This window comes from Osmerus mordax, chromosome 5, assembly GCF_038355195.1.
Source record: "Osmerus mordax isolate fOsmMor3 chromosome 5, fOsmMor3.pri, whole genome shotgun sequence".
NCBI lineage: Eukaryota > Metazoa > Chordata > Actinopteri > Osmeriformes > Osmeridae > Osmerus > Osmerus mordax.
Window position 1 is genome coordinate 17,270,408 of NC_090054.1, and position 107,715 is coordinate 17,378,122.

At 48.3% G+C, this 107,715-nt stretch overlaps 5 protein-coding genes across 5 annotated transcripts; 2 read left to right on the forward strand and 3 right to left on the reverse strand.

Annotated features, from left to right (window-relative positions):
- Positions 1-2,214: 2,214 nt before the first annotated feature.
- Positions 2,215-3,000, reverse strand: olig3 (oligodendrocyte transcription factor 3). The gene has a single exon (XM_067236936.1). The coding sequence runs from the start codon at positions 2,974-2,976 to the stop codon at positions 2,215-2,217; it is 762 nt and encodes a 253-aa protein (XP_067093037.1). The 5' UTR covers positions 2,977-3,000.
- A 12,860-nt stretch (positions 3,001-15,860) lies between these two features.
- On the forward strand, positions 15,861-25,692 carry tnfaip3 (tumor necrosis factor, alpha-induced protein 3). The gene is made up of 9 exons (XM_067236803.1): positions 15,861-16,044; positions 17,167-17,507; positions 20,136-20,326; positions 20,415-20,556; positions 21,178-21,348; positions 21,461-21,641; positions 21,818-22,767; positions 23,028-23,233; positions 23,370-25,692. The coding sequence occupies exons 2-9, from the start codon at positions 17,201-17,203 to the stop codon at positions 23,682-23,684; spliced, it is 2,463 nt and encodes an 820-aa protein (XP_067092904.1). The 5' UTR covers positions 15,861-16,044; positions 17,167-17,200; the 3' UTR covers positions 23,685-25,692.
- A 3,793-nt stretch (positions 25,693-29,485) lies between these two features.
- On the reverse strand, positions 29,486-35,309 carry perp (p53 apoptosis effector related to pmp22). Its single transcript, XM_067236842.1, has 4 exons — positions 34,981-35,309; positions 32,503-32,643; positions 30,841-31,222; positions 29,486-30,718 (listed from the first exon to the last, which is right to left on the reverse strand). The coding sequence occupies exons 1-3, from the start codon at positions 35,183-35,185 to the stop codon at positions 31,011-31,013; spliced, it is 558 nt and encodes a 185-aa protein (XP_067092943.1). The 5' UTR covers positions 35,186-35,309; the 3' UTR covers positions 29,486-30,718; positions 30,841-31,010.
- Positions 35,310-36,116: 807 nt separating this feature from the next.
- sdccag8 (SHH signaling and ciliogenesis regulator sdccag8) lies at positions 36,117-65,313 on the forward strand. The gene is made up of 18 exons (XM_067235774.1): positions 36,117-36,226; positions 36,427-36,576; positions 36,751-36,830; positions 37,181-37,294; positions 37,491-37,616; positions 37,710-37,805; positions 37,979-38,043; positions 38,204-38,401; positions 38,522-38,660; positions 38,751-38,903; positions 39,009-39,143; positions 39,564-39,680; positions 40,044-40,186; positions 51,808-51,935; positions 54,603-54,711; positions 56,164-56,295; positions 64,841-64,967; positions 65,063-65,313. Exons 1-18 carry the CDS (start codon positions 36,166-36,168, stop codon positions 65,081-65,083), a joined length of 2,094 nt encoding a protein of 697 aa, XP_067091875.1. The 5' UTR covers positions 36,117-36,165; the 3' UTR covers positions 65,084-65,313.
- Positions 65,314-70,347: 5,034 nt separating this feature from the next.
- Positions 70,348-105,606, reverse strand: akt3a (v-akt murine thymoma viral oncogene homolog 3a). The gene is made up of 13 exons (XM_067235775.1): positions 105,561-105,606; positions 84,229-84,354; positions 81,627-81,738; positions 79,524-79,677; positions 79,086-79,217; positions 78,697-78,762; positions 77,998-78,066; positions 76,329-76,451; positions 75,648-75,776; positions 71,462-71,676; positions 71,267-71,354; positions 70,961-71,063; positions 70,348-70,580 (listed from the first exon to the last, which is right to left on the reverse strand). The coding sequence occupies exons 1-13, from the start codon at positions 105,604-105,606 to the stop codon at positions 70,495-70,497; spliced, it is 1,449 nt and encodes a 482-aa protein (XP_067091876.1). The 3' UTR covers positions 70,348-70,494.
- Positions 105,607-107,715: the final 2,109 nt, after the last annotated feature.

Genomic DNA, 107,715 nt, shown 5'->3' on the forward strand with positions numbered 1-107,715 from the left:
CAGAAAACCTCATTATCAGCATTAAGAAATAGTTCTCGCCCATCGCTTTGAAAATGGTCCATAGAATAATGTATTTTAAGTACTTACTCTAACTCATGACTATTAACTAACTACTGCAAGCCTCCCTTGACACTGCATCTTGTCTGTCAACGGTTAAAAGCCTCGGCTTGATAGGACATTGCAAACCCCCTGTTTAAAACCCATCTGGCACGGATAGTCTTTCCGTAACTGTTTGTATCCTAAAGACAAAGAGTGAAATGAACTCCCTCTTTCACTCTCTCCAACCTGCATCAGTTACTACGAGGAAAAACTTGAGTTTCCCAACGAGAAAGTTACAAAAGGCTTTTTAATCCACTAGCTCATTTACATGCTGGAAGAATGAGGACTGAATGCATAATCTTCAGCATTTTAGGGTTCTCTAATCCCAACGCTCTCTCTGATGTCCTTCTTCCCCTAGTCCCCCGTGAACAATTAACTTGTAATCTCCACAAACATACATTCTGTTGCAGCCTATCTGATGTGCAATGAGCCAGGGAGACGGCCCGGAGGACTTACATCCCAAACCGCTCGCTAGTCCCCTGGGGTGGATCTTTACGTTGTACAATGAGCAGCATAACGGAACCTGTCCAATCATTAGATCAACACATACTATACATATTTTTAGCTTGCTACATTATTATTTAAATGTTATTGATGTGGTCAAGAAAAAAATCACATGAAGACTAAAGCAGTAGGCTATGTTATAAAATATTTTTAAAAATCTACATAATTTCGTCATGATAAAGTAACGTCTACATTCTCTTCAGTTTGTATTTGTCTATGCGTTCAGAAAATTAAACCCAACCCAATAGTCAAGAAATTCTGCTGCGACAATTTAGGAGGGTACTGACTTCGTGTAGACTGACATACTAAATAAATATGCCAAATGAACCTCATTGAATTAATTTCGTTTCGGTAATATATTCTTGTTGTGTTGTTTCTTATTGGATTTATATGTCCTGCTGATTTCAAGCAGGGTGATGCTCTCAAAAGGTATTTTGTTTTTCAAAATTAAGTAGGCAACAATACATTTCGAATTAATTAGGAAGAAAATTGTGTATAATAAACGGTGGTGTTTTTCATTTTTTAAATGAGGACGTAAATAAAGTTCTTCCTCAGGTTGTAGTTTGTGTGTGCAAAAGGATGTAGGTTGTAAAAGGATATAACCAATCAAAATAAAATGTATAATGAGAAAACGCTCAAAATAAAATTATTTTATGTAATGTCAAAATAAGTTATTAGGCTATATGTAAAAATCTGTTTTTCCGTGTCCCATGCATCAGGAATTATGTGGAGTGCCTTGGTCAAGTCACTGTGTCTATCTGTAGGCCTTATTGTTTCCAAGCATAAATCAATTCAAATGGAGACTGTCTACCCAATAGTATACATCACTCCCACTTGCTAATGTTTTTGTATATAAATGCAGAAACCTGAAATCAAAAAATCAACATTACAGTCGCCATGAACAGACAGCCACAATATGGGTCATTTGAATCCGTTTTATTGAAATTTCTTCCAGGGACACTGGGCAATAATAAATATTTTGTTTGGCTAATCATCGAGAATGTACAAAAATAAAGACACGGGGTCTCTGGGCATAACAAACTCTTTCCAGCAAAACAATCATGCTTTGTAGTTGTTAGCACCGCAGAAGCCATGCGTAAAAGAGATCAAAATACTAATGGACACATGTATAACAACACAATCATATTTTAAGTCAAGTCAAAAGTCATATCATTTCACACTTTTTGAACTAAATAATCATACACTTTTTTTCATACACTGTAGAATGCAATTTCACCATCCTTGTTACAAGGCACAAAGGGCATTCTTCATTTTCACAAATGATGCCTGATAGAACAAACTAATCAAATCAAATGTCCATGCAGTGTTCCATTCAGTCCCGCTGTCACGTGTGCTGCGGGCTTCACGCTACGATAGAGTTTGTGCTCACAGTTGTGTTTTTGTTTACATTGTTTAAGGCGTCTATGCTGACACAAAACAAATAGAAAAACTTTTGCCTATCGGGATCCTTGTTACAAGGAGGAACTTTTAGGTTGTATACGCAAAACAAGACAAACAATGAATGCATGCATGCATGGAGGCAATATCCTCTTGTCCTTGGTATTCACAATTTACAAATTGTCATTTTTCTCTTTTTCTCTGCATCTGATGTCATTTCATCATGTCTTTGTTTTCGCTCGTTAGTCTTGTCAGACCTGTAGAGGTGATAGGGATATGCGGTGGAGGGGGCATCTGGCAGATGGTGCACGGACACGGTAACCCTGCCCAGTGCTGGAACCCACTTCCGAGTTGTAGCGGGTGCGGGGGAGCACTCTTAATCAGCGAATGAGGGGCGCGAATAGAGGTAAGTCCAGGTAAGGCCGTGGACAGCGTTGAGGGTGAAGACGAGGAGAGCGCGTTACCGAGGAGAGGGTGCACCTGATGCGCTGGGTTACCGGAGTGACCACTGGAGTGTGTGACCGTCCCGCAGTGGAACGCTGAGTGGTGTCCTCCGTATATCTCACCGACCAGCCGCTTCATCTCGTCAAGGGAGCTGTTCAGCATCAGGATATAGTTTCTGGCCAGCAAGAGAGTGGCGATCTTGGACAGTTTTCTCACTGACGGGCCGTGTGCATAAGGCATGACCTCCCGGAGTCCGTCCATGGCCAGATTCAAGTCATGCATCCTCTTGCGTTCGCGCCCGTTAATTTTGAGACGTAACTGCTGGACCTCTTGCTCAGTGACCTGTTTCTTGAGTTTGTACTTGCTGCCGCCAGGTGACTTATCCCCGGCCAGGGAAAGGTGCTCGCTCGTCATCCTCTGGAGCAGTTCGTTTTGTGCAGAGGACATGGAGCTGAGGCGTCCGTGGTCTCGAAGGAACATCTCATCCATGTCAGGCGATGAAGCTCTGCTCGAGCTGGAGTCAGAATTCATTTTATTGGTTCGGTTCGGGAGGAGGTCGCTTCCTTCGCAAACACAAGATCACCTGATTTTGTCGTTAGAATCCCGTCCCCCCTTTTTAAGAAGGATGTGTATCTAAGTCGACGCAGTGGGCTTGTGGTCCTCCGCGTGTTGCGATGTATTGATGTGTGATCTCGTGTGAGCACCTCTATGTCTGTTGTGAGGTAAAAGGGAGCTGTGGGTTTTATAGAGCTGCCTGAGAGAGGGGAAACAAAAGCTGTCCTATTCATAATGGTCTAGTTAGGATGACGTCCCCATCATAGGGCGGTGGGCTTTGACTGTCCCATTGACCACAGGAGCATCGATTCACTCTCATTGTCATGCCACCATAGGGCACCTCTCCTACCCGGGACTCTGAAACCAAGACAACTTGAAAACGCTCTTCTCCATGGCTCCGTAGAAATATAAACGGGTTAGTTTGATATCGTCGTTTGATCGAATCAACTTGTAATGCATGTCTTATTACTTACATTGAATATAAGGAATTCTTTATTAAAGGAAACTGAAAGTAAAACTATTTACGTATTATGTAAATGCTAGAGGTGCCAGCTATGGCGCAATTTACTTAAAATAAATGCATATTATTTTTCCTTATGTTCATAATTGAATTGTTGAAATATATCATAAACTGCAATAACCTTTTTTCTTATAAAGTGACTATACTATGTTAATTCTTATTTCGAACCATTTTCACATTAAAACGATATGTTATTATGCACAAACATATTTGCAGATCATTTTAAGATTGTTGCCTTTCAGTGAAATCTTATTGTGGTTTTCGAACAATATTTTAATATTCATATTTTCGACCAAAGTTAGAAAAGCCGCTTATGATTGGCTATCTATGGTAAAAGAGTTAAGAAAAGTGCAAGCAAAAAAAATCCTAAATGTTTGCTTCCATTGAAACATAATAAACGTTTAAACTACTACCTAAGCTATTCAGTTCACTATGATTAACCACCATTTGCATACAATTCTGTAGTTTCTAAAGTAAAACTTTGCAACAATAACCCAACATTAAGTGACGTTTCTGTATGGTCTATATCTGTCGCAACACAGTGCAATATTCATATATTAATATTGATAATGTCCAAAGACCTACAAGCTAGTAAGGTACACATGATGAAAATATACACATACATAGCTAACAGATGCGTTTGCATCCAAAATAATTTACAACAATATATCTCCAATTCAAAAAGCTGTCAGATTAATGTGACTTTGACCTTTTTGGTGACCCTACCCTGGGCTTCATTTTGATCCATGAGTCCATTATTGGCACGGTTAAGTTTAGTGCTATTTAGAAGGCCTTTAAAAGTACCTATCAGTGGTAAACTGACAACAAGCAGCAATTTGGCATGCAGCCTATGCAGAAATATCACACTTTCAGGTGGAAATAATCCTTTCCTTCATTTAATAATGTCCACAACAAGTGTTGCCTGCGAAACCGTTTACATGAATCCAATGAAACTGAGACAAGTACTTTTATAACAGAATAACAATCACATAAATGCAGAATAGACCTAAAAACTAACATAATTATGGCGATTATGATAATCATAATTATTATGAGCACTGGCAATATAATAATAAAAACAACATAAAAAATAATAATAATATCAACATTAATAAAAAACAATAACATAACAGCTATCATTTTAACAATAATGATAATTATATTAATAAAAATAAAAAAATCAATAAATATTACAATTTACATTTCTATTATTTTATTTGGTGTTATCATTCTTCATTCAACAGTTATCATTACCATTGTTATCAACATTGATACCATGACTCAACTAGCAATCATGCTATACAGGAACGGTTAAGTCCTCTGCAGTTAGTCAATTAGACAATCCTAATGAAAGTTTATAATATATCAAAATAACAGATTTAGATCCTTTTCATTTAATACCCAATTGAAATGTCGACAGAGAAAATACTTGATGATCAAGCAAAAACAAGATAGTGTGACTAAATCAATAAACTGCATAAGTGCAATGCCTTGCTAAGGTATGAAACATTTAAAATAACAAAAGGGGTTTGTGTTGTAAATATTTAGACTATTCCTATATTCTGAAGAATGTTCTCCAGTCTTTTGATGGGGAAAAGAATAATATAATACACAGACGAGGTAATTGGAGAGCCACAAGCCTTTACTATCCTGTAGCTCAGGCCACAATAAACTCCATCTCATATTCTTCTTGGTGTTCCACTGCAATAAAATACCCCCAAAAAACATTGAAAATGTGTATTCACAACTGTCATTGTTGGAGCAGAAAAGGGTCCATCCTTATAAAGGTGCTACCAATGCAAAGAAAAGCGCTCCACTTCTTTGCTCTCTCTTGGTGGCATTTGAAAGTGTAAAGCTTTGAATACCAATTGCTTGAACTGGACATATGTGAATCCCTTTTAATCCTACTAATCCTGTCCCCAAGTGTTTCTTTGTGTGTGGGGCAACCACATAGATCTAAGTGAAAGTGTTCCTAATCCAACCAATGTGGAGAAATGTGTGAATGCGAAAGTAGGGTAGGGGAGAAGGACCAGCAGTGTATGTGTGTGTGTGTGCGCGTGTCTTTGTGTGTGCCATATATGTATGTATATATTTATATGTGTGTGTGTCTGTTTCACTATGTGTGTGGTAGGGGTCACTTACTCCCTACTGCTAGAGGGAATGGAAGGCCAACCAGCAGGAAGAGACTGAGGCCTCTCTTGTTTTACGTTCCTCCATATTTTCCTACCTCTTTTCTCTCCCCCTCCACTTGCTTCATCCCCATTCCTCTACTCACCTTCTCTTACCCATCTCTTTCTCCCCAACACTTCCAAACCTACCACTCTCCCACCCCTTCACCTCAATCCTCCTCCTCCCCTCTATCCCTCCTCTGGACTGGGCCCAGGCTGTGCGCCACCTCCCCAGCACCAGGACATTGGCCTAAATGAAGGATTTCATTCACCCCAACTCAGCAGTACAGTCCCAGCAGGTAGCCTCTAATGTGGTCCTTTCATTTCTTAAGCCCTCAGCTTGTTTATTATTCCTCCCTCCCACTCTATCTGTCTATCTCTCTCTTAGTCTCTATTTTTCTCTCCGTATTCCCTCTATCCCCCAGATTCTCTTTTCCTTAAAGACCTGATTTTTTTCACACCCCTCTGTTGACTGGGAAACACACACCATCACAACACACAGCTTTTGGGAAATTCTGCTTGTATACTTTATATGTCTATATATATATATATATATATATATATATACACACACACATATAGATACACACACAGTTCACATATACACACATATATACATAGAACATGAGAGAAGGTTTTGTATATTTTTAAACCCTGACACCTAGTTTGAAGCTCTACAACCTGCTTCCAACCATAACAGCATGCTTCTAACACTTATAGCCTAACTCTTGGTCTGCACTGGTTCGGCTAACACTAAATCCATAGAATGATCCAAGAAACAATATCATCAACCATACAGAATGCATGTCCCATCCTTTCTCTGGCACTCATGATCAACCATTTCATGAAGCCTCAAAGTCCCTTCTTAGAACAGAGAGTAGGAATGATGGACAGAGACAAAGATATACTGTAGACAGAGCAAGATCATATAAATAAAGTTGTGCATTTATTTGTTCCGGAGGCTCAGATTAGTGTTTGGGTTGAAGTCTGATCCAGTGTCAAGGTCAGAGGTGGACACTAGGTCTCAGAGGCTCTCTACAGGCACCTGACCTTGGGACAACTCTATGTAAGTATCTCTGGAGTGCACTTGAAGATGCTTGAATCTTTAGCCAACCAGGTTAAATGGGTAATGGGCAAAAAGCATTCAATCTAGCTGAATGTTCAGTCAGTTTTTTTCTCTTCTGTTTACTGTTTACATAATCTGAAGATAAATAGTTGAGATATGCTTTCCTTAAATCTTTGAAATAAGTTATGGATGATTTTTTATTTTATTTTACAGCCTATACTTGGGGTTATCAATACCACTTTGTGTGTCTTCTTTCTGCATTCTGTTATGTGACTAGTAAACAACTCTTTAAAATTAGAAAATATCTAATTACCACTGTGATCAAACGATAAAAGCTCGCTAATTACACAGCTCACAACCAGCTTCAGCATGAATATGGAGGTACTAATTATTATTTGGAGGGTTGTTTTGTTCTAAGAAGACATTCATGTTAATTAGGCAAAACAAGAGAAATTAACATTTCAGGGCTAAAATTACACCTTCATGTTCTCGGCTAACTCATGAAGTTCAGAGATGAATTCTGTCTTTCTTAAGCTTTTTGAGGCAGCGGATGTCTCTGAAAGAGCAACTGCAAACCCCTGCCCATTAGCGTCGTTTAAAGAAACAGTTAATCTCAAGAAAGCCCATCTACAAACACAATGTTGAATATACTGTAATAACATTTGGTACACTTTGAAAACTGATGAGTCACTCAATAAGCTTGGATGTATACCTTTGAAATTTCATAGTTTCACTACACTGTCCTGAAGAGGACCATTTCTCTAAGCCTGTAACTCATTGATATCTCAGGGTTGTCGTTTCTAAGAAGGGATTAAGACCAGAAAATATCACAGTCTAAGTTTCATACTACTTTTAATTCCTGTCTCAGTACAATTGAGTCAGTATGTTATTTTCTCAAACATCCATCTGGCTAACAAACCCTGCTTCAGCCTTAACATCGGGGTTAGCGTTAGCATTGTTCTAACTCTGGAAGAGAGCAGTTGTCATACTCCTGCCAGAAGAGCTAGCTGTCTCACTCGTCTAGCATGTCTTAAAGGCTGAGACTCTATAGCTGTAGCTGAAACAGCTCCTCAACGCCTTCTTTTAACTGGCCCTTTCACTGGGGACAATTGTCTGTCTCCCATGGGCTCTTTTCAGGCTCAGTTCCAGCCTGGCAGTCTCTATTCTGCTTTTTTATGTCACTTTGTGTCTGGTTCGCCCCCTCCTAATGGGTGCACATGACCAGAAAATGAAGGCTTGCATGGGGGCTCCCCAAGAAGAGAACTAGGGAGGGCAGATTAATATGTACGCTGGGCTGATAAGCTGGACAGAGGAGGGGAGTATTGTGTTGGAGTGGAGTTACATGTAGGGAGAATAGGAACGGGCCCTGCTCTGACCACCAGCAAGGCCGCTGGAAGGCCTAGCTTCTATTGTCTGGGTCAATCTCAGTGAGGTTGTTTCATTAATTACACATTAGCCCTATCGGCAAGGTGGGAGGTAAGAGGCTGAAAACCCCTGTGTGTGTGTGTGTGTGTATGTGTGTGTGTGTGTGTGTTTATGTGTGTGTGTTTATGTGTGACTGATGTGAAAACAGACTGAAGACAGAAGCCTTGATCCAGTGGAAGAGCCATGTTGAACCTAAATGACCTTGCAGTCTGAGATCTTCAGTAAAAGATGTTTGGAGATGTGGGAAGAGAAGGAGGGAATGAGCAAGGGGAGGGGGGGGGGGGGGAAGGGGGGAGGGGGGAGGGAGGAGGGAGGGAGGAGGGGGGGAGGGAGGGGGGAGGGGGGGGGGAGGGGAAGTCTCTTCCCACCCACCCACCCCGAGCACCCTTCTTCACCTTCTCTTCTTATAAACATGAACTCTCCTGTTTTTTGGAAAACAGATTTGATTGGCTTGGAATTGGAATTGACTTCTTATGTTGAGATATGGATGTTGTCACAGTGGCGGGAGGGATGTTAAAAAGAGCATGTGACCTCTGCTTCCATCTGTCAATCACCATTATTATGTCGGCAGACACATGACTATTAAACAAGATAATGTAGTCATTAGAACTAATGAACCTTTACATACACCTCTTTTTCTTTTATTCAAATGCTCTCTCTCTCTCTCTCTCTCTCTCTCTCTCTCTCTCTCTCTCTCTCTCTCTCTCTCTCTCTCTCTCTCTCTCTCTCTCTCTCTCTCTCTCTCTCTCTCGCTCTCTCTCTCTCTGTCTCTCTCTCTCTGTCACTCTTGCTCTGTCTGTCTCTCTCTCTCTCTCTCGCTCTCTCTCTCTCTCACTCTCTCTCTCTCTCTCTCTCTCTCTCTCTCTCTCTCTCTCTCTCTCTCTCTCTCTCTCTCTCTCTCTCTCAGGCAGTCCCTAGGGAGCCCAGCCCATTAACCCTCTCTTGTCCTGGGTCGTTACCCCTACACTCCCTGGTACAGCCTGGGGGCCGACTCACACTCTTACTTCTCCAATTACTAAAACATTACGTAAGTCTGATGCGATGCAGCCAACTAGCAAAAAAAAAAAAAAAAACCCTGGAAGATAGAACTGGAACTCCAGGAGGAACTCCTGGAAGAATGAAAAGTTGGATGTGATAGGGGGGTGTTCTGAGGGGTGGAAGGTTAGAACAGACACCGACCGAAACACACGTCACACAACTACACTCCTCAGACTATAAATGTACAGTTTAAACAAACCTACACCAACACAGAACTATTCTGACACAGTAACTAAATATTTTTTCTCTTTGCCTTGCAAACAAATGGATTCTTGGCTTGTCATCTATGTTTTTATTATCTCCTGTCCAGGCCTCTGAGTTATCTGCCATGGCCGGTATGGCCATCTTGGCAGGTGTAAAGAGTGTAAATACACTTCTGGATAATCCAACTCCCTCTCAGATGGTGCACATGAAGACAAGTACATCAATAAGAAGCACGCAAGCTGAGCTGCACACTGAACACAAACACATACACACACTCAAACACACACACAGGCACACACTAACGCACACACACAAATCCATTCATGGCGCTGTCTGTTTGAAACCAGGCCCATAAATGAATAACTAATAGGGCTGTGATAGAAGCTGCAGCTACTTGGGCTATTAGTCTGATCATTTGTCGCCGTTTCTTGTCAAAGCTAAACCGTTCTTTCTGTGTGGGGAGGATTTTTCAAAGAAATGAATCATTTGCATATTTAAATGATCCCTCTGAGAGAAGAGAGGAATTAAAGTGTGTGAGTGTGTGTTTGTCTGTGTGTGTATGTGTGTGTGTATGTGCATGCGTGTGTGTGCGTGGGGAAAGCGGAAGATGGGGGCAAATACAAACAGGAGGGAAGGCAATTGACAAAACTTTTTTAAACACAACTGGACCCTTGGGAGAGGGACTATCAATGGGGACTATCAACACCAAGTTGTGCTTTGGACGGCTATCTATGGGGAACAGAATGTGCAGGTATAGACTGTGCATGAGCCATGGGCTAGTTGGGGAGTCAGGGACAGGAACACAACTGTGTCTGATGAGGCCCCTGTGCGCTATGAGCACAACTATGCGCATAACTGTGTTATTTCAGCACATCAGCTAACTAAGGGTGTTGCCTATGCTGGTTGAGGGACTAACTGTCCCTACAGGGTCATTAGCTTTGGAACAAAGGCAGAGGAGAGCAACACTGCAGCAGGACTCTCATGGTAGAGGATGCTCTGTTGATCGTGTGCACCAGGCTCCAACCTGCATCCTATTACTCAGTCCCACATCATTAACGATCTGAATGTAAATACTTCACAAGCACACACCTCCACGTGTGGCTGGTCAAATGAAGGAGTGATGTGTTTTATGTTATACCAGCGCATTTGGTTTGAATGGGTTTGAGGGACTTCTAAGAGATAGGCTACACTTCTTATGTTGTTTGTAATGAATTTGTGTCATAGATAATTGGCAGTGTAGGCCTGCCAATTGAGTTTCATGGTGTTGTGTGTCTGTGCGTGCTCTCCTGTCTGCTCCTGTGTGTGTGTCTAACAGTGTCAGTGATAAAAAGGAACAACACACCCCACATTTTTCAAGTTTGTTTGACGTATTTAAAATGCTAATAACCACTTTATTATGTGCTATATCAAATGCAAATGTTTTGTTTTACTGCAGCGAATTTAGGCCGACGATAGCATTTGCATATCTTATGTCTGTTTCCTTACCATGCTGTGGAGCAATGAAGCCAGCCAGTGGCACAATAAATAACATTAACAGGAGCATTAGATAAACAAGCTCCAATGATGTGCCCATTAGGACCTGCCGTGGTATTGCCCATCTAAACGAAGGTGTTTGCCACCCGCAACATATGGTCCACAAATTCCCTCAAATCAACTCAGCCCTAACCATTTTCCGGAGGTGTCTTAAGAAGCAGACGGATAAAAAAACAAAACATCACGATAACGGCTTCTTTACGACGTTGAAGGAATGCTGCTAAATCTACACTCTAATAACTGCTGGCTGTTCGTCTTGGTGTGTGGTAAAGAGAGATTGGAGTTGAGTTAATACTGTCTGTTTAATGATGGACTCGACAGGAACTTTTCTGTAAAATTCAAATTCATCAGTGGAGTACTGAGTTTAAATGGTTGTGATTTTGTTCAATGGATTATATTTCAAACCTTCTCAAGCTATATAAGAGAGGTGATGCAAAAGGTCAATGCTAGTGAGCTCTTGTTTATTTTCTAATCGATTGGATGATGTGACAGGTGTTAACTGACTGTTATTTACCTGTGGCAAATATGATGCATTGTTAAGTAGACATTTATGTAGGCTGCAGTAAGTACATTCATACTTGACTGATGTAATCCAAACATCTTGTGTGACACTATGGGCATCCCCAGCAAATAGATCATGAAGTCCTAAGCCCTTCCTGTAGTATAGACCTCTGAGGATAACACAGCAGTACAACTACGAGCCTGTTCATTGAACTTCAGTGGTGCACGTCTTCAGAACTAACAGGTTGTAATGCCCTCCATAGCCATGAAAATGCAGAGTGATCTGCAACATGGAGGTGGTGACCTGAGGGCAGCCCGGTTGAATCCAGCCAAGGATTTTACATTTTTACATTTACATTTAGTCATTTAGCAGACGCTCTTATCCAGAGCGACTTTAATCCCTCAGAAGGTAGGATCAGACCACGCAAGCAAGTAAAACCAGGCTGAACCTTCACCAGGCGCCTCCAACAACTTCCTCTAACAGATGGATGGCCTGACGTCTCTCAGGACAGGCCTGTGTGGGCCACCCCGGGTTGCCAGGGGAGAGGGGGCTACCAGTGTGGAGGGGGAGGAGGGGAAGGAGGGGGCCAGAGGCATATGTCCACAGCCCTGTCCCCTGCCGACTGCCTGTCTCCATGTTGGGCTCCCATCCCTAAAAAGTCTGCCTAACACACACACTCACACACGGTTGGCAACGCCTGGCAGATTGCAGCAGAACACCCCCCTCCTCTCTTTCCATCTGCACCTTAAGACCCTCATGGCCCGACAATGAGGTGACCATGTCAGTGCCTGCTCAGAAACAGAGGGGCGGGCGGTGAGGGAGGGAGGGACACATTAACAAGCTATAATCTCAACTGCCTTATCCATAATGCATTGTCTGGGCCAATTTACATGGTGCTGGACCCTTTGGGAAAAGAACAACATCCATCACATTAGTTTATTAGCTTTCTCCCCATCTCCCTCTCTTTTCTTTTTTTTGGGCTTGTTTTGTCATGGTTGTTGTACAGAGCTTTGGCTAGCTCCATAAAAAAGTTTGCGCAGTTCCATGGCATGGCTGTGTGTAGCTTATAGCATGGTAGAGACACCCCGAGGCGGAAGCCAGTTACAGAGAGAGGTGGATGGGTCGAAGAAGGAACAAGTTAGGGTTTGATCTTTAAACATAGTTGTTTCATACAAGTAAATGTTTAGGCCTTACTTAGGATATCGTATTTGGACATTCATTCTTATTGTTTAACCAGTCAACACATTAACATCCTAATCATCAATGACATTTCACTATTTTTACATTTGACAAGTGAATCAGTGTTGATAAAAAATTAGGCCTTTACATTGTGGGCCTAATTTATGGCAAAGGAATAATTATAAATATCTATCACAACTGCAAACATTTAAGATTTTTTTTAATGTTCAGTCCGATGTTCCAGCAAAAATAAAAGAAAACATTATGATTTAAGAAACTGAATTTGATAAAATATTTTTTTTTCAACTATCAGATACACTTACAGGCTTCCCTTAGTAAAAAACACTTCAGATGATTTTTTAAAAATAAAACACAAATTCAACAATGTAAACATATTGTTTTATTAAAACACAATTTAATATAAATATAATGTTACTTCAATAAATGTATATCATGTTTGTTGAAATTCAGATTATTATTATTCAGATTTGTTTACTAAATGCGGCAATTAATAGACTACAGCACATTTGTTTCCTATTTAGCTCAACGTAGAGACACCCCCAGATACCTCTCCTTTCAAACTAAGACTACTAGACTCCAAGCCGCCTGCGATCCATCAGTCTCATCTTACACTCCCAGAATGGAGTCTGAATCAGAGGATAATAATTGCAATCATATATGTGGAAGTTTAACATTCACGCCATACTGTACCATTAGTTTCACAAATAAGTAATAATTTGTTAATGACAACATTATGTTGAGCCAGTTTAGGGGCAATTAAAGTGAGTGATATTTACATATGCCTAATGAATCACCGTGCGTGGCAGCTTGAGAGAAGCTAATGAATATTCATCCAGGCATTCTCAGCCGCCGCCGCAGTTTATAAACTGAATTATGGTTGATTTGCCCTTTTAAAAAATGAACATGGGCGCATCTCCCACAAGGAGGGAGCGAACAATAAACGCTGATTATAAAAATGTTTTAGTGGTAAACTGCTGGTGAGGAGATCATGGGGCTAGTGTTTATAGACTTCCACCGCCTTCATAAAAAGCGCGCCTCTGCTCACCTTCTATTGGGCTGAGGTGTCGACAGGCCTGCGGTGCACCAGTGATTGACCTGTAATTATCGTGCGTGCGGTTGATTCCGACCCCTCAGGTGCGGGTTCAACGGGCAATCAGTAGCCCATATTCCAGATACATGTTATATCATGCAAATACCAGCTAGCCAGCAGGTGTTACAAGAATAATATTGATAACATTTGTGGCCAACCGCTAGATTGTAAAAAAAAAGGCACAATATGTTTCCCTTTCCTTAGATTTGTCAATATGTGCAGCATGCATGCTTACAGCTTCAGTTTATGATGGTCCAAACGCGAAACGTTCTATTTTTGTTGTAGGCCCTTTCAAAAATGCATTCAATCGGTTTTATGCATAAGTCTAGGCTATATAAACTCAACTATGAATCACACATACACATAGGCCTAACCATATATACTTTTATGTGGCCCAGTAGAGTGCTAAAGTTTCCCATTAAAATATGCAGCCATATACTTTTTGAACATGGCACAGTCCGGCTTAGACAGCTTGCAGCCTTCTGTAGTGCTTCTGCAATGGGAATGGAGCTCAGGTCACTCATCTGGGTGAAATATATTGACCACCCACTGCTACTTTATTGGCACTACATCAATCAATATACAACTTGTTTGATAAATCTGATGATTTATCAGTGAAACTTGTAAGTGCAGGTGGTAACTTTTTGACAATTAGGTTTACATTGATGCCGACCACGGAAAACTATTTTGAATGAAAATACAATAGGCCTACTACTTCAAGTTGTGCTAACAACTAGGCCTTGGTAAATATCGGTACATCATTTGTATAGGCCTATTCCACTTTCAATGAGTAGGGCCTATTCAAACCCTTGCTAAACATGTTGCCTCTCACTCTATAGGCCTATAACGTTGAGTGGAAGGAACGGTATAATCTTTTGTCTACCCTAAAGTGTAGCACGTCTGCCATCTTGTGGTTAATGCGATGCACTGCAACTAGCAAAAATATGTTTTATCCACCCAATAATTACACCATCTTCAACTATAAAAACGGATATTGAATATCGTATTCACAAATGTCATGGCAATCAATAATCTAAGTTAACAGATAAGTCACATAGGCCTACTTATTTTCTTCCTATGTAGGCTAATAGTAATTTATAACAGACTATTGAAACTTTAGTGTAGCCTACCCATGTTATGTTGCATGGTAGAGAAAACTACAGTTAAGTCCGGAAGAGGGCACTGCTGCAAAGAAAATCACAGGCATGGAGAAATCTGTTTTGTACAACAGCAAACATGCTAGAGCAGCCCATCGATTGTCGCGGAAAGTCGCGTCTTTATTTTGGGCGGTGTAAAAATAAATGGGTAGTTCTTGTGATCTATTTTGAAACAATATTATTTACAATATACTTATTTATATTATTATTATTTTAGGCTGCCACTGCCACCATACAAATGTTTGAATATTTAGGTTAAATGAAGAGAACTGGGAAGACGAACATCAGCATCGCCACCCCAACCCCCCGAAACAGAGAAAGTGACACAGGTTTTTGTCATCCACTTAACTATTCACAGACGTGTGACATGTGTTCTGGGAGCAACTAGCTTTTTCTGGCTAATGGCTTTTGAAGTTGTTCTGCTTTCCCTTCCCTTATTTAGGAGTGACTGATACTGAACGTTCGGTCCAATAACCTGTTGTAACCTATAATTTGGTGACGTTATGTCTGAGAACAACCTGTTCGCTGATTCAAGGCCCCATTTCTCGCTTCTGTAATCCTATTCGTGTACCTTTATTCACCTTCCCTTGAATTGCTATTCCTTTCCTTCCCTTTCCCTTTCCTTTCCCTGATTTCCCCCCTCTTGATTCCTGAGTCATGGCTAGGTCAGGCAATGACTACCCTCGTTCCAATGATTATTCTAGGCAGTCTGAGTCTCATGAGGAATATGCATGCAATGACGCTACTATTTTTTTTCTCTGTAAGTCTCGTCCTTTGTGCACAGTAGGAGGGACAATGCTTTTTCAGTGCGCAATTCGTCACTAACCCGTAGAACGTAACGTCGCTCCGTACAGACGGACGCCCCTACTGGCAAAAAGCCATAACTGCACCTATCAATGAGAGATCGGTGGAAAGTCCCAGCCTGGAAATCCCCTCAACCATCCCCGGGCTTTCCGTTCCGTTCTTTACAATTGCTTCGGAGGATCTATAGGGTGCTTTGACAGAGTGTACATCGAACACACCGAAATAGATCTGGTTGAGAAGACTGAATGGCGCCGTGGACAGCTGTGGTTGGGCAGACTGAAGTGGCAGAAGACCCTGAGCATCCTTAGGGCTTTGTTGGTACCGACATATTGCACAGGTAACACTCACGGCTTTGCTATCTTTTTCTTGTAACGTAGTATTTAGTATTCACCATTTTGGAGATATTTCTTAATTTAGCACGATGCCTATGCGTATATTGTTTCTGAGGGACATGGTGATAGCTTTGCGAACGACAGTAGGCGCCATAGCTTTTGACAGCCATTGCTCAAGCAATTAAAAGGCTTTTAACCAGTCAAATGAATAATTCATGTATCGTTGTACCTTTGCTTGTGGATTGCACGAGCCGCAGTGTTACATTGTCTCAGAGGTTGCTGCTTGAGGAATTACGTAACCTAAACGTCAGCAAAGTCTGACTGTTATTGTGTTTGTGTGGCACCCGCAGAGCGCACCATTGTGCCACTGTCTGCCCAAAGTCTGCCCCTGTAGGAATAGAGGCTGCTGCTACAATATTAACAGAGTACTTGTCAATCAAGGTTTCCGTGAACACACTTTAGTTTAAGGCCAAATTCTGGAAATGTCCTTCCTTGGTAACAAAAGAGTAGTAGCTTAACTGTTGTCTGTGCACAGTGTCTGGAACTAGTCCGGTAGGACAGCATAGCACTGGTCCAGGTGTCAGACAGGCCAAATGAGACTACTCACAGACTCGTGAAGTCTGGCGAGAGAAAGTTAAAACTAAAAGTCGCCATTATTATCACTTCTGAAAGCAGTTCCTGTTTTTGTAGCTTGTAAATCTCACAGCTCTCTTATTTTATGCAAGTTTCCAGGGTTATTGAAGGTTGATTTATAATTCATGGCATATACATCATTACATTTGAGACCGATATCACAGTCATTGTTTTTCATCACTGCTGTGTTGGTGTGTGCGTGAGGTAGCTTACTGGTCTCTCCCAGTCTTATGTCCTATAGCCTGACTGTCCTTAAGGTCTGTCTCTGTTGGGAAGTTATTAGCAATTTCTACAAGGCATAACATGGCTCACTCCAACTGGGCCTCTACAGGCTGTTGGGATATTTCTCTTCTGAAAGTTTGAAAATAACAAATGACTCAAAATAGTCACAATGATCTGTGCCCTTCTAGGAACAATGTGACTCCTCCTGGGTTGGAACCAGGTTTCATGTGTAGTGAGTGTATCCAAGAGTTCTCCATTTTTCCTCTCCTCAGTTCAGCGTTGGTGCTAGTCCGCGTGGCCAGCACCATGTCCCAAGGACAGAACTTCCTGCCCAAGTTCCTGTTTGTCAGCAACTTGCTGAAGGCGGTGAAGATCCGTGAGCGCGTGCCCAACGATGTGGTGAAGCCGGCCGCCAGCGGTGGGCTCATGCACCACTTGCGTGGCATGCACCGCTACACCCTGGAGATGATCGGCATGAGCCAGTTCCCCCAGGCCTTCCGAGAGGTGGTGCAGGCCGCCATCTTGGATAGAGCCATGCAGACTTCCCTGGAGCAGGAGAAGAAGCTGAACTGGTGCCGCGAGGTCAAGAAGATGGTGCCCCTCAGAACCAATGGTAAATAACCCTCCCATTACACTCCTATTTTCCAAGCACAGGGATGGCTGTTGTGTCATACATATACTAGAGGTCAGTGATGGCTAAGGTGAAGGTACGGCAGGATTACAGAGGGTTACAGTTTGGGGTTTAAGGTTTGTGATGGTAGCAGCACCCAAGGCGTACCACTCGGATGCTCATTGTCAAGGTTTCTCTTGTTTGTGGAGGAATTCTAATGTGTGAGAACTAGATGAGTCAAGGTACTTTAAAATATACTGTCAGAAATTACCCATGCACACATTTACAGTAAGTGAGACTCATGTCGTCCTTCCACTTTCAGAAGTGCGACATTCTTTGACTGCTGATGGTTTTACTGCTGTCTACCTACCATGACGTCAGAACAACAGCCCCAAATAGTAGGAAGGGATGTTTGAAAGTATACAGCAACAAGATTGTTGACGCCAGATATTTGAGCCTGTCTGGGAAATTCACAGTCACATTTTCTTTCAGGCTTCAGATGAACTTGTTCCATTTCGATGGGATAATACAGCTTCCTGTATGTGGACTGTGAATCACAGGCCTCTGTCTTTTGTAGATTGTGAAAGCATGTGTTCCAGTAACTCAGTCAAGCGACGAGGTATTTTGGGGGTTTCTGATAAGTGGTATATTGAGAAAGACCCCTAACATTCACATGTCTCTGTTCTGACCCTGCTCTTGTTCTATGATGACTGGAGTAATTCCCTGTGCAGGTGTACCTAAGGCACAGCGGGGGCTATAAGTGTATAAGTGTGTGTCAGGGCGTAGGGATATGACGTGTCTTAAGAAGTATGTGTGGAGCGGTAATAATGTGTCATGGGCAAAATGTGGAGCTTTTCATGACCCAGAAATCACTTTGAGCTGGAGTGTTCAATGCTGAGTCACACAAGCACACAACATCAGGTGACCAGAGGACAGGGACAAGGACAGGAGGAAGAGTCAGACAGACAAGCAGGTAGGCGGGCGGGTAGGCGGGCCGACAGGCAGGTGGTCAGGCATGCAGGCTGACACAGATGAGGGCAGAAGAAGAAGACAGAAAGCCATAGATGCTGGACAGACTCTTAGACATTACGCACGCTTCAATCCCCCTCATTCATGGACAAAGTATTTCCTCAGAGTGTCTAATGCAATTCCGGTCTTTTTCCTAATGGATGGGATTGTTTACTATGTTTACGGGTATTTCCCAGATTGTGTGCATGTGTGTCATGTGTTCTTGTGGGTGGGAACAGGATGCGTTTTCAACAGCTAGTTCTTCAGATTTCTGGAATGAACTAGTTCCCCAGGGCTTGATGAGAGCTTGGTTAACTGGTGGCCATCACTGATAGATGTGGCTTCTTGATTGACTAATGCACAGACATCCGCGTGGATCATAAAACAGTTTAAAGAACGTTTGAAGCCGTGTCAATGGAGGAGGGGGTTTTGCACATAGAGTATCTGGGTATTTTCTCTCAGAAGAGAACATTTGTACAGAATGATGCAACCTCTGGGTGGAACATGAAGGTGACCTGAGACCAGAGTGTGAGACCAGCGGAAGCTTGTTTTTGGCTTCATTGGAACCATGTTTGTTCATGCAGAAACCTAAGTCTGTCTTACATTCAGTTCTCTCAAGCTGCTGAGAAGCTAATGTTAAATCTGACAGAACTTGCTGAGCAGACAATCAAAAACAGAATGCGTAGACAGTGCTTAAAGGTAGTGTTATTTAATTATAGCCATATGTTCCTACACTTTACTTTGGACTTCAGATCTTACTAAGGAGTTGAGATGATTCAGTGCAGTGCAGATTGTGTGACGTTGTAGTGGTTGCTATGGATTCCAGTTGTCACGTAAGGCTCAGGTGTACAGAGGCGCAGAAATAAAGAAAACAACAGAAACAGAAAGAGGAAGGCCAAGGGTGTCATGTGTCACATTTGAATAACTTCCTTCTTTCACTGGACAACCAGTGTATGTACATTTGACATGGCAACACACGTGACCCAGCCTTGAAGTAAGATGCCAGTGGTTGGCTGGGACGACTGTCAGCGCGGAGCACTCCACACAGTCCAAGCTCTTCCCCTTTGGAAAGTCCAGAGTTGGTAGGATCAGAGGGGATGAGTGGAATGGACGCTCACAGCATTGACACACAAACACACACACACTCAAATTACTTATCAGCTCAACTGAGGGAAATTCCTCTGCTAAGTGTAGCAGTAAGAAGGGTTTTTCAAACCAACCACACACACACAGACATGCAAGCATATTCACTTTTCTCATGTTTCACAATGACAGAAAGACCCAGCCCTGTAATGAGAGATACATTTAAATTCTTGCGTTTTGTGGTCAAGACAGTTTAAGAGTGGTGTAAGAGCAACGTAGTTAACTTATGTAAGTTAATAAATACCCTAGAAGGCAGTATGTGTGCACACAGCTTCCAGAAGTGAATGAACTGTACAGGTCGACGTTTACTGTACTTGTTAAAGACAGAGAGGTGAAAGAGTCCAGCACACTAACGAGGACTCCGATAGAAACAGCGCTACTAAACGTTTCTCAGGCCTGTCTCACGTTTCCTCTATGAGAGACGAATGGTCCGCTAGGCGACGCTAACTCCCCTCTCTCCGTGCCACGGTGTGTGTGTAGGGGATGGGAACTGCCTGCTCCACGCAGCGTCCCAGTACATGCTGGGGGTGCAGGACACAGACCTGGTCCTGAGGAAGGCTCTCCACGGGGTTCTGAAGGAGACCGACACGGGGAGCTTCAGGGCTCGCTTCCAGACCGAGCTGCTCCAGTCGCAGGAGTTCACCCAGACAGGCCTGCGCTACACCACCACGGTGAGGAGCTCGCACGCACGCAGACACAGGGGCTGGTACAGGCCGTATCCGTGTCGTTAATGTTAATGCTGTCATTCTGACGGGGCAGAACTGGGAGGAGGAGTGGGAGAAGATAGTCAAGATGGCGTCTCCCGTGTCCAGCAGCAACGGGCTGCAGTTTGACTCCCTGGAGGACATCCACATCTTCATCCTCTCCAACATCCTCCGCAGACCCATCATCGTCATAGCAGGTGGGTGGGGCTGCTGGGTCAGGGGTCAGGGGACTTGAGCCTCGCTGTTGTACATGATAGAGATGCATAGACATGGCAGAAAGTACCAAGTATTAGCAGGCACATCATATACAAGAAACTCACGTCTGGTACGAGCAAAACATATGCTAGTAAATGGAACATTTATTGGGGAATGGTAAAGTCAGTAGTCCTTTGTACCTAGAATATAAAGTAGGAATTACCAAGCCCCACCAGACAGCATTTTACAACGGGTAGTTTACACATTGTAATTGCCAGAAAAAAACCATTGTTACTATATAATTAAAGGAATAACCAGAAAAATACCCAACATCTCCACATGACAGCCCGGTAACTACCAGGTAAATACCAGTGGAATCAATCTGGGAACATAAACTGTTATTAAATGAGAGAGGGAATTCCCTTCCCCTGTCCTTTGTTGCAAACGAATTGGCTAGTGAACTCTGGGAGGTGAGGAGAGAAGATCAGAAAAGCGCATTAGGTCGGGATTCAAACCCATGCGGCACCATAACCTGGCATCGAGGCAGGAATGTGAACCATCCAAAGAGGACCACACAGCTGTTGTCTAGCTTTGTCCCCTTCCTGATGCCTGTTCCCCTACAGACCAGGTGCTGCGCAGCATGAAGTCAGGCTCCTCCTTCTCGCCGCTGAACGTGGGCGGGGTCTACCTGCCGCTGCAGTGGCCTCCGGGGGAGTGTTACAAGTATCCCATAGTCCTCGGCTACGACTCACAGCACTTTGCCCCTCTCATCACCATCAAAGACAGTGGACCAGGTGGGGAGCAGGTCACTCGTCACTGCTAGTCAGAGATACTAGTCACTATTTATACTAGTTACTGACTAGTTACTGACACTTAACTAACTATGTGTGTGTGTGTGTGTGACAGAGATCCGAGCGGTGCCCCTGATCAACCCGGGCCGGGGGGGTTTCGAGGAGCTGAAGGTCCACTTCCTGACGGAGAAAGAGCAGCAGCAGAAGGGCCGCCTGCTGCAGGAGTACCTGGTCCTGCTGGACATCCCCGTCATCGGCCTGGGCTACGACACCACGCGCATCATCAACGCCGCCCGGTGAGGACGCGCGGGGGTAGGAGGCGGGGTGGGGGGGGGGGGAGGAGATGCGTGGAGAACCCTCTGTCTCATAACGATGACACCAAAACCACTCCATGGCTTCTGTTATTGTTGAGTGTAGTTGTTGTGTGTAGAGCTGTGGTACTGACCAGGCGTCTGTCCCCCTGTGTGTTCAGGCTGGATGAGGGGAACCTTCCGGAGGACATGAACCTGATGGAGGACTACCTGCAGCTGGTCAACCACGAGTACAAGCGCTGGCAGGAGGACAAGGAGCAGGTGTGGGCGGCTCAGTCCCAGAGACCCCCCCCCTTCTCCGTCTCCCAGCTCTCCCTCATCGAGATCCGCTGCGCCACGCCGCGATGCACCTTCTACGTCTCCGTGGACACGCAGCCCCACTGTCACGAGTGCTTCGAGAAGCGGCAGGCCAACGGGCACACGGAGGCGGCGCCCACCAAGGGAGTTGGCCAAGGGGGGGTGGAGGTGGAGGCCCGAGGGGGCCGGACCAGCCCACCGGGCAGAGCGGTCCTGTCCAGCCCCCGCTCGGCCCCGCCCACGGCGCCCAGCCTCAGCCTGTACAGCGAGACGCACGCCATGAAGTGCAAGACGCCCGGCTGCCTGTTCACCCTCAGCGTGGAGCACGACGGCCTCTGCGAGCGCTGCTTCAACGCCCGGCAGAACGCCCCTCCCCCAGCCGCCAACGCCACCCCGCCCGCCGCTCCCCCCGGGGCTCCCCAGGGCCTCCCGCTCCCCGCCCACCCCGGCTGGCCTCAGTGGGGGGGGCGGGAAGCGGAGGCGGAGAGGTGCAGCATGTGTCGCCAGGAGGTCTTCAGGGTGTTTAATGGGCTCTGCACCCCCTGCATGCAGAGGACTGCCACAGAAAGGGGGGAGCCCCAGCATATCACCCCCAGGACTGAGGCCTTGTCGTCGGGCTGGAGCCAGCCCCGGGACTCTGAGAGGTCGGCCACCTCTGTGCTGAACCCCAGCCTGGCCCCCGGCCACGGGCACACGTCAGCCTGGCAGACGCCACTGGCACGACCCTGTAAGAGGTCGGGTTGCCAGTTCTTTGGGACGCCAGAGAAGCTGGGCTTTTGTACCATCTGCTATGTGGACTACCAGACCAACCATCGTAAGTTAGACCCAGCCTACCGTTAGTATCGCAGCACCTTCATTTAAGAGTTCTCCAATATTCTGGTTTGTAGCGTGTGACGAGGTGTAGTGTGGTTGTATCGTTTGGATCCATGTGGTTAGGGTTAGTCTGAGGCAGAGTGAAAACTGGGAGCTATTTGAGCCTGTGTGAAGTTGATTCTCTCTGACAAGTCTCTCTCTCTCTCTTCTCTCTTCCCCCCCCCCTCTCTCCCCCCCCCCCTCTCTCTCTACACCGTGCAGAGTTAGCCCTACCCCCAGCGCCCACACAGAGCCGCCACGCTTCGGAGGCCGGGTTTCAGAACGCCACGCGGTGTCGCGGCCCTGGCTGCGGGTCACTGGGCAAGGCCATGCTGGAGGGCTACTGCAACAAGTGCTACGTGAAGGAACAGAGCGCCCGGCTCAACCAGGCCGCCATCCGCACCCCGCACTCCCCCCCTCTGGTCATGGTGAGTCCATCCTGACCTCATCTGACATCCTGTTGACCCCCCATCTCTGCTCCTCTACCCCCCACCACCCCGACCCATCTTCCTGGTATAGCTGCTGACGTAGTGTTATATGCTGTCCTTCCCCCCCCTCCTCTAGCGAGCTGCCAAGCCCAAACAGTCCCAGACGCAGACCCAGACTCAGACCCAGACTCAGACCCAGACGCAGACCCAGACGGAAACCCAGACCCAGACGCAGTGCAGGCGGAGCGGCTGCAGCAACGAGTCCCCGGGCTGCACGGACCTATGTCCGGAGTGCCACACACGGGGCCAGAGGGAGAACCGCAGGGCCCAGGCCCCCAAGGAGAAGTCCAAGCAGAGGTGCCGCACCCAGGGCTGCGACCACTACGCCAACCAGGAGAAGCAGGGCTACTGCAACGAATGTGACCACTTCAAACAGATCTATCGTGGCTGAAGCCAGGGACTGTACCCGACCTAGTTGTGCCATCCTGTGCCCACCATGCCAGTCAATGCACCACTGTTACAAGGACCCCCTCCCCATGTCAACTGTCTTAGGAGGGTGGGGGAGGGGCGACAGATTACCTCTTAGTGCAGTTCTATAATCTTACATGTATAGGAGGGGGAACTTGTGGGACTACTGACTAGCTAACTCATGCCTACATTATGTATCTACCTAAGGACATGGTCTATCACATTTGGACAAAATGATTGTATGTAAAACCACGAGCATGAGATATGCGTTGCTTTAGAATCTGGCCAAGGAATACCATTTGTCTGTGTGTCTGTCTGTGAAGCAACTACTACTGTAGTTTGTAGAGTTCCAGCGGAAGTTGGACTTGACCTCTTCTGAGCAGTGCCTAGTCGGGCCAAACCAACAGTGCACTAGCATAACAGGGAAGGAGGCTGGTTACCGTAGAAACCTGGTTACTGCATAAATGTGACACGTAAACAGGTTTAGAGTGGGACAGCCAGTCGTCAGTCCCACTGTAAACTGCTGATGTACAGTGTGTGTGTGTGTGTGTGTGTGTGTGTGCGAGCGAGCGAGAGAGAGAGCTGCAGACACTGGACAGGCAGGACCCTGACAGTATGGTGCTACCTGTACAGAAATACAACACTCTTAATAACACAGAGCCTGTGTGTGTGTGTGTGTGCGTGCGTGCTTATGCATGCACATGTGTGTCACATTTTAGTCTGGATAATACAGTAAATCTAGATGGCAGTAATACTCCACCTTCTCCATGGCACGGTACAGAGATGTTGCCTTAGTGGTTGTGTGACACTGTTTTCTGTTGACCACTTTTATACTCTGGACTGCAGAATCCCAGTCACTGCTAGCCCTGACAGAGTAGAGCAAAAGGTTCGAGTCTGGTCTCAACCTGTCCTCTGCGGAACTCCAACTGTTGTTGACAAGGCCAGTTATTGACTGAGTTCAGTTAATGAACAGATAAGAGGAGGAGGAGGGAGAGGAGGAGGAGTAGGGGATTGCCAACAAAGAAGGGAGTGTGTCAGAAGGGAAAGAGAAAATAACACGAGGTGAATTCCCCACCGCTGTTCTCCAACCTCTCACCTCGCCCCTGTAGCAGTGCAAACACCACGCCCCTGTAAGGAGAAAGAAAGAGAGAGACAGGCAGGGAGGGGGAGGGGACAGATGCAAACAGGTGGAAAACATGCCTTTGGAAGGTAGGAGCCACTGTTCTCCTTCATCTCTTTGCACGGCCACAGTAGTCTGGGTCCCTTGACAGGAAGTATTACTTGTCAGGCCCTCTGTGTCCACGCCTAGTCTGTAGCCCTGCAGTGATGTGCGCCTGTATTCGGTCGGATAGTCATGACCCCTCCGGTTGGCCTGTTCTCCTCTGAGGTGTGCTCACACGATGCCTCGGCCCTAGACTCCCGCAGTCTGAGATCTCCTGACAGATCTGGGCTTTCTACAACTGACGTTTCTTCTTTTTCCTCATTCCTGCCAAACAAACTTGACGTGCCATCATCTACCCGGCGTTGCTGCTCTGCCCTGCTGAGGACAGCCTGCCTGTTAGATACCTGCTTAGCTGGCGTCTGTTGACGAGAAGACGTTTTGTGACAGCCTAGCTCTAGATAGAGAGATGTGCTTAAATCAGAGTAGAAACACATAAGGGCAATTAGCAGTCAGCTTGCCAAGGGTTCTTGAAGGTTTCTGGGTCTGAACTGGATTCATAGCATCACAGACTTGTTGCACAACACTTTATAAGCTGCTCTGGAATCTGGCTCGGTACTTTGATATGCGTAAGGACATTCCAATGGTAGACATTGCCAAGCAAAGCTGTAACAAAAATGCAAAGGTGTGAGGTCAGTTTTGTGTAACCTTTCAATAATAGGGTATTGTACGACAAGCCTTGATTTGTTTGTTAAGTATTTATTCATATCAAATATATGTATTGTGTGATTATTTATATGTTGTCCTGAAATGAATTATTTTTATTAAGAAATCTGAAACACTGACTTTTCATTTTGTGTGTGTGTGTGTGCATGTGCTTGCATTGTTCAAAGCAGTACTCATTGTTTTGCCAATTTGTTCTACATCTTACGGTATCACTTACATGATTATTACAACACGCCTCCACCCTCCACAACAGATGTTTCCCAATGAGTGATCTTGTCAGCAGTTTGTGGAGGCATAAAGAGGGGACAAATAATGAATCATTCTGATCTAGAGTTTGTAATCATGCACTGCATCATTCTCAACCCCCCCCCCCCCCCCACACACACACATTTTCCCCTTCTCTGTCTGACCCTCCCACTGCTCTGCCTCCCCGGCACACAGACTCGCTCATCCTCATGCTCTGCTGTTTGATATTTTCTCAGGTAGTTTCAGTCCCTGCTCTTTCTAACAAAGTAATTCTGAAAGTGAACCCAGAGCCCACAACCTCTCATACCCATGCCCATCTGACAGACAGTGCCTGGAAAGCAGGTAACACACTCCCCATTCCCTTGATGTTGAGTCACAGCAGAGAGGAAAGTGTTCATCAGGGATCCTCAGATGCAGGGGGAGGGGGTATTTGATCAGAGATTGGGGGTATTTGTAGACATTTAAAGAATGTGTGGGAGGGAGTATGCGTTTATGGCCACAATGTTAACTTACAGCTACCAAAAGATAAGCAGGGGCGTTACTTAAATGTAGTATTGCATGCAGTATTTGTGTCGTCTGTGTTTTAACACTCACTTTTATTTTGACACATTGGCCTAGTTTGAAAGCCTTAGGTGCCTGGAGTAAGATAGCTCAGCTGGTTGACAACCGTGTCTTCTTGAAACAGGAAGTCTGTCTTCATTTTCCTATCCAGCAGGAAGTGGGTTCCTCACCTTTTAAAGCCACCCTGACACTGCCGTGACAACTGGAAACAAACACACCAGTAACCTAGTTGACAAACATTGCTTAGTTACTATCAGATAAACGTAAATAAACTACTTCACTGGCCTGATTGTAAACATGGAAACACAGATAGGACACACAGCACACCCTATTGTTTACAGGTGGATAACCACAAATTTGACTAGCCCGATACTTTTTTTTTTTTTATGTACCATGAGCTCAGAAACAGCATGGGAGTCGGCAGTTATGTGTCTGTTGGCAGACATGTCGAGAACCCAGTTTCACTCCGCATTCACAACACTGTCAAAAGCTGCACATCCATGGCCACCCTTTTTCTAAAAACTGATGATAGAAAATATGTTTGAAAATATACTCTATAAGTGCAGTGCCTTGCACTGCCGCCTTGCAGCAAGTTCCTGGGTTCAATCCCATCTGGGGGAGTGTCGGTTCTAAGATGGGCTACCACCCGGGCCTTTTCTGCGTGGAGTTTGCATGTTCAGCCCATGCTCAAGTGGGTTCCCTCTGCAAAAAGAACCCCAATAAAATATGCATAACCGATTGCTTTCCTGCCCTTCTGAGTACCACTGATGTCGCTGCATCTGCTCCTGGTTGCTCTGGGAGGAAGGCACTACAGAATGGGAATGACTGCAGTGACACATTTCTCCAGTGGAGTAATGTGTCCAAAGCTCCCTGCATGCGTGTGTGCCCAAACTGTGAGATTAATGAAGGATTGTTCTTTTAAAGTACTAATTTTGTGTGGTTTTATTTTATTTTTGAGGAATTTTCTGTGTTTACATTATCTGTATTTTAATGTCTGCTGATCACAAAATTATTTGGGGTTTCCGAGACAGAGTGATATCTGTCTCCTGGGGACAGGTGTTTTGTCAATATTTTTAGAAAGGGTAACCCTAACTGGAAAACTCCCTTGATGTTCTTTATTGTGAAGTTCCACTGTGTCGTTTTTATGATTAAGGTAGAGCTGACAGATGTTCAACAATGACCTGACGCAATTGGACCTCAAACCCTCATGGAATCCATAGTTGTAAGTTACCCAGTGTTGCAGATTTGAATCTGGTGATGTTATTTAGTCCTTTCTGCAAAGAAAATACTGCCATCTAGTGAATGTATTCAATAACATAAAAATTACTCCAAATAGCACAGTTACTTTAATAACTTTTACTCTTTTTATATTTAGATATCTACAATATTGAGTTACATACAAGAAGTCTATGTGCATTCATGTAATTTACTCCCGATTTAGCCGTCACTTAATCCCAGGCCCAGGTTGGTCAGGGCCCAGGTTGGTCAGGGCCCAGGTTGGTCAGGGCCCAAGTGCAGACACAGAGACGTTAGAGAGAGTCGGATGTGGTAACTCAGGTTTACTTGCCAAACATACATCACAAGAAAAATGATAATCCAAAATCAAAACAAGGAACTGACAAAAAGGTATGAACAAACTGAGACAAGGACAATGACTATACAGGTAAATCCAGAGTCAAAATTGTATCTTAAAAAGGCTTGGTAACACACTCAAAACAATCTGGCAAAGAGTGACCAGACTTATATAGGTGAGTGATTGGCATTCGGCCCTGATGGTCCCAGGACCCCAATTTTCCACCCCGACAACTTCCATCTCCTTATGAACACGGGGAATTAAATTATAGATTAATCAAAATGGTATTGTTTGACGTTGATAGTGCTCCCTGGTGGCTGTTTGAAGGTACTATTGTATCAAAGTGAGGCTTTGTTTGAGTAGTCTGTGCATGCTTCCAATCACCCTTTCTATCTTATTATCATTCATATGCATTCTATGGAAGAACTCCTACTCAGTTTGTTCTGTGGTTGTTAAAAACATTGTTAAAACATGACCTGTTCAGCTTTGACAACCACCTTGGGTAAATCAAACAAATAAAAAATAGAAACATCCTTTCCATGGGATGGGGGACTAAAGGAAGTATGGTTTATTTAATCTGGATGTAATGCTCCTTCTCTCCTGTCGAGAGGATAGGTGTGCTAGGACTAGATGTCATTATGTTTCTGCACTCTCTGTTCCCTGCCCCTCCACACACACACACACACACACACACTTATCCTCCCTAGTTCCAGCCTTTTCTGTGTTGTCAGGGCATGCATTTTCTGGGTGTGGTTCTCAGATTGTGAGTGTGTGTTGGGGTGGGGTGGCAATCTTGTCTGACTCATCCTGTCTGCTTGTCCCAGCTACACAAATACTTTGGAAACAGTGATAAACATAGTTGACACCCTAAATCAGCCATACTATGTTTTTCTTCATAATTTCTATGTCATACTTCGAAATACCCTGTTAATGGTTTCTGGTTATGAAATATGTACAAAACATACACCCATTATCCTGTTAGTATAGAGTCTAAAACACTTTGTTTGGGCTCTATTCTAAGATTCTCCAGTTCCCTTGTTTACATTTTAGTCATTTAGCAGACACTTTTATCCAGAGCGACTTACAGTAAGTACAGGGACATTCCCCCTGAAGCAAGTAGGGTGAGGTGCCTTGCCCAAGGACACAAAGTTATTTGACACGAACTGGCAACCTTCTGATTAATAGCCCGATTCCCTAACCGCTCAGCCATCTAACTCCCCTGTTTGTGAGAAGCCTTTACAGATCTTTTAGCCAAGAGTTCAGAGACGTTTGACTGAAGACATCATAGCCTAGATTGTTCACAAATTCCCATCCTGGGTTTGAGGGAGAGATTAAGAGCTCAGGATTAGATGCAGATTAGATTGCTGACTTGTCAAAACTAGTCCAGCGTGCTATAGCATTAGTTCATTTGGCAGTATAAGCTAGTAGAGTTTAGACGTTTACATTGAGTTAACAGCTTATGGGTGTCTATATTCCCCTTTACTTTGCAATTTCACTCCAATAGCATTCAGTTCAAACATTATTTAGTTTTTAAAGAAACTCTTTATTGCTTAAAAATACACACAGGTGAAAACTGCCTATGAGACCAAAGGAAATAACAGGTGATCATCGCCAGTCATTGAATATTGAATGACCTGCAAATTGACATGTCTAGTAAAGCATTCAGTACATTAACAACAAGTTTTTATCAAGAAATTAAGGCACGGGTCTTTTATACATTCTGCCATCGTACAGCACAGCGCCCAGCCAGCCGTCAGAAGTCTGACAGAGAGAGAGCAGCAAGCCAACAGTGCTACTGAACACCATGAGGCTCTCGTCTGCTTCCCTAACACTGACTTCCTTACAGCACTCATTTAGTCTGGCTCCACTACTGACAGCCAACATCCAATATACTTTTAGCAAAAAATAACCCTTTTTACAGATTCATAGAATTATTATTTTCATCATATTGTTGTCTAGTGTCAGCTATCGACAGTTTTGAAGCCAGACTAATTTTAAGCACATGGAATCGACTTTTCAATTTGATTCTATTAGTGTATTATCATTTGTGTTCATAAAATATAAAACGTATACAATGCAGCACATACCCACAGTCTTACCCATTATCATGAAAGAAAAACATATTTAGTAAAGATCAAAACAAAACACAAATGTACAAAATGGCCAAAACAAAACTGAAATAAATTCTAAATCTATTTTCCACTTCATTTTCATTATCTTTCCTTGCAATACATACAGTCAGGCTCTAACCATCCTCTTATTTACCTATGGCCCTCTCTCCTCAGAACTGACATTTCTTAATACTAACCAAGCAATAATCTGCAGAATTTAAGATGCTTCAGGATAAGAGTGAATAAATCTTTTCAACAAGCACAAATAGAATGTAGAAGTAGAGAGGTGTCCACAACATTGTAACTTATCTTACAAACTGTGACCAAGTGGTTTAGCTGGCTGGAACACTTGGGGACTGTAACTGGAGCACAAATGAAGGCTAATCTAGAACTAGGACCCTCTGGGGGAAATGAGTTGACATAATTTCTTTAAGCTAACCTGTATTTGAGAAAACCATCGTTATTACAAATGTCTCAGACATTACAGGGTGACTACCTAGTTGTTAAGTGCACTTAGGTGATTTTTGCGATGACATCTGGAGACAGATCCGTTTGAGACAATCCCCTCCCATGGTGTCACTGTTTGAATGTGACTTTGAAACTGTCGGATCAATGTGTGGGAGGGGGTAGGGGGACATCCACTTAGGAGACGATAACAGCAAAGTCAAACGATGCCTCTGAAGTGTCCTTTACCATCCTACACTACCATCACCCATTTTAGAGAAGAAATACAACACTGACTCCACACTAGCACCCAGGGGACAGGGAGGACACTGCTGGGGAGAAGGGGTGTGGTTAGGGGCAGAGCAAGGGGTATATTAGGGGCAGAGGAATGGGCAGGGTGGGGGAGGAAAATGTGGAAGGTGAGTAGGTAGAGGAAGGGAGAGGATTATGGGTACAGGAAGCAGCATGGTTTGGGGCCGGGTGGCTTCTTTATGCAGAGGAGTAGATGTACTTGGTCTTGGCCATGCCTGTGAGCTCGTCCTCATAGCGTGGCAGGCAGCAGAAGAGAATGCCACAACCGATGGTCAGGATGGTGGCGCCCCACGCAAAGCCGTAGGCCCAGGTAAAGACATAGTGACCTTCGAAGATCAGGTCGTTGAACTTGACTGGATAGATGATGAGGGCGATGATCTGTACAACCACTGTGGGAGAGGAGAGGAAAACCATCAGAGACACACACAGAGTCACCGTATTCCTCTCTCTTACTATATATAGCTATAATTGATAACTAACGCTGTAAAATCTCTTTTGTGTACAGAGGGTTTAGAAGATAGCTGGTGAGAGTCTGATTAAGAGCAGCTGGTGGGAGAATTTGACACAGTAGTGTGAGAGACTGACAACTCTATCAGGGTTGTGTGGAAAATACCTTCACGTAGTGGTACTGTGGCTCTGCTAGGCCAAACCGAGGGCTTGACTGACATTGGTTTACTATTAAAAGATCGACTGATCGTCATATTCTAATTTTTTCAGGGAGAGAACCAATTTCTAGCCTAGACAGTGACACTTACGATCTACAGAGTCAACACAGACTCCAGGAAGAGAACATTTCAACTGTGTGACAGACAGGCAGACTCAACTATGACACACATCTACTTATGACTGAACATGAAGACATCCACACTCCTACACACACACTCATCGTTTCTGTTGAACTCCTGAGTGCATTGTTTATCTCCCTCTTCCCTGAGGGCCAGCAGGACTGAGTTAAACAAGCAGAGTTGAGTTCATCTGAAAGCTGGGCCCAGGTTTCAGGGGCGTGGTCTCTGAGGGGAGAGACCTGGCTCAGTCATGTGGGAGTGTCCCTTTAGGATCTGACAATAAGAGTGATGACTCTGTGTTCACACATTCTCCAAGTTCCCACGGCAACGCCATACCACAGCCCTGCCCTAAGTGTCCTTGCAGAAAGACTGATGCTATTTCTTATCTGGGAAGATTCAAACCTCCCACATCTTACCTCATCTTCTCACAGTTCTCTCTGCCTTTGATAGCTCCAAGTCCTTTACATTTACATTTAGTCAACGCTCTTATCCAGAGCGACTTACAGTAAGTACAGGGACATTCCCCCCGAGGCAAGTAGGGTGAAGTGCCTTGCCCAAGGACACGTCATTTTGCACGGCCGGGAATCGAACTGGCAACCTTCAGATTACTAGTCCGCTTCCCTAACCACGCAGCCAACTGACTCCCTTTGTATGCTGCCTCTCTCTACAGAACACTTTCACCTTTTCCTTAACCACTTATTTCCTTTGCTCTGTCTCCCCTATGGTAGCTGAAACACAAACTAAGGCTTGGTGACTTTCTGGCTAGAGAGTAGTGGTTGTTCTCCTGTGAAATCCACTGACGATGTGGAGAGTAGATACGTCTGGAAAAGAAAAGAAAAAACATTTTCCCACTAATTCTGCATATTAAGATTGCTTTGTCTTACCAACAATGAAGAGTAAGATTCCGATGATAGGCAGGAGGCTGATGTTGAGGGTGCAGCAGAGGGCGATGCAGGAGATGATGAAGGCTATGATGAGGATGATGAGCCCAATGATCATCAGAGCAGCCACAGCCTGGGCCCATGCTGGAAACAAACATCACAACACTCTGGTTAAGCCCCTTCTCAAGAACAACTGATGGCCCAATCATAAGACTTCAGTGATAGGCTGATGCCGGGGCCCAATCATAAGACTTCAGTGATAGGCTGATGCCGGGGCCCAATCATAAGACTTCAGTGATTTCAGGGCCTCTGCATGCAGAGTGCATGGTGTCGTGTTCAGCAGTGGACCCCTAGAACGTAGACCGCATTATCTGGATGCAGGATGGACGTTTTGAAATTTTTCTTTTTATTATCATTTATATTTGCCTCACTATGAACGCTTACTTCTGCCGTAGTAATTTCCGTGACAGAGGGAGGATGAGACGGCAGTGGCAGGACTCAGAGTTGACAAAGGGGGTGCCCTGGTGGCTCATTAGGTGAGAGCGTGTACAACTACGGCTATGCCTTAATGCAGGGGCCCGTGTTTGATCCCACACCCTGCCATTTCCTGCACGTCTTCCCATCTCTCTCCCTGTTTTCCTTTCTCTGTCTCCAACTGTCTCTATGAATAAAGCCGCAAAAATACGTAATTGGGTAAAGTAGTGGTTTGGTAGGGTGTGTGTTCATGCCTGTGCATGGTGGTTTGTAGCCAGCTAGCTTTCTCACATGCTCATAGTCTAGGTAATCTTTTTCTCAAGTCACACCTTCAATGATTCACTCCGTCTACACCTCTGACAGGGTTGAATTGCAGGCTTAGCCCACACCTCAGCCTGTGGCCATGCAGCTCTGGCTGTTTTCAACACCGCTAGGCTCTGTTGAATAAGCCAGTTTAAATTATGATTGCAATACTCCTTACCATAATTTTAGCATTGTATGATTTGCCCGTGAACATATAGAAGTTCAAAGTGATTCCCTTGACAGACAGATGAGGAGTGAACCTCTTCAGGGTTAGGGTTAGTTATGTTAATTAGTTATGTTTATGTTATTTAGAAACAGAATACATACAAGACTCTCTCTCTGATAAAACTCATAAAAGAGCTGCTAATCTGTTCTGAAAAACACCCCACACTTCAGTACCCACTATTTGTCACCCATCCCTCACCTAAGAAGATTATAGGGTGTCACCACTGTTTCTAGTGACAGTGTCTCTGTGTACAGTTTACATCCTCTTCCCTACTTCAACCCCACCAGGGTGTGGCTTTAGGGTTGGGCCATCAACCCTCCGAAGCAGAGGAGTCACAAAGGAAAACTTTGATCTCATCATTATTGCATCACTGTCTTAACTAGCAGAGCTACGCCCCCGTGGAGCAACCAGAGATACTTCAGAAACCACATATTATCTACATGTAATAACACCATTCATTATATTAGTATTAGATAGATTCAGTAGTCTTTGTGTCTGTGTGCGTGACAGACTTACAGTTAGAGTGTCTGCTTTTCTCATGGGTATAGGCCCACGATCATAATAATAATCGTATAATATGTGGAGGCAACTAACTTGGTGACTGAACAGTAATGTGTGTGTCCTTCTCCTTCTGATAACAACAACAATGTGGCCCTTGTGATGCACCACTGAAACATCTCAACAACACAGGTGAGGGGAACTAGGCTACCACTGGTGTGTGGACAACGGGATTTCTATTTCAGGTGAAATGTTACACTGAAGGACAAGGACGAATGAACCCAATCCCCCTTCCCATATCTTTTTTTCCCCTCTCTTTCTCCCTCTCTCTGTCTAAGCTGGTCAGCAAGTGGACCTCCTCGGTTGGAAACAGACACTCATTAACTCTAAAAATAGCCCTGAGAAAATGACTGTGTAAGCCATCTTGTTATGGACCCTTCATTCAGCTGGTTCACTTCAGTTTTTAAAAACAATGAAGTTAACTACTTAACTATAGGATATAAAATATAAACTATAGAAAGGTTTGTGTGAATCTGTATTTACATCTTTTTAGTTGTACAAGTTGTAAATGATTGTCGTAGTCATTCAGCTCCCCATAGTATAATAATGTCTGAGTAGCAGTGCAGAGAAGAGAATAGTGCAAATTTCAGTTCAAAGTTCATCCCAGCTGTCGACAGCAATGGGTTCCCTTCCCCCATACTACAGCCAAACAGGGACTACGTTGTAAATGTTTCCTTTCTCACACAAGACAAAACTATCTGTATGATTGGTCTTCTTTCAACGCGTACAGTTGAATTATTATGATAGACATACGTGTGCATGTCTGGACGGGCTATGAGGTGCGTTCAGACCTGTTGGTCAACTAGGATCCCTGCCTGCCAGTGCCATCGCTATTATTTTCCCTTATTTGACACGATTCCCATTTGTGGTGATAAAGAATGGGTTTGAATAAAGATCTTTCGGTTTGTTGATATACTTACGATATTCCATAAGAGTCTTGCATTCCCATAGGTCATTCCTTCCTTGACAATGGCTCCACATATTGGCATAGTGGGACTTCGCACCCTCGTCCTCGACCCATCCAGAGGAAGCAGCGATTGCAATAATGTCAAAAATGATTGCGAAAAGCAATAGAATAGGCAAGATCCACCTGCATCTTGGATACGCTATTCCACAACGAAACATGATCGCGATCAGAACAGACAGCCACACAGTGCGAAACTGAAGCTCGAACTTGCAGTTTGGAGTTTTGAGCGCAGTAGGCTACACCTATTTTACGAATAGGAATGAAGGGCCCCACCCGAGTCTGCGACTGTATTCGTTGTCACAGTAAACAGAAAACCTGTTCACAAACCTGTAGGGCTGGGCATGTCTGGCTGGCCTTGGCCCAATGCCGGGGGCCGATGGGTAGCCCAGCCCAATGACTGTTTCAAATTACAGTAACTCCTTCAGTGCCACTTGAGACTAAAGACGTTTTACTTTTTTGTCATTTTAGTTCTGGTTGATCTTTAATAGAGAATGAAGTATAGGCCTATGTATACACATTCCAAGGCTTATTATGTAGGCTATTACATAATATCTATTTTATAATATAATATTATTATGATGTAGGCTTACTGTAGCTACAACTAGCCTATAGCTTAATTATTAGACAAACAGTACTTGTTTTCTTTCAACTTAATTAATATGATGGCTCTAGATCAGGAAATCCATTGGTATAGTTCAGTGATCTAATTAGATAGACGCTTGCAATGGGTTATAATCTATAATTATTTCAAGACAGACGTTCTATTTCTTATGCAGCTTGCTACCAGGATATTATTGGTCGTCTTTAATGGATAGTTAACTGTAGACTAAGCTTTTATGCGAAGGCTTTGTTAAATTGATACTATTTTCCATTGGGAGGATATTTTTGTGACAAACCCCGATGATTGGTTTGTGGCACGTTTGTTGTCCGTGCATTTGAGATAGAACTACAAATCCCAGCTACCGATAGTTTACGGAAGTGTGTGGACAAGCTGTGGTGGTTCATTCAACGGTTGACTCAAACAAACCTCAGTTATGCTAGGTAGATTTGTGCACGCCAACCGTGACAACATAAATATAGTTTGCTTATGAACAATCGTTTGCTAGTTGATTCATTAAGTTAATTTATCATTCCCGAAATGAAACCATTGGATTCTGATGAGGATGAAGAGTTGGGGGCTTATCAGAAGAAACTTAGAGGTAACTAGTGGCTACTTCTGTCTCTATCAAGCTAGCTACAGAACTGCTATGCCCGGTTGGTTAGTGCAAGCAAGTGCTAAATTAGGAATACATTTCTGTTCACATAATGACCTGATTGTTTACTTAGTTCGTAACGAAATGTCAGTAGTGCTACAAGTATTTAAAGTCATGGGCACCAACGTTTGAATTCTGTGTTTCAGAGCGGGCAAACCGCAGCATCCAGCAGCTCAGAGGTGTCCTGGCGGTGCGGAGTTCGGATGGAGAGCTTGTGGAGGGAAGGGGTAGCCACTCTCCTGGCAGCCCGGGCGGGGAGGAATCATCCTGGACCCAGCGTCAGCAGAGTGAAGCTGGTAGGTAACAACAAAGACTCTGGGAGGTGACAAGCAGGAACCTTCTATTGAGTCCCATATATCTGAATGCTCTTGGCTCTAGGCTACTCAAGAAGAGTTATTAATGTTGATATAGATGATCTGTTGATCCCACTCTATGGTATACATGCTAAAATTAGAATATTTGTCTTTCAGTCAATCAGCTGAGGTCTCTCCTGCAGAAGCAACAACGAGCATCATCCCCTCTCACTCCCTCCAAGACAAGATCTTCCAAGGTACTGAGACTCTAGTCTCTCTAGGCTATGCAGATACTATCCAGGAAGTTCAGTATACTCTTTATTAATTTAAGTTACGGATGAAAAACAATGCTTTACAGAATGTGAGCAGTTTTGCGATTTTACAAACCGGTAGAATGACCATTCACAGAGGTTGAGTGGTGTACAGGGTTTGTTTTTGCAAAACACAATTTAGTTTATTTGGTTACCTCGAATAATTGGCAGTATACTTGACTACCATAACAGGCATTACTAGCAGTCCTACTACTATGAACATAATCAGTAATAGATCTCCACCCCAGTGATTCTGATGGAACCTGTCTCTGAGTCTTTGTGTGTTGTCCAATAAGGGACTTCAAGATGAAGCAGCTTCCAGCCTACCTAGCGTCCAGGACCTCGTCCCAATTATCCACAACCAATCAGAATACATCCAGCACCTGGAGGCAGAGGTCAAGTTCTGCAAGGTTAGTCCTGATTGGCTGCTCCTAGCAACACCTGTTAATAAAGGAGCACATGAATGTATTGATGGTTTACACAATAAACAATGAATGAAAAACAAGCAATGAAGACATACCAATTCGCCATGAAATATTCAAATGAAATGCAGAACCTGCAGCTGTGTTTTTTGGTGTGAGTGAACCATCTCTGCTTCACCTATAGGAGGAGCTGGTAAGCATGAAGCAGAGGATCAGGGTGGTGGTGGTGGAAAACGAGAAACTTCAGGGAGAACTCAAGTCCAAGATGGTGGAGGAGACCCTGAAAGACTACACTCTCCTCAATGCAACGGTACAGTATACTGCTGTCTCAGAAGCAAGCTCTGTCAGTAGCAAGTCATCCTTCCAGTAAAGAGGCTGATAAGATCCTGTCCACCCCCCTCAGGTGACTGAACCTCCCCCCCCAGCCCCCCTCAGACCGGGAGCCCCCAGCATTCACAGCCCTGGGCGTTCTGAAGACCACCACTGGAGGAGAGAGCTGGTACTGATGACATCTGCTGCTGCTTTCCCTGAGCCTCTCCACCTCATGTGTCACCTCAAGCTTCTTGTCAGTCTTGTGATCTGTAGCACCTCTCAGCCGTTTGGGGTAGCTGTTGAGCTGGTGTGGGCGTGCCCGTCCATTAAGCTGTCTCATGTGCAGTGTGTGTGTTGCAGGAGCAGCTGAAGGTGCTGTATCAAGCCCAGACAGACACTCTGGAAGCCCAGGTCACATCTCTGAGGTAAGCTTCGTCTGCGCAGCTCTGTTGCCACGGAGACGCGACACAAAGCTGATCTCAAGAACTGGTTGTGCTCAGGTGTCTCAAATCTTTGACTTTGTCTCTCTGCATGTCTACCTGCCTGTCTGACTGCCTAGTCTGTCTGTATGCCCTGACCCACCAGGAAGGAGCTGGCCAGCTGTCAGAAGGAGTGTGAAGAGGTCAAAGGTCGCCTAAGGCATAAAGAGGCCATGGCCGCAGCGGCGTCACGCGGTGCCCAGCCCACCGTGGGCGGCCTGTGTCTCAAGTGTGCCCAGCACGAGGCTGTGCTCGCAGAGACCCACTCCAACATGCACGTCCAGGCCATAGACAGGCTCACCAAGTACACATTTCTCTTCACACAGATACATTTGAATGAAAGACTTATGTTATGTATACTTAACATAATATTTGACAGACCCCTGTGCGTGTGTGTGTGTGTGTGTGCGCTCTGACCTGCCAGAGAGAGGGATGAGCTCATGGCGGTGCTGTGCTCTGTGAGGGTCAGCCAGAGCGAGGCCCAGCAGAGAGAGTGGTCAGCCTACCAGCAGGTCAAACAGGCCGTCGAGATGGCGGAGGAGGCAAACCTGGAGAAGACTAGGGTGACTCTCACTACACTCATACAAATACAGCTCTTAGTAACGGAGTGTGGAGCATCAATTGACTGTGTGTGTGTGTGTGTGTGTGTGTAGGCAGCTGTGCAGTGTGAGCAGTTGGCCAGGGAGCTGTCGAGGCAGAGGGAGAGGCTGGAGAAGGAGTTGGCCGGCCAGCAGCAGAAGCTCTCAGAGGCCAGAGAGGAGGCTCGGAGCGAAGCCCGCAAGGAGAAGGACGAGCTGGCCCAGACGGTAAGCAGCTGGAGCCCCTGACTACCCTAACCCTGCCGCACTTTCAAAAGCCAGACATTCTGTCCATCCCCAAACGTCTTGTGTGTGGCGTTGTCTGTCCTGCAGGTGGCGGGTCTTTCCCAGCGTGTCGCAGAACTGCAGGGTCAGCTGGACAAGGAGGGCAGAGAGGGGGCCTCGCTTACCGCTCAGCTGGACGAGGCTCTACGTAAACTCACCGCTCAGGAGCAGGACAGCAGCAAGGTGTGTGTACCCTCAGCACACGCGTATGTGTGCTTGGACTAGTAGCAGGACGCAACGTGCTACTTCACCCCTTCACCCTTATTCACCCTTTTGTACTGTAACTGTTCCATGGCTGCAGTAATCCCATGTAACCACTGGGTGGCACCAACGCCTTGTCAATGGCTGTGTTTTGTTTTGTGTGGCGTGTATTTTACTCAGAACTGACCCGATAATCTATTTTTGCTTATATTTACTATATTTAAATAATCTATAATCACATATTCTCATCGAGACAGTGATACATTTATCAAAATACATAAATCTTCTGAAAAGTCTGGAATTTGGAGTGGCCTTAATTTGCCTGAGTGCAGACTTGAAAGTCATGGTTGTACTCCAGCCCTATATGTCATGTGTGTGTGTGACCTCCCACTCCTTCCTCAGGTGTGCGGGGAGCTGAGGTACCAGCTGAGTCAGGCCCAGCTGAGGAGAGAGGAGGCGGAGAGAGGGCTCAGAGAGACCTCCTCCAAGACCTCCAGACAGGTGGAGCTGTCTGGACAGGTGAGAACGTCCACAGCAGCAGGAGACAGGGTGAACACCAGGGAACCACACTGGGAGACGGGACAGACAGCACAACATGTCTTTCGATGCAGCACAGAACACTTTCTGACATGCTGTTCTGTGGTAGACGGTTACTTGTTACTGCTGGACTCCTATTGCTGAACAGCTCATTTGTAACTACAATTACAATTCATCATTTGTAGCAATAATTACCTCAAGATTCATTTAGACGCAACACATATATTCTCTAATGTTAGTAGCATCAAAATTATTTCAATCCGACTGGGCCGTAACAGAGAAGACACAAGATGTAGCGTTGTATAAGCCTCTCCCTCCCTCCTTCCTCCTCTCTCGGCGGGACAGGAAGTAGAACGCCTGGGTCAGGAGCTGATTGGCTGCCGGCAGCGATTGGAGGCAGTCCAGAGGGAAGCTAGCCAATCCCAGGCCGAGGTTCTGAGCCTGATGGAGCAGCTGGGACAGGCCCGCCACCAACTGCACCTCACCAGGTAACAGCTAATCCTATTAGACATGCCACAGCAGCGCCCGCACCCCACCCTCCCAGCCCCGCCCCCTCCGCTGTGCCCACCAGTGCCCGTGCCAGCCCCACTGCCCAGCACCAAACCCGGTGCCCAGCCCTGGACCAACTGGACCTCACCAGGTACCACTAATCCTGTTACACATGCCAGAGCACTACCCACAGCCCCTCCCCGCCACATGCCCAGGCCCGTTCCGCTCTGCCACACCGAATTCGGCGACCCTCCGGCCCCCTCTGGCCAGCACGCCCAGCCCAGCCTTGCCCAGCACCCATAATCCTATTAGACATGCCACAGCACCACCTTTCTCCCCGTGCCCAGCGCCCTGCCACTCTACCCCGTCCACTGTCGCCCCCTCCCTGCGAGTGCCAGCCTCTAGGCCGCCGCCCAGCTCACCCTCTGTAGGTTCCCCCCCTAATCCTCCCCCCTGCTCAGCCGTGCCAGGGCGGAGGCCCCCAGGACCCTCAGCCCCAGCCTCAGCCCCGCACATTCTGGTGTGTAGACAGAATGTCAGCTCTGTTCACAAAGGACAGGACGGTGCCTCGGCCTTTCTGTCGCCATTTTCCTCTCCCGTCCTCTCACCTCAGCTGGGCTCTCGTCTCCCTTGCCCTCTCCTCTTCTTTCTTTTCTTGTCTTCCCCTTCCCTCCCAACTTCTCCCCTCTCCTCCCCCCCTCTTCTCTCCCCCTCTCACCCCCCCCCTCTTCTCCCCCCCTCTCATCTCCTCCCCTCTTCTCTCCTCCCCTCTCATCTCCCCCTCTTCTCTTCTCTCCTCCCCTCTCCTTTACAGCGGCAGATTGGTCCTGCTGGCTCCTGCCTGTGCCTTGTGCCCTGTACTTCTCATGGCCGGCAGTACTGGCACCCGTCACCTCCCTCTCTCTCCCCCCCCCCCCCTCCCCATGTCACCCCTCCACCCCCATCTCACCCTTCTCTCACCTCTCTGTCCCACCTCCCCCACCTCCCCTGTCCGCTGGTGTGCCTCTGCCAGCCGCTCTGGGCAGTGTCTCGGCTCCCGCCCCCGGCCGAGGTGTCAGAGACAGGCACAGATGTGCCCTGGTGCCACGCGGAGCAGTCGAAGCAGCGGGCAGGCTGGCAGGCTGGCAGGCTGGCACAGTTGCAGGGCTACTGCTGATCTCCCCCCTCCCTCCTCTCCCCTCTCCCCCTGCTGTATGCTGCTGCTTCTGCTCTGATCTGTGTTTAACTGAGTTAGAGTGTAATCTGGACAGCTGTGGAGAAGGACATGCTAACACCAGCGCTACATGCTGCTGGGCTGATAGGTGGCTAGCGGGCTTGAGGCTAGGCTAGCCGTAACACCCGCCTGGCAGTCGTTACGCTAAGCTACTTAAGGTGCACTTAATTTAGTCATGGTAGGGAGACGCATAGCTCCTGACTTTGTGAACACTCCACACCTCGAGCATTTGAAATCATTTAAAAGTACACGTGTTTGTGTGCTGGCTCTCTGTCTGAGGGGCTGACCAGTGTGGGCCTTGGCAGAGCGGCCGTTTGTGTGTGCGTGTGAAAATGTGTGTGTAGCGTTTAATGTGTTTAACACTCAGGCAGGTTGGAGGGCCAGCTATGGAGTACAGATGCAGCTGACATCTGGTCGTGGCTGAAATCTTCCTTCAGGCCAAGCTGAAGGACACACACACACAGACCCACACGCACACACACACACTGCACGCCCGTTGTCGTGCTTGAAGCCGAACTAACATCCTCTATGTGATATAGAGCGTGTTTCAGTCCAGACTGCAGCCCCCCTCGGGAAGCTTCAGTCAGAGACACGTTCTCCAGCGCCCCCGCTGTTCACTCCGGGCGTTGCGGGGTCTTTGTAGCGGCGTGGCCCGTGTGTGCCTCTTCCAGGGTGAGAGAGAGAGAGGGAGAGAGAGAGAGAGAGAGAGAGGGCTGAGAGGCACACAGCCGTGTGAGCCGGCTTCTGATGACCAGCTTTGATTCGGGTCCTTTCTACCGGGTTCATCTCGCAGCACCGCGGATCACAGCAGCCCCGCTTCAGATGCCCTCCGAGGGACATGAAGCACTCGGTGCCTTTCGTTTGATATTTAGGAACCTCTCCCCCAAATCACACACACACACACACAGAAAGACACACATACAAAGAAACCAACACACTCACAGACACACACACACAAACACACACATGACGTGCCCCCAGGCCCCATGGCGGCTGGTGCAGAGCAGGGCCCCCCGTCCTGGCACTCCAGGATTGGATCATCAGCCAGCTGTGCGGCGGGCAGACCAGGATCTGGCCTAATCCTCGCCACTCTGTTCTCCTTCCTCCCGACGCCGCTCAGCCCGGGCTTTAGACCGTTTGTTTGTTTGTTTGTTTGTTGTTTGTTTGCTCCTGTCTTTTGTCCCCCCCCCCTCCCCCCCGTTCTGCTCGGGGGAGCCCGCAGGACGCCACCAAAACACGCTGGAAAACCACGCGGCAGAACTTTTCTCAGCGTCGCGCCAGATCCGCCTGACCTGCGACGAGCAGCGGGCGGGCGGATCTGACCGCATGTGTGCGCGCGTGCGGTTTGGACGGCACCCCGTCTACGCTGGCTCCGACTCTCTGCTCGGTTCATCCTCATCAAATCGAGCATCCATTTTAATGCCGGTGGCCTGGGAAGGAGGGGAGGGGGGGAGAGATGGGGGGGGGGGGGGGGGGTGTTGGCCGTGAGTCTGGATGGGGGGGGCACTGGCAGGGCAGGCCTGGGTCAGGAGCATGAGCATCAAACTCCACAGTATTCATGATGTCACTGAGCTAACCCCTACAGCCCTCTGTCTGCTTGTCTGTCTCTGCGTGCCTGCCTGTTTGTGTTTCATTCTCCCAGCCTCTTCCTCTGTCTCTCTCTCTGTCTGTCTGACTCAGTCTGTGAGCAGGTACACAGGCTAATTTGAACTTCCCGTTTATTTCTTGAACATTGCCAATCTCTATGGCCTGTCCTAGTCCTGTCCTAGTGTCCAGTCCTAGTGTCCAGTCCTAGTGTCCAGTCCTAGTGTCCAGTCCTAGTGTCCTGTCCTAGTGTCCTGTCCTAGTGTCCAGTCCTAGTGTCCAGTCCTAGTGTCCTAGTCCAGTCCTAGTGTCCTGTCCTAGTGTCCAGTCCTAGTGTCCAGTCCTAGTGTCCTAGTCCAGTCCTAGTGTCCTGTCCTAGTGTCCAGTCCTAGTGTCCAGTCCTAGTGTCCAGTCCTAGTGTCCTAGTCCAGTCCTAGTGTCCTGTCCTAGTGTCCAGTCCTAGTGTCCAGTCCTAGTGTCCAGTCCTAGTGTCCTAGTCCAGTCCTAGTGTCCTGTCCTAGTGTCCAGTCCTAGTGTCCAGTCCTAGTGTCCAGTCCTAGTGTCCAGTCCTAGTGTCCAGTCCTAGTGTCCTAGTGTCTTGTCCTAGTGTCTTGTCCTAGTGTCCAGTCCTAGTGTCCAGTCCTAGTGTCCTGTCCTAGTGTCCTGTCCTAGTCCAGTCCTAGTCCAGTCCTAGTGTCCTGTCCTAGTGTCCTGTCCTAGTGTCCTGTCCTAGTCCAGTCCTAGTGTCCAGTCCTAGTGTCCAGTCCTAGTGTCCTGTCCTAGTGTCCTGTCCTAGTCCAGTCCTAGTGTCCTGTCCTAGTGTCCTGTCCTAGTGTCCTGTCCTAGTGTCCTGTCCTAGTCCAGTCCTAGTCCAGTCCTAGTCCAGTCCTAGTGTCCTGTCCTAGTGTCCTGTCCTAGTGCAGTCATAGTGTCCTGTCCTGACAGATTATCCTCTGTTTTAGTTCTGTTAGCAGAGGAAGCCAGCTGAGCATAGGAAACAGTCTGTCTAAAGTTGCTTTTCCACCACATAGTATCAACTCGCCTCTACTTGCTCTTCCTCGAGCAGGTTTGTATCCATGGCTGCAGATCATACCCCCTAAATGTTGCTGGTCGTCATAGCGACTCCGCATGGAACTGCCTTGACGTTGTCAAGTGCGACACATACCACTCTCTCTCTGGATCCTTTTGTCGACAACCAGGAGGACGGAGGTGTTGCCAAAAAATACACCCAAAATGGCCGCATACTGTACCAGGTACCAGCATACTGTACCTACGGTACCAGGTTTGCCCGATGTAAAACCAGTAAAGGTGAGTCGGGTGGAGCCAGTACCACACAGTGGAAAAGCACCAAGACTCAGTTCACCTTCCTGCAACCTTCCCCACCCAGACAAACACAGAGACAGAGTCAGGCCAGACCTACCACTGTGCCCCGGACACCAAGTTACACATCTAGCCTCCAAATCCCATTAAATATGACACGCTCCTCTGCTCTGCCTTCAGCTTCTCTCACGCTCTCTTTTTCATTCTCTCTCTCTCCCTCCCTGGCAGTGTGCATTGTGGGGAACAGGCCCTAAGAGGGAGGGAGAGAAAGAGGGATGGAGGGAGTCTGAGAGAGGAAGAGAGAGCAAACTAGTGAGCAGATGCAGCTTCTCGCCAGAGGGAGAGAGAAATCTGTGCGCAACAAAACTGCTGCACTCCGAGTCAGTGGGAGGTGGTTGTCCAATCAGAGTGGAGATAAAAGGCTGCTGCCACGCGGGCCGCTCCTGTCAGGGTGGCAGTAATGAACTGTAGGTCTCTGCCAGCCCTTCAACACGCTCACACACACGCATACACACACACACACGCGTGCATACACTCACACACACACAGTTCTCAGTTTCTCTGTCTTTCTCACACACAAACACACACACACACCCCTGTGCCAGCCTGCTGAACCTGTCCTGCATCATAGACAGATACTCCGTAGAGCAGACATAACCTGTCAAGCACTGTATTTATTTTCTTCAACCTCTTTACCAAAACCGAACGTTGCCCCTTTCCGGTGTGCCAAGCCCAATTCAAACACGGTCCTAGTAGCTACGATGCCCGATCTAGAAGCCCTAGCTCTATACGGGCGCAGGCATCGCCCTGCCAGGTAGGTAGGAGGGAGGGCAGGAGGGGGGGGGGGGGGGAGAGGGGGGCGGGCACGGGGAGCTGGGCGGCAGCCATGTTGCTGGGTAGCAGATGGCGTCAGGGCTGGCAGGGGAGGGGCTGCTTAGTAGAACTAATCAGACAGTTACGGATAGGGCAGCTGGGAGGGCCGCGGGCCAGCCGTGGGGGGGTGGGGGGGGGGGGGGGGGTGGGGGGGGCGGAGTGTCTTGATGTTGACAGTGGTGTGCCCATTGGCCCGGGAGGAGACCTTGCCGTGTTCTTCTCGCCTCCCTGTCAGAGTGCCCTCTCCCTGCCACCGAGTGCGTGCCTGTGCCCAGCCTCGGACACAGGCACACGCACACACACACTTCCGTGGCAAAGGCAGGCCTCTAATATTAACCTGCTCCTCAGTGTTTCATGTCTCACCCTGTCTCAACACTCACTCCCTCTTTCTATCTGTATCTCTGTCTGTCATTGTCTCTCTCTGTCTTTGTGTTTCTCCGTCCTTCTATTTTCCTCCGCACCTGAGATGGAAACTCAAGAAAGACCTCCTGTGTGTCCTCTTGCTCTGATGGTACACACTGGAAGTCCGTGGACAACTAGAAACTCCTCTAGACATCCGGTCTTCTCTGCAGCGCTCCCCCTTTCCCCCATTCTCCTCACCCCTTCTTCCACCCCTCCATCCTCTCATCTTGCTGGGTGGGACAGGAGGGAGTGCTGAGAGACCTGAGGCTAACTGGAGACAAATCTGTCGGGTGCAACTGTTCTCACTTGGGCCAACTCTGCCCTGGGAGGGTGCCCTACTTACTGCTTCTGGAACACGCCTCACCATCCCTCCTTCTCACCATCCCTCCTTCACTCCCTCCCTCCTTCCTTTCCTCCATCCTCCCTCCTGTCCTGTGCTGGAATCATGCGTGCGGTTTTGAGGGAAAGCAAAAGAGAAAGCAAACCTCCATTTTGTGGTTTTAGTGATACCACGATTGACCTTAGGGAAGTCGTGGAATGTGTGTGTGAAGAGAGCGAGAGAAGGGCTATCTCTGACTCTGTGGCTTCCTCTGCCCCCCACACCTCCTGCTGTTTGAGTGGCAGCTTTACTGGGGTTCTCAACATTGGTCCTCTCTCACTTGGGCTGCCTCTCTCGTTTCTCTCTCTTTCTTATCTCTCTCTCTGTCTCTGTCTCTGACTTCTCCTCAGCCCTAGCTAGCCTGCCCGGCCAGGCCCTCCTGTGCCAGCCATGCCCTGGTACTGCAGGGGCAGTAGTGCCACTCAGAGCATATTACTTCAGTGTTATTACTGTCACACCAGGGGGGGAGAGGAAAGGAGGAAGGAGGTGATAGGAGAGAAGGAAAGGAGTGGGGGGAGAAAAACTATGAGAGGAGAGGAGAAGAGGGTATAGGTGAGAGGAGAGGTGGGAGTAGAGAAGAGAGGAGAGTAGGTAAGAGGAGATAAGAGGAGAGGGTGGGCAGACAGACGCAACCCCTCCTCTCCCCCTCCTCTCCTCCAGCTCTGGTTGTGTTTAAAGACCCTCTTTGTTTCCCTCCGCTGTGGCCCCAGCTTCAGTGGAGAGTGTGTGATGGCTGCCCAGTGGCATCCAGGTTGTGTTTAATGTGACAGAGTTGAGCGTAGTTGTGGTTGGCAGAGAGCTGGGGCGGGCCAGGGGGTTGGTCCCTGTGTGAGAGCACATGAGAAGGGAGGGAGGGAGGGAGGGCGTCGAGGAAGGGCGTGGAGGGAAGGCGGGGTTGCACAGGTTGTACTCTGGCAAAAAAAACAACTCCTAGTTGACTTGTGTGTGCGTGTGTGTGTGTGTGACTGTTACATGACCAGGACGTGTGAACTCCAGTTCAGGTGGTGACACAGGCTGGCTCACCGTGGGAGTCAACCCTGTTTACTCCTTTTCTCTTTCTTTCCATTTCTCTCTATTTCTCTCTGTTCTCGCTCTGTTCCCGTCATGCAATATTCCCTTTCTTTCAATCTCTTTTCTCAATGTATTTGCTACTGTTATCATTGTTGTTTTGTTTTTGCAATATTGTTGCTGCTTTTTCTCTTCTACAATCTGTCTTTTTCCTTCTCTCTCACCCCTATACTTCATTTATTTTTCACGATTTCTCCTCTTAACTTTCATCTTTCCTCTCCTGCTTCACCTATGCTCACACTCTAGAATTATAATAGTTTACTCTGTAAATCTATTTTTTGTGGTTATCAATAATTCTGTACAAAATAATTATAAATGTCAGGTTAATACTTTCTGAATGATTTGATTAAATAGTGAACATAACATAAGTGTAGCATAAGTGTTATTCATTTGTAGTATCATATATAACATTTTACAAAGAACTGAACATATGTATTATATAATTTATACTCTAGTTAAACTGCAATTCTCAGGTGTTTAGGAAGTTATGTTCTCATTAATTTTGCTTTCCTCTTAAGCATTCTCTAAATAACATCATATATATGGCAGAGGGATGAATACAGTATGCATTACTCACTATTTATGTAAATGACAGACATCACTGGGGAAAGATTTGTGTACATTGTAGGTCAATATTGAAGCATCCATATATTTGTGCAAAGGCACAGATGTCGATACATTCATGGAGCATCTTCTCATCTAGAAGAAGATTTCCATCTGTGTTGATTAAGCAATGAACTACCCACATTAGTTTGTAAAAGTTAGAGTAGGAAGTTAGCGTCTGTATTCTCCGCTGAAGAATGTGCACTCTTAACCTGCGGGAAGTGTGCCGTGTGCGTGCGCGTGTGTGCACATACAAGTAAAAGTGCGCATTGGTTACAAAAGGAAAATGCTCTTCTTCTCTTTTTTTTCCGTGTGTAAATTGATGCTGATTCTCCCCGTCAGTGCGGCTGACCTTGAGGGGTGCTAGTGCTCCTTGAAGAAGAAAGCAGAAGCCCGCTGTAAACAAAGTTCACTTCTGACAGATGGATTGAATGACAGAGAGGTTGCGGGCGCCAGAACGGGCCTGGCAGCGCGGCCCGCGTTCAGCGGCCGCCAACAGGAGAGGAGGTGTGAACAGGTGCGGGGCTGCTGAAGGAAGAGCCACCAGATGGAGGAAGCCACAGCCAGTTTAGTTAAAGGAAAAAGGGTGGGAGGAGAGGGGGGGGGGGGGGAGGGGAGGCAGGGATGGGGGAGGGAAGAGGAGGAGGGAGGAGGGGGGGGCGCTCAGGGGGAGAGGGAAAGAAAACTGATGGGGGAAAAAAAGCATTGGGAGTGAAGACGAGAGCCCTCAGGATGGATGGAGGGATGGATATTGTAGACGGAGAGCGAGTGCTCTTAGCCAGGCGAAAGAGGGCTGCTTTTGATTCGTCTATTTCCGAGAGAGTGGAGGAGGTGTTTTGGGTGGAAAGCGGGGTGCAATTGACACACATCATCCAGTAGCTGTGGGTGTGTTTGACACTTCTGTACCCACGCATTGTTGTTAACCAGTACTTTGCTGCACAGTAGTTCTTCCATTGTTGATTTTAGTTTTAGCATTACTGTTTTAATAAAATGAATATGAATTGCATTTATAAAGGCATGAATGAGATGAAAGCTTAAGCACAGATGGAAATATGGCACATTTTTATGGCTTGATCCGGTGTGACGAGACTACTTTTGTTCGAGTATGTCGAATAGAATATTTTTCAAAAAAGGTTAGCAGACATGTGATATACAGTAAATCCCAGTGTTGAGATTACGCAGTTCTTGTTCAGTAGATAAGTTTGTAAAGTCAAATCCTGCCACTTTCAACTACATGCATCTGTAATGTTTGTTTTCAAAGCACATCCTAACACCTCTTATCATTCAAAACTGTTTTGACAGTAACTTTGTATCAGTTTATTTACTCTTAAATATATTAGTAACTTCCCCCAGAATGAATGGTTTTGATCAAAGCTTGCCCTTCCTCTCTCTCTTTCTCCCTCCCTCCCTCCCTCCCTCCCTCCCTCCCTCCCTCCCTCCCTCCCTCCCTCCCTCCCTCCCTCCCTCCCTCCCTCCCTCCCTCCCTCCCTCCCTCCCTCCCTCCCTCCCTCTCCCTCTCTCTGTCTCTGTCTCTCTCTCTCTCTCACCCTCACCCTCACCCTCACCCTCAGTAGCAGCTAAGGCTGTTAGCTCAGGCACTCCAGAGCAGAGCGTCTGACTCCTATCCACGCTGGTTGTTAGGAAGCATAGCATTTGGTCGTTCCTGGCGCTGGATCATGGAGCACCGCGGGGTGCAGCTATGGCTGCGCTCTGCTGGGCCCTGGCAGGCCAAATCAAATGGACAACAGCTTGACTAGTGCCCACTTAGGCAGGCATGAGCCCTTACTCACCACTCCAGCATCCAGCCCAGACGCCCAGCCTCCATATACAACCCAGTGGCTACCGTACCTAGCCACTACAACCCCTGTGACCTCCCTACTCTTGATAACTACTCAAGTCCCAGTAATCAAGCTATCGAGCCACAAATAAGTAACAAGCTAGGATACCCGGCTAGTACAATACCCAGGCTATCGACTCCAAACTGAGCAATTCAACTACCCCACCTACCTACCTACCCTAACAACAGTACCTAGCTCTCAACCTAGATGCCCCCACATCAGTAATTAGCTATCCTAACTAGTTACCCTAATAACAGTCATCAGTGTCCCCACCCCTGGATATACCCAGTCAACTCCATCATCTACTGCATGATCTTCCCCTGCTCCAGCTCCTGCCCTCCAGCCTGGCTCTGGGACTGGCTGCCCAGTTCACCGCCTCAACTCTGCCCCTTACTGGCGGGTCACAAGGGCTCTGGCCGCTAACCTGCTGTACCACATCACAGCCTCTCTCAATAAATGTGAGATAGCAAAGATACATTCCTGTTAAGACGATAGATCTCGCCTTACCTGGGCCAGAGCCTTAAGATTGAGGTTTTAATGTGCGGTCTGGACTCTATACTGACTGTGTGTGTTAGACAAGACCTCCATCTGTACGTTCCACAGGCTTTCTTATTCAGTTTGCTACCCTTTGTATTCTCCTCTGTTTTAAGTTTCACATTCCATAATTATTGAAATGACAGAATTTGTTATCATCAATCCAGGGCTAAATGTGCTTTGTATTCTGCTCTCAGTACGTGCTATGAAGGCTATTATCCCATCTCTGATGTGATAAATAGGCGGCTTATGACTCAGATAACAATGAAAGTATATTTGATCTATATTATCCACGTGAGTACTGGCTTATCAACCGCTAATCTGTACTTACTTCTCATAAGGAGCTAATCAACAACTTTGTGCTTTCACTCTTTTCTTGTCTTCCACACACACACACACACACTATCTGACCACAGCTCCCCTCGTCCTTCTGTTCCGAACTCCAACTTTCTCCCCCCCCCCCTTTCTCCTCCTCCTCTTCCTCCTCCAACCAAACTCTCTACCCTAGCTCTCCTAGTCATCCTCCTGTGTTCTGGAACTTTCTGGCCGGCTGTCTCATGCTAATTGGTGGTTAAACATGGTGGGTGTGAGGCTGGGCCCCCCTGGAAGCCGACAGGACCAAATGGCTGGCAGTGCCCGCCTGGCGCCCCCCCGTGGGGCGCTGGTGTGGATGGTGTTTTAGGCCGCTGTTCAAACCCAGCAGGGGTGCATCGTTCTCTCCTGGTGTCCCAAGCACACTCAGCACCCGGCATTCACACACACGCACACACACACATATTCAATCGCACACAGACTCAGTCACACACACACACTCACACAGAGGAACAGACACATAGACGCAAACGCAGGGACACACACACAGGCACACAGCGTTCACACTCCAGACGACAGCAGGAGCACAGACGCGGTCACTTTGGAGACTCAGTCCAAACCCTGCAGGGGAGAAAAGTTTACAGTACTCTCTCTCTCTCCCTCTCTCTTCATTAACGCCTTTGGACTTTTGGAAGATTAGACTATTTCTTTTCTTTGTGTTTTTTTTTTTTTTTGAGAGGAGCGATGTTGTTTTCTGGTGGACTCGAGTCTGCCAGATTGTGTAGGGTTGGACTTGGATCTGCCAGATTCATCCTGTTTGCCATAGATTATTATGTGTAGAAATGTATAGAAGCCGAACCCTAACATTATAGGAAGAACCAAACCTTTCACATTCCTCCAACCAGGCATAAACATGAAAGCAGCATCCGATTATTAGGTATCCATATTGTCCTTTTTCCCCCCTAAATTGATACATATAAAATAATGATCATCACAATGAAAAGGAAATTCTGTGCAAATTAAAACGGATGTTCTTGCTGACCCCACCAGTTTATACGCACAGATAGTAGCACACATCTCTGCCCTGCGTGTGAAGCGTTCCTTTAACAGGAGCCTCTGCGCTGACCCACAGTGTGGGGGTTGTGCCGGGCGAACTGCAGTGGCTCGGCACGGCTCTAGTCCGGCGTGTGTTGTTGTGTTGTGGACAGCTGCAGCAAGACTCAGGGGCTCCCTGTCTGGGGCTTGACACTTTTACCCTTCAGCAACCTCCTGAGAGGGAACTCACTGTGTACTTCTGTCTCTCTCTCTCTCTCCCTCTTTTTTTTTCTTTCTCTCTTTTTTTCTATTGCTTTTTTGTTGTTGTTGTCTCTGCTTCTTCGTCCTTTTGTCTCTAATTCGTTCTCTCTCTCTCCTTGCCCCCTCTCTCTCTCTCTCTCTCTCTCTCTCTCTCTCTCTCTCTCTCTCTGTCTGTCTGTCCGGCCCTCTCTCGCCCAGGCAGGAGAGGGAGGTGTGGGAGCGTTGCCGTGGTGAGGACATGGCGGCCGTGACCCTCTCAGCACAGCGGCGAGAGCAGGAGCTCACACTCCGGCTGCAGCAAACAGAGGCGCAGCACGAGCGCTACGGTGGGTGTCCAGCGGCTAGCCACCGCCGCCTGCCAACAACACCTTCCTCTCACCCCTTTCCTCCCTCCCTCACCTTCTCAACCTCCCTCCCCCCCCCCCCCCTTCTACTCTATCAGCGGCCCCCTTCACCCCCCCCCCCCCCCCCCCCCACCTCAGGGCAGCGCCAAACCCAGCTCGAACCCGCTCCAAGGCGGACAGCGCCGGCGCTAGCCACACCTGTAACCTTTGGCTGTGCGCGGGGGAGCAGCTGTGGAGCAGCGGAGGCCGGCCGCAGCGTATTAGTTAGCGTTTAAGGAGGGCGGGGAGGGGAGAGGCGGAGGGAGGAGCGGGCCCCGCTGTCTGTTGATTTGGGAGTGCTGCTCCCACATCTGTCGGACCATCTGGATCTCCCGCTTTATTTACCTGTGTTTCTGAGAGGCTTGGAGGCCCGCTGCCTGCCAGAACAAAGGAGCAGGAGGAAACAAAGGGAGGCTTTTTTTCTGGCACGGCTCGGCTCTCCGGCACACATGTTGTCTAAAGAGAGGCGGCATCAGAGACACAGCAGGAAACTCCCCGGGCCGGTGGAATCAGTCCTTTAATACCAAACCCCACTTCCTCCTCTCTGCAGCTAATTAGCCTCCACACACACACGCACCCCTCTCTTCTCTCACCCCCCCCCCCCCCCCCCCGGCCTCAATCATCACTCTCTAAACTGTTTGGTTTTTGGTCAACGTTGGACGAATCGCCTCTAGATGATAGATTTCTCCCTCTCTTTCTCTCTCTCCCTCTTTCTCTCTGTCACTCTGTGTCTTTATCTCTCGCTCTTACTGTCTCTCTCACTTTGTCCTCTGTTTGTTTCCGGTGCCAGTTTTTGTTGGTCTTTATATACCATGTTTCTGTCCTACACATGCCCAGATGCTTTCAAAGCATGGTTGTTAATTAGCATTCTTTGGGCAACGTTTCCTGCAGAGACAAAACTTTATATTTTTTGGTGTGTGTACTGACGCTTTGTGCGTGTGTGTGCACATGCTGTCTTGTGCGTGTGTGCATGCCGTTTGTGTGCGTGTGCATGTTGTTTCACTTCACAGTAGGTCCAAAAGAAGATTGTCACACTACCTCCCCAATATGTGTCTCTATATGTTTGTAGGGGTGCCATGTCCTGTGTGTGTCTTTGCAGGCCCCCACTGTAAAAAACGAAGAGCCTTTGTAGAATAGCCGCTCTTTATCTGTCTTCAGGCAGACTCTTGCCACCATACTGTACGCCCACTACCTCGGCCTGCTCCTCCAGACCTGAGCCCCCGTATGGTCACGCTCTGCAGGGCTCCTCTGAAGGCGTGTACAGATCCACTCTCTACTGTATGAATGTGTGACCGGCTCAGAACTGTTTCTATTGCAATTTATTTTTCTCATATTATGGGTTCACTCGATTTGTCCCCCTGCAATGAATAATAGATGAGTCCAATGAGTAAGGGATAATGTACAGTGATGCGATCATTATTTGAAAATAAACCTGACTCGATGTGAAGGGTAATTTGAGTAATTGGATCTCGGTCACAATCTGTACACTGCTCACTGTACAGTATCCTGTTTATTACATGGCTCCTTTCTGAAAAAAGCAATAATTTCACACGAAATTCTGATTAGAAAATATTTTTGTGAAATGATTTTATTGCTTCTGCTAATACAATAGTCTGTTATCGTCAATAGCAACGGTCTGTTCTTCATAGCAGCGATCTGCTTGTCATAAGTAACAGATGTCGAATTCTGTTATTAGAATCAGAAATAAGTATTCAACAAAGCTGTGGAATTATGCACTTGAATTACTTTTTACACTTGTCCATGTTATTTGATTTGATTTTTTTATATTTACTCTAGCCTAATGCTACTGCAAAGTTTACTTTTAAAAATAAAATAATATTAATAGTACTTAATAGTGCTTTTGTTTTGAGAAGATCTTGGCTAGCTTAGCTAATTCTTTGCAGCAAAAAAGCCCACCCCCTGATGGTGTAGCAGAGACAACTAATCAAAGGTGCCGTAGCGCAGAACAATGGCTCTGGGTTTGATGTTTGGACCCTTTCTTGGTAAATGCTAGTATTGTGCTAGTAAAGTTGTCATCTTTGTAAGAAAAAGTATATTCAGTGAATGTGCAATGGCAGATTTCTTATTTCCTTCTGGTCCCGCACTTGTCCTTGGACCATGCTGGACATGTTTGTTCCTGTCGATGTGCTTCCTCCTTATCACTTTTTCAAAGACAAACAGTCCTTCATTGACTGTACTGTAACAGAATGGTGGAGCAGGTGGATTGTTCTCCAATCCAAACTTTGAGCATTGTGCTTTTTAAATAGACATATGTTTTGTGAAGAGAGCGTGCACAGTTTCAAAGCCTGATCAAAGCCCAACGTTGGAGTGTTCTGAGAGGACGGGTCGATATCGTTTGAGTGTGCAGGAACAAGGGTGAAAACCTGGCAAATACAAACGCTTTCAAACAATGCACAGCTATCTTCAATGCTTGATGAATGCCTACAAAGCTAGATCCACAGCACAAAGAAACATATGTAACCTTCTGTTTGGTTTTTCTTACTTCTCTCCATGATTCATTCTCAGCATGGGTGTTGGGTGTGGGATGAGCGTCTGACATACTCACCAAGCTGGTCATTGACTTCTCTCCCTTCCCATAATCCCTTACAGCGGCGGAGCTCGACAGTCTGCTGAGCTCCCAGAACGCCTTAATTGGGAAGCTAAAGGAGGAGTGTTGCATTCTGGGAGCCAGGCTGGAGGAACTGACTGAAACTAGCAGGTAAGGCTGGGCCAGGTGAGGCTGGGGCAAACAAGAGCAGGTGAGGCCAGGAGTACGTAAAGTCAGAGCAGAAGAGGCCAAGGGAGGTGAGGCCCAGGGGAGTTTTTTTTCCTGACCTGCAGGCAAGGAGGAGAGGAGAGAAGAATAATCCATGTCTACTCTGGCCATCTGCTAGCACTCTGCATGACCAGTGATGTTGTAGTCATGGCCTGGGCTGGCACTGGCTGGAGGCCGCTGGGACGCGCCAATCTGCTCGGGCCGTTTCCCTGTTTGTGGTCATGCATGTTCCACGTGTGTGACACCTCAGGCCTTTGGTCAACTGTTGGAGCTGTGGAACACATTAGTCACATGACAGAGCCCAATCTGGCACTGCCAGACCGCCCCAACTTCAGCAGCGCAGCGTAGATACAACAGGATCAAACACACACAAGCACTGATCTTTCGCAAATACTCACAGGCACGCACGTGCACTCACAGGCCTTTCTACACACAATACACCACAGTAAAGACACACACACACTTCTCAGCCCTTACATCTGCTGTGTGTGTGTGTGTGTGTGTGTGTGTGTGTGTGTGTGTGTGTGTGTGTGTGTGTATGTGTGTGTGTGTGTGTGTGTGTGTGTGTGTGTGTGTGTGTGTGTGTGTGTGTGTGTGTGTGTGTGTGTGTGTGTGTGTGTGTGTGTGTGTGTGTGTGTGTGTGTGTGTGTGTGTAGTGTTTCACCACGGTGTGGTTTGTAGTGTGTCTGCAGGCCGTTGTTGCTCCTGGAGCACCATGTTCAATGTAGCGTCTAAAGCCCTGCCGTCCGTCAGCCTAGCTGGGCCAGACAGACCCACACTCTGGCCTTCCCTACACCAGAGCCAGGCTAATGCTAGCTAGCCCAGACAGACCCACACACTGGCCTTCCCTACACCACAGCCAGGCTAATGCTAGCTAGCCCAGACAGACCCACACACTGGCCTTCCCTACACCACAGCCAGGCTAATGCTAGCTAGCCCAGACAGACCCACACTCTGGCCTTCCCTACACCACAGCCAGGCTAATGCTAGCTAGCCCAGACAGACCCACACTCTGGCCTTCCCTACACCACAGCCAGGCTAATGCTAGCTAGCCCAGACAGACCCACACTCTGGCCATTGCCCTCAACTATACTCCATTCTTTCTTACAGCTGTATGCACACACGCACAAACACACACACAGGGTGATCCCTCATCTCCAGGCCTACACACACACACACACGCACACACACACACACACACACAAACTCACACACACTTTCCAATCCTGTCATGTTCATGTCCTGTCCATTCCTAGATTGGTTACTGCCCAGCTCTATATATTTCTTCACATATTTCTTCAAAGTAAAATAGTATGAAAATTACACGTAGTCTTATTGTTATACGGTGCGTAGGTTATGCTGGTTAACGTGGTATTAATGTTCCTTGCATGCTAGTGGCGAGGTGGAGCAGATGGCCCTGGAGAAGCAGCATCTAGAGGAGATGCTGGAGAAGCTGAGGGCTCGCTCTGCTGACATGGAGGAGCAGTGTGTCCAGCATGGCAGGATGCACCAGCGCATGAAGAACAGGTACTCACACACACACACATCTTCACAATCACACACACACAAATACATACATCTTCACAATCACACCCATACACCCATACACACACACACACACAAACACCCAAACACACACGCACACACACACTAATAAGTCATTGTTTGTTGTGGCAGTATACGCAGTAAACATCACTAGTTGCACCAGTTAAAACCAATTGTACTGTACAATGCATTTATGTTTCAGTTTGTGTGTGTATGCATGTGCCAGTTTGCATGTGAATGTCAAAGTCTACATCCTTGTGTGTGTGTGTGTCCGTTTGTAAGTGTGTGTGTGTGTGTGTCTGTTTGCAGATGCGTATGTGTCAGTCTGTGCATGCGTGTGTGTCAGTTTGTACATACAGTCAGGTCCATAAATATTTGGACATTGACACAATTTTCATCATTTTGGCTCTGTATACCACCACAATGGATTTGAAATGAAACAATCAAGATGTGCTTTAAGTGCAGACTTTCAGCTTTAATTTCAGGGTATTTACATCGAAATCAGGTGAACAGTGTAGGAATTACAACACATTTGATATGTGCCCCCCCCCCCCTTTTTAAGGGACCAAAAGTAATTGGACAATTGGCTGCTCAGCTGTTCCATGGCCAGGTGTATGTTATTCCCTCATAAAGGGAGTTTGTTATTTCATTGACAAGGAGCAGATAAAAGGTCTAGAGTTCATTTCAAGTATGTATCTTAAGTATCTTAAAAAGAAAGAACGCACTGGTGAGCTCAGCAACACCAAAAGACCCGGAAGACCACGGAAAACAACTGTGGTGGATGACAGAAGAATTCTTTCCCTGGTGAAGAAAAACCCCTTCACAACAGTTGGCCAGATCAAGAACACTCTCCAGGAGGTAGGCGTATTTGTGTCAAAGTCAACAATTAAGAGAAGACTTCACTAGAGTAAATACAGAGGGTTCACCACAAGATGTAAACCATTGGTGAGTCTCAAAAACAGGAAGACCAGATTACAGTTTGCCAAAAAACATCTAAAAGAGCCTGTACAGTTCTGGAACAACATCCTATGGAAAGCTGAAAGTCTGCACTTAAAGCACATCTTGATTGTTTCATTTCAAATCCATTGTGGTGGTATACAGAGCCAAAATGATGAAAATTGTGTCAATGTCCAAATATTTATGGACCTGACTGTGTGTCAGCTTGTACATGCGTGTGTGTCAGTCTGTGCGTGCATGTGTGTGTCAGCTTGTACATGTGTGTGTGTTAGTTTGTTCACGTGTGTGTCAGTTTGCGGGGGCCTGTTCTCTGGTGAATCATGCGGCCCAGAGTGCAGAGCGGCACGGCGCCTGGCAGCCGGCCTGCCGCTCCACGTGGGCGAGGCTGTGCGGGCGCACAGAGGCTGTCTTAGCTCTGCAACACACACACACACATACACACACACACTGTCCGCTGCTCCAACTTTAGGACCACATATGGTTAACACCAACTAACTTGCAGATAAAAGCAAGGAGTTGCACTGAAAATGGCAACGAAATGAGAGAGAGATTGTTTACTTTTACCAATTCCATCGTTTAAAAAAAAAATCAAATCCTCAAAATTCTGATCAGTATTTCATTGAAAGAATATCATTGTTTATTAACATCCTTTCATTAAACTGTCAGATGATGTTCAGCCATTCAACATCTCCGTTCTCCGAATGATTTCTTATTACATTTCCTAAAAGTACAACTTAAGATTTCTTCCACTCACAGAAACACCATCTTCTCCCAAATGTAGAAGTTTATTTGATTCTCCAGTCCACTCGTCACAGGATGTTTTATTCTCCAGTGTTATCTGCCCTTTGTGAGTGAGTGTGTTTGGGTCTATACATATTGTTGTGTGTGTGTGTGACGTGTGCACCGAGGGCACCTCGCCTTGGCACTGGAGGGTTAAGGTGTACGTGTTGACAAGCTGGTGCACACAGGTTCGCCCAACACGCCAAGATCACGCCAATACTCAGAGCTCGCCCCACTCAGATATTCTCGATCGGGGCACAATCTGTGCTGCGAAGAATCTCAACAGCGTGCCACGTACAAAACATTTGGAAAATCAGCTTGATTTATTTTTACATTAGGAGCAGAATGCCAAGCTACACAGGGGTTTTAGCACACAATGTTTTGCTGCTCGGCTTTCTAATTTATTTATTTATCTCAGTATGTATTTCTGGGTTTTTTGCCCAGAGATTAGTGAGGCAATTCAGAATGAAAGGCTGGCGTGAATTAAAACGAACATTAAATAGATCCTAGATGTGTAGGATTTACATTTTGTATAATTATTTTGTGAAAACAATATTATTCCACATAGAACAATGTTAGAAGTAATACATTTATTTATTTTTTGCTCAGGGAATATGGTTGTTTTTAGTACAAATCCGTATTTTATATGTCGGTATTAGAGTTTATCATTTGTATTTCTGTCATATATATGCATTGAAATGGGCGAAGGTTGTTTGTGCTCCATTATTGCTGAAGATGAAATGACAGTTCCAAGGTAGCGCTGACATTCACGCTTGCGTACAATGAGAGGGCATGCTCATTTGTGCATGCCATTAGTTTAAGAAATGACAATAGAAATACTATAAATGAAGTATGTATTATGTACTTCATGGGAACTACTTTAATTTACATATTTAAACCTAAGTAACCTGTTTTTAATTTGTATGTACTATTACTGTACGAAAGAAAAAAATTGCATTATCTTATTTGTAGATTTTGATTACATCAAAACAAAATATACTGTATGGTAATTATTTCTCGAACAGGGTTATGTCCTGACAGAGGATGATCCTGTAGAGAGGTTGTGTTGGATGACTGGGGTCAGGACCTGGCCAAACCGCCCCCTTCGTTTGGTCTTCTTCCTCAGTGTGAGAGAGGAAGGAGAAAGAAGAAGATATTCTTGTAATGCAGCACAGTCTTGGTGGGGTAGTCTACTGTCAGGTACAGTTGAACTTCTCTTAATCCCTGAAAGGTTTCCGAGAGTGATCTGTAATGTCTGGATGACAGGCACATCCTGAGAGTTGTTAGTGTATCTGGACAGAGCAGGTCAGTGGTTTCGACTGTGCTGGACTTGGTTCTGCCCTCATCGCTTCACTTGTTGGTTCAGCCTCCGAACTTCTTCCTCCACTGCGCCTCGCTGTGTGAACACACACACACACAAATCCATAAAACACTATCACCCCCGCAGCTGCCAGCATGCTGCTGCACCAATTATCACTAACACACACACAGCCACACACACACACACCTTCACACACATTTGCATACACATACAAATACGCTCCCTCGGCTCTCAGACGCGCATGCACACACACAGTCACTGTGTGTGTCACTGTGGCGTCTTGCTTGGCGGCCCTTTAAGGAGAGGCGGTAATGTATACGCAGATGTGCTGCAAAATCTACAGGCTTCTGTGGGCCATATGGCCCCATAAAGAAAGATGGTGTGCGCGTCTGGAGGAGAGGAGCGAGGGATGGAGGGACATGTGTGTGAGGAGAGCAGGCAGTTGTTGGAGCTGTGTGGAGGAGAAGGGCTCCAGGAGATTGGCTAATGGAACAAATGGTCGCGGCAGGCTGGGAACAGGCTTGCTGTTGCCGGGGGGAGACGTCGGCCCTCGGGCCGAGGCTGCTTCATCTGGTTCCCTGCCACACACGCATACGCACGCACACACACACACACTCCCCTCCCACGACACACACTGAGCTGCCATCCCCCAGAAGCAAGAAGACTCTCCTCAAACTTTTCATTTGCAAATGAAGTTGGCAGAGGCCAGGATATGTAGGAGTGTGTGTGTGTATGAGGTATGTGTGTGTGTGTCTCTGTCTTTGTGCATGGGATCATATGGTTGGGTAGCAGAAGTGGTAAAGGATGAGGGGATTATTACCATACTTTGATTGCTTGATATCCATACTGTGGTGGCCTGTGTTGGAGCGCAGACTGAGAGGGTGACAGTCTGTAAGTTGTGCAATATCAAAACAGATCGTTTTACATTCATGTGAAATTGTAAAGTTTCAAAATTTGTATTCAGATTCTGTTCTCTGATTGACAGATTTGTTTCCTGTCGTAACGAAAGCCCTCTCTCTCCTGAGGTCGGTACCTTCTCTTGTGGATTGCCTCTCTTCCACTGGCCTCTGGGTGGTGCTACAGAGTCACACTTTCTCTCTCCGTCACCCTCCCTCTGTCTCTCTCTCCTCCACCCAGCTGGCCTTTGTTGCCGGGGGCCACGGCAGGGCGGCTTGCTGAAAGAGCATTGTCAAACGGTGGCTTTACAGCTCTGACGCTGGGACACATACGAAAGCGCACACACACACACATACAGTTTTACAGCCCAGGCGCAAGGTTGTACCCAGGGGCGTGCAAGCTGGAGCGTTGCTGAGCGGAACATCAGATCAACAGCCATAAACTCCTAACACAGCACCACCATTCTCTCATCACACACACACACACACTCTCACCCACTCAGATGAACCATTAGGACTTTGATGTAGGCTTGGTTGATTTTCAATGAGTTTGAAGTTAAGTTCATTGCTGTTGTAATAGCCTACTCCTCCTAAAACTAGTACCGCCCATACCTGAACTCTAGGGTAGGTCTAGACTTTAGAGAGTACTATGGGATAGGTCTATAGGGTAGGTCTATAGGCGGTCTATGGGATAGGCCTAGAGGACTATGGGATAGTTCACCCAGATCTGATCCTGGCCTCCTGGGTGCTGTGTTAACAAGTCCATTCCCTCGCTCCCCGCTCAGATGAAATGAGGACATGAGGATAAAACATGAATGAGACCACGAGCAACAACAGGCCTCTCTGTTCCTAACAGGTTGGGGGGGGGGGGAGTGTTCATGCCCGCTAGGCAGATCCCACAGAACCAACACACACACACATCAGTTCAGTGCCGTTCTAGATATGAACTGGGGTACGGGCTTGTATGGGTGTGTGTGTGTGTGGAGCAGCTGCAGGCTGCCCCTGGCGGTATTGTTTTAACCAGGCTAGCCAAGGCAGTCTGCCTGCATTCTTCACTCCCCCCTCGTCCCCCCCCAGGCCAGACCCCCCTCTCCCTGCCTCTGATACCCAGGCTCCCGGCTGGGCTGTTTGAGGTGGCCGAGATTTGGGGTTGATATGAATGTTGCATAACTGCAGAATCTGTTATGCAGTGGGAGCGATTGAGAAAAATAAGAGAGATTTCGAGATCGACATAGGTGAGGGTGATGTACTGTAAATGACCTGCGCGGATCCTGAGTACTTTACGTTGTGTGTACTGTGTGCGTGCGTGTTTCCAGAGCAACATCCAGCGTGATTAGCCACAACATTAACAGTGTGGCCCCCAGGGGATGGTGGGTAGTGTAGTGCCAGTTGTATTTGGAGGCTAGAACTACAGTGCAAGGTAAAGCCTGCCAGCCTAATGGCAGTCACACATACACACACATGCCCCTGGGATGCACCAAAGACTTGGGCCTCCTCTCCCCTGTGGGGGCTGTGCGTTGTCTGCAGGTTCCCCTGTCACGCTCAGACAGAATATGGGGTTCCCTCCTCCTGGAACATGGCTGTAGGACATACACACACACACACACACACACACTTAACTGTACAAAGCTGACAACAGTCTCTGGTGGATCTCTTGTAAACAAGCATACACATAAACACACACACTGCACAAACAAAGTATACCCTGGTCACCTGTGAATTCAACCGTGGTGCCAGGATAGTGTTTGTGCATGCGAGCGAGTGAGTGATTGTGTGTGTAGGTGGTAAATGAGGTTTCTGTCTGAAAGCAGAGGTCAGCTTCATGTGACCAATTCTGTGAGGCTGTCCAGCAGAAAGGTGTGTTCAAGACTCATTCAGAGAGGAACGTTGAGATGGGGTGTAACATGCTGCTTGTATTCCACACTGAGGCTGTGTGGCTCTCTGGATCAGGCCCAGCCTGGAACACAGCATGGCCATTGGGACTTCTTGGACACTGTGTGGTTTAAGAAGAGGGATGAGCACACATCCACACAAATAACATGGGAGACCAAGAAAACGATATGTAGCTGCTACCTTTTGATGAAGTGCGTGTGTGTGTCGTTGTCTTGGTCTTTCTCCCAGTTTGCCATTGGATCCAGCAGATGGTGTCCTTTCACCAGGTCAGCGGGACGTCTAAGACTCGGCTCGCCAACCTTCCGCCCCTCCTCACTGCCCCCCTAACCTCCCATGTCACATCCTTACTCCCCCCCCTTACTCCCCACCTCACATATTCAATCTCCCCCAACCTCCCACCTCATCTCATAACTCCCCACCTCACATCCTTACTCCCTCCTAACCAACCCCCTCCTCCTTAACCCCTCCTTAACTCCTCCCTCCCCTCTAATTCCTCACCTCAGCCATCTCAGCAGTGGGCACCAGCCAGACAGCCAGCTAGCCTGGCTGGCATGTGGAAAGGGGGGCAGAGCCTTAATGCTAAGCTAATGCTAAGCTGTTTTAAAAAGCTAATGAAGTTGTGTGCCAGTGGATACAGGGGCATTATTGGATTGGCTTGGTGAATGGCTGGGTGGAAAAACTCATGTGGAGGCCCTCTCAGGAGCTACACTCACCCCTCCTGCCCCTGTTACCCTCCCAAACCTCACCCCCGACCTCACCCTTGAATTTTCTGTTTGAGCTTCAACCTCTCCAGAACCGTGAACCTTCTTTCCTACCTACCTTTCTGTCTCCCTCCCTCCCTACCTTACCCCACCCTCAGCCTGGTCCTCCAGCCTTACCTTTGCTCCAGCCTCACCCCAGAAAGTGAAGTCAGAGCCAAAGGAAGATGAGGCTCAGAGAAGTTGTGTACCAGATTAAGATGCAGACAGACTGCATCAGTGTTGTGTGTCTCTCGCTGGGACTAGGGCTCAGGGGTCGGGGCTGGGACTAGGGGTCAGGGGCTGGGACTAGGGGTCGGGGCTGGGACTAGGGGTCAGGGGCTGGGACTAGGGGTCAGGGGCTGGGACTAGGGGTCAGGGGTTGGGGCTGGGACTAGGGGTCGGGGCTGGGACTAGGGGTCAGGGGTCGGGGCTGGGGCTACTATAGGACCGGGGTTTGGGACTCGGGCAAGGCTGGGAGCAGGAACTGTGATTGGGGCTGAGTTCCAAGCTTGTCCGAGGACATGACACTGTGATAGAGCTGGAGTTTGGCTGTACAGTTCTGTGCTGAAATCGGTGGTGTTGACTACCAGTCTTGACTGAGTGGCTTGACTGATACGTCACTGCTGACTAACTGGCTTGTCTGACTGGACTGGCTGCTCTGCACTGGGCCTCGCCAGCCAAACACGACGGTGGGATTCGTGACCAAACAAATAGACAGGACAGCCTCAGTGATTGTTGCACAGAGAGGAGGAGGAGGAGGAGGGGGAGGGGGAGGAGGAAGGGGAGCCGGTTTAACATGAACACTTGTCGTTTCTTGTTACTATGTAAGGCTCTAAAATAATCATACGTCCTCAGAAACAGAGAACTTTTGCTTCCCGTCGCTCCTCTCTGCGTGTGCATGTGGTATGACGGTTGCGTGTCACCATCACCCTCAGCGGGGCAGTGTGCGCTGGGTGGTTGACGTGGCAACGTCCTGCTGTGTGGGGGGGCGGCATGTCTGTGGTGGTGGTGGGGGGGTGGGGGGGGTGGGGGCTCTGACGCATAATGCTGCCCAGCCCTGTTAGCTTGGTGCCAGGCTGTGGAGGCTGCAGCTCCGGCCTCCAGCACAGCAGGCCCGATGCTGGGACAAGCTGGCCAGCCCCCGCCTGCTCCAGCTCTCACGGGGGGGAAGGGGGGGGGGGGGGGGGGGGGGGGGGGCTTTCAGGGGGAGGGGGGGGGGGCTTACCCCTGCACAGACGGCAGTGCCACTGCCAGCAGGGCAGGGGCATCTGTCTCCCCCTTCAGCAACAGCTAGAGGCCACCCCCCCCCCCCCCCCCCCCACTCTCCTCTCCTTCCATCTCCTCCTCCCTTAGTGAAGTGATGGATCTAGGACATCGAGAGACGGAACTTCTTAAGCAGACAGAAGGACAGTTTCTCTCTGCATGTCGAGTGAGACGGTCAGCAAACACACAAGCGAGCAGCCTGGATTCCGGGCTCCAGACTAAACTACACTCTCATCAGGGCTCCAGTGTGTGGATCTGCGTGCGGCTGGATGCGTATGCTAATGTAGTGCATTCCTGGCCTGTGAGTTAGCTTTGTTTTACTTGAGGAGGGGAGGAGGAGATATTTGAATGGGCTGGTGGGAACAACTATGACCCCCCCAATGCCCCTCACCCCCCTCCTAACCCCAGGATGAAAGGCCTCATTGTCACTGGGCTGCAGCAGGGAGAGACATGGTGGCTCAGAGCCTGGGAGAACTCATTATTGGAGCAGTAATGAGGATGTTCCCATCAACCCATAGTTTTATATTGTCAACAGCAGTTGTATTATATATCCTTGTGTGTGTGTGTGTGTGTGTGTGTGTGTGTGTGTGTGTGTGTGTGTGTGCGTGTGCGTGTGCGTGTGCGTGTGCGTGTGCGTGTGCGTGTGCGCGTGCGTGTGCGTGCGTGCGTGCGTGTAGGCTCCAGCAGTTAGACCAGCACTGCCAGTCCAGTGCCCAGCAGGTGTTGGAGTTGCTGGCCAGACAGAACCAGCTTACACAAGAACGCCACGTCCTCACTGAGGAGATGCAGAACCTACGCATACAGGTAGAGATGTGTTTGTGCCTGTGCAATAAAGAGCAAGAGAGAGTCGTTTGGCAATGTGTTTGTTTTTACCTTTTGTAAATGTTCTCTTTTTTCAGTTACCTAGTGCTAATAGCTGATGCCTGGCAACATAAGGCCCCATCATCCAGACATCCCCCTCTGCAACACTTGTCAAACTCTATGTATTTGTCATGAATTATGGAGTAGTGTTTGTAATTGTGTTATTTAGAAAACATTTGTATTTTCTCTGTATTAGCCGAAAGTGGATGTGCTTTTTTATGAGAATCTAATTGGAAAAAGGTGATTCTTAACTAGGAATTTCACTTTGAATAAATGTTTCTAAAACTGGGATCATAGTAATGCAATTAATACACATATACATGCATACACCCATGTATGCATACTGTATGTATATAAACAAATAATATATAAATACATCAGAGATGGGAAGTAACGAAGTACAAAATACAAATTTACGAAAATGTACTTCTCAGTAACAAAGTACTTAAGTACACTTGTCTGGTATCAGTACTTTTCTTCACAAAAACAATTCGGACACATTTTTACTTTCAGAATATTTCTACTTCTGACATTTTCAAACCAGGCTCGATACCTTAGTTTTAATCTGTATTTGGTGGCATGATCAATACATGGCTCTGGATCAATATTATTTCTTGTCATTGTGCACCTTTTTTTATTTCCTTGCTATCACGCTGCACATAGCGCAACTGCGCACAACGTTTGCTAGTCTACGAAGCTAGATAGTCTACGAAGCTACCATGGAGCAAGGCAGAAGGCAACAAGACGTTGTGGATCAGGCTGAGGGAGTTAGCAATGTCGACATGACAGAGAATATAAACATTCCTGATCACCCATGGCCATATGAGGGAGATGTTAGAAATTGTTGATGTCAAAAAAGAATTCTGGCGAATGCGCTGCGTGTCTATATATAGTGTATTTTTGTATTAATGTATTAATATGATGTAAGGTCCAGTTAAGTGTGACACTAAAACAGGTAGTAGTAATGGTTACTTTTACTTAAGTATATATGTCAGAGCCCATACTTCTTTACTTAAACTTGAGTGAAAAAGTGTACTCAGCACTTCAACTTTTAAACATAAGTATCTGTACTTTTACTTGAGTGAAGAATGTGTGTACTTTTGACATCTCTGAAATACATACAGTAAATACACACACAAACATAAGGACCACACAGACTGTTAGCAGATTGACATAGTGCTTTATTTAAGCCATCTGTACGAAGTAAAATAATGTGCATCCTATCATTTACCTTTACGTGTAAAAATACTAAGGATGTACAGTGTACAAAAACAGATTTTTGCCGGGGGAACCTTGTTCGCATCTCCGATATGACAGTTTAGTCTCTGTACTCATCAGGTCTAGTCTTTCCACCCTGACCCCTGACCCCACACAATGGACCTGAACATGAACCTTGCGATTGACTGACTCACTGAGAGCTAGCGAGGTCTCACACTCTAAAGCTACATGGACATGAAATTAATTTACAAGTTATAGTCGTTTTTTTGCTTATTTTGTTTTTTTACAGATTTGTCTCTTGTTTTTAAATAAATACTTTACATTTCATGCTCTTTCATAATACACTACCAGGAGCAAGATAACAAGAGAATCTGTTGTAGACAATACAAACAGTAGCAGCAAAGTGTGTCTGTTCAGGTGTAAAATATCACCCTGCAGTTAGTAAGGACTGAACAATGACATCCATCAGAGTCAAGGATATCATTCAGCCCCTCCCTCTCCAATCAGAGTTCACTTCAGCTTACTTCCTCTAACCTTTAACCTTGGAGGAAGTAGCTGCTGACCAGAGAAGGAGTCCTGGGAAGGCTTAAGGCCCACAGACCCGGATCTCCATTTGGGCTAATACAGGCCACCTGTTGCTAGGTGGTTCTTCTGGTCTGGATGGTCCACACAGCGGTTCCCCCACTCTGCAGACACAGGACATCTTTACAGACCCACAGTAGGTAGATGAAGATGTGTCTCCACCTCTCCATCACTTTTCTTATTAGCATGTATTCTTTTTATGTCCAAGCATAGGGCAATGTTTCTATGGATTATATAAAAACAGTAGTGAATATGAAAGTGCTGCCATAGGCGCAAAGCTCAAATGTTTTAGTTTCAATTGTTTTTTTTTATATGTTATTTTTTGTTGTTGCTATGGATTCTAAAGAGTATGATGGTTTTGGACCTCCAATGTCATGTTATTGAGGACCTCTACATGCACCCCCCACCTCCCTTTCTCACACGTGTCTCAGGACACAGATCAATAAGAGCTGCACAGCACCCACCACCCAAGCCTGCAATTCTTCAAAACTAAACTGCAGATAATCCGTATAACCTTTAGACCAAAAACAATACTAAATAAATTCAACCACATTCAATTAAATACAATTTCATAAATAAAAACAAAAATAAATAAATAAAAGTTAATAATCAATTAAGAGAAAGAAAAAAAACATCAATGAATACAAACATTTGTTTCAAATAAATCACCTTAGAGCCAAACATCTAGATGTTGCTTTCCCTGGTGGCTACACCGATCTCTCACACAGAAATAGACGTGATTAAGACTGTGTAGGAAGACATGAGATCAAACACTGGACCAAACTGAGCACCTACACACAACTCAGTACAAAGATATTATGAACCACAGGACCATCCTGGGTGAAAATACCTTCATATTCTTTCAATGTGCTGGATTTACTGAGAATAATCTGCAGAGGGTCCCACCTGACCATAAAGCTACATCCTTGTGATTTTGAGAACAAAACAGTGCTGCAGTGTGCCTCAAATCAAACAAACCTACACCCTGCTCTAACAACTAAACATGAAAACCTTACAACCCAACCTGCTGTGAACCATCGTCTCAAACCTCTCTCATGCCTGCTATAAAACTCCATAACATTTTTATAAAGTATATTTATAGTACATAGTATTTTCTATCCCAAGATAGACATCCTTTATTATGAGTGTCTTTAATACCATCTCTCCTGTTCTCACCACCCTATTGAGCCTTCTTGTCACTGGTCCACAATCAAACCGTTTACAAACACTCAAACAAAAGATCACTTATAGCCAGTATGTTTAGACTGTAATGTGGGAATGTGTGCTGCTGTGTTAACCAAACTAGCCCTAGACACACCGTCAGCTTTGGTCTATCTGTGGTTCATACCGTTACATTCACGTGTCTACCAAATTCTTCTGTTCTTTAACCACTCTATCCATCTTCCTCTCCTTCCCCCTCCATTCATCTCTAATCCATCCCTTTCCAAATTGTTCCATCTGTTTCAAATCCACCCCCCCCCCCATATCTCCTGAACTACTTCCTCTTTCCTCCACTCTTTTCATACATCACTCCTACTCAACTAATCACTTTCCTGTCTGTATAGATGCCTCTAAACTGGGTTTGGTTTCTAGTATAATGCAGTTAAACAGCAGTGTATCGCCACCATTCTCTAAACAGTAAAGATTGAAAGAGCCGATAGAGGAAATGCTATTGAGACGTCAGCTCCAGAGAGCACCCCAGGTGAGCTCCAGAGAGCACCCCAGGTGAGCTCCAGAGAGCACCCCAGGTGAGCTCCAGAGAGCACCCCAGGTGAGCTCCAGAGAGCACCCCAGGTGAGCTCCAGAGAGCACCCCAGGTGAGCTCCAGAGAGCACCTCAGGTGAGCTCCAGAGAGCACCCCAGGTGAGCTCCAGAGAGCACCCCAGGTGAGCTCCAGAGAGCACCCCAGGTCGGCTCCAGAGAGCACCCCAGGTGAGCTCCAGAGAGCACCCCAGGTGAGCTCCAGAGAGCACCCCAGGTGAGCTCCAGAGAGCACCCCAGGTGAGCTCCAGAGAGCTCCCCAGGTGAGCTCCAGAGAGCACCCCAGGTCGGCTCCAGAGAGCACCCCAGGTCGGCGTGAGGAGAGAAAACGTGTCTCGTAAAAACATGAACCCTAGCTTGGTTCGCTAACAGAAAAACAACAAAACTACACTGTCTTCTTTCCATCCCATTTTGGTCAGAGAACAAAGAAACAAAGTATTAAAATGAGAGCAAAAACTAACTGTGGTCATGTGATCATCTACATTCGTCAGCCATTTTAGAGGTGCCTTTTTCATCCAGAAAACTGGACAATACAACAATTACAATATAATATGATGTTATAGAAACCAAAAAAATCACTAACAAATAAATAACAGAATATGAAGAAGCCAGAACTGTCTTACAAATGAACCACTGTCCTCTGATCAGCCTTCTCACGGTCTATAGACATCAGTCCTGTGTGTGTCAAGTTATTTATCTTTCTCCTCGAGGTACTAGGCCCCCTTTCCCTTGTGGAACATCACTCTGGTTGTTACACTATGTTGACCCCCTTGTCCCCAACCTCTCTGCCCTCAAACCCCAGAAGCTACTCTGTCTCCAGGTCCTATACTGGCAGTAGACAGCCACCATCTTGCTGTTCGCCATAAGATCGACGACTAACATTGAGCTTTACAGATAGCAGAGTGGTATGATGTTTGCTTGTGATGACGTGTGTCTGGATTGTAGGGACTGAAGCATCTGCAGAGTGGACTGCACTGGGGAACATTCTGAGCCGTAGGGACCATTGTACATGGGAGTTTATACTCGTCCTCTCTCACCACAGTTTGAACTGCATCTTGGTTGGCGTTCTGTAGTTTCCTAAATGCCACAGTTCAGATTCACAGGAGGCTTACAGCCAACAGTGCTGCAGTGCCTTCGGGCCCTTTCAAATCCTACACACACACACGTTTACACAGTAAAACTGAGTATTGGCAGAGCGCAATCCCAAAGTGTTTAAAACAAACGATTCTGATGGCTGGTTTCACAGGAAAAAATTAAATCACAGCTTTGTCAACAAACAAGACGTAAGACTAAATTTAAAAAAAAGTAATGACAGTTTGTCTGACACAGGAGTCCAGAGTCCTAGGTTTTGAGCGTTGGTCGAGTATTGAGCCCTGTTTGAGTAGTACTGGCTGCTATACACTCTGCAAAGCACAGCAAGTAGTACCTTTAACTGAGAGAGAGAGAGAGAGAGAGAGAGAGAGAGAGAGAGAGAGAGAGATAGAGAGATAGAGTAAGAGAGAGAGAGACTGCTGTCTGTTTGTTGTTGGTGATGGTGTGTGTGGTCCTGAGAGAACTAAAACTGGCAGTTTAGATTCCTGTACCTCCTCAAACTATATTTCTCCTAGATGAGCGACACGGATGATGGTTTGTATGTACGTTCCATGGAGAATGACAGGGCTCTGAGAGCACCTGGACAAGCCACAGAAAAGCCGAACACCGGACACCTTCTGCTTGAAGTAGCCAAATCGTGCTCTTCCTTCTCTGTTCATACACACACACACACAGGACTGCCAGTGACACGGCTCTGCCAGTCTGGTTTTTGGAATGATGGATCTCAGACAGACAGAGGAGAAGAGGAAGAGGCCAGGCTGAGTCGACTGGTCTCGTCGTCAAGTGAAGACCTCAAGGGGTGGTGATGTCACTCTGCTCATTCCCGACCACTGGCCGAGTAGGAGAACTGTGGGAAATGAGGTCTTCTCTCGTTGTCCATGCATTCCATCCCGTCCTCGTCAACTAGGAAGTACACGGGACAGGAAGTTGAAACTCATATTTGACACCACACTGTTGGCGTTGAACACTTCGACCGACTAAGACCCAACATTCAAATATCTTTGCCATTACCACATACAGTTTTTGCATTCTAGCCAGATTTAACAGCTGGCTTAGCCCTGCGATACCGTCAGGTTTTATACGAGAAGTTTCCAATCACCAATCAGGAAAGAAAAAAACTCTGAAATGATGTTCCCTAGGTGATGTTTACCAGCATGTTTCACACCTGAGTGGAGTGCCAAACAACAACCTCTCACCCCTATCCCTCCATCCTCCCCCTCTCTCACTCTCCCACATACACACACACCTTCACGGAACAACATAAGACGAGTACCGAAACTCACATTTCTCAGGGGGAGTTATTGTAATCGTCTGTGCCGTGAACTCCTCGTCGAAGTACCTGGTGTCAGTCTCTGAAGACACCTGAGGTTTGAAGGGAGGTAGCAGCTGGGGGGGAGAAAAGCACCTGGGTCACACAAGCTTCACCCCCCTCCTCCCCCCCCCTTGAGACTTCCTGGGAGATATGAGGTCACACCTCCCACAATGCTCTGTCTCCACCTGTGTCTGTGTGTAAGAATTTCACCTTGTGAATTAGAGGGGTGTGGGGTGTGTGTTTGTGAGTGTGAAGGTGTCGAGATGAGAACCTGTACCTTTTTATCATAAACATCCTGCCAGTCAATCCCAGTGAAAAAACTGTGTCTCATAATCTCTTTAGCGTCATCTGGACCTCCTCCAAGCCTACAAAACAAAGTGCAAAATAATAAAATATAATTACTGTACATAAAATAATCCTCTGAATATAGTTGTATTTTATAAGCCCACCAGACACAAATACACACACATACCGCTTGTTGGGGTCCTTGATGAGCAGGCCAGACAGCAGGGACTTTGCGTCGGAGGACAGGGTGCGGGGGAACTTGATATCCTCCATGAGGATCAGCTCGAACAGCTTCTCATGGTCCTGGTTGTAGAAGGGCAGCCGGCCACACATCATCTCGTACATGACCACGCCCAGACCCCACCAGTCCACCGCGCGCCCATAGTCGTTGTCTTCCAGCACCTGAAGACAAGACACGCAGGCAGAGAGACAGAGAGACAGACAGAGAATGAGTCATACGGAAAGGTATTTAAAAAAAACGGACTGGCAGACATCTAGTATATCCAGTCAGACTGTTGTTCAGTGAGAAAGGACAGGCGTTCCAGCCAAGGTCAGGGAGTGGACAGACAGACTGCAGAGCTGTGCAGGAGGAGAGCTAAACTGCTGTAGAGAAGCCAGTAGCCAAATGCCCCTGCCAAAGACACGCTGCACATCAGTACAGAATCCTGCACAGCCAAGTGTTTAACATACTAATTACTCCAACACAGGGAGGCAGAGAGAGAAACAGAGATGGAGAGAGAAAGGGAAAGGAGGGAAATGGAAAGCGAGAGGGAAAGAGAGAGTTAAGTCAGTCCAAGGGTGATCTGACTGCTCCTAGCTCCATGTCCAGCTGGTTAACCATTAACAACACAAAGCCTGTGAACACACACATATGCACACACAAACACCAAATACCCTATTACCCACAGTTGCAGGGAGAACAAAATCATGCAGTGGCATGCTTTCAGAGGGTCTGGTGTGGGTATCACTCTTTCCCCTGGTACAGATGCCCCTTGTGGTCCCTGCCAGCCTTTCCTGGCAACAGGAACTCTACCTGGCAAGGCTGGACAGGAAACTCGCTTTTGACTGCTGCTGCGAGCCTCAGCATGGTGCAGTGCCACCCGGGTCAGGGGCACCGCTACCTGAGAGGTGGGTACCTGGCTGGCAGAGGGGCTGGGTACCAGGAGTCATGCCTGGATCAAAGCCCTGTATCTGGGACAGGCCGTCACCGCTCTGCCTGACAAGCTCGGCCCGCTCTCTGTCATCCTCTCTCTCTGTCTCTCGCCCCTTTTACGTCTTTGGCCTGCTTTTCAATCCTGCCTTCTCCCTCCATCCTTTCGTCGAGAGTTGTTTGCCATGTTCTATATTCGCTTCTTTCCCCCTCCCTCTTTCTCTCGGGCGTGCTGCCTCTCACCTTGGAGAGGAGTGCGGGAGGGAGGGAGGCAGGGAGGGAGGGGGGGAAGGAGGGAGGCAGGGAGGGAGGGAGGGAGGGAAGGAGGGAGGCGGAGGGATGGAGAACGGGAGCCATTATCCCAGGTTAAGGTAGGGTCTGATTAATATGTCTCTCTAATGACACGCAGCATTGGAGAGAGTCCAGAGTAGCATATGCTGCACAACTAGCTAATCATCACACACACATCCACACACGCACTCTTAACTATCGGGCAGAAAAGTAAGGTCCTCTTTGTCATATTCATTTAACATTCATCAATTTCTCTACTTTATTCTCTCTTTCTCAGATCTATATATCTCTCTCAGTATGTCTAACTTGAGCTTTACTGAACTTGGGCAACAGTCAGTCAACACAGCAAAGCACAGTGGCTTTGTAACTAAGGAGGATAAGCCCAGAGAATCAGTGATTTATCAGCCTAACTCAGATAGTTAACAGAAAAGCTGGCGGTCCTCGTGTGGAGCTGTGCTTATCAAGATGGCGGACCAGCATGGCGAAGCTGCTCCCCAACATCTCCTGACTGGCTGGAGCTCACTGCTGCAGGGAGAACACTGGCTCAGCCAGGACACACACACACACACACACAGCAGATGGAATATTTATCCTCCTCATCAAATTCAGAAAGTTAGACGGAACACAACTCCATGTTTAATGTCGTTTCATCACCTGCAGCATGACAAGGGGAAGAGGAGTGATGTAATGTTCAACTCCACACACACGTGCGCACACACACACAGGTTCAGTGCCGGAATGATTTCCAGTCTAGGCCACGGGCCTCTGTGTGTGTGTATGTTTAGATGTATGCACGGACAGTATGTGAGCATATTTGTGTGTGTGTGTGTGAGCCACTTGTATGTCTGTTTACATGAGTATGTGTTCCTGTATTTGTGTGTGTACGCGTGTGTGTTTGCGTATGCTCAGGGAGGGGCTGCGAGGAGTTTGTCCCGGGACTAGCGGTAGCAGCTCGGGAGCACGCGGGGAGGCGATTAATCCACACAGAGCCAGTTGGGGCGGCCCCTGTTCCAGAGCCCCGGGCAGGCAGGGGATGGAAGGAGGGATGGAGGGAGGGAGGGAGGGAGGCAGGCCTGGGGGAGGAGGCCCGGGCCCCGTTCGGACAGCCATGTGGCGGGGCTGCTGCTCCCTGGGCGGGGGCCCTTGGCAGGCCTGGCTGGACTGGGACGGCCAGAGGGAGTGTGTGGCTCCACCAGGCCAGATACCCAGCGGGGCCCAGGGAACACACACACACACAGGCATACACACGTACAGACACACACTAGCATATGGATACAGGCAGTCTCACAGAGGCATGCCCACAAATGTAAATATAGTTTTGTGCACACAAACACACAAATTACACCGAACAACTGCTTCAGTAACTGTTTCGGAGTTGTTGATAAAAGTTGTACATCTTCACACTATCGGGGCCATTTGATGAGGATGATGTTATCATTTCAATCCTATAAAAATGTGATGCACTGTATTTGTGTGAGTTGAGTGATCAAATATCAAAAGATTGATACTTTGCTCTCAATATAAATATTAGCAGAGCTTGTGGACTGAAACACAAACTGACTAAGAGAATCTATAACCCCACCATCTCAATTCTCATTAGCCCCTTTTCAATGGAGGCAAAAGAACAGATTTCACATACTAACAAATACAAAAGCCCTCCAAATCTCACTTCGATAACCCTACAGAATTGGAATATTTTCCAGCTCTTCTCATCTTCTCTCTCTCTTTTTTTAATCCCTGCTACTTTGCATCTCTGGCTCTTGGCGCCGAGTGTGTTGTGTTATTTTTACACCAGCACGCAGGAAAGAGAGCGAGAGGGGGAGAGAGAGGGAGGGAGCGAAGGAGAGCGCACGGAGCAGTGTAGGATTCCAGGTTTCCCGACCACCTCTCTTCAACCTCCCCATCTGCCACCATCTGCCTGTGTTTAGCCGGGACTTTTTACTGCATCACACACTCTCGTGAAAAATAACCAACACCCAAATCATCTTCTGGCAGAAAAAAACACACACAAAAAACGGAATGCTGCGCCAAATAGCTCCACGTCCTTTTTCAAGTGAAATATATATTCAGCCCTCTCTTTCTCTCTCTCTTACTCTCTCTTGTTCTGTATCTCCATCCCTCCACCTGCCCACTCTCTCTCCCTCCCCTCACCACAGCACTCTTCTCAGCAGAAGGTGGTCCAGGCATGGGGGGTGGGAGGGGCACCGATGGGGAAGCAGTTTGACCTAGAAGTGAAAAGGACCTCACTTACAGTAGTTCAGATCCAGAAATGGCGGCCATGCTATACTCTGCCTCAAGTCTAACTTTGCTAAACCTTGATCCATATGCCTATATGCAGTAGACCCTCGGGTCAAACACTGCTGAAACACACATGATTGGCTGCTTCTTCTATCCTGACATGGGACTGCCAATCGTTGCGTTGGTTTGATGTGACAACAGTCTGACTGCGCGCCTCCTCTGCCTGATCATGGAGAGCCACCTATAGAACATGTGGGAGGTGTGGGAGGGGCTGATGGACATCACTGGAGCCCAGCCAAGAACCTGGAGTCACCACGCTCCACATTGCCACATGTAGCTGCCTGCTGTACATTACTCACCATCACAGCCTGTCTGCACTGTACTGTGCATCCCCACCTCCCCCTGCACACAGGCAGGGGAAACTAGAGAGGGTGGCTTATGGGCTGGATCCAGCTGTAGCTGTCCTGGCCAACAAACCAGTCTTACTTTCTGAAATGCAATAACTCATTATCTGTTGACGGTCTGTCTTCCAAGAACCTTCACAAGACAATTTGTCAATATCAGAAAGGGCCCACAGCAAGCAAACAGAGAGACCGACAAACAGTCAGACAGTCAGACAGACAGACACACAGGCACACAGACAGACAGACACACAGGCACACAGACAGACAGACACACAGGCACACAGACAGACCTCTGGCGCCAGGTACTCTGGCGTTCCACAGAAGGTCTTCATGGTGGCAGCATCTGTGATGCCCTCCTTGCAGAGACCAAAGTCTGTAATCTTCATGTGACCATCTTTGTCGAGCATCAGATTCTCCAGCTGAAGAAGAGAAAAGAGAGAACTACATTACCCACGTGGCATCACACGTGCAGTTTCCTGGTCGGCTACTTTGCCACCTAGGGTAAAATACATATGTAGTTTCACATACTCTTCTATTTACTGTTAGACACACACACAAACACACACAATCAACCACAAGCAGGCAGGCCCACTAACAGACAGTGAGGACTTCAGGTTCTCTGGATCTAAAATGCACCCTTTTCGTTCTAATGGCTGAAGCTGTTGTGTAGTTTTCTTGGCTGCTGTCTGTCTGCCTGGCTCCAAGACCGCCAGCCACAGACTGACTGTGTCATCTCCCACTGCCCGCCAGACTTCACATGCTCCCCAAAAGCCCATCTCCCTAAACTCTCTCCCCTAATTCTGCTGTCTTTAATTACTGTTATCTGCCATCCCCCCGTTCCACTCATGTCAGATGAAAGGCAGAGATGCATGTTGGGAAAGAAGCACTCACAACTTCACCAAATATCAGATTGCTGCCTCCCTTACCCCCTCCACACCCCCCACCACCACTGTCCCCTCATCTTTTTTTACCTTCAGATCCCGGTACACGATCTTGGCGGAATGCAGGTAGTTGAGGGCGGAGACGATCTCGGCGCCGTAGAAGCGTGTGCGTTCCTCCGAGAACACTCGCTCTCTCGACAAATGGAAAAACAGCTGCGGGAGGAACAGCAGGGACAGGACGGCAATAATTACTGATTTATTGGAGGAAATTAACACAACACAAACTGGCTCCCTGCGCCATATTGAGATGATAGATGGAGGGGGGGGGGGGGGGGAGGGGCTGTCTCAGAGGACCCCCAGCAAACCAACACAGCAGCTGGCGCATCATCCCCCGTACTCCGCTGGGCGGCCCTGGCGTGCCTGGCACAGCCTGGCACAGCCTTGTGCATCAGCATTTTAATCAATACACCAGTCTAGTTAAGGACAGGGCGAAGCTTGTGAGCTAACGTCCCGCTAAAGAGCTGAGGGCATGGCCCGGGCAGGGAGTGCTGTCACCCAATCATCTATCGACCACTTTCACCCACCCATCCACCCCCCCCACCCCCCCTCATATCTGTCTCTCCCTGCTTCTCTTTCCCTCTATCACCATGGCTACCCCGCATCCCCACAGTCACATTTCAAGAGTCACACTTTTCCCCAAACAACTCCACACCCTAACTCTAACCCAACTCCTCCCCCTTCATGTACAAATTACCCAGGAGGCCACATGAGGAGTGCTAACAGACCGCCCACTCATCCCGACCGGTGTGTGTGTGTGACAGGTGGGCCTTCATCAGCATACTGGCAGCTGTGATTGTGGCAGGTTTGTAAAAAGGAGGGGGGGGGGACATAGAGACAGATCAGCATGCTGAGGTGAGGGGGTGGTCTGGGGTGTGTGTGTGTGTGTGTGTGCGCATGCGTGTGTAGGGGCGGTTGACGCTGGCTGGACTACGGGGGGAGCAGGTGATTTTTAGACTGAGGGAATGAAGGAGAGATTGCAAAGTGTCCCGATTAAAAATACGGAAATGGAAAATCGTGGAATCCAAACTCATTTCATCTGCGACTGTCGTTTAGACTCTATCACCCCCCTAGGGGTGTTCACAAATAACCAAGCAAGCTTGGAGAGGTGACAGGTATTCAGACCAGTTGGCCAGCACTGATAAAAAACGACGTGCTTTCACTCTGTCTGCACTAGAAGGGAAGCGTGGTGGCAAGCTAGAAACGCTCCTCTGGTTCTACAGAGATGAACTCTGGAAGATCCAACAGGGATCCTTCTCCAGTGTTCTGGATTCTAAACCCAAACTTCTAACATTCTTTTTAAAGGCCAAACCTTGTCAGCAAGGTTTTCCTCCTCTGCAAGTCTCTTTTACAAGGTTGGCCTGTTCATTCTACTTGCAGACAAGGTGACTTCCTCATAAACATTAGTGAGAGGTCTGACAGAGCCAAAACTGACAGAGGACAGCTTGTGGCATCACAGAAACATTCCTATACACTCCAACCTATCAAGCTTCATATTGTGTGTGTGCGTGCGTGTGTATGTGTGTGACTGTGCGTTTGAATGTGTGTGCTGGAGAGTAGTTGTCTGTTAAGGTGGAGTAACTGACATTGAAACTGGATGAAACCACACCCCCCACTGAGACAGGGGTGTGTGTGTGAGTAGGGGTCGTTTATTTGTGTGTGTGTGTGTGTGCGTGTGTGTGTGTGTGCATGCTGGACTTACCTCTCCTCCGTTCACGTACTCCATGACAAAGCACAAGCGGTCTTTAGTCTGGAATGAATACTTCAGTGACTGGAACAGGAGACAGAAATACAACATAAAAAAATCCCGGAAAAAAACTAAACGTGTGTGTGTTTCCATGGTGTTTCCCCCGGCAGTTTCCTATTCAGAGACGCCATTAACAACAGAACAGTTACTCTCTGTCTCTCTGTCGGCCTCAAGTTCCAAGTGAGTCAGAGGTGAGCCCATGTGTTAGACATCTAATGTATCTGCCTGGTGGGGGTCTGTGTAAAGAACATCACATCTTCACATAAACAGCAAAACACAGCATCTGGAGTGTGACTGGAATAAGCACTGGGTGTGTGTGTGTGTGTGTGTGTGTGTGTGTGTGTGTGTGTGTGTGTGTGTGTGTGTGTGTGTGTGTGTGTGTGTGTGTGTGTGTGTGTGTGTGTGTGTGTGTGTGTGTGTGTGTGTGTGTGTGTGTGACAGATGTAAAGCTGCTGTGTTGTCTGACAGATGCAGCGCAGGAGCCGACTCCTCCCTGTCTAACACCTCACACACACACCAGCGTAATTAGTCCCCAAAGCCTCAGCTACATGTACAATACATGTATCACTATATGTGCATGTGTATGTCTGTCTACCATGCGAGTGTGTGTGTGTGGTTGTGTGTGTGTGTCCACTACTCCAGAAGGTTACTCACAGTTAGGAAAGGATGCCGAGTATTTTTTAATACTCTGCTCTCCGTGAGTGTGTGTGCCACTTCATCCTGCAGAGGGAGATAGAGGAGAGGGGAACAGATGTTTCTCCCACTCAACATCCCTGTCATATGGACGACACTCAAGGTAATGATCAACAGCTGCTTCAGCAGCCCTAATCTCTAACTGTTGAAATACAACAACTGGCTAATGACACAAAGTAGTGTTGCATGATATCTCAAAGCCAACAATCTATCACAACACCAAAGATATACTGTATTTTGCCTGATGTTAAGCCACTGGATATATGGTTTATGTGATGATAATCTGCGCTGTGGGTCTATCTCGGTGAAAGTGTCAACACTGTCTGACCCTATCTAACCCACACACTTACCTTTGCAATAATAACTTCTTTCTTCAGAATCTTCATTGCATAATATTTCCCACTGGCCTTCTCCCTGACTAGAATGACTTTACCGAAAGTGCCTTTTCCAAGTAGTTTTAAGTAGTCAAAGTCATTCATAGTCTGCAGAGGAAATGTAAGTAAAAAAAAGTAATTATTAAAAAGTTAGAATAACCAATAAGAAAGTACAGGAGAGTAATGCATTTTTTAATATAACGTTCATCCTTACAAAGGGTAGAGGTAGTTAGTGTGTGTGGTGGAGGTGTGTGTGTGTGTGTGTTACTTTGCATTTGTGGTGTGTGGTGGAGGTGTGTGTGTGTGTGTGTGTGTGTGTGTGTTACCTTGCGTTTGTGGTGTGTGGTGGAGGTGTGTGTGTGTGTGTTACCTTGCGTTTGTGGTGTGTGGTGGAGGTGTGTGTGTGTGTGTTACCTTGCGTTTGTGGTGTGTGGTGGAGGTGTCCATCTCCTCCTCCCCTATGTTGTGTATCTGGGAGGAGGGGGAGGTGGGGCTACACTGGAGCCTCTCCTCCTCCTGTCTTTGGAGTTTATCTGCTACCATCTGGATGGCCTCTGTCCACTCCTCTCTACAACACACACACACACACACACAAGCACACACACACACCAGCTAGTTAGAGGTAAACACATTACTCTGCATGATACCAAAAACAGATTGTTGAAGATTCAGGTGCGCGCCCACACAGCTGCATGTTGTACAGACACACACGCAAACACACAGACACACACGCACACACCGATACTTCTACAATATGTACCCCAACAGAGCCTTCAAGCTTCACCCCTGATGCTTTGGAGAAACTACCACTAAAAGCTGTAGTCTACACCCTCTAACCAGGCCCTAATGGTCTGTTGGTTCCTCAGTGTTAGAGAACACAATGTGCTGACAAACGAGTTCTCATTTGTAGTTCTGTTCCAACATCTGTGGCAGATATGCAGCCATGCATCAGGGTGTGTAAGCATGTGTGTGTGCGTAATGATGACAAATATATTGTTTGTGTGAGGAGACTGAGGTCCTCCGCTAACAGCATCACTGTAGTACTGCCTCCACAGTTGTGCTGGAAGGAGAACCGGGAGTTCAAATCTAGGCTGGATGGATGGTTTAGCTCATGAGTCTTTTCAGTGATAAGAGAAGTCTGTGGTCTGCTGGGCTCTGAGGAACGTCCCCTACACATGATGAACAATAGCAAACTAAACTTCGGCTGTGAACAGTGGTGCAGCCCAGTGAGTGTGTGCCTGTGTGTGCCTGTGTGTGTGTGTGTGTGTGTGTCGGCATGTGCATGTGTAGAAAGCGTGTAACTGTGTGCACACTTGTACTGCATATATAAAGCGACAGGACTTCTCTCAAGGTCATGCAGACGAACGCCAGAGCTCCCTGTTCACTTTTTATTATAATGAGTTTTTTTTTTGGTGCTAATGAGAGATAATGGGACTGCCTACAGTTGGGCATCGTGCCATCGTGTGCCACCCTCTCTCCTTACGGCTGGGTCTGTCGGTCCTGGGCCAATGCCAGGCGGGTACAGTAGAGCAGTTACAAACACACACGGCATTCATATCTGCCGTGCGCACGCATGCCTGAACAGAAGCACACACGACAGTGGAGACACCGTTTCGGAGAAAGGCGTGTTTTTTCTTTTTCCTCGGGGAGAGGAGAGAGTGTCAAAGAGGGTCGCCTCTTCACCTGTCCCCCTGCTTAGGCAGGGCTGCCAACACTGCAGACCTGACAGGGAACTGGATAGGCGAAGGTGATGTAAAGGAGAAGGAACATGGCGTCCATGTTACTTAGACCTATCAAGTCTACTCAGAACTACAGAGATGTCTGCCGGGCTGATGTGGGCTTTCATGCATCTCCAGTGGGAAGCTGTAATAGCTCTGTTCCCTATCCCTCCCTGGAAGGAAACAGTGTTTAACATCAACATCTGTCTTCCTGTCCTCCCTCCTCCTCTGCTCGGTTTCTCAAACAGCTCCCTTCCTCAGAGAGACACGCACACACATGCTCACACACACACACACACACCACAGCTTATTATCAGAAGTCTTCTGGGCAAAGCTGTTCATTCAGGAGACAAACAGCTCGGTTCCTAGAAGGAGAGCATCTGGAGAGAGTACGCCAGTCCTACATGAAAGGGTTCTTTTTGCCCGCCTGCCCGCCTACACTCACTCACCCGTCCAACCACCCACCCCCACCATCGCCCCTGCAATCACCTGCCTGGTCTGAATAGCACTATGTGTAGCTGTGGGCTGCTCGAGGGCAGATACAAAGCTAACAAAGTGACTGTTTGTTTTACAGATGCAAGAATGGTATTCTGACGAGCGCTTGTAATGTAGTCTGCACTGTTTGTACGTCGCCTTGGATAAAAGAGTCTGCTAAATGAATAATACATCAACAGTAATGTTAAGACAGTCTTAATATACTACAACAGCTCTATGAACCCCTTTTGTACTACGGTGTTATGCAACTACACACACACAGTTTACAGTGTATTTTTGGTGTACTGGGGAGAAGGCAGCCCACCTCTCCTCAGGAGTGTCAACATGGAAGGTTCTCTCTATCACTGTGGTCCACTGGAGACACCTGATGATGAAGGTGTTGGGCTTTGGTCGCTCTGTCTTCATCAGCTGGCATTCTGACTCACACAGAGGAGGAGGAGGAGGAGGGGGAGGAGGAGGGGGAGGGGGAGGGGGAGGGGGAGGAGGAGGGGGAGGAGGAAGAGGGGGAGGGGGAGGGGGGGAGGAGGGGGAGGATGAGGAAGAGGAGAGTGGGGAGGAGGAGGAGGAGGAGGAGGGGGAGGAGGGGGGGAGGAGGAGGAGGAGGAGGAGGAGGGGGAGGAGGGGGGGGGGAGGAGGGGGAGGAGGAAGAGGGGGAGGGGGAGGGGGGGGAGGGGGAGGAGGGGGAGGAGGAGGATGAGGAAGAGGAGAGTGGGGAGGAGGAGGAGGAGGAGGAGGGGGAGGAGGGGGGGAGGAGGAGGAGGAGGAGGAGGAGGAGGAGGAGGGGGAGGAGGAAGAGGAGGGGGAGGAGGAAGAGAAGGAGGAGAGGATGAAGCGAACATGAAGCAAGTAGGAGGCACACACACACAGAGGTTTAGTATCATAGGAGGCGCGGGGTTGTTACTGAGGACAATGGTCACTCGCTGTGTTTGTGAGGATAGATGAGGAATTCGGGACTTTTAAGTGCATAGTGACTTTCTCCTCTCTCCCCCCTTTCCATTCCTCTCCCCATCTCTCCCCTCCTTTCCTCTCCTCACCTCTCCTTTCCCCTCCTCTTCCCTCCTCTCCTCTCTCCTCCTCTCCGCCAGCCCTTGGTGTGTGGAGGCCTATATATAGACAGGAAGGTTAATGACGACCCAGGTGAAATCACAGACGCCGCGCTGCACCTCTACGAGTCCCGCTAACGGAATAACGGAATGGGGGCCCCCGCCGTGCCCGCGGAAAGCAAGGTCACGGCGGTGTGACCGCCGGCACGCCGACAGCAGACAGAGTCTCATTGTCACACCAGGGCTGGCAGCGACGCTGGCCACAACACAGCACCTGGAGAGAGTGAAGGATGGGCCAGGGACCGTGTCTGTCTGTTGGGTCACTCCAGAACACACGGGATGATTCGAGCTCAGAGCTAAGGCTAGCATGAGGAAAGAGCTAAAGGTTAGCTAGACAAACACAGTCGAAAGCTATCAGAAGGCTTAATGTGTGTGTGTGGGTGTATGTGTGTGTGTGTGTGTGTGTGTGTGTGTATGTGTGAAAGAGAGAGTGAGACAAAGTGAGTGCCCCTCTCCTGGGCTCCACTATGTACTGTCCTGAACCATCTCTGTCCATTTGACCAGCCCAGCCTCCCAGCACCACCTGGCCTCCCAGCTTTGGGCAACAGATGTGGCAATGCCACCCCTCTGCCAAACAGCCAGAGCCGGATGTATGGGCCTGGCTATCCTGCCACCCACGAGCCCTCCTTTCCTCCCCCTTCTCTCTCTCTCCCTCCTCCCTCTTCCATCCACTCTCTCTCCCCTCCCTCCCCTCCAGTCCCCTCTTTTGTCCCCCAGCCTCCTTCCTCTCTTCTCCACATCTCCTCACATACTCTCCTCCTCCTCTCCAGTTAGATTCAATCATTCTCATCTCCCTCTTTCCCCTATCCCATCTCTCTCTCTTTCTCTTCCCCCTCATGCTCTCCTACAACCTTTCCTTTTTTGAAGGAACCTATCCCCCCCCCCCCATGTCCTCTATACCTGAACCCAAAAATAATTCTGGACAGACTAACCAATCCTCTTCAGGTCACCTTCTTTCCCTGAGAAAGCCTATCTAGCAACCAACACTGAAGCAGCAGTAATTGTAGAGGTTGGTTTGGGGTGGATTATGGTATTTTTCTGGCCTATCGCGGGAGCACAACTCGTGCCAAGGTGTCAAATGTTTTGACGAGCTTAGTGCCTGTCAGCTTATGTCGGGTTGCCAGGGAAGTTTTGGGAACATCAAAACAACAACCTTGTATTTAAATATTCTCCTCTGGCCCACTGTGTCGGGGTAAGCCTCTTTGCGGAGTTGAATAGAGGCACCATAGTCGTAAGAATGGGGTTTCCAGTCTCCTTGTTAACTCATTAACAGATGAATAGCTCTCGCTCTCACTCGTTAACGACGTTAACATGCTCATCATCATCTGGCAGCTGCAGGCTGCGGGAGGACGATGAAAGGGTTAATTAGCGAGAGGGTATAATCAGCCCTTTGACGTTGTACAGCCCACCGTCGCTGTCACAGTACACTGCAGGAGGGAGAGGAGGCAGTCACACTATGATAAGATGGAGATAATTAAATAACTATTAACAAATGTTTGGAATGAAGGTTGTCAGACTCCACCTGAGCCGTGGTTTTGTTCCTGCATTGACCTCATACCGTCCATGGTCCTATTTAATATTAGTATTTTTATTTACCTATTCTTTTTCACTAATCATTTGTTATTCAAGGTCCTTTTCATAAAGAATTACTGAGGAGTCAATCTGGAGTTGCACTCAGTCTGGTTTAGGTACTGTGGACTGTCAGTAAAATGTAACTGTCTGGAAAACTAATGTTGGATCCAATCGGTTCCACATGAGTGGGCTGGACTCAGCCGAGCTGGGCCAGGTGTGTGGAGGACTCACTGGCCACTGAGAAGTTGTTGAGAGGGTAGGGCAGGTCTGCATCCTGGGGCTTCTCCTTGTAGCCAATGAAGGAGCCGTCTGTCTTGAGGAGGAAGTAACGAGGCCGCCAGTTCTTGATGTACTCACCTGGAGAGAGAAGGGGGGGGGGGGGGGGGGGTGCAGAGAGGTGTGGGTTTAAATCCATATCTCTGTAGGGATGGCAAGAAGCAGTAGGTAGCTTTTACATTTGGGATAGAACCTAGTCAGCCTTTTCAATCAACTGAGAACGGCTGTGTTCACACACAGACACACAGCTCTCCTCTATGATCCCTCTCCTCAGCCCCAAAGGGCTGCCATCACCAACACCCTCCAGTCCTGAAATCCCACACATATCCCCGTATCAGACACACACACGCATCCAGTCACTATCGGCATGACTCACTCAGTTCCTGTCAGCTAACCGGATTACCAGGATAAAACATGACAAAAACATGTTTACAAACTCCGAGCTGATGTCCCTGCCGCTATCTCTGCTTGGCAAGTCCAGTGGACAGGTGTAGGGGTGGGGACCCTCATGTCTGGCCCCAGGAGGTCTCCTTGTGTGGTGGTGGTGCGGGGGGGGGGGGGGGGGGGGGGGGTTATAGGGTTCCAGAGTGGGAGCGGACATCAGGGGGGGTGGGATGGGTGCAGCGGGGGTCCCGTGTGTCGCACACCTTTAACCCCCTCCCTGCTGGAGCGGCGAACAACAACATCTGCTGAGCAGCTGGCGAGGGCGCATTAGCCAGCGATGCAGCCTGCTGCCGGGGATCACTCCGAGCTGGATTACAGGGGTGTCAGCGCTGCCGCCACGCCGCCGCCGCCACGCCGCCAACAGCGCCCTGTCGCTCCGCATCACACTCACCCAGCAGCGGGGAACACTTGCCTCCACTCAGGAAACAATGCAGAGAAGCCCAGGAGAGAGAGAGAGAGCTGGGTTTGACTCCAGGATCCCAAACAGTCATCCTCGATACTCTGGACTGAGTGATAAGCGTTGTGAGTATTTGCACAGCAGACCCAATTTACTGTTGAGAACATGCGTGTCCCTTTGGTCTAATGGTAGAAGATCTGCATCAGTTAACAGGCCTTTCAGGGAATGCATGCGTGTTTTTTCCTCAAAAGCAGGAGATGACAGCACCAGGTCAATGGTCCAGCCTCTTTTATGTGTTGATGAAAAAAGAAATCAGGAAGATTCTCTGAGAAAAGACAGCTGAATCTTTTCAACTACTTTTAGTCACTGCTGTTAAATTCAACAGAGTGTAATGTTCCCACAGACAGGCACTCACACACACACATATTATACAGTACACACTCACACACACTGTAAAGATGTATGCACAAACACATTGACACACTCACGCACCCACACACACACACAGACGAATGCCTCTGTGACAGCTATGATCACCTTTTTTTCACTGGAAGAGAAAATAAACAACATGTTCTATTTGTAACATCCACTTAAAGCATAATGACAGCAGCTTTTCTTAATTAACACATCAGAGAAAAACACCTGCTCATGTTAATTTGAGGAGACGGGGGTCTCTGCCGGCGTGGTGGGGAGAGGCGGGGGGTCGAGCGGGGGCGGGGGGTAACAGCTGATGGTGGGTCTCAGTGGGGAGAGGCAGACAGACAGACAGGAGACGCCCTCGGCACAGTGCAGTCACAGGATCTCCGAGTCACACATCGTTGGCACAGAAATAAATGACAGCTCTGATCACACGCAAATGCACAGATACACACTGTACACATGCGGGGGGGGTGTAATTTCTGTTCCAAAAACAAGATGATGATCTCTAAAGTTAGACATTTTCCAACTTGAGTCGGTCCAAGCCAGAAGTGACCAGAGTCTAACTTCAACTGTCCATTTAGTCAGCTTGCCCATGGTGACCATCACTCTATGCTGTGGAGTGTGTGTTAGGTCTTAGCCACCTAGCACAAAGAGGCCAGACAAACGGCTGCATGAGGGGTCAGCCAGAGGTGGAACAGAAGGAGACAGAACGACAGATCCAACTCTTAACTCATTCAATCACGTTCTGTCAAACCATTCACTCTTGGCTCGGACAATAATGACTCTAGCTATGGAATGGGCATGAATGATGTCTCTAGTTTGGACTGGTGGTGAGAACAGCCTGTCTCCAATATACATACATACCAATGAGAAACTAACCAGGATGACAGACAAGACAACTAAACAGGCAGAGGAGACTGAATGTGTTTGCAGCTCCGTAGAGACTTCCTGTAGTTCCAACTTCAAATTGCAGTCAGAGGTAAACAGCTCAGACAGCCAGAGAGAAGACTCAGATTCCCAGCCTGCCTCTGTATCAGCTGTGACAGAGACCCGTCCAACCATTCCAATTGGACAATTAAAACAGCATACTGCATGGCAGCGCATTACTGGTCCAGATTAACTGTTCATTTATTCGGAAGCAGAGACAGGCAGGTGGTGATGGGAGGAGAGACATGGACTTGGACTAGGCTTTAGACAGAGCGAGACAGGTAGGGAAGAGAGAGAGAGAGAGAGAGAGAGAGAGAGAGAGAGAGAGAGAGAGAGAGAGAGAGAGGAGGGGGAGACAGGCCCACACAGACAGAGAGACATACAGGTAGAGACAGACAGACAGACAGGCATGAAGGCCTGTTGAGCTACCGCAACCCCAGAATGTGGCTCCAAACCACCTCCACCGCAGAGGCACGGCCGTCCGTTCTCTCCTGAGACTGGTGGAACGCTCACACCTTCTTCCTCCCACTCACTCATTGGGCAGAATCTGTTTTTCCATTTCAGGGGGGCGGGGGGGGGGGGGAGGGGGTAAACTAAACAGCCATTTGTTAATCAGCCTGAACAGGGATTTAATTTAATGCTTTGGCCAGAGCTGCTCCGGTTTGCAGATGGCTTAAAGATGGGCTTGTGATGGGTACCCTGGGACCGACGCCCTGCCACGTTCCAGCACACACATACACACACAAACACACCGCCCGCGCGCTCCAGCCCGCACCAGCCCGCCTGCCCGCCCGCCTGGCCAGTGGGCACCGCCAGAGACAGCCGCTATCGCTGGCCCAGCTTGGGTACCCACACGTGGGCAGAGACATGGACAGCAGCAGCCCAGAGATGGAAGGAGGGAGGGCTGGAGGAATAGACAGATAAAATAGGTAGCGTATTGGAGATAAAGAAAGAGACAAAGAATGAAAGTCAAAGTCAAGCAGGCAGAGAGGAAGAGAGAAAGGAAGGGAGGCGGAACAGGTGAAGAGACAGCATAGGAGAGAGAGATCTGGCAGTTGCCTGCTCTGCTGTCTCTCTAACCATGTAGCAGCTTGCTGAGGGAGAACGGCTGGAGCCACTTTGTCAGTTTGGCTAGGTGGCTAACTAGGGAAGAGGCTACCTGTCACATGAGAGAGGAGAGGAGGGGAGAGGAGAGAAGGGTAGAGGACAGGAGAGATAAGGAGGGAAGAGGTGAGGAGAGGAGAGGTGAGGAGTAAAGCCAGAGAGCTTGTCTGTGTTTGAGAGTCTTAGGGGTAGTTCATCCCCTTACAGAGAAGAAGGTCATGTCACCAGTTAGGTGGACACACACTCCTAGCCTTTAACATGTGTGTGGTTGGTTGTGTGTGTGTGCAAGGATTTAGTGCTTAGCCCTAGACACAAAAGGACTGGTGGGGCTTGAAGAAGGGGAGGGATTACCCCAACATCAGCCAGGTAAATCTAGGGTTGAGGCGGGTAACCGCTTGAGTAAAACCCCCAGAAATGTGTGTGTGTGTGTGTGTGTGCATGTATGCGTGAGTGTGTGTGTGTGTGTGTGTAATTATCCAAGGCAGAAGGGCTGACCCTGTGCACAGCAGCTCTGCTAACCCATGCCTCTCAGACATCTTAGGTGAATCAAGGGCTGGCTAAAGACAATCCACTTAGGCTGTATTAGTGTCATTACCAGGCTGGGGGGTGAGGTGAGGGGGTGGTGGTGAGGGGGGGATGTGTGTGGGAGGAGGTGAGGGGGTGGTGGTGAGGGGGGGATGTGTGTGGGAGGAGGTGGGGTGGTGGTGGTGAGGGGGATGTGTGTGGGAGGAGGTGGGGTGGTGGTGGTGAGGGGGGGATGTGTGTGGGAGGAGGTGAGGGGGTGGTGGTGAGGGGGGGATGTGTGTGGGAGGAGGTGGGGGGGGGGGGGTTCTCGTTTTAGTGTCTCTACATATGGAAAACCCCTGTTGGAACTTCTCTGCTACAGAGCTGTGGTTTTCTGGGAGCACAAAAACTAGGATGAGGCTGGGGTTGGGTTTAGGGGTGGGGCTGGGGCTGGCGAGGGCAGCCATGGGGCAGGCAGATTGAGTGGGGACCCAGGGGAAATGCCCGTCCCTGGGCGAGCAGGGAGATTTCAGCCCGCCAGCTGCACACAGCGTGGTCCTCCTGGTGCCCCTCTGCCCAGACCCCCACTGCCCCCCCCCCACTACACCCCCCAAGCTGGTGCAGAGCGGCAGCAGAGACCAGGGAAAGGGGCACCCAGCCGGCACGCACAAGCTTGCATGCCATGTCACACGCACAAATCACACACATACATAAACTCTCTCACACATAGACACTCAGTCATTCACTGCACACACGCTCTAGTCTTAAGAGCTGCAGTACCAGCAGAGGTCGCTAGATGGAGCTAGCTCCCTGAAGCAGTGCAGCAGCCTGAGAAGTGGCCTGTCTGCCTGTCTAGCTGGCTAGCTGGCTGGATGTCTGGTTGTCTGTCTGTCTGGCTGGCTGAATGGCTGGTTGTCTGGCTGTCTGGCTGGCTGGCTGTCTGGTTGTGTGGCTGGCTGGTTGAGTGGCTGGTTGGCTGGCTGGCTGGCTGTCTGGTTGTGTGGCTGGCTGGTTGTGTGGCTGGTTGTCCACGGTAATAGTAACTAGCGGTAACCCCTCCAAGGGAACACTGTGTACTGTACATCTGCTGTACTCCTGCGGTCTTCTCTGTCGCCCTCCATGCCCTCCTATACACCTGTCTGTCCCCGTTACGTAGGAACTGGACAGGGCGGCAGGCCTGTGTTGATAAACATGTCCATTAGCTGCTGGGGCCATGCAGGGAACACACCCAGGGATGTACAGCGGGCATGGTGCCCAAGCAATCCCTCCTCTGACCTCTCTCACCCCTGTGAGAGAGAGAGACCAAGAACGTTAGTCTGGATCACATGCTTTCCTCCGACATGTTGGTCAGGGTTCAGCAGACAGAGGAAGTCTTTTCTGTACACACACACACATTGCACCAGACACACAAACAGACTCACTCACACGCCTGGACCATTTACCCATATTCTTTTTCTTGAGTCTTTGAGAAGTTACTTTGAGACTCAAATTCATTAAATAATGTACATTTGTTTAATTATGAAGGTGTGACTGCATTATGGGAGCCACAAGTGTTCAATCTATGTGTTGCGTGTCAGTCAACATTGTGTAAACTAAACTATGTGTTGCTGCTATACGCTACGTGACAATATGTTATGTGCTGCCTTAAAAAAAACCTGGCTTAGCCTAGTATAGTCCAATCTGGTCTAATCAAGTATAGTCCCACTCTAGCTCCAGCTTAGCCCGGCTTGGTAAACAGGTGCAAGACTCTGGGAGTGTGTGTGTGTGTGTTTGTTGGTGTGTGTGTTTGTCGGTGTGTTGCCATTATTCCAGAGTGGACGGGTCTGTATTATTTATTCAGCAGTGCTGTGCTGAGCAGGAGCAGAGTAGTAGGCAGCTGGCACTGGGAGGGGAGGGGAGGGGAGGGGAGGGGAGGGGAGGGGAGGGGAGGGGAGGGGAGGGGAGGGGAGGGGAGGGGAAGGAGGGGAGGGAAGGAGGGGAGGGAGGGGAGGAGAGGGAGGGGAGAGAGGGGAGGGGGGAGGCGACAATACAGAACCCCACCCTGACCCCCCTCCAAGTGCTCTTCGACAAACTTCTCCCACCCCATCTCTCTTCCACAAACACCAGGGCAACATTATGTTTGGGGATGGCCCCTTCTCTTTCACTAATTCCCAAACAATCTCTCTCTTACATACACACACGCACCACAGCCCAATAGGCCTTCTTCCCATTCTGCTGCACTCTAAACAATCAAGTAGTGTCCAAAACCTTTCCTTTCCCAACTTCACACACACACACACACACACCATCTAAAAACACACATAAAAGCCCCCTCTCCATACCCCCCCCCCCATCACCCATCACCCCCCCCCCCCCCCACCCCCCGCCCCTTGAGTCACACACCCCTCCACACAAACACCGCAGCACTCCAGACTAATGAAAGCGTCCTAACAGCAGCCCCAGCCCAGCCCAGGCTCCAGATAAAGGCTCCATTCATGGGGCCCATTGAGGAGCAGGCAGACAGACAGTGAGGGCTCTCCAGCTCACGAGCTGCTGTACTGCCAGGCCAGACTGGGGCTGGTGTCCCTGACAGAGAGGCTTAACATCCCGACAGCTCAACACAGCAGGCAGACAGCCGGATCTGGAGGGGCCTCAGCAAACAGGCCGACGTCTCACTCCAACACTCACCACCTTGGTGGTTCATTCATGGGGATGGGTCTCCAACACAGCACCATTTGGATGCTTAACGCATAGGGCGCTGTCTACAAACATAGAGGGAGGCAACACAGTCAAATGACAACCTTAAAAGACAGTACATAGAGATAGGTCTAAATATAGTGCATAGCGATTGGTATCCCGAAGCTTAGAAACATACGCTGGGATGCGCCCCAGAACATTAAAGGTGCAGTAAAGCAAATTCCATGATTCGCTTCTAAGTACATTATATACATGTGAAATGAGTTTGCTGAAAGCATGTGCAAAGCACGAAAACGTTGTCGCACTGAAATGTGGAAATAGACCGTTGAACAGTTTCTCACCCGTTTTCAGCTCAGGTTGGGCAAAACCCAACCTATCTTGGTCAGATCACAGACGGTTTATATAACCTGCATTCTGTTACTCAGCTGGTACAATGCAAAGACAAAGTAATTAACACATAAAACACTCAGAGACTGCAGGTAGGTCTGTTCTGATATCTGCAATTGATTTAGCTAGTTGTTGCTGTTGTTGCTAAATTCAATAAATTCGAAGGGGCGGAGCTTCAGCTCCTTCAGGTGACACGCCCCCCCAGTATCAAGCAAAGAAGACTGCAGATTTTCTCACAATTTCAAAGCCTAATTTAACATACTTGTCAGCGTTTTTTTTTCATTCAAATTTGGATGGGTAGTTAACAACACATTCGTCTGTGGTTTGATGAACTTAAAACTAATTTTTCAGTTCTGCTTTACAGCCACTTTAAACCTAGATGGAGGAAGTGAAGGTCTTTGCGCATGGATGGTAAAACAATTTTGTGAGATAGTGCCTGTCTGTGATGAAACCAGATGAATACGTTCGGGGACCTTGGCAGTCTAAGGCTGTCCTCAGAACCCCCTTCCTGGTCAACACTGCCCTTCCCTGGGGACTGAGGCCAGCACTGACTCCCTCCCACACACACACACACACACGCTCCTATACCTCTGCAGCTTGAGGCGAGACCGGGTATAGTCCCCTGCTCTCACTCAACATGTAGTTTAGGGTTGGGGAGAGGAGGGCAGAGGAGAGCAGGGGAGAGTGGGGGTTCAGAGTTGGGAAGGGGAAGCAGCGCAGGGTTGGGCTGAGAGGGTGAGGGAGACTGGAGGAGATGGGTTACTCTGCCTGACACACCCACAGCTGCTCCAACCATGCCCCACTCTACCAGACTAGTATTTCTTTTCTCTTCCCTCCTCCCCCCTCCTCTCCTCTCCTCTTCTAGCAGAACTCTAAAGCTACAGTTCAACCCAGTCATTAAGCTACAGCATCTGTAAATTTTCATGTGTCTGGTTCTCAGTTTGTGTCCTTTTCTCACTTTCTTTCTTTCTCTTTCTCTCTCTCTCTTTTCCTCCCTCCCCTCCTCTCAAGCTTCTGGCTTTCTCTACCTTCTCATCCCTCTTTCTTCTCCACACACACACACACACACACACACACACAGGCTCTCCAGTGCTCACCACACGCTTACACACGGACAGGAACTCTGTTCTAGCTGGCAACAAGTCAACAATCACACACAAACACACACTCAACCACACGCGCACACAAACACACACCGAAACAAAAACACACACTGTAGGCTCCTCTGTATCGTGTGTTTAGGAGAAAGGTAGGTGCTCTTGTGGCAGGAGGGTCTGCATGGCTGTGATTGGGGAATGGGAGGAGGGGAAGGGGGTAGATGGGCAGGGGCTTAGAAGGGGACAGGGGGGAAGGGGGGGGCACAGCTAAGGACCACTCTACAGACCAACACCAGAACTTTTCCTCACATTTATTTTCTGTCATATTCCAGTGTCATTTATTCCAGCCTATTTGGACAGTGCTGTGGTGACTGGTGTTTGTATGCCGAGCCTGGCTCGCTCCAGCTGTGATGTCCCTGAAGTGGGTCACGGTGACATTTCCACAAAGCACTCCTGCACCACCAAGGTACCCCCATAAAAGGAGTTTTCAGAACAGGGATAATAAAGCTGGGTGTTCTCTTAGAAAGAGCACTAGGACTTCAGATGCAGCACACCGCTACCCAGCGTACAGTATGTTCTGGAGCCGTGTTCCTTATCAAATCTATGTGCACTCGAGCACAGTCAAGGCTGTTTTCTCGCTCTTATCTACTGACTGCCAGCATTAAAAGGATGGTGAGATGAGCCCAAAGTTAAGTTGGTGTGGTGTGATCTTAGGCAGAGGGGGAAGTAGGGGCAGTGTGTAGGCTGTGCCAGCTCTGTGCCAGCATGGTGCCAGCTCTCTGGAGCAGCCAACCTGGCCTGCAGCCAGGAGAGCTCATCTACTCATTTATTACCACTGCTCATCTGCCTCTCTCTCTCTCTCTCTCTTTCTTTTTCTCTATCCCTCTCCCTTTCTCGCTCCACCACTTATTTTTCTTCTTCAACTCTCTCTCCCCTGCATCGTACCCTCACTCACCCACCCACCCACTCGCTCGCTCGCTCGCTCTCTCCGCCCCTTCACTCCCCTTGTGTGCAGAACTCTTCTTCTTCCATCTTTCTCTCGCTTTCTCCTCCCGAAGGTATGAGGGATACGTGCCTGTGTGCAAACGCGTGTGTCCCTCCCAGCCCCCCACCCACACACACACACCTTATTAAGACGGTCTGTAATGAGAGGGATGAGAGCGACTCATTTGAGGAGTAGGGCGTGCCAGTCCACCATATGGGGGGCATTTATCCCCCCTGAACGGCAGGCCAGGCGTCACTTACATGATTACCACAAGACTCGACAACGTTGCGCTCGTGTCAGGCCCTTCTTCTCCAGGAAAGATAATTAATAAGCCTGGATTGGCAACTGGAGCAGGAGCTGGGAGGCTGGGAGAGAGAACTCTCTCTCACTGTCTACTGTCTCAGGCCAAGTCCTCAGATGTGATAGCTATTAGCCAGGCACAAACAACTCTCCCGCTCCATAGGTGAGGGACTGGCAGTGTGAATGGGAGTGGTACTCCCGCACACGCAAGAATCAGACACACACATTCTTAACAGACACTAGCCTGTTTTGAGGCTGGTGTGGTAGATATATATATATATGTTCCGAGTTGAAAATGGATGTAGAGAAAATAGTAAAAGCCAGTGTTGAAAAGGGAACAGGAACACACGCACACAATGCCGTTTCTCCACAGAAATACAATTTAAGAGCCCTGAGCTTCAGCTCCATGATCCTCCAGCAGCCACCCTATCACCTCTTCCCATTTCACTAATTACCCTCTGACTTTTAAACCCCACCTCTGTCCAGCTTTTGTGATAGGTCTGTGGCTTTTCCTTCTGGCCTGTGATTAGCTAGCTGAGAATCAGGCAGGATTAGCAGGGTCACTCCGCTGGGCTCTACTCCGAGGGACCTCTTTACAGCCTGGTTATAAACAGATTCTACTGCCCTAATCCAGCCCTCTCAGACTCAGTCTGTAATCCATCTTAGTCTCGCTGGAGCGCTTCCTCCCTGGGCCCCACTGCCGAGAAACAACCAGCGTCTGCCTGTCTGTCTGTCTGTCTGTCTGTCTGTCTGTCCCTGGAGTGCAGACACACATCTGACCGGGGCGGAAGTAGTGGGAGGTGGCCATGTTGATACAGGTAGCCGTGTAGATATTTGATGATGCTAACAGGGACTGAAACACACATATAATGTATAAACACAAACTTACGCTTAGTGAATTTCCTGAGCTAGTTGGTAATCTTGTGATACACGGAAGCTACACAAACACATTCACATAGCTATAGGGGAGCAGGATAGATTAAGATAGGTTTTTCCCATTAAGACAAACAACATGCAGAGGCCAGCACCTTCACACACACACACACACACACACAAATACACACATACAGTACACACAGCTGGTATTTCGGTTCCCCATGGCTACCAAGGCTAACTGCCACAGATAGAGGGCAGTGTGAGACAGAAAGTCAAGGGGTAGACACACGCACACACACACACACACACACACACACGCACAGAAAAACACACGCACACCTCCTGCAATATAAGGGCTCTGACAACAGCAGTCATCTGGAGAACCCTGGCCCCACAACAAACAGGTGTTCCGTTTCACAGCCTTTGCCCCCCACCCCCCAACCCCCCCCTCCCGCCAACACACACACACACACACCTCCATCCCCCTTACCGCCCCCCGCTCCGCCACTCCAGTCTGTTAGTGCAGGAGGTCTCTCCAGACAGCTGCTGCTCGGGCTACAAGGAGCTGTGAGGGGGTGGTACTGTAGCTCCTGTCCCTGTGTGTGTGTGGTTGTGTGTGTGTGGGTGTGTGTGGGTGTGTGGGTGTTAAGCATACACACAGGCTGAGGTGTCAGTGGGACACCTCTGTGTGTCCTTGTACCAGCGGTGTCGAGGCACATCTCCCTGGCCAGCCAGATCCAGAAGTCCCTCCCAACAGGGACACACTCTTCCTCTCCTGTTACACCCGACTCATCAGCTATCTAGCCATCACACCTCAGCACCAACTGTCCTATCAGGCCCAATCACCTCTGCTGGCTCCTCGCAGTCCTCAATCCCTGCCGTACCCCTCGGAAGAGACCCCATCATCCCTGGTACAGAACATCTTGTGCTTCTCCTGCGCTCGCTAAAGGCCAGACTTATTACAGCTTCTGCTGCCTAGGGTGAGGAGGAACTACTAATGTCTCTGGGTGTCAGCCGTGAGAGGGTGTGTGAGAGAGAGAAAGAGAGAGAGATAGAAACAAAAGAAAAAAGAAAGAAAGAAAGAAAAAGTGTGTGTCTGGGGGGTGGGGGGTGGGGGTGGGGGTGTAGCCCTGTCTGTCATCTTCATCTTCTAACCACCAATCCAATCACTTACCTGAAGCAGACACGGTCCACAGGGGAGGCAGGCAGCATTGGAGATAGATAGAGAGAAAGACAGGTAGAGAAAGAGACAGACAGACTTTCAGACCATGTCTAACATTGTAACAGGAGACATTAAGTATCAAATTACTTGAATCTTACATACTGCAACCAAACCACACACACACAACCCTCAGTGCACACTAAAACACACACACTTCCGGCAGACCATGACAGAGTGAGTTCCACAGGAGCACCAGCCTGTTGACTCACAGTGTGTGTGTGTGTGTGTGCAAGCAGAGCTTTTCAATATTATAACCACCTCATGCAATATAGGAATAGGTATTGTTATTGTTTTTGTATACAGAATGTGACCAGAGTGACTCCAGGAAGTGAGGTCAGAGGCCTTTAGAGGAAGTGTTGCATTGGAACATGGGCACCAACCAACACCAGATATACCATATTAGCATTGCCTTAGTGGAGCTAAAGAACACTGAGCCTCTTGTCTGTGTGTGTGTGTGTGAGAGAGTGTTGAGGTGGGGGGGGGGTACAGTAGGAGGATTTCTGCCTCAAACTAAAAACAATTCCAGTCTTTGTTCTATCCCTGAGGCTTCACCGTGCTCTAAACCTAGACCTCATTCCGATTAGACAAGCATGCCTCTCTTTCCCTCTGACGGGTTAGAGTCTGGGCTATGCAGACCCCAGGAGAGCCTACACTACAGCCTGGTGTTTATGCTATCCTTCCTAACTGCATAATCAATCGCTCAGACAGGAGAGATACACTATTTGCAGCACTTGGTCCAAGTAGCACTTGAAGCTTGGCCATTAGTCAGTACTGAATTGTCTGTGCTGTTTAAGGGTGGTACAGAAGCTAGTGATGAGAGAGAAGGAGAGGAGAGAGAGAAGGAGAGGAGAGAGAGAGAAGGAGAGGAATGGAGAGGAGAAAAGAGAGCTCTCTGGAGGTAATCCAGTCAGAGAGAGATTACAGGTTCAGACTATTAATAGCTGACTGTCCCTTACCCCGTCTACAGGTAACGTCACCACTTGTCTCATCTGTTAAGTCACAATTACCACGGTTACACAACACTACACTACGCTAAACTGTTTTCGACAGTCCCGGAATTAAGTATTTTGTAAATAACCACTGCTGATTAAGATTGGATTTGAGAACAGTCTGGAACCCTAACCACAGGTGCTATACAGTAGGTCAGTAAACCTGGAAGCTTTAAGCATGGCACACACGTGTGTGTGTGTGTGTGTGTGTGTGGCAGCTGTGAAGCTGCACTCTGCTCCTCGTTAGGGATGAAGGGCCAGCTGTAGGAAACAAACCCACTGGAGATGAGAAGAAAAGAAAAGAGAGGAAAAGATCATTACTCTCCCCCAGCAGGGACAAAACAGACAGGGCGAGAGAGTGTGAGATAGAGGAAGAGAGAGAGAGAGGGTGAGAGTCTGGGCTGTAGAGAGATCACCTTTACCATCACCTCCACCCTCCCCTCCGCTACCAGCCACCTGTCTTCCCCTTACTTCCTCAACCCCCTTAAGTCTGCTCTCTGCAGTTTAAGAGAGAGAGAACAATCTTAAAGTGCAGAGTCTGGATCAGTCACATACACACACACATAGACACACACACACACTTGGCATAAGTGTACGGCTGAGTGCAGATGTATAGAGACCCTCTTAGATGGGGCGGTGGGGGTGGCGGTGGTGGTGGTGGGGGGGGGGGGGGTTTGGGGGGCAAGTGCGGAAAGGCAGAGGGTCTGGGAGCGCATGGGGGGGGGGGGTGGTGGGGGGGGTGGACTGTCCCAGACCCAGTCTGGATTGTGAAGGAAGAGGTTATTCATGGGGGACTGAAGGAAGAGTTATTCATAATCCTGGTGGAGGGCCAGGGTTTTGTTTGGTGGCCATTCTCATTGATATGTCCCCATGGCTGAGAGACTGCCATCTGGGGGCTTTGTGTGCCCTGTGGACGCTTTGTGCTTGGGTGTGTGTGGGTGTTACAAGAAGGGGGTCCCAGTTGCAGGGAGCAGCTTGAAGGGCTAAGAGGGGAACTGCACCTCTCCCCAGCCCATCCCACCCCACCCCCACCCTCCCCCACCCCTCGCCCATGGTCCCAGGGTGCCACAGACCTACAGCTGGACCAGCTCCTGGGCCTGCTGGACCACAGAGATAGAAGACCTCATACAATAGATAAGCCCCCCGTATCCTTGTCATAGGTCGATGGTAACTTGAATGGTTGATGCGTGTGTGTGTGTGTGTGTGTGTGTGTATGTGTGCCTTTGTATCTATTCTGCTTGCATTGCCTATGTCGGATATTGTTATGCATGAGTGTGTGTGCATGTGTGTGCGTATGTGTGTGCCATTGTGCTGTTCCAACCCCCTGTAAAGGATCATAATGCTGTCTGAGAGCATGGGTACGGTGTGTTCCAACTGGAGACTTCCTGATGCAGCGCTGACACAGGAGCACACACACACAAACACACACACAAAGCCAGCCAGACAGCACTGCGGCTGGGGGTGTACATACCTCAACCTCAGCTCTGCAGTCTGGGAGAAAGAGAGCATGCAGCGCATAGTAATAATCCCGGCTATATTTAGACACGGTAAACTGACTGACTGACACAAACATCATCGACACACACAGACACCCATACACACAAACTAAAACTAACACAGACATCACAAATCACTCTCTCACACACACACACACACACACACACACACACACACACACACACACACACACACACAGTCAGTAAAGCTCCTCTCTCACCTGAGAAGACCTGGACCTGAGGGAAGTCTGTAAGCCCCCTCTTTCTGAATCTCAATAACCAGACTGTGTTCGGTACACAACCTTACACAACTCTAAACTGTCCACTATCCATCACGCTGTACCAAACTGAATGAGTTAGGCTTACAGCCTGCCCTGCTCACAGGTAGGTGGGACCCAGCTATCGCCTGCTTTCTACTCCATCATGTTTATAGAAAAGTAGAACTGAATACGGACACATGTTGGACCCTCTGATGCCTGCATGTCTAGAGCTGAGCTTTACTGTCGAAGGAACCGCCCACTGGACAGATACGTTGAGGGGTGGAGAGGCTGTGGACTCCACAGGAGCTTCTCTATGGGGCAGACTGCCCACACCAGCAGGGCAGCTGAGGCCGGGGCCGGGCATTGTGGGTAAAGAGTGTGAGCATGGCGAGAATGTGTGGAGGTGTCTGAGAAGAAAGATGGTGATGAGGAGAGAGAGACACTCAAGAGAGACATTACAGGTCTGGCCAACCTGGCAGGGGCCGCTCTCTCTCTCCCTTTCTCTCCCTTTCGCTCCCTTTCTCTCTCTCTCTCTCTCTCTCTCTCTCTCTCTCTCTCTCTCTCTCTCTCCCTCTCTCTCTCTCTCTCTCTCTTTCCCTTTCTGTCCCTTCACTGTAACACTGTTTTCCATCCATATGTAGATCTCGAACTCCTTCCTCTCTCCCCCATCTGGTTTATCTTGCTCTCTTCCTCTCTCTCTCACTTTCTCTCTCCATCTCCCTCTCTCTCTCTCTATCTCACTCCCTGCTGGTGTCAGGGGTTTATAAATACAGCCCTGCCCTCTCTCCCTCTCTCCCTCTCTCCCTTCCTCTCTCCTGCCCTAGGCCATTCCACCACTCACTCTGGGCACATGACAATGTCACGCTAGGAGAAGGGTAACATACAAGCAGAGAGAGAGAGAGAGGGAGAGGGACAGAGAATAGCTACTGGTGATTAACCTTCAGTGGAGTTGTGCGTGATAGGTGAGGAGGGGGGAGGGCATATAGGCAGGGTGACCTGGCACTGTGAATGTCGCACTGCATGCTGGGACTGACACATGTAGGCTGGTCAGGTGATCTGGGCCACTCTGTTGGTCTTCTGGATGACAGAGCAGAGGAGTGTTCAAGAAAACACACCGTATGGCACTTACTGTGTGTGCGTGTGTGTGTGTCGTGTGTGTGTGTGTGTCTCGTGCGTGTTGACATTTTTGTTTAGGTCGGTGGGCCATCTCAGCATATGTGTATGCTGTCCTGTTAGTGCCTTTATCAGGTGTGTTGTTCAGTAGCTGTGTTGTATCTTTACAGAGGGCGTCTAAGGTTAGCCCTGGGTTGTGTGAGGGGACAGACTCTGAGACAAGAGCTAATGACTGGGAGAGGCTGAATCCTTCCTGAGCTTCACTATCACACACTCATCAACTTCCATTAGCCATGCAGCTAGCAGCTCATACCTAAAAGCACCAGCCCTCGGTGAGCCCGGATCCTCTCGGCAGCACAGCAGCAACGCGGCTGTGTAAGAGGCAGAGGAAGGGGGTTGGGTGTGGCAGAGAGCGCTGACACGCTCGTGCGTTCCTTGAAAGCCTGTCTCTATCTTCGCAGCTTCACTACCGGCAGGGGAAAATGACTTCCTGATGGCTTTCAGAGACCAGTACATTTCCTCTCTCTCTCTAGCTCTCCCACTCCCCCCCCCCCCCTCTCTCTCTCTCTCTCTCACTCTTCTTCCTTTCTACAAATAGAGGGAGGTAATGGAGAAGATAAAATAGATCAAGAGGAGAAATCCGACTGGGGGGTTGATAGCACTGAGATCCAGGCCAGGCCTTGTCCTGCCTCCCCGGTCTGACCCATCCTTCCAGGAAGAGGAGGGGGTTTCATGGAGGAGGACACAGCTTAGAGGGGTTGCTCCAGGACAATCCCCAAGTCTTTACCTGGACACTGCACACACACTCGTGTTCACCTGGATTGGTCCCCACACAAACAGGCAAGAACATACAGGTCTAACCACCTGCTCCCCTCTGTGTGACCATTATTTCCAGGAAGGCCTCCGACCTTCTAGAGCAACTTACATCGAGAAATGTAAACAAACACACAGACTTAGTCGTGGTATCCAGGGACAAACTGACAAAGACCGTATCACCTGAACATGACCCTCTACGTTGTTGCGTAGATCTCCGGGTATGACGTGAGGCTAGGTAGAGTCAAGCCAACCTGGAGTCTAGTTCATAGGTCATATATGTACCTTATCATCACATAGCTCTAACTTTTCATGAACAAGAGCAGATATGGTCGCAAACCGAAACGGCATTAACAGCTGTCTGTATTAACGAGTACGGTTTGGGGAAAACAGGAAAGGATCGCCGTTTGTTTCTATAGGATGAAGGTAAAGGAAATGATGGGGACATCATTTGAACATGAGGCTCCTTACAATGCAGTCCCTGTTTGGTGATCATTCTTCCTGGCTGAACGAACCTCCATGCAGTGACAATACATAGGAGAGTTGGGGAGTATTGGACAGTATTCTACTGGTCCAGCTGTTGCACTGGAGCAGGCTGGGCTAGAGGACACACGGTACATTCAGCATCATGAGATCCCATGATGCTTCCAACACACAGTGGAGACTTCCCCCCCGGGCCAGCGACCTGCCTGTGGAGCATGTCAGTGTGACAGCTGTAAATCCTTGCCAGCAGCTACATACACACACATGCCCAGGCACACACAGAAACACACACATGCATACACATAGAAACACGCACACAGAAACACACACACAGAGGGAAACACACACACACTTGTACAGCCTGTCCTTGTGCTTCTGGTCATCACTTCAGCTGGAGAGTAAATAAACTGACAGGTCTGGTGGGCTGTGTCCCCAGTCCTGCTCCCCTCTATCTCACCCTTTTCTCTATCTCACCCCTCCCCTCTCCTCTATCTCAGCCCTCCACTCCCCTGTCACCCCTTCCCTCCCCTCTGTCTCACCCCTCCCCTGTCTCACCCCTCCTCTGTCTCACCCCTGGCCTGCTCCCTATCTGTCTCACACCTCCCCTGCCTCACCTCCCATCTAACCTCCCCCTCCCCTGATCACCCACCTGTCTCACCCCTTCTTTGATCTACCCGTCCCAAACCATTTCCCCAACTTCATCCAATCCCTGTTTGACTGCCAGCCCCCTTATCCTCTCTGTGTGAGGGAACACAGGAGGCCCTGTGTGCGTGTGTGTTTGGCTGGCCAGACAGTGATCAAAGATGTGGGAGTAGGTCAGCAGATTAGTGTTCCTGAGCTTCAGCTAATCCCATTACCCTGCTTGCTGCTACATTCCCAACTCCCACCTTCCTTGGGACTCTTCCGTACCTCCTCTGGTACTCTCCTGTCCTCTAGTAGTCCAGAATTTCACCCATGGGCATTCCTTCGGTTCTGTGTTTACATTTTCAAATGTTGAGTGTCTACGAAAGAGAAAGACCCTGTTATGCTAACAGGGCCTTGGCTGTAGCCTGTGGCCCCAGTGTAGCACGTAGGGCTGAGCCTTCTGATGTTTCCAGAGCAAAGACAACAACAACAACCAACATGGCCATTCCGTCCCACCCCTACAGGCTGACTCTGTACTAGACAATGGAGTCTGTAAAACCACACAGAAGCTCTGACTCCGGATGTGAGAGAGGATGTTGTTCACCACAATACATCCACTGTTTGTGTGTGTGTGTGTGTGTGCGTGTGCATCTGTGTGCATGTGTGTGTGTGCGTGCGTGTGTGTTTAAATGTAAATGAGACTGAAAGAAAGGAGCAGGACAGAAAAACGGAAGCGAGGGAACGAGAAAAGGGGGAGAGGGAGAAAGAGACAGAGAGAAGGAGAGAGATTGGTGTGTTGACAGTAAATGCAGCACCGAAAGCTGCAGTGGAGGGGAGGATAAGGAGGGAGGAGAGGAGAAGGGAGGGATGAGAAGGGCGACAGCAAGACAGCGGCGGGCGGGTGATTGATATCGGAGTGCGCTGGCACTGCCACCTGATCTGCAGGCGGCTCCAGCAGCACTGAACCGGCTGAACCCTGAGAGCCGGAATGGCTGCCTGGCAGAGGAGGGAGGGAGGGGGGCTAAGGCAGCACTGAACTCACTGAACCCACAGAACCATCATGGCCGCCCGCTGGCCCAGTAGCCTGCTAGCCCACCTACCAAAACAACACAGATAAATCCACCATCACACTTATCCACGCACACATCAGCCTCGTCCGCAATGATGAGCTTCATCCGGCTGTAATGCAAGTTCCAACAAATATGACAAAGTATTTCAATCTGGGTGCCAGAGCTTCACTGAACAGCTTTCACCAATCCGGTCATGTCAGAACAGGGACTAGTCAGGAATGAAGGAGGGATGAAGGGAGGCTCTTAGATTGGTGACAGGGCCCACAGGAGCTCTGCTCTGCTCGGCGGTGGGAGATTAGCTCTACAAAACTGAGAGGGAAGCCGGAGAACAGAAGAGCTTTTTTTTCACACACAAAGGACTACTTTTACCACAGGATGTTGGAGAGCTGTTCCAAGATGGGAACACGATGACAGATCATTTTCAATTTGGACTCGCCCTCCAAGGTCACGGGCCATTTCACGTGTGCGTCTCACAGGAAACGGGAGATCCTTAGCACGACCTCTGAGATGCCATGGGTTCTAGCCTAGCCTCTGACCAGCCGTGCTACAGGAGAACTGTGAGTGTCACACATCTTCCAAGGGAACGCCGATGGATGCCTGGGCTAGTCTGCATTATCATTGACAACAATCATCACCACTACATGCTATCTATGGCCTTGGGTAAACCGATAGTTGTTGGTGTTGATAGTATAGTGTGTTGGTGTGCGTGTGCGTTTGTGTGTGCGGGGTTGGCAGCACCTGGGAACACATCTCTCAAGGTTCCCCAATCGTCCTAATGGAGTAGTAGCGGATGACCGGCATGCATGAGGGCCATGGCATCCCTGGATTAAAGAGTGGGGTGTGCCCCGTGCACATGCTCAGTAATGAAATCCCACCGGTGTGGCGGGGGGGGGGGGGGGGGGGGGGGGGGGGGGGGGGTTACCTCATCATTAAAACATGGATGTGGATGAACGGCGCTGTTATAGAACATCGCGTTAGGCAGCAGATCCCTGTTTCATAAATGAACGTGAACGCTACCTCCTTCTCTTTCTCAGTCTCTCCCTCCCTCCCTACCTCCATTCCTCTCTCCCTCCATCCCTCTCTCCTGGTGACTCCGCTCCACGACCCTGCTCCACTGCCTCCTCTCCTCTGAGTCCCTGGTCAGCAGCAGGCAAGCCCTCACTGTCAAACACACACAGGCACACACACAGGCACACACACACACATAGGCTCCAAAACCCTCAATACAGAAAGAGATGCACGCATGCACGCACGCGCACACACACACACTGCTGAGTCGTGACTGAGGGGGCTGCGCTCCTCTTAATATGCACAGACGGCTGTCTGAGGAACACGCTGGCAGGCAGAAACACACAAGAGCCCATGGAGACGTCCAGAGGAGAGGAGGAGAGGAGAGTAGGAGAGGAGGAGAGGAGGAGAGGAGGAGAGGGGAGGAGAGGAGAGGAGAGGAGAGGAGGAGAGGAGGAGAGGAGGAGGAGAGGGGAGGAGAGGAGGAGAGGGGAGGAGAGGAGGAGAGGAAAGGGGAGGAGAGGAGGAGAGGAGGAGGAGAGCGGTCTGCTGTGTGACAGTGTCATTTCCTGTAGAATACATTCCTGGTTACAAGGGTTAGGGATAGGGCTCTGGAAATCCCCTTCTGTCTGCCCCAAAGGGACGAGCATGAGCACATGGTCTGCTACTACTGCCCTGTGAGATCACACTAATAACTTCCTGGTTGAGGTCACATGGTCAAATCTGTCACATACACACAAACACAAACCCTTGGGGATGCACATATAGTGAGGGACAGCGATGGGAGGGGGGGGGGGGCTAGGGAGGGAAGGGACATAGAACCCTTGCTTATAACCCTCCCTCTAACCTCCCACTATAGAACATAATGTTCTGCTAATAATCTGACAGACACCGTGGCGGTCATCTTTCCAGTCCATCAATCAACTAATCCCATCCAATGTTCTGCCTGTGCATTCCACTGTACTACCATTCTGCTGCTAGTAGAGATGAGAGTAGCTCAGCTCTACTAAGTTCAGAACCTGTTGAATAGGACATGGGTGAATTGTTTATATGTGAATGAAAAAGAGTGAGGGGGAGAGAGAGAGACAGAGTGGGAAAGAGAGGGAGAAGGAATGACACTTCTTTTCAGCTGTTCTCTCCATACTGACCCATTCAGCTCGGCTGTAAACAGGAAATGTGGTCACCATTGATTCCCTGTTCCATTTGCCCCCATCACCCCTCACCTCCTCCCCACTCCTACCCTAGCCCGCTGCGTCTCCTTTCTGCCCCTGGCTGGCCCTCCTTTTCATTTTCTCCTAGCTTTCTTTCCCGGGTCACCCAAGAGGAGTGACCAAGACTCCCTGCTTGCAGATAGACACACAGACAGACAGACAGACAGACATACAGACACACAGACAGGTGGGCAGATAGACAGACAAGCAGACTGAAAAGAGAAGTGGATGAGAGAGCTGGAGATCCAGGAGTCAGATGTAGGGACAGAGGGAGGGTGAGTGTCGGGGAGGGGGGGAGGTGAGTGTCGGGGAGGGGGTGAGTGAGGTCGCATTGGCTCCAGTCCAAGACAAACCACTAAAGCACTCAGTTTCCCTTTCCCTACCCAGTATGAGGCTGGGGCTGAGGCTGGGGCTGAGGCTAGGGATGAGGATGGGGAGGCCGGGGGTGCACTGGAACTCTCACAGGTCCTCTACCACGTTTTTAGCCTGAGGCTCAACAGCACACACACAGACATTCACACACACCCTGGTCTCAGACACAATCAGACTGAAGGTATACCCTGGCGTTTAGCAGCCAGTCAAGCCTGACTGTGATGAAGAGACCAGTCCTAGGAGAGAGAAAGAGCCTCTCTTACACACACAACGTGCCCCACACACACACACACAGACAACATGCACGCATGCACACATACCCACACAGAACATGCACACACATGCATGCACAAATACACACAGAAAAAAATCCATCCATGTGCTCACCCCTTTCTGTCTCACTCACTCCCATTTATGCTTGCTCTTATGTCATATACATACACACACACACACACACACACACGTATAAACCGGCATGTTACAAGAAGGAGGAGAGGCGAGGTACTCACCCCGTTTCTGCACCCAGCCCTCTTTAACGATGGTGACATCGCTCATGGTTCCTCCACGGCGAGCTGGCCGCTCCTACACACCACGCTGCTCCACGGGAGAGAGGGAGGAGGGTGGAGGGGGAGGAGGAGAGAGAGGGAGGAGGGTGGAGGGGTGGAGGAGAGAGAGGGAGGGAGGGCTCCGCTCACTCACTCACTCCCTCCCTTCCTCGTGCTCTTCCTCTTGCTCGCTCAGTAGCTCTCCCTTTCTCTCTCCCACTCTCTTACACACACACACACACAAGTGGTGTGTCGTCTCGTCTCCTCTCGTGGTTGTTTTCTTTCCCTCCCACCCCTCCTTCCTCTCTCTCGTTCTCTCTCTCCAGACCTCCCCCTTTTTGCCCGGCAGTGACTCAGCCTGGAAGGAAGTAAGAGAGAAAAAAAGAATGTAAGGATTTATATCTCTCCTCCCTCCTTCTCCTCCCCTCCAAACCCCTTTCATTCTTACACAAGCTGACATGACAAACAACTCAGTCATTCATTGTGAAGGCAAATACCCCCTACATCCTCTCTCTCTCTTCTCCTACCTCACTCTCTCTTTCATTTCCTCCCTCCCTTCTAATAACTCTCTCTATCTCTCTCCCTCCCTCTTTGCCAACCCTAACAATCCCTGTCTGGTCAGACCACCCACCCACTGACAGTCCTTTCTGTGTTTGACTATGTACCTGGACTCAAGCAACATACAGTCCTCTGGTCTGCTGGTTCTGCAAACAGTGAACTGGGAGGCTGGTTACTGTAGCTGTCATCAGGAGCCACCAGAAGATCTCCTAACTGTGGAGCCCTGGTCTGAAGCAGAAGACTGCCTGTCTGACTGGTGGATGAGGCTTCGTTCTCCTCTACTTACCTCAGTCCCACACTCTGGAATATCACTAAAGAGCCTCATTGAAGCTCTACTGAGAGCAGGAAATCATAAGATCAAAAGATCTTAGTATTGATATTTCAGCGTGCATTTCTTCCTCAAACTGTGCTGTGTTTGAGTATAGAAACAGTGGTTGATTTCCCCAGACTAACGACATATTGATCCAGTTTTGTCTAGTTCTTCAAAGACTGCCTCAATCACTCGTGGGTCAATCCGATCAGTCAGGCTCTGGCCAACTGTCCAACTGACCAATAAGAGAGCAGGAACCATGAGTTGTTTACAATGACGGTGTCTTATCCTATGCAAACCATTGAACAGGGATTGAGATCCTCTTGTTCACTAACCAAAGACACAAGACCAAAAGGACCAAAATCATGATTAATTGTGCAGACACAATCCTGTGGACTTTAAATGAAATGTCTGTTGGATTGATTGATGATCCAAGTCCGACCATTCATTCCAAAGCCTTCACCATTGCTACATATTGCTAGCCGCTAGCTCCTTTAGTGTTAGCATTCTGAGCAGCTTCCAGTTGCCTGTGTGCCGCTCGCACATCTAAGAACAGCTTCATCATAGCAGGGCTTGGGAATACATGACGCACCACTCCCCTCCCAGAGCACATCCTCCACCAGCAGTCTTCTGTGAATACTGTGAAGAGCCACGCTCTGGTGGCAGCTAATTGTTAGCACAGTGTCACACCATCACTGCCTGAGAGTTGGTCTGAGGCACACCCCAAGTCTGTCTCTCAAACACACCAGTTGGGATTCATTAGGTCTCACTTTCTCAATACAGCACTAAAACGCAAGACTTCTAAGCAGGGCTCTGGAGGTGGAACCCTTGTTTTGTGTTATACTTGTTCAGTCGGATGCCTTGACGTTGCCCTTGCCTCTGACTGAAATAACATCCTCCATGTATTTTCTTTTCTGAACATCCAAGACGTCCAGGCTGTAGTACTGTAGCTTCACTGTACGGCCCTACTGTGTCTTTAAAGTGTCTTATGGCAAATGTTATACTTTCTAACTTACTTCCTGGCTTAGGCTCATTATAGTAAGTCATGCAGACCCGCATTTGCTAATTTCCTCTATAGACAGAGCCTCACACGAGGGTCAGTATTTGAGACCAACTATCCCTAATAAGCTTGAACTAAAGTGATCAGAGTAAAGCTCATGAGATGGATAGTTCAACAGAGGAGAATTGGCTTTATTGCGCAGGTAGGTCATCTGCTTTGGGCCATCAAATGTAAGAAGTCAATGCAGGGTT

Coding starts and splice junctions, on each gene's coding strand:
- olig3 (XM_067236936.1), bottom strand. CDS start 2,976: ATGAATTCTGACTCCAGCTCGAGCAGAGCTTCATCGCCTGACATGGAT.
- tnfaip3 (XM_067236803.1), top strand. CDS start 17,201: ATGTCCCAAGGACAGAACTTCCTGCCCAAGTTCCTGTTTGTCAGCAAC. Junction 20,557..21,177: donor ACCCATCATCGTCATAGCAG/GTGGGTGGGGCT, acceptor GTTCCCCTACAG/ACCAGGTGCTGCGCAGCATG. Junction 21,642..21,817: donor CGCATCATCAACGCCGCCCG/GTGAGGACGCGC, acceptor CTGTGTGTTCAG/GCTGGATGAGGGGAACCTTC.
- perp (XM_067236842.1), bottom strand. CDS start 35,185: ATGTTTCGTTGTGGAATAGCGTATCCAAGATGCAGGTGGATCTTGCCT. Junction 32,644..34,980: donor CAAGACTCTTATGGAATATC/GTAAGTATATCA, acceptor GTTTGTTTCCAG/CATGGGCCCAGGCTGTGGCT. Junction 31,223..32,502: donor AATCTTACTCTTCATTGTTG/GTAAGACAAAGC, acceptor CCTCTCCCACAG/TGGTTGTACAGATCATCGCC.
- sdccag8 (XM_067235774.1), top strand. CDS start 36,166: ATGAAACCATTGGATTCTGATGAGGATGAAGAGTTGGGGGCTTATCAG. Junction 36,227..36,426: donor TTATCAGAAGAAACTTAGAG/GTAACTAGTGGC, acceptor TCTGTGTTTCAG/AGCGGGCAAACCGCAGCATC. Junction 54,712..56,163: donor GAACTGACTGAAACTAGCAG/GTAAGGCTGGGC, acceptor CTTGCATGCTAG/TGGCGAGGTGGAGCAGATGG.
- akt3a (XM_067235775.1), bottom strand. CDS start 105,606: ATGAGCGATGTCACCATCGTTAAAGAGGGCTGGGTGCAGAAACGGG. Junction 78,067..78,696: donor CTCGGCATCCTTTCCTAACT/GTGAGTAACCTT, acceptor CTCCTGTTCCAG/TCACTGAAGTATTCATTCCA. Junction 70,581..70,960: donor AATAACTCCCCCTGAGAAAT/GTGAGTTTCGGT, acceptor TGTACTTCCTAG/TTGACGAGGACGGGATGGAA.